Here is a 135,090-nt window from a genome sequence, read left to right on the forward strand (position 1 = left end):
TAGTTTAAGCTACTATAAACTATTTTTGCCGTGATTTTTATCTGTGTAAAGATTTTTATTGCTAAATTATAGGTTACTGGCCAAAAACGGAAGAAAAAAAACAAGTATTTATTTCTTTTAAAATTCTCTTATAACGGAAATTCGTATATGTTTCCGACATTTATTTATTTTTTTAAAAATATAAATTAGTTTTTAAAATATCAATTTATTTTCTTTATCGTGTTAGAAATTTAAACTATGGCTTAAAGTTAAATTAATGCTTTAGATAAATAAGAAAATTTATTTATCATTTAAAATAGTAAACAATAATAAAAAAAATTACTTGAAACTAATTACTTTTAGTTCAAATCTACATCCAAGTCGAAAGGTTTAGATTAGGAAAAAACTAAATATAAAAGCCGAAACCTAAATAATTTCTATTAAATTTAAGATTAAATTTTAGACTAATAGGCCTATACTTGTATAACTATTTAGTTTAGATAATGCATAAAATATTTTAAATTACGACCAAGTAAAGAATAATTTAACAAGTTTTTGTTTAGCATATTCAAAAATTCAATATATATAATAAATACTCTAACTATGAAAATAATTTGTATAATTTTTTTTAGGTTTCTTCAAGAAACAGAAATAAAGATAAAGCAAAGGATTTTAACATCGTGAAGTACAGTTTCTATAAATCAAGATTATGTATTATAATTTAAATATCATGTTGATATAAATTTATTATGAAATAAGAATAAGAAAATAATTTTAATTCATAAATTATTTCTAATTTCAGATTATGAATTTAACAAGATTCTGCACAGAAAAAAAAGAGAATTTCCATAGATTAACAACGAAACTTTTTCGTAATTTAGAATATTCTTTCGAGGACATTTACTTTCCGTGTTAATTATGAACATCTATATTAAATATGATCTGATTATTTATGTAATAAATTCATTTTTTTAGATTAGAGATGATTATAATGTTTACAAGCCATGGAATAAGTAACAAACTATACATGAAATTTAAGAAAATTTTAGTCTATTGATAGAGCTAGGCCTATACAAACTGCTAATTAAGAAAATACATTAACAGTGTTATCTCTTGGTAAAAGCTTTATTAAAAGCAATAACAGATTGCTATCTCAGAATATTTTTCGTTTCGTTTGAAATCAGAAAAATAATTTAATTAATTGATTTAATAAAATATTAATAAGTCTAATTCTCTTTAATTACATCTAGAAATTTTTCTAATTTAGATTTATTGTTTGCTTTCCCTTAGCATTTTATTATCCAATTATCCCTTACAATAGTGCAATTGCCAAATTTGTTAAAATTCCATAATATATCAAAATTATTCAGGCAAACTGAACTGGTAACTTGTATAATTATTAAGTTTTAGCTTAAGGCTAAAGGTCTACCATTACATTTTCTTCTCAGAATAATTTATAGCCTTATTACCAGATTTATATTAAAAATATTTTTAAGACAACAAAAAATTTTAACATATTTTATCCTCTAAAAATACACCGAAACTGAAGCTCAAAGTTATAAGCGCAATCTTCTTAATACAAGGCCAAAAAGATACTTTTAAGGCTCGAAATAAATAATCTTTTCTAGTGAAAGTGAAAGACTGATTTATTTCATGAAGCAGAATATTTAAGATTTGTAGTTTCCAAACAGATATGAATAACTGGCGTCACTATTGATTTTCGTACGTCTAGAATAGTTTATCCGGAAAGCTTTCATTATTAAATTATGTGAAAATTTAAAGGAATTCCACTAATAATGCTAATTGCAAATTCTGTTCTCAAGCTATTTAAAATGATCGATAATTTAAAAAAAAAACTAAACGTTTTTTTCTTGGCAACAAAACTGTTTAAAAGAGACTAGTGGGAGGAGTTTGACTAAAGGAGATGAAGTTATTGGGGCAATATTAGCTGTAGGAAGGGAAGGACCCTTCACCTGATTGACAAGTACTTTAAGTCGTCACATTTAGTGTTGTTGAAAGCAACGTTGCTGTTCCGTACAAGAAACATTGGCGTAATGACAAGAAGTGTTGGATTCATCATAAATGAAACACGGGCGGGGAGGGATTTTAGAGATAGAGGCAGGAAATGATAGCAAGCACCTAGACTATCAGGTACCGTAACCAATCTCTTTTCGCTTTCTCCTGATGAATAGATGGACGAAGGAACGTCCATCAAAGAGCCCGGCACTCACCGACACCTGTGCCCGGCCTATGAGCGAGACGTTGCCTTCGAAGAGAATCGCTCACATGCTGTCTAATAACGTTGGCGCACCAGAAGGGGATATAAAATCGATCTGTTTCGTCCCACCCTTGTCCGCTAGGACCGTAATCCCCTCGGCTGGAAGGAATGGGGGACGGAAAGTGGATTAGAGTCCAACCCAGCTTCTGCCCCTCCCCATAGAACACGGCCGAGTCCAGTCATCCTAATAAGATTTATGTCTACCGGTGAAATATCGCCACAGTTTTCTCCCGGAGAGTGAAGTATGGCAATGCCCAACTCTCTCTCTCTCTCTCTTTCTCTCCATCTCTCGGCCTCTCAGTCTCTCGTTCACTCTTCTGGAGAACGGAGAATATATTGGACCGAACCCATCTCGCTTGCTGTTTTCTTCTACTCTGTCGCTAGCATTCATTTTGAATAATAAACATTTTGACTTCAGATCAACCATATTTATTCTTCTCCCCAAACTGAATTTTAACTGAAGACTAAATGCGATTTTACCGCTCCACAACATGTAAAACCAAATTAAATACAATTAATAAAGTATTGATCGTTCCATTTATGACACGAGAATTTCTTTTTTTTTTATTCAAGTGTTTAGGTAAAACCCAAAAAAATTTAAAATTTCTTGAATACACCTTCAATGCCGTTTGATAAATCGATATAAATAGTAATAATAAGTCTAATTCTCTTTAATTACATCTAGAAATTTTTCTAATTTAGATTTATTGTTTGCTTTCCCTTAGCATTTTATTATCCAATTATCCCTTACAATAGTGCAATTGCCAAATTTGTTAAAATTCCATAATATATCAAAATTATTCAGGCAAACTGAACTGGTAACTTGTATAATTATTAAGTTTTAGCTTAAGGCTAAAGGTCTACCATTACATTTTCTTCTCAGAATAATTTATAGCCTTATTACCAGATTTATATTAAAAATATTTTTAAGACAACAAAAAATTTTAACATATTTTATCCTCTAAAAATACACCGAAACTGAAGCTCAAAGTTATAAGCGCAATCTTCTTAATACAAGGCCAAAAAGATACTTTTAAGGCTCGAAATAAATAATCTTTTCTAGTGAAAGTGAAAGACTGATTTATTTCATGAAGCAGAATATTTAAGATTTGTAGTTTCCAAACAGATATGAATAACTGGCGTCACTATTGATTTTCGTACGTCTAGAATAGTTTATCCGGAAAGCTTTCATTATTAAATTATGTGAAAATTTAAAGGAATTCCACTAATAATGCTAATTGCAAATTCTGTTCTCAAGCTATTTAAAATGATCGATAATTTAAAAAAAAAACTAAACGTTTTTTTCTTGGCAACAAAACTGTTTAAAAGAGACTAGTGGGAGGAGTTTGACTAAAGGAGATGAAGTTATTGGGGCAATATTAGCTGTAGGAAGGGAAGGACCCTTCACCTGATTGACAAGTACTTTAAGTCGTCACATTTAGTGTTGTTGAAAGCAACGTTGCTGTTCCGTACAAGAAACATTGGCGTAATGACAAGAAGTGTNATAGGCCTAGCGTATATTTAGATACATATAATGTTTAAATCTTTAAATTTTATAAACATAAATTTACAAATATAAAATAGTAAGCTTATTAAATGTAAATGTAAAATAATTTCAGTTTAATTTTTAAAAAAGTATTCAGGGGAAAAAAAGTGAAACATGAAGTGAACGTATTAATACAAATTAAGTGAAAATTGATAGCTTTGTGGAAAATTACACTAAGAAGCTATCAATTTTCATAAAAAGAAGAAATAAACATTTTAATCAGGTTTCAGCAAATAAATATTAGTAGTTTAATCAACTGCTAATAGATTAATAAACCTTAATAAGGATAAAATATGACAGTTTCTTTGGTCATGGGATTTAATTTAATTTAAAAATCTCCATAAAGATACACGAATTGCACTAGGCTTTTCCAAAGAGAAACTTTTCAAACATAATCATATAATTTATCGAATATTAAAAATAATTTTATTTTAATGAATAATTTCTTCCTAATTAGATTATTTTCTTCAATAAGACTTGAAATAACTTACTAAAACGCGGAGACGGAGCCAGATGTAAGTTATGAATAAGAAGATAGAAAAAAATAAGACAGAAACGATGACGACAAGTTTACAGCGTCTCAGAGTAGCTGGAGACGTTTATGGCGGCAGTAGACATACAGTACGTTTGGGGACAAGCGTGAATGAATACATCGAGTGACGGTTAGAAGCAGTAACTGTCTTGTTACAACCGCTATAAAGTGGCTGTTTCTCTCCGACAGTGTGTTCTTTCATTTTTGCCAAAGACACTCACATCGCCGTTATTACAATTAGTTTAAGCTACTATAAACTATTTTTGCCGTGATTTTTATCTGTGTAAAGATTTTTATTGCTAAATTATAGGTTACTGGCCAAAAACGGAAGAAAAAAAACAAGTATTTATTTCTTTTAAAATTCTCTTATAACGGAAATTCGTATATGTTTCCGACATTTATTTATTTTTTTAAAAATATAAATTAGTTTTTAAAATATCAATTTATTTTCTTTATCGTGTTAGAAATTTAAACTATGGCTTAAAGTTAAATTAATGCTTTAGATAAATAAGAAAATTTATTTATCATTTAAAATAGTAAACAATAATAAAAAAAATTACTTGAAACTAATTACTTTTAGTTCAAATCTACATCCAAGTCGAAAGGTTTAGATTAGGAAAAAACTAAATATAAAAGCCGAAACCTAAATAATTTCTATTAAATTTAAGATTAAATTTTAGACTAATAGGCCTATACTTGTATAACTATTTAGTTTAGATAATGCATAAAATATTTTAAATTACGACCAAGTAAAGAATAATTTAACAAGTTTTTGTTTAGCATATTCAAAAATTCAATATATATAATAAATACTCTAACTATGAAAATAATTTGTATAATTTTTTTTAGGTTTCTTCAAGAAACAGAAATAAAGATAAAGCAAAGGATTTTAACATCGTGAAGTACAGTTTCTATAAATCAAGATTATGTATTATAATTTAAATATCATGTTGATATAAATTTATTATGAAATAAGAATAAGAAAATAATTTTAATTCATAAATTATTTCTAATTTCAGATTATGAATTTAACAAGATTCTGCACAGAAAAAAAAGAGAATTTCCATAGATTAACAACGAAACTTTTTCGTAATTTAGAATATTCTTTCGAGGACATTTACTTTCCGTGTTAATTATGAACATCTATATTAAATATGATCTGATTATTTATGTAATAAATTCATTTTTTTAGATTAGAGATGATTATAATGTTTACAAGCCATGGAATAAGTAACAAACTATACATGAAATTTAAGAAAATTTTAGTCTATTGATAGAGCTAGGCCTATACAAACTGCTAATTAAGAAAATACATTAACAGTGTTATCTCTTGGTAAAAGCTTTATTAAAAGCAATAACAGATTGCTATCTCAGAATATTTTTCGTTTCGTTTGAAATCAGAAAAATAATTTAATTAATTGATTTAAGTGATAAAATTCCAATAAAAAGATTTTATCAATTGAATAAAAGTAGTCCAAGTCATGCAACGTATTCTCTCCGCTAGTGGAAGCATAAAGAAGAGATGATGGCTATAAAAATCATGGAAGCTTATTTTATTACAGTTTAATAGGCTCTACAAATTGAATTCATTGTCATTGCTGAAGACAGTAATGACAATGAATATATTCTTACTTTCGAATTTCTTTATTAAACTATATTCTAATATAGTTTTTTATAACCATTTTAAAAATTTTATCTTATCTTTTTTGTAGCCTATAGCTTAAAAAAACCAATATTTGTTGTAAGTTATTTCTTAATCTTTTACTTTTTAGGCCTATATTTTTAGAATACTTGATCATTCAGCTTTACTCTAATGTAACTTATAAGATTCATACTATTCATACCAATCAATCTTGTCATAGAAATTTATAACAATGCTATAATATATAAATATTTGATAAAAATAGAATGCTAACTGATTGAAATTTAAAAGACAAAACCTAAAACTTAGACTATGGAAACAATGTAAATAAATTTTTAACATTCCAAATAATTTTTATTTATTATAGATCAATGTTTCTACGAAGTTAAGTTATTTTTTACATAAATATACAGAAAATAACGAATTAATTTGATGATATGCTTAAAGTAAATTCAAAGAGATAAGATGAAATTGTATAAACATCAGTTGTAATTAAATAAACTAAACATAAATTATAATTAAAATAAAACTGTGTGTTCGTCACTTTAGCACTCGACGAAACCACTAAACAGCGCTGACTTTTAAAACTTGTTTAAGAAGCAACCAATTATGGAAATAGAGGAGCAGGCAATCACAATGGCCTGACCCATTGGGGTCCTGAATACAAAAATGGTGGGCCGGCCATATGTTCACTACTTGACTCAACGTGATTGGTAACTTGCCAACATCAGAAAGAACCCTCAACATCCCCACAGAGAAGACCAATTGGACAACAGACCAAAATGGCGGTGGTAGAAGTACATGATTTGTATGATAGCATTCATCTTGTCCATACCATTAAAGTCTAAGCAGAAAATACGGCGATAAATCGAAAGCTTAGGTACTTTGAAAACTTTGAAAAATAACTCCCGTACAAAACTGTAGATAGGCCCATCACTAGAAGAAAATATATGGGCATGCGCGAATTCTGTGGTTTTGTACACTGTGAGGGGAAGTTGCTTAAGCTTTTACATGCTTTATTGTTAAAATTTAATCATCAGATACAAGTACGATCCGAGGTGGCTAAAAAAAACCTATGATATATTGCAAGCTACACAACAGTTCAATCACACAATGTTAAAATATTAATTCGAAAAAAATAAAGGCTTCCACTAGAAAATGTAATCTTTAATCTGACCTAGAAAAAGTTTTTGCTGACAAATTTACTAAAGAAGCTTAAATGCAGAATTATTTTTACTTCTTGTAATGTTTTGACATAATTTTAATCGTGATTGATTTTTTAATTAAGAAAACTTAAATTAATTCAATCTAATTAAATCTAAAAATAGAATTTTTTTGGATATTACCAGGTTTTAAAAACTGATATATGATAATTGTTGTGTCTAATTTAAATTTGATAAGTGTTTAAATACAATTACTTTTTAATTTATAAAGAAAACTTTAATTAAACACAGAACACAAACAGTTAACTAATTTTATCTGAACTATTTCTATTGATAAGCTTCAAATGAATTTTATGGTTTATAAACTGAATTGCGTTATGTATAAATTTAAATCTCATTTAAAAATAAATTATTATTGAGAATCGATATATAATTATCGATTTAATTCTTTCTCTTTTCTATAGCCAAAGATAAAATTGAATTATTCAATAGAGTATAATCGAATGCTTCAAAGCTAAAATCAATACTTAATTTAGGCTACACTGATTAGTAATGGTAGCTATATAATATTTTAGCGAGATTAGCCTCTAAAATAAAGTTAAATAGTTTTNTAAGTATGATTATATTTACTTTGTCTGTAAATGCATTGCTTGTGCTTAAATCCGTGAGAAGAGAATAAACTGAGAAATATATTAGGCCTTATTCACAATGTAGTAATTATATCTTATAGTGATAGGCCTATTCTGAAACAATTATAATGTTCTATTACAATAAACTATATGGTAAATAGCAAGGAATGAATGATAAAAATACAGTTGGATATCAATTTTTGAAGCATTATCTTTCAAAGTTGTATTTGGTTGCGTTTATTCCGAGTCTAAATATTTTATCACAAGATTTTTCTATTTTACTAATTACTATTAAGGAAATCTATAATTGAGATAAAGTTATTGGGTGTTACAATTGGATATTTTAATAACTAAAATATACTATAATTGGATTTTCTAACACCGTTTAATTCTAGATAATACAACTTAAAAATGTAAATTCTATTTCGAAATAAAACTTTCAGGTCTAAATTTAAAATATATCAAATTAACCAAGCCTACTACAAACTACAATTATAAATATTACAAGAAATTAGGTGAAAGAATATGTTACATTAAGAAAAAATTTGAGATTAGTTCTTAAAATCTTTAAATGGTTACAGTATGCAATTCTGTAGTAAAATAAAGCCATTTTTCTCTCTGTTTTTGCCATTACGTAAGAGAAAACAAAAGAGAATTATAGGGGTGTACCCTCTGGCTATCATTTCCTGTGCGAGGGAGGACAGTAAGTATTAGTACTTGACAATTCAATCCCATTAAGTACAACTCGTCACGTGATGACCCGCAAGAATAAAAGGTCTTTAGAGATGCATCGGGTCAACTTAGATCATACGCGTACTAACTAAATTTAGTGATTCGTGTATAATTTTCTTGTTGCGTCTTTAAGAACATTCTGTCTCCATTTGGACTTTGTATTTTAGACTTTTTAAACATGTTTGGATAAGCGTTTAGTCAGTCAGATCCACAGCTGTTGTCGACGTAGCTTGGGTTCTCTAAAAGTATTCTTTGCTCCTTTCGCCAATAAGAGGACTTCGCCATTGAGAGTGAATTGAAAAGAACTCGCTTGAGGTGGTCAAATAGCAAACCACTTGAATGGACACGTTTGAGCTCACGTTCGACCGTTTTCTCTGTTCACCTCATCTCTTCTTCACTTTCACTTGACTATAGTGTTGCTATGGTGACAGATAGCACGTTCATTCAAGTTGTTGCCTTAGTAACGGATGTGAAGGTTTTTTCTTTTATTTTCTTTCCTCCTTATAAAAGATGAGCGTGTTAGAAAGCAGTTAAAAAAAGAAAACGAGTAGAGAATAGAAGCTTTATTCATTATGACGTATTATTGAAGATAAAATTTATTAAAATTTGAATTTAACAATCACGACAATCAAACGTCTATCTATTGTATACCAACTACCTTTTAGGGATATAATATTCTAAGAAAAAACTATTAAGCTATATCAAGTCAACATCTAAAAATATCAGATTATAAATAAAGACATACAGCAAACGATAAAATCTTATCACGTATAGTATAAACTTACATGCAAATTGTTTGTTTATCTGTAGGAGAGTATGGGTTAAATCGTGCGTATAGACGTGTTTATTTTCTTTTTTATAACAGTATTTAAATTTATGTCATTGCAAAATTCAAATAAATGATTTTAAATATCATTATTAATGAAATTCTTTAATATATTTTTAAAAACGGTAGATTATGTTACAGTATTAGATTCAAAATAATCTATTTTTGCTAAATTTTGACGTCTTTAGATTAAAATATTTTGCAAACATTATTTATATAATATTCACTTGTTATTATAAATATCTAATATTATCAATATTGAATATTTAAATAAATATAAAGTCGGTATAATAAATTAATGCTATTTAAATTGAAGAAATTGTACAAACTTCTTATTAAAAAACAAAATTAAAAATATATACAATAAAGAATTTAAATAAATCTCTTCTTTTATAAATTTTATATAAATAAAGTATTAAATTAAATAAAGTATCAAACTTTAATCCTAGAATAATGATAAAAAATTCAATATTAATATGAAGTGAATTTCTTAGTAAGGAGTAATTAATGACAATAATGAACATAAATTGTCCTTTAAACCTGATTTTGAACGAAATAATTATTTAAATATATTCAAAACATCGATTAAAATTAATAAAGTCAGATTACATTTATAGATTCACATCAGAATTTAATAATTTCAAAATATGAGAGAGTAAATCGATAATATTGTTTGTAGTGGTTTGATCAATACGGAGCTAAGGTTATTTGTAGTCGGAAAATTTTCTTCTTATATATACATTAATGTCTGGAAGTTTTCTAAGGCAAACATCATCATGCACATCCTAACGCCGAATCTCATTCAACAAATGTTACCGAAACTTGCTCTTCAATTTCGTGTTTGCCGAGAGACCTAGAGAGAGCAAAGTAGTGCATAGAAGTGTCTCGACCAGCTTACACGTATCGCGCTAGCGTATTAATTCATGAGGTGGACGGTGTTGGATTCCAGAGGGACCGGCAATTTATCAGGATTCGGACATGTTTGGATGGCAACATGTTACTGGAGGGACGTCAGTTGTGACGGATGGCTGGCTTTGTACGGTCAAATTACCTTCCTCTCTCGCACGCCTTAGCTTGCTTGCAAACGCTATCCTCTCTTGCTACTCTGGAACCTCTACTCTTACTGGTTTACTTTTTTCATCTTGGAGAAGTGCTGTTCAGGAAGATGAGATGAATGCACAAGCCATCAGCAAATGTGGTTTCCTTAATATTATGCATTAGTGTAAAGTTATTGAAGACTTCACTTTCAATTTCATATAGTGTTTCATTCCTAGCTCGACCTTATTTTTATTCACTTTACCCATTTTTACACTATTTATTTTGTTTGTTTCTTTTCAATTTCACATTTTTTAAATTACTAATTCGGTTTCATTTCTTTAAAATTTCCTTAATATTAGTATTTATATCACGTTTATTATATATGATTTACGATTCATAAAATAATAAACTATGCATTATTAGAGCTGATCAGCTTACTTTGTTACATTTCCATTATTGATAGATATAGTTCAGATTTTTCTATCCGCGGAAAAAAATGATAACCGTTTATTTTTACTTTAAATAATAAATAAAAATATTCATTTTATGAAACAAATGATTTTACTGTAAGAACTATTTTAAAAAAAAGTCAACTAAATTCAAAATTATTATTGTTCATAAAGGTATTAATTCTTTTAATTAAATTCTGTTTTAATAAAGCAATTAAAACTTATTCTTGAATAAAATTATAACTAGGGGGGAAAATATTTAAAGTATGTTTTGATTAGATAAAGTGAAATATTTCACAATTTATATTCATATTATTATATAATTGTTATTTACAAATATACTGTTATAATCATATTTAAAACGAAATAAAATTAACTGAATACGTGTAAATTTTAATTTAACAAAGTTAAACGTGATTCGTATATTTAGTATAGATTTAAAACAGATATTTTCATCAAATGAAACTGAATTAATGATGCTTATGGAAATTACTTTATAGACTTTACTAATGTTTAACAATAAATAGTAAAAGATCGTATATCACTAATGCTTACACATAAATTCATTACGTAATACACGTGTAGTGTGTATGCATAAATACCTTTACGGCTTATGCATATTTTTTATTATATTGGCATTATAATCTTCGAAAAAAATTAATTTATTTACTGTTTACAACTGTAAACAATTATTTTTAACATATAAAACAGACTATTAGCTTATAATTATATAGAGAAAAGAATTGTAGCATACTGTAATAAATATATATATTAAGGACTGTATTAAGTAATAAAAATACATTGCCATAAATGAACTCGGTGTTTCTTTAGATATAAAGAAATATTACTTTATAACACGATCATAATTTCGTTATAAGTCTCTCAACAAATTTATAGAATTACTCTTTATCGAAGTATAAAATAATAACTTCTATAATAACAAATCTTCAAATATCGCGTGTAAAAACTTCATTCAGAACTTAATACGATGAAATATCTAAAACGTGAACATCTAAGAAAATGTAACGGTCTTTCGTGCATCACAAATTATGTTTTGTCTCTTACAGCAAATGTTATTTGACAACAACAAACTTTAACAACGCATCATCTTTTAGCCATGGTGACTGCTGTTCTTGTAACTGTGATTAGAACGGGTTGTTGAGCTGTTATAATCATGAAATTCCTCTCACGCTTTCGTGATCACGAGACATTTACCAGCACGGGGTGACCACAAAGTCGTTAAGATCTGAGTAAACTTGCTGCCAGAATTGTATTGCAGAACATGTGACGTGTCTTTTGATGTAAGAGAATGTTGGTCTAATCTCAAAATCCCTGTTATCTTCAAGTTACAGTTAAGCTAATAAATATTTATTTTCTCATAATTAATCTGCATGAATTCGAATTTTTGTGATGTTTTTAAATTTCATATGAAGCTCTATAAATATTAAATGAAACTTAATTTAATAGATCTTACATAAATTCGAAAAATTCAAATTACTTGAGAGAATAAAAGACAAGAATGCCATTATGGACGAATTAACAATAAAATAACTATAGAATCAGTCAAAAAATAGACTAAATGCATTAGATATATCAAACATAATTTTCAAAAGTTAGAAATTTATATCAATTCAAAATAATATCGATTTTATTATTTACGTAAATTGCTTTCATTAAAAAATAAATACACTCGTTTTATAACAAGTTATTTCACTTAATTAATTGTATATTTTTATAAATTCATTTTTGAAGCCTTTTAAATGGCTAAATCTATGTTGTAGAATAATAAAAGCAGATTATCTTTTTAATTTGTAATAATGGTAAAGAGTAAAGAGTGTTGATTGAATTGGTTATCCTGCTGTGACGAACTGTCCATTTCGTAAAGGGCCATTCACTCGCGATTGGTAGAAATATTTCCTTAGCTCTGGTTGGTGGAAATATCCAACGATTTTGAGTTTGCTGAGTACAATAAAGTAAAGCTTTTGCTGTGTGTTCCACAACCATTTTTCACACATCAGGAGGTCTTATAGTGGCTGCAATCAGCGTTTGTTGCTGACATTTCCTAGTGTCGTTAATCGATCGTAAGAATATTGATATAGATGAAAAATAATTACATAAGGATAGATTCCATTTACTAAGAGCTAACTGATAGAATATATTTCTATGTGATTAGATGTGTTTGTTAAATGATATATAAGTTACTGTCTATGTCATGTTACAATTTTCTACAGTTCTAATAATGCAAATTATAAATACTGTATTTACTTAAAACTTTATGCCATAATACAATGTAAAATACAATCCCATAAATTAGGATAAATGTAAAGAAAATGTATTTTAAAATTTATATTTTATATATTTTTAAATATGCAAGTTTTACTAAAATAACATTCGTAAAATTCAAAAATTCCATTACATAAGTCTGTAAATAGGAAGAGAATGAAAATTTTTTACATTGATTAAGAATACTTGTAGGGTCGGCAACCTAGAATGCGTGCCAAGTTGTGGCACGCTATGCTTTATCAGCTAAAATTAAAAAAAAAAAAAAATCTTATGGAATTTGTAAAAATATTAAAATGCTTATGAAATAAGAAAAATCACGATAAATAATTAAAATAAATTACATGTCTTATTCATTTTAATAATCTTCGTGTAAAAGTTAAAACATACAGTACTCCGTGCTTTGTAAATTTACTATATAACCTAAAAATTTATATATATGAGTAGTTATAAAATACCGTTAACATTACACTTAAATAGTCTACATAATTATAAAATTTAAAAAATATTAATTAAAATTAATTGATAGATTGGTTTAATCATTAAATACAAGGATTACTAATTTTATTGATCGTTTGGAATTGATTTAAGTGATAAAATTCCAATAAAAAGATTTTATCAATTGAATAAAAGTAGTCCAAGTCATGCAACGTATTCTCTCCGCTAGTGGAAGCATAAAGAAGAGATGATGGCTATAAAAATCATGGAAGCTTATTTTATTACAGTTTAATAGGCTCTACAAATTGAATTCATTGTCATTGCTGAAGACAGTAATGACAATGAATATATTCTTACTTTCGAATTTCTTTATTAAACTATATTCTAATATAGTTTTTTATAACCATTTTAAAAATTTTATCTTATCTTTTTTGTAGCCTATAGCTTAAAAAAACCAATATTTGTTGTAAGTTATTTCTTAATCTTTTACTTTTTAGGCCTATATTTTTAGAATACTTGATCATTCAGCTTTACTCTAATGTAACTTATAAGATTCATACTATTCATACCAATCAATCTTGTCATAGAAATTTATAACAATGCTATAATATATAAATATTTGATAAAAATAGAATGCTAACTGATTGAAATTTAAAAGACAAAACCTAAAACTTAGACTATGGAAACAATGTAAATAAATTTTTAACATTCCAAATAATTTTTATTTATTATAGATCAATGTTTCTACGAAGTTAAGTTATTTTTTACATAAATATACAGAAAATAACGAATTAATTTGATGATATGCTTAAAGTAAATTCAAAGAGATAAGATGAAATTGTATAAACATCAGTTGTAATTAAATAAACTAAACATAAATTATAATTAAAATAAAACTGTGTGTTCGTCACTTTAGCACTCGACGAAACCACTAAACAGCGCTGACTTTTAAAACTTGTTTAAGAAGCAACCAATTATGGAAATAGAGGAGCAGGCAATCACAATGGCCTGACCCATTGGGGTCCTGAATACAAAAATGGTGGGCCGGCCATATGTTCACTACTTGACTCAACGTGATTGGTAACTTGCCAACATCAGAAAGAACCCTCAACATCCCCACAGAGAAGACCAATTGGACAACAGACCAAAATGGCGGTGGTAGAAGTACATGATTTGTATGATAGCATTCATCTTGTCCATACCATTAAAGTCTAAGCAGAAAATACGGCGATAAATCGAAAGCTTAGGTACTTTGAAAACTTTGAAAAATAACTCCCGTACAAAACTGTAGATAGGCCCATCACTAGAAGAAAATATATGGGCATGCGCGAATTCTGTGGTTTTGTACACTGTGAGGGGAAGTTGCTTAAGCTTTTACATGCTTTATTGTTAAAATTTAATCATCAGATACAAGTACGATCCGAGGTGGCTAAAAAAAACCTATGATATATTGCAAGCTACACAACAGTTCAATCACACAATGTTAAAATATTAATTCGAAAAAAATAAAGGCTTCCACTAGAAAATGTAATCTTTAATCTGACCTAGAAAAAGTTTTTGCTGACAAATTTACTAAAGAAGCTTAAATGCAGAATTATTTTTACTTCTTGTAATGTTTTGACATAATTTTAATCGTGATTGATTTTTTAATTAAGAAAACTTAAATTAATTCAATCTAATTAAATCTAAAAATAGAATTTTTTTGGATATTACCAGGTTTTAAAAACTGATATATGATAATTGTTGTGTCTAATTTAAATTTGATAAGTGTTTAAATACAATTACTTTTTAATTTATAAAGAAAACTTTAATTAAACACAGAACACAAACAGTTAACTAATTTTATCTGAACTATTTCTATTGATAAGCTTCAAATGAATTTTATGGTTTATAAACTGAATTGCGTTATGTATAAATTTAAATCTCATTTAAAAATAAATTATTATTGATAATCGATATATAATTATCGATTTAATTTAATTTTTTAAATAATTTTTTACAAATATTTTGTCTTGTGTCAAATAAACCTATTGATTGTTATTTGTTAGATAATAATTGAAAAAATTCATTGAAATTATTCAAGTTTAAATGATATATCCTTGTATGATTAGACCATAAATTATTGTTTGGATAAAATAGCTAGCCTTTATTTAAGACTGGCTATTTTATTCACAAACAATAATTTAATAATTTATTTAATAATTTACATTTGCATTTTATATGTAAGTTATATATAATTTATAGATAATACAATGTTAAATTAGTCTAATTATCTATATATTATATGCAGCCTGTATTAAATACATAGGGTACAAGTATATCAGCATATTAAGTAAAACTTATATATGTTTCCTACAAATAATTTAATTAAGATATTTTTAATATAGATTTTAAAAGATTTTACAATACTTCTATTTTATATTTTAAAAACTAAATTATAAGCGTAAAATATAAAGAATTCGTAAATTATATTATAACTTAGTCTAATAAGTCGTTTTAAAAACTATTTTTATTTTAGGTTAATAATAAAATAAAATATTTCATTAAATTAATATTAAAAATTTAGAAAGTAAATTAAGATTTCAGAAATTTATGTTTAATTTAACAGAAAATTAATTGAAAATAATTCTAAATTTAAATAGCCTAAATGAGATATTTCTATATTAATACTTTATTTGGTGTACTGTTTAAGTGAAATAATTAAATGTTTTACATCCAGTTAAGTGGAAAATGTAAACTTTGAAAATATTTTTGACACTTATAAAGTATGCCTAACGCAAATAAGAGTCGATGCATTTCAGACTCGTGCGACTCCCCAGTTTCATTCAAAACACATAACGATCAGTCTGAAGGAATGAGAAGGCCATAGACCCATAGCAGATTAAACCGACACACTTAGCCATAGGAAGCCGGTCGGATTAAGCGTAACCTAACCCTTCTATTGTTTCTCTAGGCTTATTAGTCCCTTGCGTGCTGTTCAGCTCCACGTAATTGCGTCATTTAATGTTCCGAAATTTAGCGTCACTTCGAGTTGCCAGGAAAGACGGTAGGCAAACACCGAAAATTTATAAAATCACCCAGGATATTGGTGAATTATGAGTCAAGACACCTGCCGTGCGCAGAAGGCGAGAAGATAATAAAGTTGTTTTTTAATATGCAAGAAAAGTTTGTAGACCTAGGGGTGGGAGAATTTGCTGGCAGATAGAGAGAGAAAGAGTTAAGAAAAACTTTTTTTATCATTGGCTGGACTTTCAGTGGAATTAACGCCATCTCTTTAGTTTTTATGACGTCTCCACTGTTCGGAGAATTTCCCTAGGGACTGCATCTAACCGACATCCTTGCAGGTTCATTACCATACGTTAATCGTATGACTTTCTTATTCGTTCCATGGAATCCAAACCACCATTTCTTCTTTTGTTTAAGTAGTAAAATCCGCCATTCGCAATGGGTTAGAAGGTTTGAAAATAGATGAAAGGTTTTTGCCATTTAAACTAGTCCCTCACTTCTCTTGTGACTCGAACACGTCATTTAAAACGAAAAGAAAAGACGTCGTGAATTGGAAACGAAATGGGAAAAGAAGATTAACAGTATTAGTGTGTATGCTGTTGTTGCCTACATAACAAAGAGCAGTTTGAATAATGGGCTTGACGGGATCACTGTTTCATTTTATGTCTACGTTTTCTCTTCATTGTTTCTTCCCCGTTTAAGCTTCATGATTTCGTTTGATTTTTTGCGGTTAACTTCTAAGACAATTTCAAACATAATCAACGCTGAGTAAATTTACGTGCTTCGTAAATTTCATCTCTTCAGTCATAAAAAAATAAAAAAAACCTATCAAGTAAGAAATTTACTCCAACTAAATTCTCGATTGGGTAAACACCATTTGGAAATTAAAATTTAAAAATGAAATTCATAATAGCTTTAGTAAAATTCAACAAAAATATTTGCATATTTTACTTATTAAAATTTAACGTTTGAAAAAATATATATGTTATAAATAAAACCTAATAAAAGTAAGAATTTAGAACTCAATCTAGAAGATGATCTAATATTCCTTAAAAACTTGAAATCCGAATAATTAATTATGCAAAGAAAAATGATAAGAAGTTAAGTAGATAATTCATTTTTAATAGATTATCTGATAACCATAAATTATCTTTAATTAATTCGGAGCTAATTATCGCTTTTTAAAGTTGTTAGTCTTTAAACCTATTAATTGTATTCTCTCCAAAAAAATAAATAAATAAACGAAAGCAATATGAAACTTGGGTTCGTTATCCTTAGCCATTATTAAACCTGATAGGAGCTGTGCCGTCATCAACAGCTACATGAGAAGTGATGTGGAAAGGCGTGATAAGCTCTCCCAGGCAGGAAGAAACGTGCTTTGTTTATATTCTTCTTGTAAAAATAATGCTTATTTACCGAAGTTTTTATAAAATTCATTTGAATAGCAAAACCATTAAATATAAACCGTAAAGGCAAAAAGCGAAGAGGAATGATAATTAATTTACTAAAGTTGTAATCAAAAATAAAATCTTGCCAAGAATACATAACTAAAATTATATTTTAAAAAAATATATAGGTCTAGTAAACAGGATTAAGTCTAAGTGAGATTTGAAAAGAAATATTGTTAATAAGTGCCAGAAAGAATAAGCATTTGAACATAAACGGATATAAAGAGAAGCCGTGGTTTCCAATAAGCGCTAGAACTCAATCGCAGAGAGTAGTAGACATTCGATTAATCAATAAAGTTGTCTTCCCAGAAGTACTTTGATGTCGAAAGGGAAAAAGTATAACAGCTACAATTCGGCTCTCCAGAGATTAAATAATAATAGAAGATTTTGGATTATATAGGAATTGGTAGAGTATCAAAAACAACGGTTCGAATAAATATTTTATAATAGAAAATACTTGTGAAAAATACTTTGTCAAATTAATTTTATATAAAGTGGTAAATCTAATAGAATTTCGCGTAATAACTTTTATAATTCCTTTCGCATATTAAAACAGGAAAAAGAAACTTTTTTAAAAAGTGCAATAAAAAATTCAATAGGACGAAATATATCCATAGGAACAAAATTATGAAAAGTTTCGAGTTCAATAAAATGCTATTTGCATGTTGATGTCTGGAATAACTAATTTGGTGTTTATTTTATCTTCGCAAGTTTCTGTTGAATAGAAAATATCTCCCAATTGAATGTTCATATGGGAGGTCCAAGAGTGTTTCTTCTTTCGTAAAGCTAGTAAACGCCCACCATACATGCCTATACCCAAAAAGGGTAAAAGAGGGGAGAAATACGCCTTATCTCAAAGTGTCGGGCCACGTTAAGCTTATCTCGTTTCTTTCGGATATTAACTCTGGCGGCCTATAAGTCACAAGCTACAATGACTACCTGACTGGCTGGATCCTATTCGATAATGTTCTAGCCTTTTCTCCTCCTGCTAGGTGAGGGAAAATGCTTTTAAAAAATCAGGAAATTAGTCAGCGTTTTACTAGAGGAAAGGGGATTGTTAAATACTGCTGCCCTTCCTAGCATCAAAACTCCTGGCAATTATTAGTAGAGATTTTGATCAATTTAACTGATCAAATTTCTCATCTTAATCACAATTAAATGCAATTAAAACTTTTAAATCAATACCGTATTATTATAGAATATCAACAAATTGTATTCGAATATATTCGAAATTCTATAATTTATCGATATTAACGTCATGAAACCTTGTGGAGTTTTGTAATTCAAAAACATATTAATTATTCGTTTAAGAAATTTACAATTTTAATTTTTCTAACAACACGATAAAAAGTCAGCTTAAATTTTAATTTTTATTTACGAAAAACAGGTGTATGTGTTTAAATTTAGCATAATCTAGAAAACGAAGAAGCTACCTGAAGAGTTACAATTGAGTTTAGTTTAGAAAAGCAAGTAAGTGCATACATAGATTAATTAACAGAGGGCTTTCATCATACTTAGTGCTTTCATTAGGAGAAAATTTGTAGAGAATCTCATTCATGATGGTCCATATGCGCATGCTCTGTAAAGTTAGTGGATTTTCGGAACCACGAGTTTTATCTCAAATCATTTCCGTCTTCCCGCCATTTCCTGACGTCTGTAATTAGCTAAATTGGAGTGGATAAGGACCCGCATCAAGGCCTGGTAAATATCCGGCAGGCGACAGAGATAGGGAAAACGCATAGAGAGAAAGACAGTTGAGCGTACGACGAAAGGGGAAAAAAGTCTGTCCGCCTTATCTCAGAACTCTGGATAATTGCTTATCTGCTGAAGGGAAATGCCGCAGTGCTCCATTAGCAATGCGTTCAAAGCTTGGAATTCGAAAGATGGCCGCTAGACGATGAGAGCGAAACCAGCATGGAAACTAGAAAGGGGTAGGAATCTGAAATTATTTTCTCGACACCCACGGAATGGATTGTTATTAATTATGATGTCAGTAAGGTAGCGGCATGCAGGAAAATGATGCCGATTCTTATCTCGTCTGGTAGCCTGTGGACGGTTTTCGGACACCTCACTAACATACGAGCTGGCGCTTCCTCCCCATGCCATTCATTAATCGTTTTAACTGTCTTCTCTTCCCCTTTTCTTCCCTTTGTAGCGAGCTTCGCTTGCTCTTTTCTAATTGTCTCCGCGCATTATTAATTAAGAAGCATGTCACGTGGCCAAAGCTATCCAATACCAAACATTTATAGTTGCGATAATAATTATCTAGTTTGTTTTTATGCCTACTTTATAGAATTGTACTTGGATTGATTTAGTTCGTCTTTCAGTTTTTTTATTGTTCCAAAAGCCAAATTCCTATCTTTATCCAGATCTACTTACAATATATCTACAAGCTAATATGAAGAAGTTTTTCCCCCTTCGTTTTAATATCAATTTAGCTCGTAAAACTGACAAAAAAAGAAAGTAAATTTTTATAATAATATAGGCCTATGTTATTAATCACTGAGTTGAAACATATTTGAAAAATTTGATTTGTTTGAAACTCTCTTGATCAAAATATAAAATTTCAGCAGTAAAAATGAATTATACCAACTTTTTTTGCTTTTTCGTAATCTTATCCTCGTTAAAATTTTTCTTTAATATTAAATTTAATTGCCAATTATGCAAAATAACTAATAAAAATACATTAAATCGATTCGGTTCAATAAGCAAAGTCGGTAAAATAATTTAACTGTCGTCGAGAAAAATTGCATTGAAATCTTCAACAGAAAGACAGTTTCAATCATCGCAATCCTAATTGCACGAAATCGATTTAAAGTCGGGCTTTCCTTATAATTGCAATAGCTTTAATGAGATAAGCTTTGCTATTTTCTATATCTAAATAGAATTACACCGTCTTTGTGACCCCGTCTCGATAGAACATTTCATTACTGTTACTGTTTCCTGACGTCATAACCGATTTTCGAAACTACTTCCGGTGTAAGCTGGAATTCCAAAGTTCTCCACATCACCACCAGATGTCGCAAGTGGAGCGGGAGGGCGGGAAGAGAAATGGAAGGGGGAACAACCAGTCTTGACCATGCCGCCGACGGTCCGCTAATGGCGAATTGATGCGGATCTCTTGGCGTGCCCAAGCAGGAAATAACTTACGGGTGGTGGTGGTGGTGGGTGGGCCAACAACAGCTGACGCTACCATAGCATACACCCCGGGTGCAATTTAGGAGTTGGGGAGACGAAAGTTTTAATATTACTCTACGGCCGTAAATCAATGTGTCGTTTTTAAAATTCTCTTCCCCCTTCCTAACTTGCAATCTGTGTTTAGCCACAGAACTGGAGTCACTCGTTGCCCTTTCAAGCTATAAGCGTCAGCTGGAATCAAAACTAGCCAAAAATTCTTTGTTTTACCTGTCTCCGGGACATTTGGATCGCTTAAAAGGTACAAGTAGTCAGTAACGGAATTTAAGCGAAAATCGTTGGTTTGGGCCATAAAACATCTGACGTACTATTTTGGTATGGCCCATAAAAAATGCGGTAGCTGGTAAAATTTTCTAAGAGGAAAAAATTAAGCTCTGAACTTTCTAAAAATAAAATATTATTANTTGAATTGTGTTTATTAATTAATCGAATAGAGAGAACAGATTTCAGTCTGCCCGTTATAGAGAACTGAATTTGTATTTACACTGATTCTCAACTCTCGCTTGGTCTTCCGACAACAACTGATTATAACACAATTCAGCTTAAAAACTAAAACTATTACTATTTACGAACTAGATAGAGAGAGAAGAATGAAGAATGGTTAGAGAGTATATCGGGAGCTTAGATGAGAGTCCTGATAATGAAATAACATGGATGAGTATTGCCATCTGGATGATAGATGCTCAATCTGTTTACATCCTGGGTAATAACAACCAGTTATCATTAAATATTACTGACTAATTATTGCTTAATTAAACAAAAATAGTCAATTTAAACTAAAGTATATTTCACAAGGTAGAATAACACAGAATTAAAACTAGACAGAAAGTAATCACATTCATAGGTTAAAAATTCGTTTTTTGGACAGGTAACATTTATCAAGCTATGAAAAACTTTAGCCATTTATAAGGAATATTTCGGTTTGATTTTAAAGGCAAGAAATTCTTATACCCACGCTATTTCGCTATTTTGAAGGAAAGTGACCCTGGTTATCCAGAAACTGAAATTTATGACAACAGGAGTCAAAGGAAAAGCCAGTGCACGGAATAACAAATGTAGTACTGAGCCCAAGGCGACTATTAAAACTCAGTATTTACAAAACTTGTTATTAAAGTTTATTTTAATAATAAGTTTACTATTATTATCGTTATTGCGATTATATTTAATAATAATAAAGTGTATACAACAGTATAGGAATTTAAACAGATAAATTTATATTATTTTTTTCACTATACGTAACGTTTAAGTGTAAGAAAATGTTCGATTTTATAAGTTTTAGTTCGATTAAAAGAAAAGTTTTTAAAAAAATGTTATGAAAGTGAAGCATAGTTTATCATTTGCAATAGACACTAACCATAAATTTCAAGGTAGAGAACTGAACGAAAGCAATTACTTTTTGTAAGATTGGATAGGCTACCGGGAAAGAACTTCTAAATACTAAACATTGACATTCACTTGTAGTTGAATAGGGATGGTATTCGATGGTTGGCTAACATTTTGGCATTTCCACCAATCACGTTTGAAGTATTGACTATGTGCGCCTGCGCTCGACTGGCAAGATTTAGTGAGTCGAAATGGCTCCCTGCTTCAGTTGTTATGGATGAGGTACTACATATAGCTTTACTATATCATTTTATAAAAGAATTTAAGGACCTTATGATTAAACAAGAAGCCCCTATTCTTCTTAAAATATTAAATGTGTTTTTGAAAAAAAAGATAACATTGTTAGATTGTTTTTTATGATGTAGTATCTCATCTTATGTGTAATTTAGTCATTAAAATTGCATTATAATTAAATTAAATAATATTTTAAGCAGAAGTTCTGCTATTTTATATATTTATTCTATTTAATATTCTCTGCATGCAGAGTAGAATACATATGTTATATTATTCTAAATTTCTTATTTTTGATAAGGATTTGATTGATAAGATTAAATATGACATATTGATGTGCTGTAGGCGAAAAAAAACCTGTTAAAAATATTTTATATTCTTAATGAATATGTTGAATGAGCTATTAATGTAATTAAATCTACTGAATACAGATGAACTATATTTATAGATTGAACTATGCAATAATTTTACGAGCAGAATGCGTTCATTAACTTTTAGAAGCAGGCTGTAATGATAGCATAAAACAATAATAATATTAATTTAGAATAAAATTCTGGCTTTAAAATAAACCAAAATTACGAATAAAATACAAGAAGGTTGTAAATAATTTAAGATGTTTTTCTGCATTTAATTTTAAGTTAGTAAGAAAGATTCAATGAAAAATTTTAACGTTGCAAGATTTATATAGAAGTTCTATAAAAAAAATAAAATAATTAATCAAAGAAAAGGAATAGCTGGTAATATTTAGAATTGGAAAAGATGTCAAGTTACGTTCTTGTCCTCAGAGCAGAGTTAATTACAGCAGACCTCGCAAACAACTCTCGACCCCTCGTTGTGATTTACGTTCTATCTCAAGCGGGATGGGAGATGGGATACAACACACACGCCGAAGTAAGGGGACGTACCAAAACCCTCCTCCACCAGCATCGCAAATCATTTTCTTTCAGGACACCCAGAGGTTCTGGTAGAAGTTTCACAGTATTGTTGATTTATCACAGACCGATCCGTCTGAATAATAGGCTGTCTGTTAAGCCTTTTTTTCCTTCTAGAGTTGCTCTCTTCCTCCCCAGTTCTCCTTCCCCTTTCCGCTCTGGGGAATCCGGCTGGTATTTGGTGTGTCATGCAGGATGAATAGCGTTCCGCTCTACTCCAATCCTGCTCTCTGTCTCCCCCTGTGTCTCTAGTAAGAGCAGGTGGCGAAGAAACCGTGGATTACATCTCTTTGTTTTGTCGCAGAATTAATGAGATTAGATTTTTTGTACTGGAAGTCGGAAATAGATTTCCAAGCGACCTTCTTAGAAGGGGAAAAGTGTGTGTCGACGAAACGATGATATATGAGATGATGAATTTTACCAAATATACGGATTCTATTGTATAAAACACATAAGAGATAAGTTAGGAAAACTAAGCTAATCTTGGTCAAAAACGCTTTTTCAAAGGATCATGTCACATTCATTTTCAGATAAAAATCAATAATCTTCATTACTTGCATTTTTGTAATTAATAAAGGTTTTTTATTATCGATTTAATTCTTTCTCTTTTCTATAGCCAAAGATAAAATTGAATTATTCAATAGAGTATAATCGAATGCTTCAAAGCTAAAATCAATACTTAATTTAGGCTACACTGATTAGTAATGGTAGCTATATAATATTTTAGCGAGATTAGCCTCTAAAATAAAGTTAAATAGTTTTACACATAATTTAAGTTGGATTAAGATTATAAGTTAAGAATAAAAGCATAAATCTAGAGTTTAGTAAATGCTCAGTCTCTATTTAATATAATGAAAATTATACATCTTTTATGGAATAAATTATGCTTATCTATCAAACATAAAAATTCCTATTTTCTCGTTAAAAATTCAAAAAATTAAAACAGATCTATTAACATATGCACAAGCGGAGTAGAAGTATTTATATAGAAATATACAACAAAGTATATATTGTTTTATAAAATTATGCATAGTAAATGTAACTCAATTAAAAATGATTTAATTTAATTGTAATTAGCCTTTATATTTAATTATATTTATGATTAAGGAAAAAGTTTGATATTTATTTAAATTTTAATTAGCATTTAGATCTTTCCAAAATTTATGCATCAAGGAAGCTAGGTTCAGAACTGTAAAGTGTAGAAAAAAGTTTTTGATTTTTTAACAACTTAACTTCTGTTTTTTTATGCCTTTTAGTTATTTATCAGTTTTACATTTTATCAAAAGCTTACATTTTAAGTTACACTTAATAAAATTAATATTTTTAAAAAAGAATCTAGGATAACAATAGGATAAATTTACATAAAATTTATATAATGTATCGATTATTATTATCGATACATTATATAAATTTCCTATTAACCTAAATTCTTTGATAGTGTATTAACTTTGTATTAGTTTTTTTTAAAAGTCAGTTTAATGATTTCGATATAACTTATCAAAATATTTATTTTTAATGTATATAAAATTTAAAATACAATAGCTTTGAATAATCATAATAATCAATATAAGGAATAGGCTATATGCAAATTTAACTTTGCTTTAATGAGTTAGACATAAGCGATTATAACTTGTCATATTAATTATAAGTGAGAATGTTTATATAAATAATTTATAATGATTTTCATGAAATTATTTACGCAATTAATAAGACTAGAAAGAAATATGAGTTTAAATCTAATAAGAGACTTCAAAAACGTTCAGAATTTAAAGTAGAATAATTTTAATTTTTATCAAGAACATTTTTATAGATTAAAAGGCAAAAGTTGTTTTAGTTTTGGAGTTAAGAAAAAAATAACAATAAAAATAAATTCATTATCATAAAAACTGCATTGCAATATGATAATAAATATATTTAAATTATATTAATAGGATTTTATTGGTTTATTCTCAAAATTATTTCTGACTTTTGAAGAATTAAAGTCGTCAGTGAGATATTTCTAATTATTTATAATTATGTTATACAGAATTACTTAATAATACCACAAATAAAGTAAATTTTAAAATACTTTGTCTAGTTATTCGACTAATTGAATATCAGTCATCTATTTTATCAATAGTTTATTGAATTTCATGTAAAGAAACAAAGAATTTTGTTCATTTTACTAAAACATTTAAATAAATTGTAAATACTTATCAGTAATAAATAACAGCACAATTCGTTTCAAATAGTTATTCATTAAATAAAATACAGTTTAAAAACAAAAACATAAAATAATTAACAGTGATATTGATTTATTCATCATTTTAAGCTCAAGAAAACGAAAATATTTCTTATTTTAAAAATATGTCTTTTTATAATATAATATAAAGACTTAAATACAAATAAGCCTTATATAAAATTAAAAATTTGTATACTCAAAAATAGAAACATCTTCCTATATGAGCATGAAAATCAGGAGTGCGTTTCGAATTAATATCATTTGATTTGTATATTTATTTTGGCTACCGATCCATGAAAAGTCATCTAATTCATACAAACTGTGATTTGTCTGCTCTCTTTGAAATTCTCAGAAATAATCAGTAAATGGTTGTTCTGCGAAATGTCAACAAACTATACAAGAAAAGTTATAGCGCCCTCTCTCGGTCACTGCAAGTATTATATAATTTCAATTGATATATTTATGAATAACAATTATAAATCTCATGTGATTCCAATATTCAAATGACCTAAGAGTTTCTCTAAATCGTTGGTGTAATAAGTTATATGTATATATATATATTAAGCTTTAACAGAAGGGTAATAATAATAATTTTAAAAACAAAAATAATAATCTCTTATTTAACAATAAGTATTAAATACATTTTTAATTAAATTGAACGGAATTTAATATGTTTACAGTTTAATGGCGCCAAGTTTATAATTTAATTAAAGCTAGAGATCTTGTATTTAATTTCCATATAAGTTAAGTTAGTTAAAAACGACATCAAGTTGTATGTAAACAAATAACTAGTACATTCCTTTGATCATTTTTATATCTATTCAGTAACGTTTTCTATAAATAAGCATTTGGTGACAGGATTGTTTATTTATTCAGATGAAGTCTGATTTATAAGTTAAGTTTATTAAGTACTCTACTCTGCTATTCATAAGGTTCCATTATCTTTGTTGGTTGTAAGTCGTTGAAACAATAATAATAAAATAAATCAAATAGTCAACAATAATAACGTCATTATAATAAAAAATAATTAGCTAAATAAATTGAGATTTGTAACGATTGATGAAAAATTTACTTTTCTAATAATTGTTATCGTAATTATTTAATTATTCTGGTTTAATTATTTTTTAATTGCCAGATATTTAAAGACAAGTGTTTCGGATTTATAAATTTTGTTATGTTACACCGTAGAGAATTTTTTATAAAAATTAATATATAAAAAATTATTTAATCATAAGGGCGATTTAATATTAAGATATAGACATCAATTATATTTTATTGAAATAAATTATGATGAAACATAATAAATAAATAGTAAAATATTTATATAAAATTTACCACGTTAGAAAAGCAATAATTTTACTTAGAACTTAATAGATTTAGGAGATGATTAGTGAAAAAAACGTGATAAAATTTTTTAATATCGATTTAAAATTTCTCTGTTACATGTAAAACTAATTTAGAATCATTACGTTACTCTCATAAATGTATAAAAGTCTGCATCATGAAATTGTCAATAGACTATCCAATCCAACACTTCCTAATTCATTTTAATAACGTACTTATAACTCGATGACAACCTAATTCAATTTTCTACTTACTACGCTTATGCATTTTTTAATGAATTTTAAATCCGTTTTTGACTACTGCTTGCCTGTTNGCTGAAGAATAATAAATGTACAGTACAAACTAAGTAACAAAGTCTAAATTAAACTATTAAAAATTCTCATCTTACGTCTAGTTCATGTCTTATTTAAATATACTTCAATTCTTAAATTTTTAAAATTTCTTATTTGTTTAAAAATTAAAGTTATTTTAAGACTATTTCATAATTTGATCTTTGCAAAACTTTGTTTCGAATTGTAAAATTATATTTTTTATAAATTCAACAATGATAAAACGCTTAGTAGAACTAAAATGTATCAGAATGTATCTATAAATAGTCTATATTTAAAAAAGGAGAAAGAATGTTTGTAGAAAAGCTTACGCGATAGAAATTGTTGAAAGTGAGAAAAATTTTAAAGAAAACCAAAGTAATAAAGTTAAGTGCATACAAAAGAAAAAATGAAACTGTCAAATCAATATAAAGTGTGGTGTTCAGAACAAGTCATATGATTAAATCGAGAGTAAAGACACGCTGCTAGATGCATAGTTCGGTGTGATTCTCAGAGCACGCACACAAGTTAGAGAAATCTAATTAGCCAAACGATGTGCAAGTCACGTCCCTGGGACAGAGACTGTATCTTATTAGCGCAATCTGCTTTCGCCTGGTTGCTACTCATTATCATAACTGGACGGGTTCTGGGCTTCTAAATTATATCAATCCTTTTGACTTGTATGCATGCAAATCGGAAGGCCGTTGTATCATTTCCGAACACTTTTGTATATCATCTGAACAAAGTGTTTATCTCTAAACACAAATGACGTTACTCGAATAGGAAATAGTATCGACTTTCGCTTATATTTCCACAAAAGATTTCCTTTCCCTGTTTAACATTGCAACTGTGGATCAGTATGCTTATCTATTATGATAAGCTACAATCTTACAACTATTTAACATTGTTCATTGAATAACTTAAGTAGTAGGTTTATAATTATTAAAAATCGCTTAATAAAATACTCTTTTTAATACAACAAATTATAAGAACAATTAAAAATAATTTATTGGCAAAATTATCTTAAATAGTTTTTGAGTTGGATTTATTTTTAATACATTAAATTGTATAACCTAAAACACAATATATATAAAATTAGACCTAGAAAATGCTGATAAGATACAAAATAAATTTTATTTTATTAATAAAGATCAGAGTTTAAAATACAGGCCTACCATTTAATTTAAAAAATAAATTGTAAATTAATTGATTTTATTAAAGAGATGGATTTCAAAAACTATTTTTAGGGCCTTAAACTTCCAACATCTAAAAACTTATTTGTATAAGATTATTGAAGTTTTTATGCCTACAGCTCTGCTTAACAGACTATAAAACTTAGAAGCCTACAAAGCTATAATGTTTAGATTTAACATTATTTTTCTATACAATTGTAAAACTCTGGGTTTGTTTATTTTTACATTGAAATTATTGAATATAAATGTAACCTATTCAGGATTTTTTTTCATTCTTTAAATAGTAACGTAGGAATGATATCTAAATTTATCGATTTTTCTGACAGACTAAACATTTCTAAATAAGTATAACATTATTTCTTTTATAAAGATATAGGCCATTAAGTGACAGTTACTGATAGCTGTAGCTGACATTTCATGCAAATTTCAAGTATGAGCGCACGCAATCGAAATTCCGTAACCATAGGTTACACTGGTTGATAATAATGATCGAAAACAAAATGGAAAGTAAAATTCTGTCAAATCTACGTGACAAAAGAATATTGCTCACTCAATCTGTTTACAAAAGCCAAATATTAATCTTATTAACAAGTTATGTGATTTATTATGTGGTTTTAGATAAGATTAAACTATGTAATGTATTAAGTACTCATGTTATTGACATGTCTATTGTAAATAGAAGTATTAAACGGTAATAATTTCCTTAGGCCTATTTTCATTAAAAATTATGGTGTAGATGAAATTTTTAAATTTGCACAACTTTATAAATAATTGGAAATCATTAAATTAAAAAATTCTATTTATTAGCATAAATAAATTAAAATTACACAGGCCTAAAAATCAGTTGTGATTTTATTTAAAATGTAGGCCATATTTATATTTGATCTTCTTAATTACCAATAAATTCACATGTTTTTATATTAAAAATCTACAAATTTGTTCATTAAAATAAATTTTTTCTAAAGAAATTTCAATTTAATACAATCAAATAAACCCATTTAGACAACTGTCAACAAATAGAGCTATTAAAATATTGTTTTTGATTATAAACATATCCTGATACAAATTAATAGTGTAATTTTATATATAAATTACGTATTAAAAAGCGACTGAAATGATACAATGAAACAGATGCAGTTTTGATACCATTTTTCATAAATCATTCAATGATATAGGATCATCATATATCAACTGCTCATAAATCATACTCACGGATCTAGTATCAGAAAACTTTGTAATATTCTTCAGATACATTTTTATAAATGAACCTATTTGATAACAAATAAAGAAAAAACCAAATAATTACTGTCTGCTTAAAAATGAACTGAGCTTTCTTCAGATTTTTAGTTTTTATATTGCAAAATAAAAACAAAATAACTTATTAACTCGATGAATCAATGTAAAGAAACATCATTTAAATGTTGAAATTTCTTAATTTTATTGACATTTTCTTAAATTGATCAAATAGTAAACATTAAACTTGGTTGGTCAGAATAAATTGAACATCTTTAACATGAGCTAGTGANAAGCTAAAGAGACATTATACAAATATTTACAAAAGTTTGTTATAAAAATTTTTGCCATAACATTAAATAAACCGTCTTAAGCATTTATGTAGAAAGATGTCTAACTCCATTAGAGTATTTTATCACTGCAGACTATTGTAGATTAAAAGTTAATTAGATAATTCTTCACTATATCTATAATTTACATAGAGATAGATAATTATTTATTTGAAATTTGTTACAAATTTATAAAAATGTATCAAAAAATTTTTATATTTTTGAAGAAATGTAAAATAAAGGAAAAAGAAAATAGACCCTTATAAATTTAAGTGTAAATTTAAAATAATTTTAAAAAATTATACGAGAAAGTTTAAAATGGGGAATTATTAATTATAAGATTTTATTTATTTCAGAGAGTCTTTTCGTTATTAATTTTTTGTTAAAAATAATGTGCAAAGTTTAAAATAAATAAGCTTATAGTTCACTGTTTTAACCGTCAAAGAAAAAGATCTAAATGTCAAAAAGAAATAGAATCTAAGCAAACTAAACTACTGCAATCACCTAACCAAACGTTTTAAAGTTTTATTTTATTAGGCAGAGGAAAAAGCTACCGAAATCATTCAATTGGTTCAAAATGGTCATTACAGTCTTGACAAGATGTGATTCGGAGGATCCGAGGAGGGTTGGACAGCCATTGGCATGATGGACATGACCTATTTCCGGAGGAAACGAAATTTGTCTCGAATTGATTCATTCGCCTCCAGCCTGGCCATCTCTGCTTTCACGTTTAAAAGTAGGCTGCACCAATAGAAAAATAATAGCAGTCTATGGCATTACAAATAGTATTGCTACAGTAAAAAAAAAACACTAAATTAAATTTGAGCTAACTAATAGGATTTCTAAATTAATCACAATATATTATCCTGTTAAAACGCAGAAAACTGAGTAACTTAAAATAAATAACTTAACTGCATTATTTCTATTTAAATATAATAATTTGTTGAAGATGAATAAGATAAAATGCTAAACGTACTAAGTTTAGTTTGTGTGTTTAAATTAAAATTAATTGATATTTTAGTCACGCAAAAAATTTAATCAAGAACTGATAAATATTAATAATTATACTCTATATTTATGTTTCCAAACTTAAGATTTAAAAATATTCCGAGCTTACTCAGGCAAGAAATTAATTACGATTGTCTATTAAATTTAAGTCGTAAATAAGTTACAGATAATAAATTCTTTAAACAAATTAAAAATGTTGGATATTTTCTGTCGGCAAAGAAATTTTTTCTTTAAACATTTTAATATATTTTTTTTCTTTTTTAAAATCCAAAAATTCATGCAAAAATGTTCAAACTTTCACTTTAAAGTATTCAAAGTAAAATCTGTTACAAGATATTTTCCACTTCAGATCACTAGAAACGGAGCGCAAATCTGACTACAGTGAAAGTGCATGTACCGAACCAAAAATCTTATCTTATGAAGGAACATTTTGACGACAAGTTTTACGATAGAAAAGTGACTTACGACACACGTGGTAACGTAGCGTTAATAAAATGTCATTTGGCACGCACGACACATCGCGGCAGCATTTAAAATCGCTTCATTTCCTACGTTGAAAATTAAGCTTATCCTACACTGCATAATGTTGAGCTATGTGTCAAATTACCTCAACATACAGGGCATTCTTTGTTGTAGGCCTAACCTTTACATAAAACAATGTAAAGTTATCTTTAGTTTTTCTTTTTCCATTCTTTTTTAGGTGTAGAATGTAATAGGATAGCAGGCCTAGACTAATAAAGCTTGTTAAATTAAATGGAACATTTATATTTTTCCATTACATGAGTTTTTTTATAAACTATATTGACGTTTAAACATCAACAAAGCAATATTTCTCCATAGTTTTAGCTTTTTTTTTTTTTAAGGGTAAATAAAAAGCTAAAATCTGATGACATTCACTGAATAATTTAACAGAAGATTTAAAATATTAGTCCAAAACTTTTTTGTAAAATACTGTAGTTAATTGGACCAAATAATTTAATTATATTGTATGAAAACAAAATCTCTCTAAGTTTAATATTAAAAGATAATTTAAATATAGTAGTCTAAACATTAGATTGATGTATTGTTAAACTTATTTTCTAACAGCAAAACTTGAATTTATATAGCCTATTATCATAAAACAAGTAAAAACAATAAGATTAATAATTATGCTATGTAAACTTTGAATTTATTATTGTATTACAAAAAAATAATATTTAAGCTAGGTACTGTGCTGTACAGTACAATGGTTAAACTCAAACTTCATGTCTTAACTCATTTATATCACTAATACTGTATAAGACTAAATTAATGAACCTTTACTTTTAAAGTTTAGTTAATTAAGTTACTTTTTTAATCAATATTAAATTTAGATATTTATATTTTCCTATAAAACATATTTCATAGATTAATGTTTGTATTTGAATTGCATTTAGGCTAACCTAAACTTGAATTGTATCTAAGTTTTATTTAGGCCTAAATAGGCCTAGTTTAATTTAAATAAATTTAAACTTAGAAAATTGAATAAGTTAAATTATTTATAATTCTATTTGTAATTTATTACAATTGTAGTAATTCTATTACGCATAGTAATGACTTTATAATAGATTTAATTAAAGTAATAACTTATTTCGAATTATACTTATGATATAGTATTGTATTTCTGAATTTACCAAACTACCATTATCTCAGTTTAAGCTGGATTTAATTTAAACAATTGATAATTAAATTAAATTTATAACTGTGATAATTATGCCTATTACCAATCTATAGAATATAGTTCTAAGTTATAGAAACAATAGCCTACTCTACAGACATCGAAATATTTTTGTAATAAAATAGATATTATTAAGGCTAAATTTTACTTAAAAATGCAAGGAAAAATAATTCAAAAGCTCAACTTAAATTTTAATTAGCTTATTTTGATTCAAACTTTCACAGTTTTGATATATTCGTTATGATTTCAAATAAACTATGTTACGTGAGAATGTTATAAAAACTAAAGACTTTAATCATGTTTTTCTGATGTTTATGCATTAAAAATGTATAAAAATCATTTAATTCTTTACTACAAGATAATTATTTATATTTCTGAAAAGTTACTATTTAAAAATGCCATATTATATATTATCTTTTCACTAGCTTACAAAGGAAATAAAGCATGATTAAATCAAAAAATGGAACATCTATAAACGTAAACTACCTCAGTAGGGGAGATCTGAACTCCGCATCTACCAACTGTTACTTTATTTATTTCGCTACCAGTTCTTTTCTGTCTCTTCAAAAGAATTCACTTGTTTATTCTAACGGCACTATATAATGTACAAAGACTTACTACTAGCACATTCTTTGACGTGCCACATATTTGGTAGTGATTTCTTTCTTTCGTTTTAACCTACGTTTCTCTAATCATCCATCTTTGGTAGGAAATCGCTGTCGGAGGTCCCAAGAAGCATGTGACATAGAGTTAACTATGTTCGATTCTTGCGTTGATATCTGTCAAATGTAAGGTTAGGTTCGTGGCCTTTGACTTTTAAAAGAGTTATTTCGAGCAATAAATAAACGAAAAAGGATTTTTCGAGGAGTCATGCAAAGGCGACAAACTACATACCGACAAAAGCCAATTATACACGAATTTTTTTTTCTTAGAATATTTTTTGACATTCGATGTTTGTCAATTTGATCTAGTGTTTCGCGTATTACATCTATTATTTATTATTTCTGAGAATTTATCGAGTAATAGATAAATAGCAAGACTACATACATCTATCTATCATTACTTTTACATAAATTCGATAAACACCTCGATAAAAAATTTAAACATTTACAGGATTCATTGTAATATAGCCCATTTAAATTAAAATATAACCTCATGCTTTACAACCCGCACAAAATAGAAAGTAAAGCTTAAGCGTACAATTTTTATTAAACTTTTTAAAAAAAAATAGCTAAAATAATTGTTGCCTCTATAGCGAAACATAATTATAGGCTACAACCTAAGTGATAAAGTTAATCAAATATTCTTCGAATTAATTGATTAATAAATCTATTTCTATATATTTTTTTTCCATTAAAATAATACGGCATCAGAAATTAGATTCAATTTTACTGATTAACTTACAAAAGATACGCAGATGAACAAACACGCTATTCGGAAATGACCTCCGCTGAGATACGAAATATTTAAGTTGATTATTTTATTACTGCTAATAATTTTGAGTTAAAAATACATTTTATTGCGTTAAATGGGAGTCCTTTCACTTTTAGAATGATTTATTAATATATTACCAATTTCACGAATAACATTAAAGTAACTTCATGAAAAATTTAATATGCAGAATGCTATTATTACACAGAAAAAACTAATATCCACAATACGTGCTCACACATTTACTATAACTTACGTACTTTCACAACTTATTAGATTTATGTAAATGGAATGAGGAATGAGATGAAAGTAAACAGATGTTTATGTGACTTATGTGAAATTTTACATCAATTTTTGGATACTCTTTTAAAGCTAACAATCTTTTACTCACCACTGATTCAAAGCTTGTAGCTTTGAATCAGTGTAAAAATATATTTAATAATATACCATTAGCACTGTTTTAATTTTATCCGATTAAAATTATTCAGTAAAAACATAAACAATAGAAATTTGAGTGCAACTACATGTGATGAATCTTATTACAATTTCTAAATGACACCTAATATGAAATTGTTCATATTATTAAGTGTGTAATTCTCTGCGATGTGTAACATTTTTACGTATACTCTGTAGCTTTGTTGTTTTAGATCTATGTAAATTTTTCGATAGAAAATGATTTAAAGTAGCATATAAACTAAAAAAGAGAGAAGTAATATTTCAGGACATTATAAATCCATCTAGTTACTATCGGTCTCTTACATAACTGACAAGACAAAAACCACGTCAGGACTAACAGCGACATAGATAGAGACATGAATGAACCATCCTACCATTAGGCACATTATCTGCCTCCATCAAGAGTGTTAGAAGAATATTAAACAGGTGACTCACAGCGATTACTCGCCATGCATTTTTGATGGTTTCTGGAGGGTAGAAAATTGTCGTCCCTGAAAGTTTAAACATAGCTACCCCCATAGGTCTAATTCGGCCATAGTGAGTTAAGCGCCGAGCTTCCAACAAGCGAATGGGAGTAATGGTTCAACGAGGGATGGACGTTGACTAAGACTCGAGCAACCATTCGTTGCCTGATTCACGTATTTCAGTAGCCAACTGTTACAATATTTTAGTTACTATCAAACGAAATCATAAACAATATTAAGTATTTTTAGTTATTCACATCATATAAACCCATATACTTGTGACAATATTATAATGCTGAGAAATTAACCAATGTTTAGAAAATTTAAAATTAATTTTAACTACTTTACAATATTCAGATAATTGATATTTTTCATAATGTAGGATTAAATATACTCTACTTAATTTAAAAATATTCACTAACTTAAAATTAAAAAATTATATAGGCTACTTAAATTAGTTATATAATTTTATAACTTATTATTACAAATTAATAAAGAAAATTAATTAATTAGCATTTTCATGATTTCTGTTTCAGGCTTAAATACAAACGTAAATTTATTTCAACAGTTTAAAGCATTTTTTTATTTTTATTTTTTCAGGTTAAATATTTTGGAAAGATGAAATGTGCTGTTGGATTATATGAATCAACAAATACATCTATTTCTACTTATAAATTTTAATTTTTTTATGATTAAATTAAATAAAACAAATTTAAAATATTAGTTTCATATAGATAAAATTATAAGTTTATACACAAATAAACAGACATCATAACTAGAAAGATTGATAAGTCTGTAAATAGAAATAGAACTCTATATTAAGATTTCACTTTCAGTAAATACAGGCTAAAGAAACTTTGTTCCAATTAAATTATATTTTATTATGAGAAGTAATTAAAATATCTTAATCCTAATATTGCCTTAAGTAAATTAACCTTTTTTGTTTTAATTTAGATTGAATTAAACAAAATAATCAAAAGATTTTAATTTAAAACAATAAATTTCCGATAGAATAATTTGAAAATACCTTAAACATTATGATGTTAAAAGTATTTTCTAATTTGTTCTACCCAAGTGTTGAAAGTATAAAACACAGTAAATATTTTATTATACTTTTCTTAACGCTAAATTTAGGTTAGGCCTATTTCAACCACTCGTGTTACGAATTGGCTTAAAGTAAAAAAATGAGTCAATTATTTATATTTATTGGAACAGTAAGTTCGAATATCAAAGTTTTCATTTTGAAAATTTTAACTTCCTTACCTTCGCTTCTATAATCAAGATACATTCGAGAATATTAGTAGTTATGACATTAAATTTCATTTAGATAGTTTGACCCCGAGACCTGTCTTCTTCAATCGGACATAGTCACTGATGTCTCAGTGTAACACTCTTGTCAACACCATCATGACGTCATCTAAAATCAGAGGTTCACAAGGGCGACCCCAAACGGGCCTGTCATAACTGACAGCTACTCAAATATCTTTATAGCATGGCTACTACTTCCATCAAGGACAGAAACAACATTCTTTGTCTCTTCTGTTCTTTGTTTCCGGCTAATTGCTACATAAAACTATCGCTGTTTGATTTCAAATGTTCTCTGTTTTAATTCTTTATTTTATAGAATGTTTATATATTTCACAACTAATTATAAGATTTCGTCGAATGAGGAACAAGACCCATTTGAAAGTAAGTGTAGATATTTTTAAAATTCCATTTAACAGCATTGAAAATTGTTTATTTGATAAATACGAATATATTCTTTGAATGGATCAAATACGAATATGAAATAAATTTAAGACCAAAATATTATTTTTTTCTTATAAAAATTGGACAGTTCACACCAAATGTTCATTTGATAATTATAAGAACACAGTTGTCTTTTTTCTGAGTTCGATGAAATGTATTTTTTCGATAAAGCAACCCGACAAGAAAGAAAATAGCACACAAATTTATTAAACAAATAAAATAAAGAATAACGTATTTGATGATGCACAAGACTTAAAATTTGTTGTATTTGTATTAGAACTGGTAGCCTATTCAGTGAACTAATGTTTACGTTATAATATTTTCCGGACAGATGCGGAAAGATCTATAGTCTAATGTAGACTGTAGATTTAAAATAATATTAATAGGCGTTAAATAAATTTTCCAATTAATAATAGAACTATTGAACATAATATTAACTATAACCTACATAATTAATCTTACATACAGTAGATAAATGAAATTTCTGTTATATCATAAAATGTATTAAAAATTAAAATGTTTCACAGGCCTACAGTTTGTCTCTATTAAATGTAGGCCTATATTTTAAAATAAAACAATAGGCTTGTTATTTGATTAAGCGAATCAATTTTCAAACGAAATTTAGCATTTTAATTAACAAAATTCTGTCTTAATATTTATAGTTCAAATTTTAAGCTATTAAAAATTAATGAGGCCTATAAAGTAATTTTAGATCTTTAGCTGAAAGGCAATAAAATAACAACTCAGATTTAATTGTAAATTGTACTTTTTAGTTCGGTATTACAGATTCATCTGTTAAATATGCTTTAATTATGAAATAGTATAATTCAGGGTGAAATTATAAATCTACTTGACTAATGAAATAATTGGAATAAGAAAAGATAAGATCGATATTTTTCATTTCTTCATTCTTACTCTTATATTATGTCATCACATGAAACATATTCTATAATCCTATTTGTAGGATTATAGGATATTATTATTTAAAAGTTTTTAAAATGTTGAAATAATATTATATTAATAAGCCTTTATAGGTCTACGTATATTTATGTATAAGCTTGTTTAAGCTTGTGTTTTTGATAGTTAAACTTTAAAATAAAAAAAACACACAAATAAAAATAGTTCAAAGATAAAGTTAAAGTTGTATATGAAGTCTACATAAGCGAATAACTCATAAATATCCGCCATAGTTCAGAGATTACGTCATTACGACTGATAAGATTTCCGTTACAGTGTGAGGGTGATGACATAAAAATCACCAATTTTTCGTATCATTCGTCTACTCACAGTCATTAAGCAGATTTAAAGAACATCAATTACACCGAAGAAAATGAGGATTAGACTTATTTTTACTTTTAGTTTCAAAGTTTCAAAACAGAAAAGATTTCATAAGCTAATGCTGATGACAGTGAGAAGTAAAATTGACTTAAAAGTTTAAAGCAAAACATTTATGCTATTTATTATAAAATACTATAGCTCATAGGCTATAACGAATTACACATCAATTACAATAGAATCTTAAGTTTAATTTTTATAAAAAATTTTGCAGAAAAATTAATTATTTCAAATTTTATAGATTATAGATACAGGCCTGTTTAAGCCTGTTATGCTTTACTAATAGGTTTGTAGCCTACTAAATTAAATATAGAATTTTTAGAAATCGGAATTGAATTATTTCTATATTATTAATTTCTAATTATAATTTATAGGCCTAGAAGCTAATATAAAATTTTAAAGAATCATTTAGAAACATATTTTATTTCATTAAATTAATATCTTTAAAATTAAACTTCAATAAACAGAACACACACTTCCTGCAGTCATTGTAATTGGCCTAATAGATTCATATATCGATCTTTCAGAGGAATTTTTAATAAAAATTTTAGGCCTAATCTTTAGTTAAGTAAACCCTAATTTGTGAAAAAATTCTCCTCCTTTGTAGTCTTAATGCAATTTTGAGGAAATAAATTATTGTGAAAGACAGATGAAGCTTTCATTTAGGTTTAGTTTGTATTCCGTTATTTTAACAAGTCTATTGTCTTCTCTATAAATAATAATTAGTAAAAATGATAATTTTGCTAATTTGTAATCTAACCTAACTTAGATCAAAATTATGTTAGATCTAAAGTTAGACTTTAAGCTAACATAAGGCAATTCTGCATAACCGAAAACAACATAATTATTGTAAATAAAAACATTCTCTTTTCTGTCTTTCTGAACAATTCTTAATCTGTAAAAACTATGCATTTTCTTTGTTCTTAATTTTTTTAAATGTGATATTCTATAGCTTAATTAGTTTCAAAAACAAACTGTTTTTCTGATAAAGTGTAAAATTCTTAGAAGTAAGATATTAAATCATATATTATTTAGTGTCACGAAGCAATATTTTAACATTATGTGTAATCTGTACCGTATAAATAGGCTTAAAATATCCAATAGATTTCAAAAACTAAAATAAAATCTCAAAATAAATGTTGATTTTTATAATTTTAATATTTATTTTATGCATTATACAACGCTTATTGAATTTAAGCAAAGAAATATTCTAATCTCATATGTAGCTCATAGTAAAAGTGTTGTAGATAACCTATCATTTCGTTTGATGTCTAAATTATTATTAAGCTGTTTTTTAATCATTATTTTAAAGTTTAATTCCCAAATAATTTAATAGCCTACTATTTTCTTGTAACTTTTACATATATAGAGGTTATAGATCTAGCTTATAAATTTAGATATTAATTTCCATTATTTGTAGGCTTATTTTAAAAGAGCAGCAGCAACACTTGAATGAAAAATAGGATGTTATATGTAGACCTTTTACATAGACTTTGTTCTCAAATTATGTATTTATCAACTAATACAAACCGAAAGAAAGTAAATTAAGTTATAAATTATTTTAAAAAAAACTTGAGATTGGTATTAGATTGAGCCTGTTTCTATATAAATCTATAATGAAATAAACTTTAAAGTTGATTAACAAAAATTTCAAAAGATTTTACTAGCATCACTGCGTTAGTAAGCTTAGTTTATTTTCATTGTTGGCCGAAAAAGCTTAAATATTTTAAGAACTAACATCGTTAGTTCTTAAAATATCTTAACTAAAATATAATTTCACTTTTTATTATGCTGGTGTAGTTTCTGATTAGCAAGAGAGATCTCAGTCAAAAGTCCTATTAATAAGTCTTTTGTTTTGACTTTTGACTAGCTTGTAAGATCTCTCTTTGCTAATCAGAAACTACACCAGTATAATAAGTCCTATTAATAAACAAAGTCCAAATAGACAATATAGAAACAAAAAAGTAAAACAGTAAAGACATAGAGGTAAAAAGAATTAATAAAATATAATTTCATTTTTAAATAAACACTATAATGTAAATTCTAACTACAAAAATGCAGTAGTGTTTCAGAAAAATGAAGTGTTCAATTATTTAAAAAGTAAAACTTCATAAAATCCGAACACCATTTAGAGCAATAAGGTATATACTTTAAAGTGCTGATAGCGTAAAACTGGAAAGAATTTATGAATTAATTTAGAATATATTAAAACAATTCTTTTATCTGGTTAGTTAATTGTTTCACGAAAACGATTACTATAATTTAATAGAAAATTTACATCAAACTTGTTCGTTATTGTGACAATTAACTTAAAAAATGATGTTCAATTAAATCTATTTCATTTAATAAATGTAGCAATCTGATAAGCGTAGGTTTTAAAACAGGAATTTAAATTATTGATAAATTTTTGAATTCTTTCAATAAAAGAAAATGAAGAACATTTCTGATATCTTTTACCATTTTTACCAAATTCCAAGAGGCCTAGAATTTTTTTCTTGGGTTATCAGTCACGTATTCTTCAAGCATTTTAGACGGTAACCGAATTTTAAAAAATGACCAAGTCAATTCACTGCATTTCTATCAAGTAAGACAGAACTGATATTCGAGAAATTATGTGTTTAGAAAGAAAATAAACAATTCGTTCCAAAGTATTTTGGAATTCTTCCAATTAGTTATTTGCCAATGTTAATGGGATTGATACATTAATACGATGTAGCCTAAGACTTTACTCTCATTAATTTATGAATGGTATAAATAATAAATTAATATAATTTATTTGAAATTCTTTACTTGAATTTAAATACATTTTTAAAAAGGATATCATAAAACTACTTTTCGGTAAAGTTCACAATAGAAGACTATCCACCCTTGCCGGAACTTGCCTACATAAAATGGATAGCTCTTAAGTAAATGATTACCCGAATTACATTACTACATTTTTACTGAATAATTTCCATTATACTTGTTGAAATATATCACTAAATTCATTTGTCAGATGATATTTATATTGAGTGTAAAATGCAAAGCAATTGCTTATACTTGACTTGTTCCTTTTAAAAAACATACAAGAGATACTAGACGCACGATAAGCATGCATGAACGCACTATGCTTCAATTTAAAGAAGAGAAATATTCCCATTCGACTAGACCTAGCTCATATGTACCAACAGTAGAAAAAGCTTAAGATTCGATCGCTTTTCTGCCCCTCTCTGGAGGAAAATTTCTTTTGTCGCCACTTTCATCTAACCCCACATGCAATGTCTACACACTAATCGAGAGTTATAGTACGACCAGACGAAATTGAATCGGCAGGCGACGGCTTGGAAGACCCGTACCTTCTCATTAGAAGTCGATGGTCCCTTACGCTCTGTACAGAAAAGGAGGACAATCGTTTGCGATCTGCATGCCTGCCCACCAAGGAAAAGACTCGCCGTGTTGATTAGATGGCATTGCATCGTATTTTAAGGGATTTGTGTCACCATGTTATGTTTCCGGCTGAAGAGAGGAACCAACGGAAATGAAGATGCAATCATGTCGTCGAGAAAGTTTGTTTAAGATCCTTATTGTCGCTTCTAAGACAGTTTCCTCGTCGGATTTATTTTAATTAGATAATACAATCCTGATGCTAAGAAAAAAGTAAATGTTTGCACTGTATAAATTCTCTTGCTTAAGAATTTAATAGAAAATTTAAAAAGTGAATGTTTAAACAGTTTTGAACAGGCTGCACTTATCAAATTGTAATCTATATTATAATGAATAAAGAAAAAATGTAATCCCATTCGAAAAATTTATACTCTCGTTATTAGCGAGTAAAGTTGTAAACATACACACAATACGTTAGAATTATTCATTTTGAGAGTATTTATCTTTATTAAATAAGTTTAAGTTAATAGTCTCGCTACATGGCACACATCTGGTTATATTCCGGTGTTGTTCATATAGGCCCAAAGGTTCTTCATTCAGAACTCGCAATGATTGCGTGATGCTATCCAGATCATGTTTGATTAGTGAAAATATTTTCTGGGTAATGTCTTTGTTGCGTTAATTACGAATTTCTACTGCATTCCCTAGCATGAGATAAGCTACTAAAACAATTCTCTTAAAATGAATGTTCTTACTTTAATAAATCCAAGAGCAGGGCTTAGAAAACTTAGATTTCGTGTCATCATTTATTAAATATCGGAACGTCTAAATACCTTTTAAAATAAAATAATTTTCAATGTTAGATTCTATTTTTTCAAAAATGAACAGTTATATTTAGCAAGTAATAATTTAATTTTAGAAATGTTTACAAATGCATCAAAGTTCATATTTTTCATAAAGTTTCCTGTACGCTGTATACAGATAAAATAAAATTCATTTTAGCTACTTTTTATAATTAAAAAGTTATAATTAACTGTGAATAATATCTCAATCAGTCCATATCTATGAGATAATTACGCCAGTTTCAATAACAGAAAGTATAAATTTCAGTGAATTAGCGTTAAGCAGGGAAGCGGAAATACAAATAAAAGATATCTTATTATGAGAATGAATTATTAAAATGCTTAGGGATTTATAACAGCGTTTAAACTGTACAGTTAACTGTTAGACTCATAAATAAATCTGTTTAAATACGCTTTCAAAGTTAAAATAAATATTAATTTACATAAAAATACGTTAAATAATTGCAAGTGGATGATGTCCAAAAAGAAAAGAATTAGTTTCAAAAATAATCTTATTTCTTTGAATTAAAAATAATTTCAAAAGTAATAAGCTTATTTATATACAAATAATTGTATCTCACCAAGTTCTATTCACTCTGAAGAATTTAACAATGAATCTTAGATTTCTTATAATCTTAGAATTTTTAGCAATGATATAATTCGTTATTAGTAAATTACATTTCACAATATCCATCTGTTTATCGTTATTTTCAATTATTATCTAACAACAATATAAAATTTTAATTTATATATGTATCGAATGATACAAATTCAAATATCGTTTCAAAGTTTTAGTTAATATTCTAACGACGAGTTTATTTCTTTCAATCTTAAATTAAATGTGATTAAAATTAAAAATTTAAATTAAATTTAAAATTTCACTCAAAACTCGTAAAAAGCAATAATAAAACATGTTTTCACAGAAGGAACCTACCTAATCAAATAAAGTACTGGACATATCCGCATAGTGGCGCTCTCTGCCATAGTTGTAAACAATATGGCCGCAAACAGTTCATGACCCAGCTATTCAAATTCCGACCCCGGGGTAGAAACACCCCTCATGAATCACACCATAACATAAACGACCAAAGAAAAAAAATCCATCCCTATTGAGGAGGTACCAACGTCTTAACAAATAGGATTGGTAGATTTCCTACCCGTGTCCATCCTCTATAAACTTCCTTCTGAAACTACATTATTGGACAGCGTATAGAAGAAGGCGTTCCACATGGGGGCCAACTTTCAATTCTTTATCAAAGCCATTGTTAAAGAAAAGAATTGTTAAAATGATTAAATAAACTCTTTTTTACTTAAAAAATTAATTATTTTGAAGAGTATTATTTTCGCATTTTCAGTTTTCGTTTATGTAATTAGAATAAGAAATCTAAGAGCAGTAAACAATTATAGACGTTTCTATCAATTAAGGTTTTCTTGAAAGATTTGCTAACATAAATTGATTATTAACTATAAATATAATTAATGCTTTTTATAGACTATTGAATTTATTTTTGTTAAAGAAAATCATTAGAATACATCTAATAACATAAACATAATCAGTTATAGTGATATAGCAATCATGCGACTTAAGAACCAACTTAGACGAAGCAATATACGAATAGTATTGTAGCACGAGTTTAATTTTGTATATGGAGGACTCAGGCAATGTTCTATACGTGCCGTGGGATTGCTCAGAAAGGTTCGATTAATCTCCCTAAGGTCATTGAGAGAAAGTTAGACTAAAGTCGCTAGTCGCCTAGTTGGATTAGAGATCTCACTGATGGCTGTGGAGATTGCTGATTTGAAGCTCCAGAGGATACTGAATCGCCAAGCTAACTTTCATAATTGAAAGACAACCTTAGTTTCTCCGCGAATTAGGTTATAGTGATGTTTCTAGATTACAAACACAAACGATTATCTTTTAAAAATTTAAGATATCCTTAACCTAAGTGGATAATTTAAGATATAGATCAAAGGGGGAAAAATACAGTCTTATAAAATGCAATGGTAACAAGAAAAGTAATAANCAAAAAAAATTTTTACAGATACTTTAATTTTTTTAATTCTCCGGCTTTACAATATTATAGAACATCTTCAAATAATATATATAAAGAAATAATTCAAAACATTGAAAGAAAAGTAAATTAAAAACAAGAAAGAAAATATTAATGAATTTATCATGTTTATTAAATGTAACATTATAATTTTGTTAAGTAGCTAAATTGATTGATCAATGTAGCAAATCTTTAAATGTTTCATTCGGAAGCAGTTCTTGCAATTGAAAAAATTTTAATGAGTTTTAAATCCTTCCCATTTAGGAATCAATCTTCTTTTATTACGTTCTTTCAGAATAAAATTTTCTTTTCTTTTTTCGGTTAAACCGAAATTTATAATTCTTCATCCAAACTATTTTAAAATTAATAGTAGCCTAATTCAATATAAAATATCGGCAATAGAGAAAACATATTGTAAAAATCGGAATTGGTTACGAACTGTAAACGATTTCATATCATGAAGTATATAGATAAGCATAGCTGCTAAATATGATCATAATGCGCAATATTCAGTTTATGACATTGTTATCTCATTCATTATCTTTTCTCTAAGCCTATTCAGATATCGAGAACAGTAATTAAATTGATGTTGGCAAGACTAAATATGCTACGGAATTTCACCCTAATGACATTTTCTATTAAAAACGATATAAACAGTAGATACTTTTTCTGATAAGAGGATGCTGATTAAAATAAATATGACAAAAAAAAAAAAAAAATTGATAGTGCACTAAAATAATTTAATTCATGTTTTTACAATATGTTCGAAACCTTATAGCAAATTTAAATCTTAAAAAATAAATGTATATATATATAGCCTATATATATTAAGAATATATGAAAAATCACATCCTGTAGGTATGTGTAGGCCTACTATACACATTGGTAGACTGAGTTATGAGAAACATTTTAAAATGGGTTACATTAATAACAGTTTGCAAATAGAATATTATATTTTACTATTTCGTAAAAGAATCAAATCTAATTGTGTCAAATCGATGAAGATTATATATGTTTAATTATAAATTTAATTTTAGTTAATTTCTTCAACATAAAATACTTTCAGAACCATTTTATTGTTAAATTATACAAACGAGTTTTGCTATCAAAACTGGTCTACAATACGTAGGAGGGGGAAAAAAAGACAGCTTTCGACTTCTTGATAGTCTCTCTGACATTAGCATAAGCGTGCCCTTTTCCTATATTATGATGTTAAATAAATATTTGTCGACCTTCCGGACAAATTAGCTATTTGGAATACTACAAGGTGACCGTTGAGATAAAGGGACAACAAATAGGAACAATAAGAAAACGTTTGGAAGCTATAAAGAAGCAACATACAATATCTATTGGCAAGCAAACTCTTAGAGTATCTACTTGGTAGCAATCTGCATGCAGGATAGTTCGCAGATCAGGTGTTAGAGACGATGTTATACGAAATACATTCCCTTTTTAGACGATTAGAATGGGTGAGGGCATTCGACTTCTTCCTAGATACAACAGTTGTAAACACGAGCTGCATTGAAAATGGTAGAACAAAGCTCTTCAGAATATTCTGTTTGAAATATTGTCTTTGAAGGATTTTGGATAAAATTTGAATAACATTAAAGTTGTTTGGCCATAATCCTCGAAACGTGAAGAAAACTTAAATAATAGACTAAATATTAAGATATATTACAGGTAAGTTAGGCCTTAATTAAACACAATACACTGCCTGAAATAATTTTGTGAAAAGAGAACATTCCACTTTGCTCTCTACATTACAGCACACATCAAGAAGATTTTAGTTAATTTCATATAAGAATTTAATATTAAAATTGTTTATTTTGTGAAATTTTATTAGTGCTAAATATTAAGCTGAATCTAAACGTTGACTTTACAATAAAACTAAAGCTTAAACTTGATAAAGAATTGCATTCATTTACGCCTATACTTTTGGAATGTTATATATGACATGATAAGCATACTCGGCTATCTAGAACAGAGAGCCGTCTTTTCGTAAATGTGCATGGAGGAAGTATGTGGTGCAATATCGTTGAGACAAGGTAACATACGTCGACTCATTCTTTTTTCGAATTCGCACAAATTCAGACCTTTGAAATTAAAACCTATAAATATACGTTTACACTCTTGCCATTTAAAGCTTACAATATATTGGCTGCTTGAAATTTTTATTCAGTATTTTACAACGAAATTTCAGAGCAATTTTGAAAAATATTTGATATAAATATGACTATAACTTAAAGTCTAAGTGAAAAATAAAAGTTAGAATCATTGAAATTTATGGATTCTAAGTTTAAATTTTCCTGTTAGTATAGGGAGCTGATAGCCTACTTAAAACAGAAATTTCTCATACTTTTAAAATTGAAATTCTTTTTCTTGTTATTAATTTAAACACATTTTTATGATAAAGAAAAGAGCTATTGAAATATAGAGTAAGCCTTTTAAATCTCCATTTTAAAATTCCGTTAATATACCTCATATATATGCAAAAAATTTAAAAACTTTTGACTTACGCTACTGATCATGAATTATTTATTAACTTTACGTAGATTCAAACATTAAATAAAAAAAGTAAATACATTATAATTTTAAATTAGTTATTTTTTTAATAAATAATAATTTTTAAGCATATTAATTTTTTGAAATACATTCATTTCATAAAATAAATAATAACTTTAAATTTAATTATAAATTAAATTTTTTAAATTCAAATAAAATAGGCTTAAACACTAGAATAAATTTATATTCTATATTTAATTAACTTAAAATAAACATTTACAGGTTACATTATCTGATATTAAACAACATTAACAAATAAAATATAAAAAATATAACCTAATTAGAAAATCAATAATTACATTTTATAACTGCATAACAATTCAATTAATATAGTAATAAAATATGTAAATATATTTTGTTTACTAAACCAAATAATCTATAAAAATAATTTATCGTAGTTTTAAACTTCCAGATTTAGGCCTATATTTTGAGATTTACTGTTTCTCATCCTAACATTTTTACTTACAAAGTGAAAAAAGAATTCAAAATTGTAATATTAAATGCAATAAATATTAAATATTCATTAATTATAATGTAATATAATTGCTTTATATTTATTTTTAATTATTTTCATTCTTTTATTTGATCTCACAAATAGAAAAATCATATAGGCTAACTGTTTTCTTCAGGAAGAAAATAGTCAAACCAATCGGAATTTCCTTTCAATTACTGTTTTTGTCAAAAAAAAAAATTGTTAAAAAATAAATTAAATTCTGATAATTAGTTCAAATAATAATTGGTTTATTACAGGAAGCAAGTAAAAAAATAAGGAAAAAATAATAATGTGCATGTATTTGTTTATTTTAAATGAATGACACTATTATAATACGTGTATCATACAGGAATATATAAGCACGCTTAGATCATTATAACATGAAAAGACTTCAAATTAAAAACTGGAGGCCGTAAAATAAGTTTGGATTAGAAGGAAGACAAATGTATACTCATTCTAATACTACGGATTGGATTTAATACGTTGGATTCTACTTGGATAAAAATTAATAATCCTTCAAGAATTCGGAAACCCTGAACAAAATTAATGTTGTGACATGTTTTTCATTTCGATTCATGGTAAATGTGAGACACAGATACACGCTTCACAGTCCGTGATCCTCGTATTCTTTAACGATCCAATGGGAGCACTGTTCGCCGTTAGAGCCTGTTTCTACTTGGGGGATGGAAGCAGGTGTTGTAAAGGTCGTATCAAATCTCTCCATATCCAAATGGGAGGTGACTCAACTTTGGGAGTCATTAGAGGGGAGGGGGTTTGTTGGGTGAACGGCACATAAATTTCAGTTGCAATTTTTACTCTATCCCCTATCCGTTCTATCGTTTTGTCCATTAAGAGAGTGGGGAAGATAACTTCCTATTTTTATGACTATATATTTTAATATTAGCACTTCCCTTATAATACTGATATCTTATGTCTACAGTTAGTTGAAAATTTACTGATCCGTTTTCTTCAGTTTAAAGTTTTCTCATTCAAAATTCCTTCTACCTTGTTTAATTATTTCAAAATGTCTGCTGTTTTTATTCGTAAAAGTAATTCAGTTTTCAAAAATTTGAAACATACCATTTAAATATATATCATGTTACTAAAATTTTAATTCTAATAATCTTTAAAGTTGCTATAGTTTTAAAATTCAGTAACTTTTTATTGAAATTTTTCTTCATAAACCTATCATTATATATTTTACTTTATTAAATATTTAATCCTATATTCCAGAATAATATTAAAATTGATTTTGTACTAATTATCATTATTATCTAATTCAATTGTATATAAGATTCTTTTTGAGACAATATTTTAATAATTTGAAATAAAATGGGCTCTGTGAGACTTTAGTAGAAAGTAAGCTCATATTCCAACTATATAAATACCTTATATGATGTCTGATATAGGCTTAATTCTATTATAAATTTGAGTGTAAACTGACCAAATAATGCAAAAATTCAATCATTATCTGCTTTATCTGTGCAAAAAGTTTGTAAAAATAAATAAATTGAAGTCCAACTCCTACTTACAAGCCTACGTTTACAGATATTAAAATTTTGGCAATATCTTTTATAAACGAAAGTTGATTTTTGAAATCTTCATTGTATATAATTAACATTTAAATAATTTCACACTAAATAAAAACTAGATAGCCTAACAGAAGAAAGTTAAATTTCGATAGATTCAGATATCTAAACTCAATGGAAAGTGTAAGAATTTTGCGTTGAGCCTTACTAAAACTAATTAATCAAAGAGATAGCTGTACAAATATTTTGATTAGTGTAAAAGGAAAGTAATGAAGTATGCCAATAGACAATGAACGAAAAAATAAAATGGCTAATAATAATAACGCCTAAAAAGGCGAGTAGAAATAAAAATGATCGTTGAATTTGAAAGACTTTCACTAAACTGCTAACAGCTATAAAAGACAAGTTTTACGATGTAATTTGTCGCTATTACACGACTCGGTATCCTGATGGACGGACATTGGTTTTCGATGGTTATCACGGCTGTTCTTTGCATCATCTCTCCGGTCGTAAAACTAGCCAAACAAGACTCTCTCAATCTAAAGATAAGAATATATGTACTCTGAAAAACTCCTAAACAATCTAAAACGGAGACAATTTATTCATTAAGCTAGATTATGAATCTGTGCTCTAAGTTAAAAGGACCTCAGTAAGCCTCCTCCTTTTGTTTTCCCTCATTCCGACATTTTATTTGTACATTAGACCTAATTATATAAATATAATTGCTTAATTTGATAATTAGTAAGCGACATAATCTTAATTGTATTATCAAAATTAAATTTTATTATAGATCCTATACATAATGTAACTTTAAATTATAAATAATTATTTTAAAGACTCGTTTAATTTAACTGAATCTAAATCATATCTTTATTATTTTTTTAAATAAATTTTGCTAAAAATTAAAATTATTGAAATTTTTACGACAAATTTTTAAAATAGTAATCAAAAAATAATAAGTATTAAGAGTCTTTATTTATAATCTTTTTATCGTTTTAAATGTTAACAAGCTTAATTAATGTATTTTTGACGAATTAAGAGCGAATTGACTTATATAAATATAAATTTATATTTTCATATTTATCGATAGGAAAGTATCGAGGTTAACGTAAACAATACGCCCAATACTTTAATACCATAAAATCTATTGAATAATATATTTAAATGTTTGTAGAATGTATTTCAGTGGATAATATAGATATTGGTAAAGGTACAGTTTCTCATTAAAAAGAAGAAAGTTCATTAGGTTTATTACAAGCGATCAAACAAATGAGTTTATGACAATCTTGATAAGTAAATATGAAATGTAAGTTAATCTAACAATTTAAAATATTTAGATGAATTACATACGTGAAGATGCCAAACATTCTTATTGCTTTTTAGATAAATTTCTCTTATAATCTACCAAAAACAAGCAAGTAATTTTAATATATACAAACGCTATACAAGAGGAAATATATTGTAGATAATTTGAATTTGTATATAGCATTATAATTACTCTTTGTATCGATATTTTAGTTAGATTAAGTTTAAAATATCCAATTAACTTTAATATTTACAATTAGCAAAATATTTTGTAACAAAAAATTATCTAGTCAATGCATTTTTATTAACGAGAAAGTTCCTATTACTTGTTTAGATTTTTCAAAAACATAATAAAGTACTCGAAAATAATTCATGGTTTATTGATAATTTATTTAAAAATCATTTTCCTTCATATTGGCGATGTTAATGAATACTCAGAAATATTTTGTTTGTTCAGCGTATCAATGTCAATGCAGTTACAATGTAAGATCTTACTAACAAAAAAGATGTAATATTAGCAGTAACAGTTATTTCATAACTCGTTGTTTTGAGACTAAATAGACAATGAGAACAACTTTTTAATTGAAAGAAATAATTAGTTATAAACCTTTCAAATTATAAGTCCAAAAATTTAACCAAATAAATCGTTAATACATTTTAAATGCAATTCATAATATAAGGAAGAATATAACGGGCCAAAAGAAAATTAAATTATTTGAAATATCTTGTAGATGATTCATTAAATCGTTTATAAGATAATATGGATACATTTAATTATAATCTAAATCCATTCAACCTCTAAGATTTATTTTATAGATAATAATTGTGTAATTAGTTATTATTGGTATTATAGTAAACCATTTCAATGATATTTAAATCTTAGTTGTTACTAAATCTATTTAGCAAATTTAATTGTTTATAAACGATTAAGTAAAGACGTTTAATTGTTTTAATCTTATCAAACTTGGTTACACATATCTTGCAGTTATCTAATTGATAGAATATACAATGAATAACAACAGACTAATTGAATTGTTCTTGAAAGATTTTTAAATTATAAAAATTTCCATAACTTGTCTGTTATTATATTGAAATTATTATTTTATTATGTATATTAGAGATTCTACAGGTCATTTTAAAATCAATAAATCCAAACTGTTTATATATAGTGCTATTAAATTTATTTAAATTATAAAATAAATATTAAATGTATGCTTATATAGCATCTCAGATTGCAAATTACATTATTATTATTATTACTTTATTTGTTTTAGATGGATTTTATTAAAAGCAATGCATGAATTTCCTACTTAAAAATAATTTAAGATATAGTACACAAAAGATCGAAGAAGATTAAGATCAAGGATGATGATACAACAAGAAGCTGCAGAAACGAGTTTAACTATAGGATTTTCATATAGTCTACATATGTAAATCACAGGTAATACTTTACAAAAGAAAAATAGGCCTTTTGACCTAAATATTTGAAAATCTGATTACTTTAAAAACCTGTGGTTATAAAAAATATTTTTTTTATAACCACAGCCTAAACATAGAATGTCATCCCTTTGTTAATAAATCAACACAGTTTTATATGAAGTAAGGTAACTTATTTAAGCTTATTTTAAAATTTAAATAATCTTAAATTTTATTATGAATAAGAATAGATATTTTTTGTTTTCTGAAACCGTGTTTTACTATTTATTGACTGTTGAACACAAGATTGTGTTATTAATTAAACGCTTGGCTTTTTTCCATCTTTATTTAACTGAATAAAGATGGAAAAAAGCCAAGCGTTTAATTAATAACACAATCTTGTGTTCAATAGTCAAAGAATAGAAATTTTTAATGTAGTTAACTGTTTGAAACGGATATAAGTCTATAAGTATTTAAAATATAAATTAGATTTAATTAAAAATTTTTAGAAGATTGATGTTTTACAAATTATATAACTTTCTCCCTCTCATTGACATAAAAACATTTAACCTAAATAAATGTTTAAAAGAACTGAAATAAAACGAAATAGAAAAAAGTTCAATTAGAAGTTTTAAATATTTAGGCCCATATAATTTTAGGCTATAATTTATAAAGTTTATGTGAATTCAGAAATATGTATTGCTATTTTAACATAGATTTCATAAACAAGTACGTTTATTAGAAAATGAAATAGTTGTTATATCAAAAGTCATTTAAATTATCAATATATATATTCTGTTAATTTGTGTTATTAGCTAAATGTTCCCTCTCTAATTAAATTCTTATTTACAAATTTTATTAAAAAATAAACTTATTCAATATTTTAAAGTTATATATTTTGCTTCCTGGATGATTTAGATGTCATATAGGCCTGTTATTACGAAAATAAAATGCTTAGCCTATTTTATAGTATAAATTTCAAACAATAACTTATTCATTCATTTATATTTATTCTATAAGGTAAGTTTTACTTTTTATACGTTTTATAAATTTAATTTTTAAAAGTTTTGTGTTTAAAACAGTCTTGAAAATATAAAGCAAAAATTAGCTGTAATCAAATTATCTTCAGAAAAAAAAATTAATAAAAAATTTACCGTAAAAAAATTCATTTTAATTTATAACTTTTTATATACTTTTTTAATAAAGAATGATATAAATAGCTTAATTATAATAAACAGCTGTTTAAAATTAATTCTGATTGGTTTATTTAGAAAGGACATATAGGCCTACAATATACCCTTAAATCTGTTTTCTTTGAACTCTAAAATAAATTCTCTCTTCATCGCTTGAATGATTTGTCTTTTCATCATTAGTATACAAAAGAGAGAAGAAAAGATTAAAAAATAACAATGGCAATGACAAAAGGCATTGAAATATCATTAATTGGCAAAGATGTTATTAATGTTATCATACAGTTGAGAAAACAAAGAACTAAAAAGAAGTATCAAGCAGAATATTAAGATTTTAATAAATAAAAAAAAAAACATTAATTAAACACTTTAATAAGTTGCTTTTAATAGACTTGAATATCTATGGAATATCCAAGTTATTCAATACATGTATAAATTATTAAGAATCTTTATTAAAATCTTTTAAAACTTCTAGCTTATAAAAACAGAATTGGTTAGTTTCATTAGCAGAAAGTGAATGTATCTGAAGAAATATTTAAGTAATTTGAATTTGCGACTCATTAAAGAAATACTTCTAAAAAGTTAATCTAATAATCCTCGAAGAAAACTAAGTTACTATTCTCTAAAGATTATTGGATTTACTTTAAAAAAAAACTTAATTATTTTTTTCCCTCAATGAGTTTAATTTTGTATATGGAGGACTCAGGCAATGTTCTATACGTGCCGTGGGATTGCTCAGAAAGGTTCGATTAATCTCCCTAAGGTCATTGAGAGAAAGTTAGACTAAAGTCGCTAGTCGCCTAGTTGGATTAGAGATCTCACTGATGGCTGTGGAGATTGCTGATTTGAAGCTCCAGAGGATACTGAATCGCCAAGCTAACTTTCATAATTGAAAGACAACCTTAGTTTCTCCGCGAATTAGGTTATAGTGATGTTTCTAGATTACAAACACAAACGATTATCTTTTAAAAATTTAAGATATCCTTAACCTAAGTGGATAATTTAAGATATAGATCAAAGGGGGAAAAATACAGTCTTATAAAATGCAATGGTAACAAGAAAAGTAATAAACTTAGATTTTTTTTCGTTCGTTAAAAGATTTAAACAATTAATAAAACAGTCCAATACTTGTAAATATAAATAAAAAAATTATTTTTCTGTTTAACTTCATAAAATTTAAATTATATAGCAATTCCTATTTTAAATTTTAATCAAAAATATAAATAAAATTTGTTTCATCTTCGCTCAAGTACATTTAATTCAAAGAAATTAAATTAATTTGCATTTATAATAATTACATTAAATTCGTTAATTATATCATATTAAATGAATTTAATTTAATAACAATAACTTAAATATTTATCAGCAGATATTTAGGTAATTAATAGCCTATATGCGGTTCTCATTATTTAAAACGAAATTTTCTTTTCTTTTTTCGGTTAAACCGAAATTTATAATTCTTCATCCAAACTATTTTAAAATTAATAGTAGCCTAATTCAATATAAAATATCGGCAATAGAGAAAACATATTGTAAAAATCGGAATTGGTTACGAACTGTAAACGATTTCATATCATGAAGTATATAGATAAGCATAGCTGCTAAATATGATCATAATGCGCAATATTCAGTTTATGACATTGTTATCTCATTCATTATCTTTTCTCTAAGCCTATTCAGATATCGAGAACAGTAATTAAATTGATGTTGGCAAGACTAAATATGCTACGGAATTTCACCCTAATGACATTTTCTATTAAAAACGATATAAACAGTAGATACTTTTTCTGATAAGAGGATGCTGATTAAAATAAATATGACAAAAAAAAAAAAAAAATTGATAGTGCACTAAAATAATTTAATTCATGTTTTTACAATATGTTCGAAACCTTATAGCAAATTTAAATCTTAAAAAATAAATGTATATATATATAGCCTATATATATTAAGAATATATGAAAAATCACATCCTGTAGGTATGTGTAGGCCTACTATACACATTGGTAGACTGAGTTATGAGAAACATTTTAAAATGGGTTACATTAATAACAGTTTGCAAATAGAATATTATATTTTACTATTTCGTAAAAGAATCAAATCTAATTGTGTCAAATCGATGAAGATTATATATGTTTAATTATAAATTTAATTTTAGTTAATTTCTTCAACATAAAATACTTTCAGAACCATTTTATTGTTAAATTATACAAACGAGTTTTGCTATCAAAACTGGTCTACAATACGTAGGAGGGGGAAAAAAAGACAGCTTTCGACTTCTTGATAGTCTCTCTGACATTAGCATAAGCGTGCCCTTTTCCTATATTATGATGTTAAATAAATATTTGTCGACCTTCCGGACAAATTAGCTATTTGGAATACTACAAGGTGACCGTTGAGATAAAGGGACAACAAATAGGAACAATAAGAAAACGTTTGGAAGCTATAAAGAAGCAACATACAATATCTATTGGCAAGCAAACTCTTAGAGTATCTACTTGGTAGCAATCTGCATGCAGGATAGTTCGCAGATCAGGTGTTAGAGACGATGTTATACGAAATACATTCCCTTTTTAGACGATTAGAATGGGTGAGGGCATTCGACTTCTTCCTAGATACAACAGTTGTAAACACGAGCTGCATTGAAAATGGTAGAACAAAGCTCTTCAGAATATTCTGTTTGAAATATTGTCTTTGAAGGATTTTGGATAAAATTTGAATAANTGTTTTTTTTTGCAATGGACGGGCTTGTTACACCCCGTCGTGGATACTTTTTATTACGTATATCTGTATACAACAAATTAATGAAGAGGAATGTATGGGGAACAAATAACTTCTTTTATATCAAATATAGAAGGTAAATGTAGAGTAAAAAGCTATTTTTTTCTAATAATATCAATAGATTTGTAAAAGATGTTAAGAAAATTTAATATTAGATTTAAAGTCTAAAAACTGGAAGGGGTGGGAAATGGTTGACAATTTTCGAAGTTGATGAATATGAAAAGATGCGAAATAATATAATTCAATTAATCTCAATTACATAATCGAAACATAAACTATTTATCCAAATGTTTTTACTTTATTTCTTAAAAAATAAATCATGTCCAGCTATTGAACAAACTTAGAAAAAGCTCAATTATTATTTTCCCAAATTAACAATTGTTGATATATATATTTCTATAATTTTTTTTAGATTTTTATGATATATTCACATATTCATATTTCACAATCTATATTTCTTTGGGTTGAATGAAGACATGACGACTAAAAGCCTCCCAAGAATTATTTTCACATCGATTATATTCTATTTCATCTCTGTTTCAAATTTCATATATTGCTCCACAAAAAGGTAATTGGGAATTTGGCTAGTATTTTTTTTTTTATAACACATGAATCCATTGTCAACAGAAGTGACAATGTACTACACTTAGAAGTATACAACTATGAACATCTACAAGACAACAAACAGCGTACTAATTAAGTACATCTAAACACGACAAATTCTAAAAGCACTCACAAAGACCCTTCGTTTATTTTAAAATAAATCAATAGGACACAGCTACGAAGAAAAAAAAATAACAATTTCTCATGATAAAGATCCCCACAATGCTAACGCTTAATATAAAAAACTCTTAAAGAACTAATCTATCAATAAAAGTAAAAATATATCCTAATCACTGTTCTTAAAAGGGAACTACCGAAATCACTAATACTTTGTCATTTCTATGGTGGGCTGAAAAGTGGAAGCAACAATGTCCATAATAAAAGAATGGACTACGAATTAATTAACACACAAAATAACTGGCATAACTTTTTAACGGAAACAATATTGTAACAACAATAATTGAAGAATAAAACCCGCATAATGTACGTATATTGTAAGTGATCTAGTCTGGCTGCCAAAAACGACTGCTAGACGATCTCAACATGATAAGTTCTCGAACATTGGTTCCATTTGGCTTCTTCATATTATTTCACCGTCGAAAATCTGACTTCTACAATGCAGAAGAAAGGAGGTGATCCTTTCACGTCTGGATTCATGACTTAGACATTTTTTGTGATAAATGATTGATAAGAGTTACACACAAAAAGGAGCTCAAAAAAGTATAATTTCACCAATAATCTCATGAATAAGTCAATGATTTTATCATTTGACCATCAGAAATTCTTTTGTTTAAATTAATTTTAACGAATATTTTCAGAATATTTCTATTTCCAAGACTCGTGTTGTTCTATTTTTTAGAAAATATTCAAAAAATGATTACAAATTTAAATTTGCATCTCTATTATTTTCAGTGTATATAATGAATTAATTTTCTTATTAAAAACGGTTTTTAAAACAGTATAAGACATTTCAATCTGGAAGACTAAAATTATCATTTCTGGAATAGAAAACGATTAATATCGATTGAATTCAATAACTTTTCGAGCTATCTTTATAATATATCGGTACTAAAATGTAACTTGTCATATTAAAATAATGATTTATTGGTCAAATGATCATCATCATTGACAATTGATATACACATGAGTATATTGATAATAATGTTATGGGTTGATGTAGAATTGTAGATGATATAATTACCAGAACGTGAATGTACTATCTCCATCACCTTACTTCCAGCGGACAGATTGTCCACTAACATAAAAACAAAGAGAGACATTAACACCTTACGTTTTGACGGCTGTACTACTGGAATTAGTAGCTGATGATCCTGTGCTATTGGAACCTGCAGATGCCTGATTGCTACTGCTCGATGATTTCGGTTGTTTCTGCTGTTGTGCTGCTACTTTAGCTGCCTGTGCCTGTCTTTCTTGTTCATTTAGCTCTTTGATAGCTTGAATCTCTTTCTTCAGTTTCATCCTTCGATTCTGAAACCATATCTTGATCTGTCTTTCTGTTAGACATAGGGCGTGTGCCATTTCGATTCTTCTTCTCCGTGTCAGATAATGGTTGGTATGAAACTCTTTCTCTAGCTCCAAGGTTTGGTAACGTGTGTAGGTTTGGCGACCTCGTCTTCGCAAACCGTTGGCACCTGAAATTAAAGCCAAACTATTAGAAATGCAATACTTTCTGTAGAATAAATCGGTTCATATTTCAGAAACAAACAGTAACCTTAGCAGACAACAGTTTGATACATTGTATTCTACATTTGTTGCTGTTCAACTTCTCTTTTTATATTATATATGCATAAGCTTACACACAAAAAATATGAAAATTTGAAGACACAGTATATACATACATGCTTTTAAATTTATAAAAGTATATTATCTGTGTTGTTAGTGTACAAATAATTAATTTCAAATTAGATTTAAATTAGAATGTTATGCCGTTACGCACTTTACATATATTCTGATATATATAAATATCTTAATAACACTTATTATTAATTTCCTTCATATAATAATTTGATATTTTAAACATTTTTTTTTCGTAGTGAACATGTAAGCCTATATAATTATATTTTAAACATTACAACTTATATAACCTATTTAAAGATGTCGAATATTAAAAATATAGATAATAAGCTATATAAAAACTTTTTGTGATAATAAACGAAATAAGCTACATATTGTTCATGTAGATAATATCATGTATCAGATGCTATAAATTTAAAAAAAAGCAATAAAAAGCACTTAACAGGTTGTTTAGTTTTATCTCAAACAATCTTATTGCTTAGCTGTAGGCCTAACAAACTTGAAGATTAGTTTTTTTTATTACATTTCGACAAGTATAAAATTTCTCATTGAAGTTTACAATTTGTCAAAAAACTACAAATAAGAATTCAGAGAATAACATTATTCAATTTCACGGAAAATCTGAAAAAATAATAAAAATCTATCAAATTGCGTAATATCATTGTTTACTAAAAATCTTTATCGTCCGTTCTTTTTATAATAAACTAGAAATATTTAAAAAAACACATACACAATTAGAAATTATGGATTTTTCTCAATTTATTCTATTAATTTCATAGAGTAGAAAAGTTAAACTCAATCCTAAAACTTCTAAAAACAGTGTAATATATTAAATCATATAATAGAATGTACACATCTACTTTAAATAAATCAATATACGCCTTACGTGAAAACAAACAATTATAACTTGCTACAAAAATTATTTTATAACAGATAAAAGCTGCAATATTGATTATATACTTATCTCTATTGTTTGCTGTCTTCAATAATTCACATATATGAAACTATTCCGAGTTTCAGATCAATTAAAGTTTCATAATAAATCTTTCATTGACTGTATTTATTTTAAAAAATTTAGGATTTTTCTTTATAGTTAACATATTTATGATAGTATCAAGTTATTAAGATACAATTTGGTAATATTAACTTAATATTTTTGAGGTTATTAGCTATTTTAAGTGTAGATCTATTAATGTTTTCGAAAAAAATATTTAACTTTAAATTCAAAATAAGCTCAAAAGGTTGTTAACAAATTAGTTTTTAGTTTTTCAGCTTTTTAAATTAATAAATGAAATTCTTTTATTGTTTAATTTTTTCATTATGAAAGAAAATTTAAGCATACAATTTAAATTAATTAAATTATTATCATCATTATTAAATTTACTCATATTGTAACAATTTTAATTTATATTACTCTAAAGAAGGTCTCATTTATAGAACAATCTGAACCCTACTGGAAGAATAGGTTATATCTTCTATAGCTTATGCCACGATTATATTTAAAATATATAAATTATAAACTTACTCATCTATTTAAATTTATATATTTGAAACTGTTTTATATTATTAATATTAATTTATTTTTTATTTTCAGATAATATTACAACAAACGTAATAGAAGTATCGTAAGCTAAGGTAAGATCTCTATTTCTAAAATGTAAAATATTTTATTATAATATTACAAAGAAAAAAAATAGAATTATGACAGTTTTTATTTTAATAATAAATATTGATTTATTTTAAAACCGTATTTCAATAAAAAATAAATTGAATAAGACGAAAAACTCGACAAGTTTTTTCCTCCATCAAAATCCGCACAATTTCAAAAATGTCGTTGGCCGATTTGGAGAGTAAAAACGGAAATTTCCTATCTTTTTTTATCCTTACATCTCGTTTCCGTCCGGAAGTGGAAAACTTAGATGCCACACCCGTAGGGTATCGAATTCAATATGGCGACTGCTTTCCTCACTGCATCTCTCCGCTTCGCACAGAAAGTATAGACGAAATATGTTTTGACTAAGAAAGACTACTCACCATCAATGTCTGACGTAGTAATTTTGTCCAGATTTGACTTCTGTTTCTTACGAACTTCTTGTATGTTAGATCTGACAGATAATACGCTTGATATCGCTTTGAACAACAGTCTGATCCCTACTGCCTGACGGCTTGGTTGGAACCTTTCAGACCCATGCGATATCAAACATGGCCGTCCCACCCGGCGCCCGTCCGGTCGTAAACTACGTGGACGTAATCGTCAGCTATAACAGTGTCACGTCTCCGCTATTAGTTTGAAGCAGTAAAAATTGTCCGGCTAGTTCATAAGCAGCACCATTTGCCTAGGCCTAATACACATTAATTGTTTAGCATAGCTTGGATTTGCATGCTTTGTATATAATTATACTTATACTAAGTAGCGGGAAATTTTATCAGATTTAATTTATTAACTTCTAAAAATAGGTTTTTCAAATAACTAATTAATATTAAACTGATGTAACTTTATGCATGCATTTTACTTTATCTTAAAGCAATTTTCCCCCCCTTAATGTTTGAATATACAAAAAATGAGAGGAAGCATATACATGTATTTATATTTTATCTGATAATATATTTTACACGATAATTAAGGCTTTTTAATGAACTGGTATAAGTTGTTATAATTATTTATTTACTTCAACTAAATTTTAATTTCTTTTTATATATATGAAGTTAACATTAGATCTGTATAAATTTAAATTTTATCGCTAAATTGACAAGTGTTTTTAAAATAAAATTTAAAATAAAAGCATAATTTATGTTGCTAATTTACTATATCTAGCCTTGATCAGAATTTCTAATTAATCAACAAAACAATAAAAATAATAAACAATAAATTAACAACGATATCAGGTTATTTTATATATCATAAAATCATATTGAATTATTATCTTGAATATTTATCAACGGCATATTTTAATTTAAAATATAATAAAAGACTGCATATGAAATATTACTTTATTATTTTTATTCAGTTGAAGGTTTATTCTATTTTTTTTTAATTATTAATTGCTGAATTTTTTTATCGATAACGTGAACAAAATTTTTATTTCTAACTACAATTTTTTGAATTTATTATTAAATAATAAAAATACTCAGTTATTCGATCCTAAAAGGAATCCTAGAGAATCCTATAAATTTAATTTTAAACCCGAAAAATATCCATTTATCGAAATAACCTATCCTACCTCCAAAACTTTCAGGACTGTAATTTTTATATAGGCCTAGGAATTGCTGTATTTGTTGACGCTGGTTTACTGAAAAGAATTTTGAGTTTATAAATCTATTAATTTCTATATAAATATACACTTATATCCAAAAAAAAAAATTCTAGTTTACTCTATAATTTATCTAAATTTAGACTTACAGTAAGTTTAAATTCCGGAATTTAAGATAGGAATAACGTGAAGAATAAAACACAATTATAAGCAATTGTTGGATTTTCTATAAATAATATTTTTAATGATAGATAAAATACAATAGAAAATTAATTGTGAACATTTTATTAACGAGTTTTTTGTTATTAAAGCTCATATTTTATAATGAAAGTTTAAATTTACATTATTTAATAAGTTGAAATCTTTTGATATCAATTAAAATTATATTTGGAGTTAACTAGATTATTGTATATTTTTATTGGCATTTGAAATATGCTTTATGAATACCAAACTTAAATGTAAAGTTAGAATTTGTCACACAAGGCTTTAATTAAAGAATCTAAACCTAAGTTTTATATCATTTCTACATTAAGTTTCGGGGTTTAATATTTAAAAGTTACGCAATAAATAATTGAAAAGTTTTATATATTAAATTCTGTTTGCATATTTAAGAAGTAATTTTTTAACAATTGATTTACTTTTTTCGTTTTAGAACGCTGCAAATATCATCACAGCTATTCTTTGTCGACAAACCTCTTCTCATTGCGTATCCAATCCATGAAGAGAATGTGCACTGTAAGCAGAGATGGTAGCAGCTGTCGAGAATCGCACGAAGCCCTCAATCGATCGGAGCATACGAGCAGCAAGATAGGACATACCAGTAATTGCATTACTTCAACTAGGGATGTAACTTATGGTATCCGATCGCTTCTGGAAAAGAGTGGACATTAAAACTTACGAGCTCGGCTGCTAACGTTGTTGGATTCTTATTATATAAAGACAACGAAAAACTTTGAAGATAGGGGGAAAAGCTAAGCTCGCTTAGGGTCTATTATTTTCTCTTACGTTTCTTCATCTAGCCACAGTTTTTATCAGATTTTTATCAAATATCAAGTGTCTCTAATTAAAAAATAAACATCTACATAAATTTATACAGATTTCTTGATATTTTATAACAATTTTTTATACTTTCTTCTCATACTTTTATTATTTTAGTCACTTAGTATTGATATGCTATGTTATTCATGAAATATATATTATCACATTTAGGCCTAATATTATATAGCAAATAATATTTACTTTGTAGAAGATTATAAGTGGTATTGAAACACAGTAGCCTTTTATATTTAAACCTAGAATATTAATTAATATTTCTTCATGTTTTAATAAAAAGACGTAATTTTACGAACTTCTTATGTGTTGATAACATAAAATTTTCTGTTAGAAAGTAATAAAATTAAAGATTTTCCTTAATAGCTCGAATAATAATAAACTTAATAAAGTTTCATTTAGGCTATGTGAAAATTTATTGCGTTAAATTCCTATTATTAAAGTCAAATGTTTTAGAATCTATAACTTCATTTAACAATTTATATTTTATATAATATTTTTTTAAAACTTAAAAACTCTATAAACCAACAAAAATAAATTACAAATTAGAGCCAAATTTTAAAACGATGCGATGAATAAAACATAACAACATAAAGTTATTTGGAAGGCTTTATCAGTCATATTAAATCGCAGGTGCAACTTATGTAAGTATTACAAACATTAGATGCTATGTAATCTATGAGAGGGTGATAAAATAACGTGTATACAAGATGATAAAACGTGTAAACATTATCATTATTGAATTAATCATTCATAAATAAGCGGGAGCTTATAACACTTATCGTTATATTTTCAAAAAATTGTGATAAATAAATTTGACAATTTTAGAGAGACGTTTTATATATAATTTTAATATATTCCAATGAAAAAATTTCTCCTATTAAAAGGAGTTTATCTATACTGTACATGACAGACATTATTGATTATTATATCTCGTAAAATTAGACTCCTACAGGCTACACAGAGTTAGAATTTTAAAGTAAAATGTCATTCATAAAAATAAGAAAAATTTGTGTACATTTGTAATTTTAAGTACTAAATACTCACAATAGATCTAACAGACGTTTCTATTAAGTAAATCAAATTAAAAGTATTCCAGATATAACTTTATTTATGTTATTTACTCGTATTACAATAAAGTTAAATCTTTGAATAACGGCCACTGACGGAAATATAAGTGGTCGTTGCTCGAAGGTGCCATTGTTTGCAGGTTATTTTGCATGCAATTTTTTTCAAAACTATTTCCTTTAAAAAAATGGCCGCTGTTCAGAGATGTCCGTTGTTAGGGGTTCGACTTTATTCAGTTATTAAAAATGAAATAGAAAAGTAATAATATTTCAAATCTAGATTTTATTTTTCAGAAATAGAAATTATAGAACAAAAATTTTCTAATTTTATCTAAAAATAGATAATGACTATTTTAGAATAATAATAAAAAGCAAGCTCCATTAAAANCCAGATATTTACTGCATGCAACAACATATTTATTAAGATTTAACATTTTACTCAACTTTGCCATGTTTATAACTTTAACAGAAAATAAATAAAGATAAGATTAGATATCATATGGTACTACTAAAAAATACATTACTTAATTAAATTATCAATAAGCTTATAATTAATTAAATAATTTAGTTAAATAATTAACATTTGAGATAAATATATTTATACATTACCTTAAGTACTGAATTATAAGCTAATTATATCTACAGATGTTTTACTATTTTATAAAACATGTATTTATAATAACGCAATTAAAATTTCAGATATAAATCTAATTAAATAATCTAGTTAATGTATTTATAGGCTATATTATAGGCTAGATTTTAGATATACGAAATAACGTTAATTAATTGCAAATAAATTCTGAAGAATGTAAAATTTTTGTATTCTTGAAGGTTAGTCTCATTATCAATTGTTTTAATATTTAAATCTTTTATTAATACAGTCAAGCTTACTCTATACTTAATATATAATATAAACAACATTATAAGTTTCTTTAAAAGTAAAATATCCAATTTTACTGTTCATAAGAGTATTACTTCAAACTTGGATAACATAACATACACAATTAGGTTTACACTTATATATAGGCCTATATATATATTATTAATATAATATAGACCGAAACTATGTAAACCTAAAATTTCTAATTCTAATAATTACTAATAAAAATAAGCAAAATAATCGAGAATATAATTTTGAATAAAACTTAATTTAATTTGAGCAAACTTAATGCAATGAAGAATTTGAAAGAATTTAAGGTTTGATTAAAACTTTAATATTCTGTAGAATTAAAATTAAAAAGTTTATTTCTCTTGTTAAAAGATGCAAGTAAAAAGTCGAAGATAGTAACCAATGATAGCTATTCGATTAAATATTGAATGAATATATGTTACCTACAGAATCAATTTGAAATTGGAAATAACTTTCGACGATAACTTGTAGGAAAATAATTTAGTATACTTAATAATTCTTTAAATATAAGATATAAATATGTAATTTTCGGAAAATGATTAACATTCTATCTTTCTATGATAAGAAATTTTAGAAATAATTAAAGTGCTATATGCATAGGCCTACGTATTGTCTCTAGAAGTAGGTCTAAATGCACTCTATGACTAGACAATGCTTTTCATACATATACATATATAGTCTATATATTCGTTAACTTATAGTCAATAAATTATTGAAAAGTTCTATTTGTGTAGAATAAATTAAAAAATTCAATTTTATTTTAGCTTTTCTGAATTTTTTGGAGCACAAATCTACTTATAATAAAATTAAATTTTAAGTTTATACTTTATATTCTCAAGTTTATGATAAAATGTATTTTATTCTATACAAATGTATTTCATATTGAATCATATTTTAACCAATTGTTTTATTAATAAAACTTCTAAATTTGCATATATCAATAAATATTTTTTAAATTTAAGCTAAAAATAAATTTAAAATAATCATTATGTTTAAACAGAAACCAATAGGATGTAATATTCATAGCTGTATTTGAACCAGTAGACTTTATATTATGTTTTTGACAGAAACAATGGTGTATGATCATCTCGGTACGAACCATATCGTGTCTTACAGGTTAGTCAATCATACCTTATCTCCTCTGTTTGTTTATGATGTCGAGGAACTACAATGGTTGTGGCGGGTTGATTTTTATTACACCCTATACGGCACGACCTGATCTGTTCTTAAGCACTATAGGCATCTCGAGAATTTTTATGACATCCTATAAACATTGCATTAAAACCTTTACGAGTATATGAGACAAGGGGAAAACGGTGCCGAGAGCAAATTCGAGCTCAACAGGTGACTATTAAACTTTAAATAGTATCAATGACATCTCAATTTTAAGAAAATTGTTAATTATACAAATTCAATTTCTATATATTTCGAATATTTTTGTAATTTTAAACGATGAATAAGCTATCAATCTTCCTGAAAATAATCTATTGCATATTCTTCTAGTTATTAAGACAATTATTTAATTTTTTTAGTAATTAGATTATTTAATAATTTCCCAATGATTTAAATTGAAAAAATAATATAATTTTTAGAGTTTCTATTTAAAAAAACAGTAATTTATAACAAACAGATAGTTATAACATTGCTTTTTTTTTAAACTTTGCAGAAAATTTATTTGACAACAATGATCGAAAATAGATCACATTTCAGATATTTATAAGAAATTAATTAATACTTTTATAATAATTCTGTTTTTAAATTTAATAATAAAATTAATTGGCCTATTAGAAACTGTCGTAAAAATTAATTGGTTTTTCACTTTGCTTTTTATTTTAAATAAATAAATTTTAGTAATGACTACATAAACAACAGGTAAGAATTATTGAAGGTCTTTCTATTATTCAAAGCCATGATTACAGTAAGCATGTCCACTCTTAAATCACTGGAAGTCATTTACTGTTTAATGAAAGCTCTTGCCCACAACCAGCAAAAACTACTCCCCAAAACTTTTCTACCAATAGGATTAGGGGGCCGTTTTCCATCCATCATTTAAACTTATCCAATAGGAAACTCCGAACCTGTATTGGTGACCATTACTCTTCCACACTGAAAACTCTTACTGTCAAACGCACTTCATGGATTATAGATCAAACTTCTCACTCAAGCGCATCGATACTTCTTTTTTTTAATTGTTTTTACTACTAGCATATTTTTAGTTTTTCTAATAAAACGAACTCATCCAAACGATCTACAAGAAAACTCAGTTTTGAATTGGATATTTTTAAAATTAAAACAAAACTACAAAGTTTCAATCATTAAAAATATCAATAAATACATAATTTCTTTACTGTATTTTTTCTATAGTTAAAAAGATTTCATATAAAATATAAAAATTTATAAAAAATTCTTAGTTATAAAAAACAAATAAATTTTATTAATTCTATTTAGCTTTTTAAAGTAAAAATAATTCCGTTTTAAATAAAACTAAGTATAAAATTTTTCTAAGTTTTAATTATTAGGCCTATAAGTAATATATTTCTACAAGTAGAAAATTAAAATGAATAAATATTAAGCATAGCTTGATCTTAATATTAAAAACCTACTCAGTAATGTGTATATATATATATGCATTATAATCCTATTAAATATTTTTAGTAACGTATAGAATATTTAAAATAATTTGCCTACTTTATACTACATGAGTTATTCTAAATGTAAGCATAATTATATTCTAACACATGGCGAAATATAGTTAATTTATAGCACTAGATATTCAATTATTTTCCCAAAATGTAAGTTTATTTGCATTCAAAATACGAATGAGAAGCAAGTTTAATTTTTCATCTGTCGCGAATTCTAAAAAGTTAATAATGTAATGGATCATTTCGTTCTCTTTGTATCGATGTACACTCGTGTAATTAAAATCGTCCAGTCCCTGTTGTGCGGTTCCTTTTCATCTTTTCGGGTGAGCAGAGGGCAGTGAAAGAGAAATAAATCTTCGCGTCTATTACAGACTGGACAAGACCACTGAGACAAAAGACAAGTACGTAATTAGAAGTGTTTTCCCAAGTTTCATTATTATGCTGAGAATGCCAACGTATATCTTGATGGTTTAATATTACTTTCTTGCTGTTTCTATCGCAAATTATTAGATACGCTACGAACGGCATAAAAATCTATTAATTCTATTCTTATTAGAACCTAATGGAATATCATCATCAAACATTTTTGCTTGGAATTATAATCAATTTAGTTCATGGACAGTTTATCTGATATTATGGAAATAGAAAAATGTAGATTTCGATCATTATTAGTGCATTTAAATTCTAAATCTATCTATTTTCGTATTCTGTGGATTTCTTGCGACTAAATTATCGAATCTTACACAAGAATTCATAAAGATGTCTTTCATTCGAAAATGATATGGCAAACTACACCAAAGTAATTTAATATTTAATAAATATTAAATAAGTTGATTAATTCGAATCATTCTCTATTAACTGTATATCTTATAGTGTATTCAAAAATGCAACGATAAAATTAAATGAAATTACATAATCACTTTTATTGCATTTTGTAATTTACGATAAAAAGTTTTCAACTGGTTCTTATAGTCAATAGTTGTCAATGAAATTATTGGCAGCACTTCACCTACTAAATAAGACGCTATAAATCTTTACTGTAAACTTGAAGCTTTATATAATCAGAAAGTAATTTATAGCTACAACTAAACGCAAAACAGAGCAAATTTCTACTCTTAGAACATGTTCGAACTTTCTAAAACAGAACAGTTTTGGCTTATTTCCCATTGATATAATGCTTAAAAAATAATAATATTACTATATTAATATAGAATTTATCTAAATGCTTATAAATTATAATAATTCGAACAAACAACGATGCAATTAATTAATATATTTGAATTATTTAGTTTTATAATTTCAGTGATAAATTTCTTATATTCACAAGTAAGACGTTATTGAAAATAAATGTTTCTCGTCATCTAACACTCAGATAGTGTTACTTTAATAGAGAGATAAATTAAGTAATCTACAAGTTTAAAAAAAAATTAATTAAAAACTTAAATAAACACACATATAATATTTTATACGTGTTTAATCAAAATATTATTAAAATATCATCCTTATAATAATGATCAATATTAAAATTAGCATTTAAACTTTCCTAGGGATTTATAGCTTGTTGGAAAATCGATTCTATATTATAAATTACGAGACCAACATATAATAATAATTACAATTATTAAAGAAGTGTAATAATAATATGCTAAATTGGTTAATTATGGACTTACTTTATATAATCGTAACGTATGTATACATGCAAATAAATTTTAGTAATGACTACATAAACAACAGGTAAGAATTATTGAAGGTCTTTCTATTATTCAAAGCCATGATTACAGTAAGCATGTCCACTCTTAAATCACTGGAAGTCATTTACTGTTTAATGAAAGCTCTTGCCCACAACCAGCAAAAACTACTCCCCAAAACTTTTCTACCAATAGGATTAGGGGGCCGTTTTCCATCCATCATTTAAACTTATCCAATAGGAAACTCCGAACCTGTATTGGTGACCATTACTCTTCCACACTGAAAACTCTTACTGTCAAACGCACTTCATGGATTATAGATCAAACTTCTCACTCAAGCGCATCGATACTTCTTTTTTTTAATTGTTTCTACTACTAGCATATTTTTAGTTTTTCTAATAAAACGAACTCATCCAAACGATCTACAAGAAAACTCAGTTTTGAATTGGATATTTTTAAAATTAAAACAAAACTACAAAGTTTCAATCATTAAAAATATCAATAAANTGAATTAATCATTCATAAATAAGCGGGAGCTTATAACACTTATCGTTATATTTTCAAAAAATTGTGATAAATAAATTTGACAATTTTAGAGAGACGTTTTATATATAATTTTAATATATTCCAATGAAAAAATTTCTCCTATTAAAAGGAGTTTATCTATACTGTACATGACAGACATTATTGATTATTATATCTCGTAAAATTGGACTCCTACAGGCTACACAGAGTTAGAATTTTAAAGTAAAATGTCATTCATAAAAATAAGAAAAATTTGTGTACATTTGTAATTTTAAGTACTAAATACTCACAATAGATCTAACAGACGTTTCTATTAAGTAAATCAAATTAAAAGTATTCCAGATATAACTTTATTTATGTTATTTACTCGTATTACAATAAAGTTAAATCTTTGAATAACGGCCACTGACGGAAATATAAGTGGTCGTTGCTCGAAAGTGCCATTGTTTGCAGGTTATTTTGCATGCAATTTTTTTCAAAACTATTTCCTTTAAAAAAATGGCCGCTGTTCAGAGATGTCCGTTGTTAGGGGTTCGACTTTATTCAGTTATTAAAAATGAAATAGAAAAGTAATAATATTTCAAATCTAGATTTTATTTTTCAGAAATAGAAATTATAGAACAAAAATTTTCTAATTTTATCTAAAAATAGATAATGACTATTTTAGAATAATAATAAAAAGCAAGCTCCATTAAAATTAAAATATTAATTTAATAAACTATTATAAATATATTTTAAAAAAATAATTAATTTCGCATATAATATTTCAATACGAAATGATTAAAACAAACGTTTAAATATGAAATACTTTGCATATTTTAAGTTAAAGAGTGTAGTACCTATAGTATTCCATTAGATGCAAATATAAAATATATTTTATTTATTTTAATAAACGTCCTTAAAATTTTGTTTAAATCAACAAATAAATGACATCAAACTAATATAAGAACAACATATTGATTTTTCTATTGAACTGTAGCAATATCTGTCGGACGATGGTACATAAAATTATTGATAATATTAAACAGCGCAAAAAAACAATGTATAATAATTAGTACGAGGCTCGGATAGCATAAGAAAAATATTTAGAACTAAAAAATATCAATAATTAAATTGATGACATTAATCTAGAAAATATCTCATTCATTTATTCGTTTAATGCCAGATTTCTTATAACTTATTTATTACATTATTAAATTAATTTTTAAAAATTTTTCTTTAATATATAAACTTTATTCATTTATAAACTGTAGGGTATGTGGTGTATTTATATACAAGAGAAATTGTTATTTACAGATTTCCTATGTATTTAAATATTTATTAATCTTTGAATTAATAAATAGCCTATATTTAATTAAAAATAAACTTTTTAAAAAATTTAATATATAAATGAATTTATTTAGAACTTTTATAAGATTATTTTACAATTTAGACTATAAGTTATATGAAAGTTATGTTTTTACGTTTAATACTGTATATATAAGTACATTAGCGAATCTATGATTTCTAAACATAATTTAATGGCTCATATTTTATATATGAGCCATTAAATTCATGTATAACTGCTAAATTAAGATGTAATTACATTTTTTCAGAATAAGCTTAACTCTAGTTTACTATAATACATTTATTTTGTTTTAAATTATTTTAAGCTGAAATTAGGAATAATAGGATTTGATTTGATTTTTTGAATGATATTAATAATTAATATTGTTTTGTTCAGTTGGATTTTATGTATAAATTTAAACTAGTAGTCGTTAATAGGCTCAGTAAGGTTTATTTTATGAAGGCTTTCTGTAACATTAACGGACTACTATAGATAAAGTAATACTCAAAGCTTATTAATAATGAAGATATAGGTACTATTTATAGATTTTATTCTATTTACTGTAATTCTAAGTAACAAACCTAGGCTTTGAATTATTTACCTAAACTCCAAAGCAGGGAGGGGAAAAAAGGATTGGCTACAACTAATGCTTTTTATTTTTAGATATTTTTTTCATTATTTTAAACTGGATCTAATTAAATATCAATGTATAATTTAACTATTTATTTAAATTGTAAAATGCAAAATAAGCAATCAATTTTGTAAATTACTAGTATAAGAATTAGATTATTATTTATATTTTACAAAACTGTTTTAAATAAATTTGTAAGTTCACATGTTATAAATATTTTCGAGCGAAAATGATTCTTGATTCTCAATTTTCTAAAATTTATTAAATATAAGTTTAATATGTTACATAATAATCAGTGAAAACATTTATTTGTATTTTAAATGATTCATAAATCATGTCTGTAATTTTAGAGATCAAAAAGTTAATAAGCCATGCTAAGCGCCAAGTTTTAAAATAAATCGAATGTGAAAATAGCAGATGTCATCAAATAATGGAAATTATCTGAGAAAGAGAATTAGGCTGATTTTACGCAAAGCGTTACAGAATTTACATAAGTCTATAGTTTATGAATTACTGCATTATTTTTTTATATTATTTTATAATAAAATTTTTATATTATTCTTAACCTATTCTTAGATAACATTGTGTTGGCACCTGATTTAGCCTAAATTAAATCGTGTGCCAAGTTTTTTAATTAATTAGACTAATATAGGCTGTGTAAGTATTACAAACATTAGATGCTATGTAATCTATGAGAGNTGATATGTAGCACTATAATTTAAATTTTAAATTAAAAATTATAATTTTTCTTCAAGAAAATTAAATATTAGAGAGAAAAGAACTGTGGAAATTACGTGAATATTTTATATCAAATAAATTTCACTTTCAGTTTGTTGGAAATTTCTAAATTAATTCTGTAAGTATTAAAACTTTATGATATATTCGTACGTAGGAAAATTTCATTTATTTAAATTCTTAGCAATATAAAAGTTAATATTTTAGGATTTAATAAGTTATTATTATATTTACACTATAGATAATATAAACTATAATATAAAACTATTGTAGAAACTAACCTGTTTTATTTTTTCTTTCCAAAAGTAAAATATAGACTTGATAGGAGGAAATCGAAGAAAAATATGATTATAAAACTGTTTGACATCAAAGAGATAGTCTGAAGAGTACAGTTAAGTGATACTCTCAAATTAACATAACTTATAATATCTTATAAACACGCGTTTGTATTATTTTATCCAAAAAAGCGGAGTATTTATCTTCTGAGTATTTTACACCTCAGAACTACAGAAGACTACAGACCAACAGTTAAGGGGAGGGACTTATAGTGGGAGAATCGGGCGTTGATTATTGGGTCATCGTCCGTTTGCCTTGCCCCTAATGACCCTTGACGTCACACTTAACGAGACTTGGTAACTCGCATTATCATATTTTTGAGATGTGTTTTGAAGTTCAGATGAAGTTCGGATTTACTTCTCGGATTATAATTTATATTTCCGTTTACGAAAGAATATTAAAAAAATTTTAAATAAATTACTCCTATGAAGTTCTTTGTTCGTGAAGTAATAAGTTTAATAAACTCTTAAGTAGATAGTTATATGAAAACTTCACTACAAACACAAAAGAAAATAAAATGGCGGCTACCATAGTTTGGAATAACAACAAAGGTAGGAATGGCTTTTAAAACTTTCGAAGGAATTTGATTATATAGACTTTAATTTTGTCTTAAAATCTAAGACTTGTAGGCCAGCCAAATAATTTATCAGTTGAATAACATAAATTCTTTAAATATGAAAATATTTTATAAGTTTCGTTTAAATAAAGTATTCTTATACACTGTATATATATTTTTTTAAAAATCAGATTTAAGGATATATATAAACTTTATAGGCTTAAATCAAGTTTAAATTCAAATTCAATCCATAAAAATTTGTACTTTGTTTTGATTTAGCAGTTTTTTATTAGTAAAATGTGATTTGTTTTAGTTCAAATTGTTATTTTCTCTTCATAGTTTTGTTTGACAATAACTTTATGAAGAATTTTTGTCTTGATAGTTAACTGAACTAAAAACAATTGTCAAAATAAAAGTCTGTTAGGCTTAACTGTTTAAGTTTAGGCCTACAATTAAATATAAATACAAAATTTACCGAATGCAATTTCACACTTAAATCTACACAAAAATCTTATTATATTCAAACCAAAACTACAGTTTTTCAGCTATAAAATTAGCAATAGTCATTTACCTTAATTCCATATTTAAGTTACATTATCTTACTAATAAAATTCAATTTTGTATAAATGCTAATTTAAAAACTTGTTATTTATATTTTATAATCATGAAAATAATTCCGGGTTTTTCCAAATATAGCTTTTCAAAAATTATTTTCAAATTATATTTATGCTTGGCCTAATGGTTGATATTTAATTTTAAAAGATTTTATATTAGTTTACGTGAAGTATAAACTTAATATATCGTCGTCAAATATAAGGCATCTAATAGAACAAAATCCTAAAATTTAGAAAATTAATAAAGTAAAGAATTTAACTTATACAACCATTCAAAAACTAAGCAATCTGTAAAGCACAGTACATTTTAATAATCATTAACTTTTATGTTTGTAAATTTATGTTTATNAATATTTTTAGTAACGTATAGAATATTTAAAATAATTTGCCTACTTTATACTACATGAGTTATTCTAAATGTAAGCATAATTATATTCTAACACATGGCGAAATATAGTTAATTTATAGCACTAGATATTCAATTATTTTCCCAAAATGTAAGTTTATTTGCATTCAAAATACGAATGAGAAGCAAGTTTAATTTTTCATCTGTCGCGAATTCTAAAAAGTTAATAATGTAATGGATCATTTCGTTCTCTTTGTATCGATGTACACTCGTGTAATTAAAATCGTCCAGTCCCTGTTGTGCGGTTCCTTTTCATCTTTTCGGGTGAGCAGAGGGCAGTGAAAGAGAAATAAATCTTCGCGTCTATTACAGACTGGACAAGACCACTGAGACAAAAGACAAGTACGTAATTAGAAGTGTTTTCCCAAGTTTCATTATTATGCTGAGAATGCCAACGTATATCTTGATGGTTTAATATTACTTTCTTGCTGTTTCTATCGCAAATTATTAGATACGCTACGAACGGCATAAAAATCTATTAATTCTATTCTTATTAGAACCTAATGGAATATCATCATCAAACATTTTTGCTTGGAATTATAATCAATTTAGTTCATGGACAGTTTATCTGATATTATGGAAATAGAAAAATGTAGATTTCGATCATTATTAGTGCATTTAAATTCTAAATCTATCTATTTTCGTATTCTGTGGATTTCTTGCGACTAAATTATCGAATCTTACACAAGAATTCATAAAGATGTCTTTCATTCGAAAATGATATGGCAAACTACACCAAAGTAATTTAATATTTAATAAATATTAAATAAGTTGATTAATTCGAATCATTCTCTATTAACTGTATATCTTATAGTGTATTCAAAAATGCAACGATAAAATTAAATGAAATTACATAATCACTTTTATTGCATTTTGTAATTTACGATAAAAAGTTTTCAACTGGTTCTTATAGTCAATAGTTGTCAATGAAATTATTGGCAGCACTTCACCTACTAAATAAGACGCTATAAATCTTTACTGTAAACTTGAAGCTTTATATAATCAGAAAGTAATTTATAGCTACAACTAAACGCAAAACAGAGCAAATTTCTACTCTTAGAACATGTTCGAACTTTCTAAAACAGAACAGTTTTGGCTTATTTCCCATTGATATAATGCTTAAAAAATAATAATATTACTATATTAATATAGAATTTATCTAAATGCTTATAAATTATAATAATTCGAACAAACAACGATGCAATTAATTAATATATTTGAATTATTTAGTTTTATAATTTCAGTGATAAATTTCTTATATTCACAAGTAAGACGTTATTGAAAATAAATGTTTCTCGTCATCTAACACTCAGATAGTGTTACTTTAATAGAGAGATAAATTAAGTAATCTACAAGTTTAAAAAAAAATTAATTAAAAACTTAAATAAACACACATATAATATTTTATACGTGTTTAATCAAAATATTATTAAAATATCATCCTTATAATAATGATCAATATTAAAATTAGCATTTAAACTTTCCTAGGGATTTATAGCTTGTTGGAAAATCGATTCTATATTATAAATTACGAGACCAACATATAATAATAATTACAATTATTAAAGAAGTGTAATAATAATATGCTAAATTGGTTAATTATGGACTTACTTTATATATTCAAAATATAAATTGTAATTCATAAACTTGTTTTTATTACAGTTTGTCAATTCTATTATTATAACTTACCTTGAAATCTAATATTATAGTACCAGTACTTTGTATTTAATTATATGTTCATTTTAAAAACTTCCAAGTTTAACGTTTATATCTAATTACATTAAAATAATTTAGAAAAGTATAAAGCTTTTAAAATACTTTTCAAATAAAGTTTCAATATATAAAATGTACTTAACACTTTGTTACGTTTTCGCAGCAATTCCACGAATTTTAGGCTAGGTTAAGATAATTATAAGTATAAAGTTAATATTTAAATGTTTAATTTTACATAGAATTTTACTTAATTCTGTATGAAGCTAGATTAATATTTTATTCGAACGTTATTCGTTGAATATAAATATTTACAATGAATGTATTTGTATAGACTATCACTAGTTTCTAGGATTCTATTAAAATTTGATTTAATTATTTGGATAATTTTATTATTTAGGCACATCACTACAATAGCAATAGGCCTATAATTTAGTTAGGGCCATATTGCTTCATGGTCATCTATTCCAACCTAATGTAATTATTTGGCAATATTATCCGATAAGCAGTTATGTTTCTTGTCACATTTGGAAAACTAGGTTACAAAGTATGTAGTCCTTGACATTCTACTGGTTGTGGAAGATTGCTATTCGTATAATCATATTTGGGAAGAAGTTGTAACAGGAATTTATTATTTTAGATAACAATTTACATGTTTCTAAAACTACGAAGATAACCTTTAACAAATAATAACTTATTATTTCAACAAGTTAGCTGCTTCATAAAACCACCAGTTTCTTTGAAATGAATACGTTTAACCGATTTCTGGTATTTTGAAAATACAATACAATAATAATTTGTGTTTGAATTACTACGTTTAACCGAGTTTACTTAGACCAAAATTAATATTTCATGAAATGATTCTAAATTTTAAATGTTAGAAATTTTAATTAATTTCGATATTATTTAATAGAATGACCAAAATTTAAAAATTTTTGTAGAGCTATTATTTATAATAATTTTAATTGTCTGCAGGATATTACACATTCTTCTATTCGTAAAAATTCTCTTTAAATCTAAGATCATAAATCGAGTTTTATCAAATGATAATCTAGCAGTTCATTATTTAAATTGTTTTGTTTTGTAATAAATTGTTTGAAGTGAAAGCATAATTCATACTTTTTTAAAAAAATTCCATTTTGTAAGTTGAAATAACATTTTTCTCCATATTTTGTTTTATGATGGGTTATAGAGCTATCTAGAACTGAATGAACTAACAATTTCAGTTTAAAAAAAGGCAGTCAAATTTCTTTTATTTATGGAAAACGAAATATGCTTACTAAACAGATTCTATGATTCACAAATTCTTTCTAACTCATAAATTATATTGTTCTTCAAAGAAGTTACATTTTAACCTTTATGTTAACGTACCAGTTTTTTAGTACGATGCACATTTATTCATTCAACAGATTTAATTCGAATTTAAAGAAATTATTACTGTAAATTTTATCAATATTTATTGTTAAAGTCTATTAGTGCATAAATTAAAATAGATTTTTTTAAATTTTATACATTTAAACACTACGAATAAATTACATATTTTGTTATTCTGTCTTACCGTTATTCAATCGGACCAATTATATTATTTGATAATTAATTTAAATGAATCTATGTTTGATATAAATTAGACTAAAAGCCGTGTCTGATTCGATGCAAGCTATGCCAAATTGTAATTTTTTTTTATATAGGCTATAAATTTAATATATGACCTACGAATAATTGTTTGAAACAGAGTAATTCGATAAATCATAAAGGTTTACAAATGAAAAATAAGAGATTTCCTTATAGAGTTAATTANGCTTGTTGGAAAATCGATTCTATATTATAAATTACGAGACCAACATATAATAATAATTACAATTATTAAAGAAGTGTAATAATAATATGCTAAATTGGTTAATTATGGACTTACTTTATATAATCGTAACGTATGTATACATGCAATTTAAATAAACACATGATTATATAATATTAAAATAAATTTTTTAAATATGAAGTCTTTTTATATAATTTTAAGACTTCTACATAACAATTATTATCATATTACGTTTATTTAATTTTGATTTATATGTAAAAATCCCAATACAATAAAATTATCATGAAAATAAAATAAAATTCATGATAATGTAATATGCTAATCAGTATTAAAAGTAATTCATTTTAAATTTACAATATTTGATGAATAGATATACAGTATAACACTGCAGGATGTTGGCACAGATTAATTTACATGGATTTTTCTAAAAAACGTTTACATAATACTATTGAAACTTTGTGTATTCAATTAACCTATTTATGTTTTCCTTTAGAATCACAATAGTAAAATTAAACCAGCTACCGGTTATGACAATAGCTATTTATCTTCCCTTCTGAAAATTTATAATAAGCTTTCAGATATGCACTTCGTCTAGAATGAAAGATGTGTAGATTAGAGCCATCTTAACTGATTATAAGCTTCGAGAACTACAGTATCGTATAAATTAAAATTATAATAGTAGACTAATTCGATGCATTATGATAATAATAATAAATTACCCCGAGAATTTGAGTTAAACGAGAATAACTCAAGCATTGTAATTAAAATCTCATTCCTTTAAATAATTAATAAATATTATACCCACTTAACAGTTGTTACTTTTTAATGATATTGAATAAATCTAAAAAGTTTTAAATGAAAGGTATATAGGCCTAATATTTAAAATATTTAAAGGTAAATGATGATAATTAACTTTATTTTAGCGAAAAATTAACTGGAACGAATGCCAAACGTTAAAGATTTTAAGGTCAGTAATCCCGTCCCTTTCGACCTTATCGTAAGCGATCGATTGCATTAAAAGCGCTCTTTTAGCCATCGTTTTAAAGCGTATTGTCTTACAGCGTTAGAAATCCGATATGTAAAGACAACACTCAAAGAAAATTGCGTGCATTGAATGCAATATGGCGAGCGGAGAAAGCCGAAGCCGTAACAGGGTCCATCTCACTCTCGTAGCCTAGCTGACGTTTACAGCGGTCGTAAACACCTCAACGACACTTTTACGTCCTTTTAACAACACGCGCTTACTGTTTTCCCTACCGACGGAAAGTTGGTTGTATATGTCTGTCCGATGGCCGTATTATGTTAACTCACTATTAATAGACTCTAGTAAAGTTAAGGTTTATTACTGATGGTCCATTTGTGGTCGTTTTATGGGAGTTTTAAAGCGTTTTAATGCCTAAACATACAGATAATGTTTCAATAGGAAGATTTAATAAGTACGCACCATTCTCTGACGTTTACGGCCAATAATTTCCTGCTTTTTTTTGATATTCATCTATAATTCACAGAAACAACATAGTGATATTTATAACGACAAACTGAATAGTTTCCGTCCACAATATATTATATAAACATTTAATATTAGTTTAAAATATTGGCCAATAAAAAAATAAATCGCATCTCTAAATTCCTTTACTGTAAATATTAAATTTTTACGATAAAATAAAATTTTTATAATCGGTTTTATATTGTTATTATATCTAAAATTTCAAACTAAAAGAAAAATCATTGTAAAGAAAATAGGAAATTTTTCCGGAAATAATTATGCACGTCATGAGGCCTACATATAAATTCTATAAATAGACAGTTGCTGATTAAAGAAAAGTTCAATATGAAATGACAAAAATTAAGCCGAAATAAAAATTTTTTAAACAATTCTTACGAAAAAACATTATACTGTAATTATAATCACGTCGTATCAAACTAACCTGTAATGAATGCAAATACTCCATTAAAAATTATTTATCATACTTCCTGCAATTTGCAGAAGCTAAACGCCTACTTCTCGAAACATATCTCCCATAGGATCGTAAGGACCGTTACTTCATTGTGTTACAGTAGCCACCCCTAATCTCCAATTCCCACCCATCACCATATATGCGACACACAAAGGTAGGTTAATACTCCCCTCCCAGCTTTAATTCAGCAAAGTGTTCAGTTTGGAGAGGAGGTATTGCAGAAGAGGCTATATTTTGCACATGGTCTCTACTCATTTTTGGGGTAAAGACGGAAATAAATTCAGGAACCGTCTCAGTTTTATGATGGTCGAGTTTTTACTTCTCTTTCTGACTGTAAAGAAGCAATTCGTTACCATTCGCGGCAAGAAAATCACTTCTGCAAAGAGGGAAAAAGAGAAAATACATAGAAAAGAAGAGATGGAAGATTACTGTCACCAACCTGCAATGGCCATCCACGGATAGAAAGCGTTGGCTGGCGCTTGGGCCACGGCCGGTGGATTCTGACAGCAGGTTGTCCAAGCATCCGATACTCTGCTTGTAGATGTGGGATTGTCGGCGGCCGTAAAACTTCTCATCGTCTCGCTGGTCATGGACGTCGGCCTGACGCCAGCCAGTGAACCTGTCGGCCAGCTGGTCATTTCCTTTACGGCCTGATTGAAACCATTTTGGTCTTTCACCAGACACTCGGGTTTGAACACGGCCGTAGCACCACCTTCGCCCACGGCAGACGAGTAGAGTTTGCACGCGGTAGCAGCAGCTGCTGCCGTCGATGTCGAACCAGAGTTGTTGACAGCGCTGTCGACGTACGTGGTGTCCCCGTGCTGAGCGGCCGCCGCTGCTGCAGCCGCTGCCGCCGCAGCAGCTCGTGCTGTACCGGGCTGAGGGTAGGGTGGCACCAAGAGACCTTGCGGGAACCTGTAAGGCTGGTCACCAGCACCCTGACCGCTGTAAAATCCGTTTTGATCAAAGTATGTTGTCATCATCTAACTGACTTGACGGCCTTTAACTACTGACAATGTTGGGATCTTGTCGTCCGGTCGGAACATGGGATTTTGAATTTGTATTTTTTTACACAACCACCAACTAAATGCCCCCCCGCAGCTGTACGGATTAAATTCGCTCAACCCACGACAGACAGAGCTTGGAGGACGGGACGGGTGCGTCGTGGTGACGGTAGAACCGACCAATCACAGACTGTTCTACAGAACTCTTTTCTGTCTTCTGTATTCTGCCGCCTTCGCCTGTTTGCTAGTTTCTTCACTAACCGAAAAATGTGCCAAGTAAGACTGTATATGTCATCCTTTTCATTCTACTGCAAGGTCACTTTAATAAAATCGAATATACATCTTTTTCCATGCTTTACAGCTTTGCTTTCTCTATACAGAGGTCATCTTGTTTCATTGTACGAGTGTGCGTGAATATCAGAGTAGCCGGCACCGAAGCGTGACTGTCACATGGAGCTGCACAGCACTATTTGATAAGCTTGCTTCCAAAACAAACTAAAATAGATTTCGTATAAACTCTCAGTTTTTTAAAATGTTTTATAAAGAATTTAGATCAATACAGATGAACGTTTCCAAATGAATTGATGAAATAATGCAAGCTCTATCGTATAAACAATAAAATTAAAATTTATTTTGCTTGATTAGTCGCTTTCAATTTGATTTTTATTAAACAACTTAATTGATATATAGGTTTTGCTTTATGTTTAAATGTGTCTTATAATTTTTATGTAGTTTATTATTCATAGGAAAAAAAACTCTTCCAGTAGAATGCAAGCCGATCGATAAAATGTAACCTACACATAAATGTCATTAAAATAACTTACTTTTTGCGTTTGAAATGATTATTTTGAAGGTTAATTAATCAAGATTTACATCTTAGTCCAAGCAATTCATCTGTAAAAGAAATCGTGAATTAATATATTTTANCTATTAAGTTGGAAATTATATTATTTATGACTTAGTTATTTTAAATACTATTATAAACGGAATTTAGATAATAAAATTCTGTTAGTCATATCCTTTACGGAGTATCAAAATTTTGATCTTGTCGCACGATTTTAGATATATCAAAGCAACAAATAAAAGTCTGAATGATCTATCACGCAAGCGGACAAACCAGATATTTACTGCATGCAACAACATATTTATTAAGATTTAACATTTTACTCAACTTTGCCATGTTTATAACTTTAACAGAAAATAAATAAAGATAAGATTAGATATCATATGGTACTACTAAAAAATACATTACTTAATTAAATTATCAATAAGCTTATAATTAATTAAATAATTTAGTTAAATAATTAACATTTGAGATAAATATATTTATACATTACCTTAAGTACTGAATTATAAGCTAATTATATCTACAGATGTTTTACTATTTTATAAAACATGTATTTATAATAACGCAATTAAAATTTCAGATATAAATCTAATTAAATAATCTAGTTAATGTATTTATAGGCTATATTATAGGCTAGATTTTAGATATACGAAATAACGTTAATTAATTGCAAATAAATTCTGAAGAATGTAAAATTTTTGTATTCTTGAAGGTTAGTCTCATTATCAATTGTTTTAATATTTAAATCTTTTATTAATACAGTCAAGCTTACTCTATACTTAATATATAATATAAACAACATTATAAGTTTCTTTAAAAGTAAAATATCCAATTTTACTGTTCATAAGAGTATTACTTCAAACTTGGATAACATAACATACACAATTAGGTTTACACTTATATATAGGCCTATATATATATTATTAATATAATATAGACCGAAACTATGTAAACCTAAAATTTCTAATTCTAATAATTACTAATAAAAATAAGCAAAATAATCGAGAATATAATTTTGAATAAAACTTAATTTAATTTGAGCAAACTTAATGCAATGAAGAATTTGAAAGAATTTAAGGTTTGATTAAAACTTTAATATTCTGTAGAATTAAAATTAAAAAGTTTATTTCTCTTGTTAAAAGATGCAAGTAAAAAGTCGAAGATAGTAACCAATGATAGCTATTCGATTAAATATTGAATGAATATATGTTACCTACAGAATCAATTTGAAATTGGAAATAACTTTCGACGATAACTTGTAGGAAAATAATTTAGTATACTTAATAATTCTTTAAATATAAGATATAAATATGTAATTTTCGGAAAATGATTAACATTCTATCTTTCTATGATAAGAAATTTTAGAAATAATTAAAGTGCTATATGCATAGGCCTACGTATTGTCTCTAGAAGTAGGTCTAAATGCACTCTATGACTAGACAATGCTTTTCATACATATACATATATAGTCTATATATTCGTTAACTTATAGTCAATAAATTATTGAAAAGTTCTATTTGTGTAGAATAAATTAAAAAATTCAATTTTATTTTAGCTTTTCTGAATTTTTTGGAGCACAAATCTACTTATAATAAAATTAAATTTTAAGTTTATACTTTATATTCTCAAGTTTATGATAAAATGTATTTTATTCTATACAAATGTATTTCATATTGAATCATATTTTAACCAATTGTTTTATTAATAAAACTTCTAAATTTGCATATATCAATAAATATTTTTTAAATTTAAGCTAAAAATAAATTTAAAATAATCATTATGTTTAAACAGAAACCAATAGGATGTAATATTCATAGCTGTATTTGAACCAGTAGACTTTATATTATGTTTTTGACAGAAACAATGGTGTATGATCATCTCGGTACGAACCATATCGTGTCTTACAGGTTAGTCAATCATACCTTATCTCCTCTGTTTGTTTATGATGTCGAGGAACTACAATGGTTGTGGCGGGTTGATTTTTATTACACCCTATACGGCACGACCTGATCTGTTCTTAAGCACTATAGGCATCTCGAGAATTTTTATGACATCCTATAAACATTGCATTAAAACCTTTACGAGTATATGAGACAAGGGGAAAACGGTGCCGAGAGCAAATTCGAGCTCAACAGGTGACTATTAAACTTTAAATAGTATCAATGACATCTCAATTTTAAGAAAATTGTTAATTATACAAATTCAATTTCTATATATTTCGAATATTTTTGTAATTTTAAACGATGAATAAGCTATCAATCTTCCTGAAAATAATCTATTGCATATTCTTCTAGTTATTAAGACAATTATTTAATTTTTTTAGTAATTAGATTATTTAATAATTTCCCAATGATTTAAATTGAAAAAATAATATAATTTTTAGAGTTTCTATTTAAAAAAACAGTAATTTATAACAAACAGATAGTTATAACATTGCTTTTTTTTTAAACTTTGCAGAAAATTTATTTGACAACAATGATCGAAAATAGATCACATTTCAGATATTTATAAGAAATTAATTAATACTTTTATAATAATTCTGTTTTTAAATTTAATAATAAAATTAATTGGCCTATTAGAAACTGTCGTAAAAATTAATTGGTTTTTCACTTTGCTTTTTATTTTAAATAAATAAATTTTAGTAATGACTACATAAACAACAGGTAAGAATTATTGAAGGTCTTTCTATTATTCAAAGCCATGATTACAGTAAGCATGTCCACTCTTAAATCACTGGAAGTCATTTACTGTTTAATGAAAGCTCTTGCCCACAACCAGCAAAAACTACTCCCCAAAACTTTTCTACCAATAGGATTAGGGGGCCGTTTTCCATCCATCATTTAAACTTATCCAATAGGAAACTCCGAACCTGTATTGGTGACCATTACTCTTCCACACTGAAAACTCTTACTGTCAAACGCACTTCATGGATTATAGATCAAACTTCTCACTCAAGCGCATCGATACTTCTTTTTTTTAATTGTTTTTACTACTAGCATATTTTTAGTTTTTCTAATAAAACGAACTCATCCAAACGATCTACAAGAAAACTCAGTTTTGAATTGGATATTTTTAAAATTAAAACAAAACTACAAAGTTTCAATCATTAAAAATATCAATAAATACATAATTTCTTTACTGTATTTTTTCTATAGTTAAAAAGATTTCATATAAAATATAAAAATTTATAAAAAATTCTTAGTTATAAAAAACAAATAAATTTTATTAATTCTATTTAGCTTTTTAAAGTAAAAATAATTCCGTTTTAAATAAAACTAAGTATAAAATTTTTCTAAGTTTTAATTATTAGGCCTATAAGTAATATATTTCTACAAGTAGAAAATTAAAATGAATAAATATTAAGCATAGCTTGATCTTAATATTAAAAACCTACTCAGTAATGTGTATATATATATATGCATTATAATCCTATTAAATATTTTTAGTAACGTATAGAATATTTAAAATAATTTGCCTACTTTATACTACATGAGTTATTCTAAATGTAAGCATAATTATATTCTAACACATGGCGAAATATAGTTAATTTATAGCACTAGATATTCAATTATTTTCCCAAAATGTAAGTTTATTTGCATTCAAAATACGAATGAGAAGCAAGTTTAATTTTTCATCTGTCGCGAATTCTAAAAAGTTAATAATGTAATGGATCATTTCGTTCTCTTTGTATCGATGTACACTCGTGTAATTAAAATCGTCCAGTCCCTGTTGTGCGGTTCCTTTTCATCTTTTCGGGTGAGCAGAGGGCAGTGAAAGAGAAATAAATCTTCGCGTCTATTACAGACTGGACAAGACCACTGAGACAAAAGACAAGTACGTAATTAGAAGTGTTTTCCCAAGTTTCATTATTATGCTGAGAATGCCAACGTATATCTTGATGGTTTAATATTACTTTCTTGCTGTTTCTATCGCAAATTATTAGATACGCTACGAACGGCATAAAAATCTATTAATTCTATTCTTATTAGAACCTAATGGAATATCATCATCAAACATTTTTGCTTGGAATTATAATCAATTTAGTTCATGGACAGTTTATCTGATATTATGGAAATAGAAAAATGTAGATTTCGATCATTATTAGTGCATTTAAATTCTAAATCTATCTATTTTCGTATTCTGTGGATTTCTTGCGACTAAATTATCGAATCTTACACAAGAATTCATAAAGATGTCTTTCATTCGAAAATGATATGGCAAACTACACCAAAGTAATTTAATATTTAATAAATATTAAATAAGTTGATTAATTCGAATCATTCTCTATTAACTGTATATCTTATAGTGTATTCAAAAATGCAACGATAAAATTAAATGAAATTACATAATCACTTTTATTGCATTTTGTAATTTACGATAAAAAGTTTTCAACTGGTTCTTATAGTCAATAGTTGTCAATGAAATTATTGGCAGCACTTCACCTACTAAATAAGACGCTATAAATCTTTACTGTAAACTTGAAGCTTTATATAATCAGAAAGTAATTTATAGCTACAACTAAACGCAAAACAGAGCAAATTTCTACTCTTAGAACATGTTCGAACTTTCTAAAACAGAACAGTTTTGGCTTATTTCCCATTGATATAATGCTTAAAAAATAATAATATTACTATATTAATATAGAATTTATCTAAATGCTTATAAATTATAATAATTCGAACAAACAACGATGCAATTAATTAATATATTTGAATTATTTAGTTTTATAATTTCAGTGATAAATTTCTTATATTCACAAGTAAGACGTTATTGAAAATAAATGTTTCTCGTCATCTAACACTCAGATAGTGTTACTTTAATAGAGAGATAAATTAAGTAATCTACAAGTTTAAAAAAAAATTAATTAAAAACTTAAATAAACACACATATAATATTTTATACGTGTTTAATCAAAATATTATTAAAATATCATCCTTATAATAATGATCAATATTAAAATTAGCATTTAAACTTTCCTAGGGATTTATAGCTTGTTGGAAAATCGATTCTATATTATAAATTACGAGACCAACATATAATAATAATTACAATTATTAAAGAAGTGTAATAATAATATGCTAAATTGGTTAATTATGGACTTACTTTATATAATCGTAACGTATGTATACATGCAATTTAAATAAACACATGATTATATAATATTAAAATAAATTTTTTAAATATGAAGTCTTTTTATATAATTTTAAGACTTCTACATAACAATTATTATCATATTACGTTTATTTAATTTTGATTTATATGTAAAAATCCCAATACAATAAAATTATCATGAAAATAAAATAAAATTCATGATAATGTAATATGCTAATCAGTATTAAAAGTAATTCATTTTAAATTTACAATATTTGATGAATAGATATACAGTATAACACTGCAGGATGTTGGCACAGATTAATTTACATGGATTTTTCTAAAAAACGTTTACATAATACTATTGAAACTTTGTGTATTCAATTAACCTATTTATGTTTTCCTTTAGAATCACAATAGTAAAATTAAACCAGCTACCGGTTATGACAATAGCTATTTATCTTCCCTTCTGAAAATTTATAATAAGCTTTCAGATATGCACTTCGTCTAGAATGAAAGATGTGTAGATTAGAGCCATCTTAACTGATTATAAGCTTCGAGAACTACAGTATCGTATAAATTAAAATTATAATAGTAGACTAATTCGATGCATTATGATAATAATAATAAATTACCCCGAGAATTTGAGTTAAACGAGAATAACTCAAGCATTGTAATTAAAATCTCATTCCTTTAAATAATTAATAAATATTATACCCACTTAACAGTTGTTACTTTTTAATGATATTGAATAAATCTAAAAAGTTTTAAATGAAAGGTATATAGGCCTAATATTTAAAATATTTAAAGGTAAATGATGATAATTAACTTTATTTTAGCGAAAAATTAACTGGAACGAATGCCAAACGTTAAAGATTTTAAGGTCAGTAATCCCGTCCCTTTCGACCTTATCGTAAGCGATCGATTGCATTAAAAGCGCTCTTTTAGCCATCGTTTTAAAGCGTATTGTCTTACAGCGTTAGAAATCCGATATGTAAAGACAACACTCAAAGAAAATTGCGTGCATTGAATGCAATATGGCGAGCGGAGAAAGCCGAAGCCGTAACAGGGTCCATCTCACTCTCGTAGCCTAGCTGACGTTTACAGCGGTCGTAAACACCTCAACGACACTTTTACGTCCTTTTAACAACACGCGCTTACTGTTTTCCCTACCGACGGAAAGTTGGTTGTATATGTCTGTCCGATGGCCGTATTATGTTAACTCACTATTAATAGACTCTAGTAAAGTTAAGGTTTATTACTGATGGTCCATTTGTGGTCGTTTTATGGGAGTTTTAAAGCGTTTTAATGCCTAAACATACAGATAATGTTTCAATAGGAAGATTTAATAAGTACGCACCATTCTCTGACGTTTACGGCCAATAATTTCCTGCTTTTTTTTGATATTCATCTATAATTCACAGAAACAACATAGTGATATTTATAACGACAAACTGAATAGTTTCCGTCCACAATATATTATATAAACATTTAATATTAGTTTAAAATATTGGCCAATAAAAAAATAAATCGCATCTCTAAATTCCTTTACTGTAAATATTAAATTTTTACGATAAAATAAAATTTTTATAATCGGTTTTATATTGTTATTATATCTAAAATTTCAAACTAAAAGAAAAATCATTGTAAAGAAAATAGGAAATTTTTCCGGAAATAATTATGCACGTCATGAGGCCTACATATAAATTCTATAAATAGACAGTTGCTGATTAAAGAAAAGTTCAATATGAAATGACAAAAATTAAGCCGAAATAAAAATTTTTTAAACAATTCTTACGAAAAAACATTATACTGTAATTATAATCACGTCGTATCAAACTAACCTGTAATGAATGCAAATACTCCATTAAAAATTATTTATCATACTTCCTGCAATTTGCAGAAGCTAAACGCCTACTTCTCGAAACATATCTCCCATAGGATCGTAAGGACCGTTACTTCATTGTGTTACAGTAGCCACCCCTAATCTCCAATTCCCACCCATCACCATATATGCGACACACAAAGGTAGGTTAATACTCCCCTCCCAGCTTTAATTCAGCAAAGTGTTCAGTTTGGAGAGGAGGTATTGCAGAAGAGGCTATATTTTGCACATGGTCTCTACTCATTTTTGGGGTAAAGACGGAAATAAATTCAGGAACCGTCTCAGTTTTATGATGGTCGAGTTTTTACTTCTCTTTCTGACTGTAAAGAAGCAATTCGTTACCATTCGCGGCAAGAAAATCACTTCTGCAAAGAGGGAAAAAGAGAAAATACATAGAAAAGAAGAGATGGAAGATTACTGTCACCAACCTGCAATGGCCATCCACGGATAGAAAGCGTTGGCTGGCGCTTGGGCCACGGCCGGTGGATTCTGACAGCAGGTTGTCCAAGCATCCGATACTCTGCTTGTAGATGTGGGATTGTCGGCGGCCGTAAAACTTCTCATCGTCTCGCTGGTCATGGACGTCGGCCTGACGCCAGCCAGTGAACCTGTCGGCCAGCTGGTCATTTCCTTTACGGCCTGATTGAAACCATTTTGGTCTTTCACCAGACACTCGGGTTTGAACACGGCCGTAGCACCACCTTCGCCCACGGCAGACGAGTAGAGTTTGCACGCGGTAGCAGCAGCTGCTGCCGTCGATGTCGAACCAGAGTTGTTGACAGCGCTGTCGACGTACGTGGTGTCCCCGTGCTGAGCGGCCGCCGCTGCTGCAGCCGCTGCCGCCGCAGCAGCTCGTGCTGTACCGGGCTGAGGGTAGGGTGGCACCAAGAGACCTTGCGGGAACCTGTAAGGCTGGTCACCAGCACCCTGACCGCTGTAAAATCCGTTTTGATCAAAGTATGTTGTCATCATCTAACTGACTTGACGGCCTTTAACTACTGACAATGTTGGGATCTTGTCGTCCGGTCGGAACATGGGATTTTGAATTTGTATTTTTTTACACAACCACCAACTAAATGCCCCCCCGCAGCTGTACGGATTAAATTCGCTCAACCCACGACAGACAGAGCTTGGAGGACGGGACGGGTGCGTCGTGGTGACGGTAGAACCGACCAATCACAGACTGTTCTACAGAACTCTTTTCTGTCTTCTGTATTCTGCCGCCTTCGCCTGTTTGCTAGTTTCTTCACTAACCGAAAAATGTGCCAAGTAAGACTGTATATGTCATCCTTTTCATTCTACTGCAAGGTCACTTTAATAAAATCGAATATACATCTTTTTCCATGCTTTACAGCTTTGCTTTCTCTATACAGAGGTCATCTTGTTTCATTGTACGAGTGTGCGTGAATATCAGAGTAGCCGGCACCGAAGCGTGACTGTCACATGGAGCTGCACAGCACTATTTGATAAGCTTGCTTCCAAAACAAACTAAAATAGATTTCGTATAAACTCTCAGTTTTTTAAAATGTTTTATAAAGAATTTAGATCAATACAGATGAACGTTTCCAAATGAATTGATGAAATAATGCAAGCTCTATCGTATAAACAATAAAATTAAAATTTATTTTGCTTGATTAGTCGCTTTCAATTTGATTTTTATTAAACAACTTAATTGATATATAGGTTTTGCTTTATGTTTAAATGTGTCTTATAATTTTTATGTAGTTTATTATTCATAGGAAAAAAAACTCTTCCAGTAGAATGCAAGCCGATCGATAAAATGTAACCTACACATAAATGTCATTAAAATAACTTACTTTTTGCGTTTGAAATGATTATTTGGAAGGTTAATTAATCAAGATTTACATCTTAGTCCAAGCAATTCATCTGTAAAAGAAATCGTGAATTAATATATTTTAAAAAGTTTAAATTATTAAATTGCATAGTTAAAACATAATACTATATTAAAATATTTAAACACTTCTAACATTTAATTAAAATTAATAGTAGCGAGTTCATTTTAATTAATTAATTTAGTTAATATTGAAATTAGGTCCATTTAAAATAAAATTTAAACGAATTTAAAATAGTTAATAAATAGGCCTGCATTTACTGAATTTGGTTAGTTTATTTAAACTTTCTCGCACTTTTAATTTAAACATTTTAAAAGATATTTAAAATTTGACATAAATTTAACTCATCTGTATTTTAATAATCATATTAAGTTAAAACTTTTCGATAAAAACACAATCGCTATAAATTCAAACTAGATTATCTAAAAATTTATTGTATTTATACTTAATACATTAAACTTAAAAGGTATTGTTAAGATGAAATCGTGTATATTTTTATTTTGAAACCTTACATGAAGGCCTATTAAAAGAATCTTTTATAATGCAAATATTAGCCTATCTTTCGATGAAACATACGTATCATAAAATAATATTTTATAAAAGAAAAGATGCCTACAATTATAAATAAAAATCCTCAATACGAGTCGTTTCTAGAAGTATTAAATCAGAAGTTAAATTATATTTTTTTTATACATCTATCTTTATACATATTTTTAAATAATGCATCTGTACAGATTATATTTAAAAAGATGTTCTATATATCACATATATTATAAGTATTTTTTCTAATCTACATATTGAGATAAAATTTGAAACAATTTATAAAAAAAAAGCGATTAAGTTTACACAATCCATTCTTACTCTAACCTATATTTTTAATTTATAAGACATAAGAAGGTCATAATAAGAATTTTTTGCAAGATTTCTTCTTTAATAGTAATATATCAAAATAATAAATCAAATGAAAAAGTATAAGAAAATCCAAAATATTGGTCACGTTATCGATGAAAATAATATTATGTTGAAATTGGAAACTTCTAAAATAAAAATCAAAATTGAAATAATTTTGAGAATAAAATGTATAATATAAAAATATAAATTTTGTTTCAAATATTCTACTTCGTTGGAAAAAAAATTCGTTTAAAGCAATTTATAAATTTTTAATTTACAAAGAATATGTTTGTATGTGGATTAAGTGAAGTTCTCATGGTAAAAATATTATTGAAATTTTTTCTAGTTATAATAGACTTATTGGAGATATAATCTTATCTGAAAAATATTCAGGCCAATAATTTCAATATATAATTTATAATAAATAATTAGCAAGCTTCCTAAATAAAATTTTTTTATGTTTTAATGAATGGAGTTAAGCAATGTAAAAAAAAAATTAATAAAAAAATTCTTTAAGCCTTGATTTAGTCCTGCTCAGTTTTAATTTATTTAAAGTTTTCAAAGAGAAATAATATATTTACTACAGAAATATTTTCATAAAAATAAATTAAGCAGATTTATTTTTATAAATTTTTCAAATATTAGCATTTTAATCATTTGAAATTCGTTCGAGATAGTCTATTATTTATCATTTTCTAAATTCAAAATAGTTTATATACTATATAAACTATTACAGATTTAATGATTTATTTCTGATAAAATTAAATATGCACATTTAAAATTGAGAAATTTGTACTGTATATTCTCTATAATTAAAACTAAATCCAAAGAATTCTTATAGAATAATATAAATTGCAGATATAATATATTCTACAAAGTTAACACAGAGTGAGAGTATACTATATAAGTTTAAATATAAACCTATATAAACTTCGATTTTCTACAAAAATTTATAATCCTGATAAAAACAAACTTATCACTGTGTTTGAAGAAAATTTTCAGGAATCGGCAAGATTAGAAGACGAATCGTGCATTGGAATTTAGATGCAACTTTTATTTCTTTCGGTTTTGATACAAAGAGGACCAAACAAGGAGATCCTTTAGGCAATCTTACAATGATAGCTGACATGGAGATAATTTCACGCCCAGAGATAATTAACTTCTATTGGTTGAAAAAGATTCTACCTTTTCTATTTTCAATAAATTTTTAATTAAAAGTTTCATCTATTTTTGGTTTTTTAGCTCCAAAAATTATTCAATTTAAGCAAGTATTTAACAGTTTATTACCCGAGGAAATATGACTCCAACCGTTTTAAGCAATTGTACTACTTAATCCATAAAATTCGAAATCAAGCTTTACCACACAAAATCACACAATTAATTCAAATGATAAAGCTTTATCTCAAGAATAAACAGAATATTTATTGTGATGTTAATAAAGTTTCTAAAATAATATTTAAGAAAGTTATAAATATCTGAAAGCTACTTCCACTTNTCAAAACGCAAATGCTCATGACATTGGCCCTTATTTTTCAAGTCATAGATACATATTAAATAGACTATATTAAGTATCAAAGTAGAGTTACATATGCAGTTATTTACAATTTTTATTAATTCTTTCCTTCTATAATTCTTAATATTCACAAAGTTTACAGTTTATTAAACTGTAGTCCTATATTAATATTGTCTCTGCTTAATTTTCCAATATTTTTCGATAAAATTTACGAATTTTAATGATGTTTATCAGTTGAAAAATGGATGAAGAATAAAAAAAAAATAAATAAAAAGTTATACAAAATTTCAAAATGTTATCATTTTTAAAATAATTAGTGAAAGTTATCTAATTTAATTAGTAACAGATACATTAATTTGTTTATTGTAACTATCATTAATAATTAAATATATTAAGAAAATATCTTTAAAAGATTTTAAAATATTAATTTTTGCAAAAAAACTAGTTTTAGATTACAAAATAAAAATTATTACATAGATTATATTCAATATTTAAAGCCGATAACTCTTATATTTTAAAAAATGTTTAGCATTGAATTAAATAGTAATAAAACGAAAATTAATTAAAATTTTAATACATATTTTAATAATCTGATTAATTTATGTAATCATTACTTGATTGATTACCAACTATTTACCTAAATATAAAAATTTTCATGCCTAAATGAATTATTAATCAGAATAATTTTTTTTAACTTTAGAATTACGATGGATATAATTACTAGTATCAGAAGATACTTTTAAATATTTTTAAGAATAATTTTATTAAATAATAGATTTTTAGCTATTAATATAACATAATTCGTTTAATTCTGAGTTATTTCGTGTTGTTTTTCCCTTTATACGAAATGTAAAAAACAAGTTAATAAAATGAATAATTTTTACAATATTTTAAACATTTGGACTGTAGAGTATAAATGTGCCAAAATTTTAATAGAATCCCGCTATCTGGCTAATATATTTTAAAAATATTTTTACGGGTATGACAGCAACACATCTCGGAGTATTGCTGATGAAAACACTTTTTTTATATCAGCAGATAGTAAAATTTAATCTTCTCTTTAAATATAGGATTGAATAGCGATAAAATCTAAAAACAATTTTTCAAACCATTTCTGAATACTAAAGATAACTCGTTTCTTTTGCAGCTGTTAATAAAACTACTAAAACAGTGCATTTAAAACGCGTTATTATAAAATGTAACATATCTGACTGTCACGAGCAGTTGGGTTATGACATATAAATGTTCAAAAATACTGAAATTTTTAAATTTTAAAGTCATATTTACTCTTCTTTAATGTTTTCGAGAGTTGTTTTGAAGAGAAGCACGCTTACAGGCTGAAATTCAAAATGGCTGCTTGCTATTGGATAGTCAGGCGCATGTGCCAAGAGAACTTGGGCAACCATGACCACAATCCAAAACTTCAATTGGTCAATAAAATTATTTAAAAACCAGAAAAATCATATTAAATTAAAAGTTACTAAAATAAAGATCATTTCACACTGAAAAAGTAAATTTAGTTGACTTATTAAAATCTAATTACTATTTTCTTTATTCGTTAAATCCCATTTTCAAAATTAAGAAACGAAATTTTGAATATTTAAAAAACTAAATAATTATTTATATTTATAATATTTGGTATATAATGATGTAATTCAAAAGTAATCAATTTAGTTCATGGACAGTTTATCTGATATTATGGAAATAGAAAAATGTAGATTTCGATCATTATTAGTGCATTTAAATTCTAAATCTATCTATTTTCGTATTCTGTGGATTTCTTGCGACTAAATTATCGAATCTTACACAAGAATTCATAAAGATGTCTTTCATTCGAAAATGATATGGCAAACTACACCAAAGTAATTTAATATTTAATAAATATTAAATAAGTTGATTAATTCGAATCATTCTCTATTAACTGTATATCTTATAGTGTATTCAAAAATGCAACGATAAAATTAAATGAAATTACATAATCACTTTTATTGCATTTTGTAATTTACGATAAAAAGTTTTCAACTGGTTCTTATAGTNATTACAACTCAATAAAAATTTAATTCTTTATAATATCGTATAAATTAGTCTACTTATATAGCTTTATCATAAATTTTTAAACATTGACTTTAATTCCAAAATGCGTGAATGAAAATTAAAATATGAGCATTAAAATAATAATAATCAAAGAAATATTTAGATGTAAGCTCTTTTGTATTATTTTGCAACAAAGTACGCACGAATTATAAACTTAAGAATAACTTTTATAAATTGAGTACTGTACAGTACTGTACCTTGGAAAAAGAATACTTTTGATATAATTTTTTTTTTTAAGAATGAAAAGCTACTCATGAAATCGCAAATAATAATAAGATATATAACATAAAAAAAGATAAAAAAATTAATTCTAAAATAATTTAAGGTAAATCCATTTAAATATTAAATTGAAGCAAAAAATATCAAGTTTTGTAGGAAAGATAACAACGTAAAAGTATATTTGTATATAAAAACTAACAGGTTTGTTTCTAAAATGTAAAAACTGCTTACAAAAATGTCTTTCAGTAAATCTAAAAATTTCTTCTTAGATCTCTAGTTTATAGCTTTTTCTTAGTTAAACGGGAAAGAATGTTTTTACAATCCCGATACTAAAATTTATAGTGCAATTGGAAATTGTTCTTAGAACTGAAAGAATTGGTTCATTATCATAGCGATTGAAGTCTGGCCTGGAAGTAAACAGGAATTTTGACAAGAAGGACACCGACTGTGAAGAACTGCAGAATATCCGAACTCGAGTGGAGGTGTGTCCGAGTTTCGTGGCAGCTGTTTATTGCCATTTCCTCACATTCTCTGCACTTTGTAGTTAAACGTTATGTTTATTATGCAATTGGTGATGTTATAAACGAGTATACTGATAACTTTATACTACAAAGGACGATTAGCTTGTGATAAATATAGCTATTTTCGCGTTTATATAACTCATTACAGTCTATTGGAAATTTTTAAACGACTGAAATAACGATGAGCTGATGGATATCTTAACTACTTTCATTGTACTTGGTTGAGCATAGCACTTCAATCAAACGATCTGATGGAAGCATCAATTTTCAAAATGTGACTTTATCTAATTAATTGATACCTGTACAAGATAAAACTCGATTTAAATCTGTTATATAACAGTTTCAAGAAATAAATAAATGGGCTTATTCATGAAGAAATAAATAGTTAAATATTTAATAAACTCACTAAATTAATTCTAGTTAAATTAATTTAAAAGATAATTTTAAAAAAATTTGGATTTATAATAAAACAATTTACGAAATGTAAGTAATAAAACGTATTCTAATACAGCTTAATGAATGTTGATATTAAATTATGTCAAATAAGCTATAGTTTTAAATTACGTTTAACAACATATTTTGATACTTTGTTATCTTTTTTATCTAATATAACAAGTAACTACACATGACTACATGACAAAGTATAGGCTTTGGTTTGTTTATAATGAATGGATCACGGAAAGGTCACTGAATCGTTAAATAGATTAAATATAAAATCAATGCTTAAGCTGAAGGTTGACTAGAGCATATTTTTAATATAATATTTTAAATTTGTAAAAAAAAGTTTAAAATAAAAGAAAGTAACACAAAAGATCTTACTGTATTTCTCAATTAATTTATATTTTAAAAATTATAGAAAACTGACTCCATAAATTTATTTCTTTATTAAAATTTAAATGAAAATAATTATAATATAAACTTACAATTACTTCAGCTATTGCATAACTTATTCTGCCAAAATAAGATATGATAAATGATTTATTATTGTAGAAATTATTCTTCATAATATTGAACTTCGGCTAACAGTATCGAAATTTAACATTTTGGAAGATAACGATTTGATGAACTATTATAATTAGCCTATTATTATTAGTTAATACGATGTTTGGATTTAATTTTTAAAAAGACAATGTCAGAAACGTTCAATGATCTTGGGTTATTGAGAAATGTTTTAAAGAAATAATAAATTGAGGCTTATTTATTTATTTACTAAGAATTACAGTTGTATTTGTCCCATTTTGCGTAATGCAAGAAAACTATTATATTTAAGATATTTAGCAAATGTGAAAATGACTTCTATGTATTATTATATAATAAGTTATTTTTAAATCAACACTGTATAAATTGTTTAGATAAGGTAGGAGAGACCATTACGGCCCAAATTCGGACAATTATTTTGACCGATTTTAAGCTTTTTCCTCCCTAAGAAATGATTTCTTGGAAATAGTCCAAATTTGGTGGCCACAATGGTTATCCTATTTTATTTTTCAAAATATGTTAAATTCACAAGCTACATTTAATATGTTGTCACGCTTCCATTTATGACATTATATTACATTTTATATAAAATTACTTATGCGTGTAACTTTATAAACATGGTGAAAATGAATGCTTCTGTGATAGTAAAAACATGGAATATATATCGTATATAGCGTATGTTATGTAAAAAAAAAAAACACAATGTAAAATAATTCATAAAATATAAACCAATAAATTTCGTAACGAATTAACTATTCACAACAATGCTAAATAAATAATTTTTTTCTATACGAATCTGTTGTAATATAAATTTTATTTTGATCCGAGCCAATTTTGTAGAAGTAGAAGGGTTTATTTGATTAATTAGGTCAAAATATTACAACTAAGCTTTTTATTTTCAATCATTACAATGTATAATTCGTGAAATAAATGTAGTAATGCTACAATAATGAAATTTTGATAAAATATTTTCTCATTTTTAATTGTTCGTTCTCTTTACTTCTTAATGTTACAGTTCATTATCATAGATTGAAATTCTGTATTGAGGCATATATAGTTTTTTGATTTCAGTAACGAATAATAATTTTCTAGAGAAAATTTGTGTATTTTTATTCATTTGATGCCTTTAGTTAATTTTCGTATTTTTAAATTTTAAAAGTTTTCTTTAAAATATGCAATAGAAACTATTTAACAATTGAAAATCAAATTTAACCAATAGTTGTATTGTTTCACGAACTTCCAATCGTAGCTGAAGCCTTACTGAGAAAAACCATCCAATCATGACAGTCCATGTACGTAGTTTCATTATTTTCCGCCAGAGGTCACTTTATTTTCACTTATCTATTTCAAATATTAAAATCAGAATAAATCCTCGCTGATTTCTTGTTTTTGATTTAAAACAATTCTTCTTATAGTAAATTCATATAAATAAATTTCATGAGACAAATTAAACTGCATTAAAATTTGACTGATAATTAAGTTTGTATATGACTCATAATTCATAGAAAGCATACCATGCTCCATGTAAATATAAAACTCTATAAACAATTTACATAAAATATACTAAAATATACATATCATAACAATACAACTTTAATGTATAACTTTGAATTAATAGAAATTTTAATATAACTTACTCGTTAGTCTATATAAGACTAGCATATCAAATTCATCAGAATACTCTTATATCATGTTGCCGTTATTTGAATATGAATCTTTATCAAATTTATCACTATTGTTACTGATTCAATGCTTTCCGAGAATGTTAGCATCGGTTATTCGCCGCGCGACTGCTGTTATTTGAATAGTATTTGCGATGTTTTGGATATGTTTATGTTTCTATTTTCTCTAGATATCTGTGTCTAATGAGAACAAATGACTTATTTACCATTATTTTCATAGACTTTTATTCAGATTATATTTTTATTTGTCCTTAGAGATAAATGTATGACCACATTTCGGTAACTTTTCATTCTGATTCGTCCCTAGGTACCGCAATAGTCACTATAGTTTTTGTTTATAACGAATCTATTCCTCTTTATTGTGCAGAAACTAATTCATTCTATACTAAAATCACAGAATTATGTCATTTTTAGTTTAAGATAAGGTAATTAATTTATGAAGTGTTTTAAATAATTCATTTTTATTTTTACGAAGTTTACGAAATAATAAAATATATAATAATAAAGCATTTCAAGTTGAGCTATTGTTTAACGCACTTTTAAAATAATTAAAATTATTTAATAATTTAAANACATCTTTTTCCATGCTTTACAGCTTTGCTTTCTCTATACAGAGGTCATCTTGTTTCATTGTACGAGTGTGCGTGAATATCAGAGTAGCCGGCACCGAAGCGTGACTGTCACATGGAGCTGCACAGCACTATTTGATAAGCTTGCTTCCAAAACAAACTAAAATAGATTTCGTATAAACTCTCAGTTTTTTAAAATGTTTTATAAAGAATTTAGATCAATACAGATGAACGTTTCCAAATGAATTGATGAAATAATGCAAGCTCTATCGTATAAACAATAAAATTAAAATTTATTTTGCTTGATTAGTCGCTTTCAATTTGATTTTTATTAAACAACTTAATTGATATATAGGTTTTGCTTTATGTTTAAATGTGTCTTATAATTTTTATGTAGTTTATTATTCATAGGAAAAAAAACTCTTCCAGTAGAATGCAAGCCGATCGATAAAATGTAACCTACACATAAATGTCATTAAAATAACTTACTTTTTGCGTTTGAAATGATTATTTGGAAGGTTAATTAATCAAGATTTACATCTTAGTCCAAGCAATTCATCTGTAAAAGAAATCGTGAATTAATATATTTTAAAAAGTTTAAATTATTAAATTGCATAGTTAAAACATAATACTATATTAAAATATTTAAACACTTCTAACATTTAATTAAAATTAATAGTAGCGAGTTCATTTTAATTAATTAATTTAGTTAATATTGAAATTAGGTCCATTTAAAATAAAATTTAAACGAATTTAAAATAGTTAATAAATAGGCCTGCATTTACTGAATTTGGTTAGTTTATTTAAACTTTCTCGCACTTTTAATTTAAACATTTTAAAAGATATTTAAAATTTGACATAAATTTAACTCATCTGTATTTTAATAATCATATTAAGTTAAAACTTTTCGATAAAAACACAATCGCTATAAATTCAAACTAGATTATCTAAAAATTTATTGTATTTATACTTAATACATTAAACTTAAAAGGTATTGTTAAGATGAAATCGTGTATATTTTTATTTTGAAACCTTACATGAAGGCCTATTAAAAGAATCTTTTATAATGCAAATATTAGCCTATCTTTCGATGAAACATACGTATCATAAAATAATATTTTATAAAAGAAAAGATGCCTACAATTATAAATAAAAATCCTCAATACGAGTCGTTTCTAGAAGTATTAAATCAGAAGTTAAATTATTTTTTTTTTATACATCTATCTTTATACATATTTTTAAATAATGCATCTGTACAGATTATATTTAAAAAGATGTTCTATATATCACATATATTATAAGTATTTTTTCTAATCTACATATTGAGATAAAATTTGAAACAATTTATAAAAAAAAAGCGATTAAGTTTACACAATCCATTCTTACTCTAACCTATATTTTTAATTTATAAGACATAAGAAGGTCATAATAAGAATTTTTTGCAAGATTTCTTCTTTAATAGTAATATATCAAAATAATAAATCAAATGAAAAAGTATAAGAAAATCCAAAATATTGGTCACGTTATCGATGAAAATAATATTATGTTGAAATTGGAAACTTCTAAAATAAAAATCAAAATTGAAATAATTTTGAGAATAAAATGTATAATATAAAAATATAAATTTTGTTTCAAATATTCTACTTCGTTGGAAAAAAAATTCGTTTAAAGCAATTTATAAATTTTTAATTTACAAAGAATATGTTTGTATGTGGATTAAGTGAAGTTCTCATGGTAAAAATATTATTGAAATTTTTTCTAGTTATAATAGACTTATTGGAGATATAATCTTATCTGAAAAATATTCAGGCCAATAATTTCAATATATAATTTATAATAAATAATTAGCAAGCTTCCTAAATAAAATTTTTTTATGTTTTAATGAATGGAGTTAAGCAATGTAAAAAAAAAATTAATAAAAAAATTCTTTAAGCCTTGATTTAGTCCTGCTCAGTTTTAATTTATTTAAAGTTTTCAAAGAGAAATAATATATTTACTACAGAAATATTTTCATAAAAATAAATTAAGCAGATTTATTTTTATAAATTTTTCAAATATTAGCATTTTAATCATTTGGAATTCGTTCGAGATAGTCTATTATTTATCATTTTCTAAATTCAAAATAGTTTATATACTATATAAACTATTACAGATTTAATGATTTATTTCTGATAAAATTAAATATGCACATTTAAAATTGAGAAATTTGTACTGTATATTCTCTATAATTAAAACTAAATCCAAAGAATTCTTATAGAATAATATAAATTGCAGATATAATATATTCTACAAAGTTAACACAGAGTGAGAGTATACTATATAAGTTTAAATATAAACCTATATAAACTTCGATTTTCTACAAAAATTTATAATCCTGATAAAAACAAACTTATCACTGTGTTTGAAGAAAATTTTCAGGAATCGGCAAGATTAGAAGACGAATCGTGCATTGGAATTTAGATGCAACTTTTATTTCTTTCGGTTTTGATACAAAGAGGACCAAACAAGGAGATCCTTTAGGCAATCTTACAATGATAGCTGACATGGAGATAATTTCACGCCCAGAGATAATTAACTTCTATTGGTTGAAAAAGATTCTACCTTTTCTATTTTCAATAAATTTTTAATTAAAAGTTTCATCTATTTTTGGTTTTTTAGCTCCAAAAATTATTCAATTTAAGCAAGTATTTAACAGTTTATTACCCGAGGAAATATGACTCCAACCGTTTTAAGCAATTGTACTACTTAATCCATAAAATTCGAAATCAAGCTTTACCACACAAAATCACACAATTAATTCAAATGATAAAGCTTTATCTCAAGAATAAACAGAATATTTATTGTGATGTTAATAAAGTTTCTAAAATAATATTTAAGAAAGTTATAAATATCTGAAAGCTACTTCCACTTCCAAAAGTTTAAAATAGATTTATTATTAATTGTTTATTATTACAAGCCTATAAAAACAGTTTAATTTAAAATCCACAATAAAAAATGATTATTTATTTAAATAGAAATTACACATTACAGTATTACGCTAATATTAGGTAATTTAATTTGTTCAAATATAATAAAATTATATAATTTTTAATGTAAAAATAAAACATGGAATTCAGAAGAACGTTTTATAAAGTATTTTTCTTATATAAAGATTTTTAATAATACCTTGAATGACGAAAATAAGACTTCAATTTTCATATTTAGATATCTTTGATACACGTAGCGCCTCTAGTGAAAATAATCGGTACTATTCTTAAAGAATCATGAAAAATCTGCAAAAAAATTTTTAAATTTTGAAAAAAATTTTCGTAAAAATAAAATTATTTTAATTTATTATTCATAAATATATTTAAATTAATAATAGTTGCAAAAAATAATATTATACGTCATATTATCAAAAAATAAAAATGATGTAAAATCAATTGAAAACAATAAAAGTTACCTGATTTTAAGATAAAAATTATATATTAAAGATTTTTTTAAATTTAAACTACAATTTTAAATTTAATTTTCAATAGCTTGTTAAAGTACAGTATATATTCAAATTCATTTATTTTTTATTTTGAAGACACTGTACTGTACAGTGTCTTCAAAATAAAATTCAAAATTTAAACAGACTCCTTTAATAAATTTTAGAAAAATTGTAGCTTCTGCTATTTATTTTGTATCTTTAGAGTTTAAAGACTATCTTTAAAATGTTTAGAATTGTTTTTGGGATTTTGCAAACAAATTTTATTTCAATTTTGTTTTATTAAAAAAAAATTAATCAAAATAACATCTTATTCTTAAGTTATAGGTCGATTTAAATAATTTAAATAATAAAATGAAAGTCATAGAATTATTTCATCATGCGTTTTTCTAACAATTAAAAATCAAATTAGATAATATAAAATTCAATATTTAAAATATTAAACTAGTTGTTTCCATTTCTAGCAATATTTCCTATTTTAATAGGAGTCGAATTTAATATTAAATAAAATATAATTTATATCATTTACCTGCAGTTTGGAAGAATAAGGACCAATGTCAAAACGCAAATGCTCATGACATTGGCCCTTATTTTTCAAGTCATAGATACATATTAAATAGACTATATTAAGTATCAAAGTAGAGTTACATATGCAGTTATTTACAATTTTTATTAATTCTTTCCTTCTATAATTCTTAATATTCACAAAGTTTACAGTTTATTAAACTGTAGTCCTATATTAATATTGTCTCTGCTTAATTTTCCAATATTTTTCGATAAAATTTACGAATTTTAATGATGTTTATCAGTTGAAAAATGGATGAAGAATAAAAAAAAAATAAATAAAAAGTTATACAAAATTTCAAAATGTTATCATTTTTAAAATAATTAGTGAAAGTTATCTAATTTAATTAGTAACAGATACATTAATTTGTTTATTGTAACTATCATTAATAATTAAATATATTAAGAAAATATCTTTAAAAGATTTTAAAATATTAATTTTTGCAAAAAAACTAGTTTTAGATTACAAAATAAAAATTATTACATAGATTATATTCAATATTTAAAGCCGATAACTCTTATATTTTAAAAAATGTTTAGCATTGAATTAAATAGTAATAAAACGAAAATTAATTAAAATTTTAATACATATTTTAATAATCTGATTAATTTATGTAATCATTACTTGATTGATTACCAACTATTTACCTAAATATAAAAATTTTCATGCCTAAATGAATTATTAATCAGAATAATTTTTTTTAACTTTAGAATTACGATGGATATAATTACTAGTATCAGAAGATACTTTTAAATATTTTTAAGAATAATTTTATTAAATAATAGATTTTTAGCTATTAATATAACATAATTCGTTTAATTCTGAGTTATTTCGTGTTGTTTTTCCCTTTATACGAAATGTAAAAAACAAGTTAATAAAATGAATAATTTTTACAATATTTTAAACATTTGGACTGTAGAGTATAAATGTGCCAAAATTTTAATAGAATCCCGCTATCTGGCTAATATATTTTAAAAATATTTTTACGGGTATGACAGCAACACATCTCGGAGTATTGCTGATGAAAACACTTTTTTTATATCAGCAGATAGTAAAATTTAATCTTCTCTTTAAATATAGGATTGAATAGCGATAAAATCAAAAAACAATTTTTCAAACCATTTCTGAATACTAAAGATAACTCGTTTCTTTTGCAGCTGTTAATAAAACTACTAAAACAGTGCATTTAAAACGCGTTATTATAAAATGTAACATATCTGACTGTCACGAGCAGTTGGGTTATGACATATAAATGTTCAAAAATACTGAAATTTTTAAATTTTAAAGTCATATTTACTCTTCTTTAATGTTTTCGAGAGTTGTTTTGAAGAGAAGCACGCTTACAGGCTGAAATTCAAAATGGCTGCTTGCTATTGGATAGTCAGGCGCATGTGCCAAGAGAACTTGGGCAACCATGACCACAATCCAAAACTTCAATTGGTCAATAAAATTATTTAAAAACCAGAAAAATCATATTAAATTAAAAGTTACTAAAATAAAGATCATTTCACACTGAAAAAGTAAATTTAGTTGACTTATTAAAATCTAATTACTATTTTCTTTATTCGTTAAATCCCATTTTCAAAATTAAGAAACGAAATTTTGAATATTTAAAAAACTAAATAATTATTTATATTTATAATATTTGGTATATAATGATGTAATTCAAAAGAAGTAATAATTTTCCAAAAAAATGAAAATAATAACAACAACAAGCATTGCAAATTTCAAAATATTTAAGGAGCAATAAATTAATTAAATACTGAATTAAAATATTATAAAATATATTTTACGCGTCGTTGTTAATATTGAATTCGATTTTATAAATTAATATGAAGTTAAATTTAATTTAAGCAATTTATTTTTTAAATTAAATGTTAAAAATTATAATTTGTTTGATATTAATGTTTTAAATAAAAGGCATGTAACGAAATTTCCAACTAGTTATGATTTATTTATTGTTTATTTAAAAATAATAACAAAATATAATATAAAGTATTTTAAATACATTACAACTCAATAAAAATTTAATTCTTTATAATATCGTATAAATTAGTCTACTTATATAGCTTTATCATAAATTTTTAAACATTGACTTTAATTCCAAAATGCGTGAATGAAAATTAAAATATGAGCATTAAAATAATAATAATCAAAGAAATATTTAGATGTAAGCTCTTTTGTATTATTTTGCAACAAAGTACGCACGAATTATAAACTTAAGAATAACTTTTATAAATTGAGTACTGTACAGTACTGTACCTTGGAAAAAGAATACTTTTGATATAATTTTTTTTTTTAAGAATGAAAAGCTACTCATGAAATCGCAAATAATAATAAGATATATAACATAAAAAAAGATAAAAAAATTAATTCTAAAATAATTTAAGGTAAATCCATTTAAATATTAAATTGAAGCAAAAAATATCAAGTTTTGTAGGAAAGATAACAACGTAAAAGTATATTTGTATATAAAAACTAACAGGTTTGTTTCTAAAATGTAAAAACTGCTTACAAAAATGTCTTTCAGTAAATCTAAAAATTTCTTCTTAGATCTCTAGTTTATAGCTTTTTCTTAGTTAAACGGGAAAGAATGTTTTTACAATCCCGATACTAAAATTTATAGTGCAATTGGAAATTGTTCTTAGAACTGAAAGAATTGGTTCATTATCATAGCGATTGAAGTCTGGCCTGGAAGTAAACAGGAATTTTGACAAGAAGGACACCGACTGTGAAGAACTGCAGAATATCCGAACTCGAGTGGAGGTGTGTCCGAGTTTCGTGGCAGCTGTTTATTGCCATTTCCTCACATTCTCTGCACTTTGTAGTTAAACGTTATGTTTATTATGCAATTGGTGATGTTATAAACGAGTATACTGATAACTTTATACTACAAAGGACGATTAGCTTGTGATAAATATAGCTATTTTCGCGTTTATATAACTCATTACAGTCTATTGGAAATTTTTAAACGACTGAAATAACGATGAGCTGATGGATATCTTAACTACTTTCATTGTACTTGGTTGAGCATAGCACTTCAATCAAACGATCTGATGGAAGCATCAATTTTCAAAATGTGACTTTATCTAATTAATTGATACCTGTACAAGATAAAACTCGATTTAAATCTGTTATATAACAGTTTCAAGAAATAAATAAATGGGCTTATTCATGAAGAAATAAATAGTTAAATATTTAATAAACTCACTAAATTAATTCTAGTTAAATTAATTTAAAAGATAATTTTAAAAAAATTTGGATTTATAATAAAACAATTTACGAAATGTAAGTAATAAAACGTATTCTAATACAGCTTAATGAATGTTGATATTAAATTATGTCAAATAAGCTATAGTTTTAAATTACGTTTAACAACATATTTTGATACTTTGTTATCTTTTTTATCTAATATAACAAGTAACTACACATGACTACATGACAAAGTATAGGCTTTGGTTTGTTTATAATGAATGGATCACGGAAAGGTCACTGAATCGTTAAATAGATTAAATATAAAATCAATGCTTAAGCTGAAGGTTGACTAGAGCATATTTTTAATATAATATTTTAAATTTGTAAAAAAAAGTTTAAAATAAAAGAAAGTAACACAAAAGATCTTACTGTATTTCTCAATTAATTTATATTTTAAAAATTATAGAAAACTGACTCCATAAATTTATTTCTTTATTAAAATTTAAATGAAAATAATTATAATATAAACTTACAATTACTTCAGCTATTGCATAACTTATTCTGCCAAAATAAGATATGATAAATGATTTATTATTGTAGAAATTATTCTTCATAATATTGAACTTCGGCTAACAGTATCGAAATTTAACATTTTGGAAGATAACGATTTGATGAACTATTATAATTAGCCTATTATTATTAGTTAATACGATGTTTGGATTTAATTTTTAAAAAGACAATGTCAGAAACGTTCAATGATCTTGGGTTATTGAGAAATGTTTTAAAGAAATAATAAATTGAGGCTTATTTATTTATTTACTAAGAATTACAGTTGTATTTGTCCCATTTTGCGTAATGCAAGAAAACTATTATATTTAAGATATTTAGCAAATGTGAAAATGACTTCTATGTATTATTATATAATAAGTTATTTTTAAATCAACACTGTATAAATTGTTTAGATAAGGTAGGAGAGACCATTACGGCCCAAATTCGGACAATTATTTTGACCGATTTTAAGCTTTTTCCTCCCTAAGAAATGATTTCTTGGAAATAGTCCAAATTTGGTGGCCACAATGGTTATCCTATTTTATTTTTCAAAATATGTTAAATTCACAAGCTACATTTAATATGTTGTCACGCTTCCATTTATGACATTATATTACATTTTATATAAAATTACTTATGCGTGTAACTTTATAAACATGGTGAAAATGAATGCTTCTGTGATAGTAAAAACATGGAATATATATCGTATATAGCGTATGTTATGTAAAAAAAAAAAACACAATGTAAAATAATTCATAAAATATAAACCAATAAATTTCGTAACGAATTAACTATTCACAACAATGCTAAATAAATAATTTTTTTCTATACGAATCTGTTGTAATATAAATTTTATTTTGATCCGAGCCAATTTTGTAGAAGTAGAAGGGTTTATTTGATTAATTAGGTCAAAATATTACAACTAAGCTTTTTATTTTCAATCATTACAATGTATAATTCGTGAAATAAATGTAGTAATGCTACAATAATGAAATTTTGATAAAATATTTTCTCATTTTTAATTGTTCGTTCTCTTTACTTCTTAATGTTACAGTTCATTATCATAGATTGAAATTCTGTATTGAGGCATATATAGTTTTTTGATTTCAGTAACGAATAATAATTTTCTAGAGAAAATTTGTGTATTTTTATTCATTTGATGCCTTTAGTTAATTTTCGTATTTTTAAATTTTAAAAGTTTTCTTTAAAATATGCAATAGAAACTATTTAACAATTGAAAATCAAATTTAACCAATAGTTGTATTGTTTCACGAACTTCCAATCGTAGCTGAAGCCTTACTGAGAAAAACCATCCAATCATGACAGTCCATGTACGTAGTTTCATTATTTTCCGCCAGAGGTCACTTTATTTTCACTTATCTATTTCAAATATTAAAATCAGAATAAATCCTCGCTGATTTCTTGTTTTTGATTTAAAACAATTCTTCTTATAGTAAATTCATATAAATAAATTTCATGAGACAAATTAAACTGCATTAAAATTTGACTGATAATTAAGTTTGTATATGACTCATAATTCATAGAAAGCATACCATGCTCCATGTAAATATAAAACTCTATAAACAATTTACATAAAATATACTAAAATATACATATCATAACAATACAACTTTAATGTATAACTTTGAATTAATAGAAATTTTAATATAACTTACTCGTTAGTCTATATAAGACTAGCATATCAAATTCATCAGAATACTCTTATATCATGTTGCCGTTATTTGAATATGAATCTTTATCAAATTTATCACTATTGTTACTGATTCAATGCTTTCCGAGAATGTTAGCATCGGTTATTCGCCGCGCGACTGCTGTTATTTGAATAGTATTTGCGATGTTTTGGATATGTTTATGTTTCTATTTTCTCTAGATATCTGTGTCTAATGAGAACAAATGACTTATTTACCATTATTTTCATAGACTTTTATTCAGATTATATTTTTATTTGTCCTTAGAGATAAATGTATGACCACATTTCGGTAATTTTTCATTCTGATTCGTCCCTAGGTACCGCAATAGTCACTATAGTTTTTGTTTATAACGAATCTATTCCTCTTTATTGTGCAGAAACTAATTCATTCTATACTAAAATCACAGAATTATGTCATTTTTAGTTTAAGATAAGGTAATTAATTTATGAAGTGTTTTAAATAATTCATTTTTATTTTTACGAAGTTTACGAAATAATAAAATATATAATAATAAAGCATTTCAAGTTGAGCTATTGTTTAACGCACTTTTAAAATAATTAAAATTATTTAATAATTTAAATATTGATTTATATTGTTCATTTATATTATTTTAATTATAAAACTAAGATATTAATAAAAATATGCTTGTATTTATTATCTAAATAGTTTTCTTTAAACGATTTATTGAAAAAGCATTTAAGAGAAATATAATAGATCTAAATAATTTATATGAAAAACTAAAATATTTAATAGTAATTAAATAATAAATGAAATCCAGAACTGTAAAGTACTGTACATGAAATTAAATTAAAATTTGCTATTAATTGACTAATATATCGACTAAATATACTTTAGGTATAATGTCCATCCAATTCAATAGCGTGTTAAGTGAAGATTATTTCAAGTATAAAATTTATATTAAGTTTACAGATAAATTAATTTATATAAATTATTACATATAATTTAATTATTTTTTAAATATTTAATATAGGCCTATATTAAATATTGATAAAGTTTTTAATAAAACTTTCTAAGTTAATAAATAAATCTAAATAAATTAGTTGAGGAAACGAATAATTTTGTATTTAAATTGATGTAATTGTATATAAAAACCTACAAATTTATATTTTTTGACATCATAAAATTGATTTAGATCTATTTTTAGTTCTTATACATATACAATATTAATACAATTAAGTTCTTTTTCTATAAATAAAGTTTTTGTATTGTCCAATGAAAGCGATAGTCTAAAACTGAATTAACCAATCATTTAGTGCCAGTTTATTTAGCTTTTATTTAAATTAATTTTATAATAAATTGATATTATATTATGTTATGTTTATCTTCAAACTACAAATATGTTAATTACACTAATTTATTTTCAGAATTGTAAAATTATTCGTTACATTTTGAAACTTTAATGTAACTCAATTACTAATGTAGGCCTAAGCTTACTTTCTTATTATACTTAAGTATATAACATTTTTTCAAACTTTTAAAAATAATAAATTATTTGCGAAAAATGTTAAGCTAGACGAATGCCATTCCGTTACTAATAATAATCGAAATGATAATTTATTTAAACTATATATTTCATAGATTTTTCTGTTAATAATAGTCATTAATATCATTGATTTATCATATGTTTTAAAATAACTTCCTAAATCATCAATCATTAATTTTTTTCTATTTTAACGACTAGTTTGTAAGGTTATCGAATTCTATTCATAAGATTATATTTAGACTGTTTATCATTATCGGAATTTTATTTGTTACAAGCAAACAAAAATCATAATAATAAATAAATGTATAATAATTTATTCAAACATAATTTTTATTTATAATTATTGATTAAGATTAAACAGTATTTAAGTTTATTTATTTTAATGCCGATGTTTTGAGCAATTAAAATTCATATTTGATCTTTGAATGATAGTAAAAAATTAATAAATTTTAAAAAATTGCTTTTCTTTGTATAGTTCCTTAAAGCAGTTTTTTTATTTTCTAAAAATATTAGTATATTTATGAAGAAGATAATCTAATAAACGCAATTTTCAATAAGTTATTATGGTATTCGCGTATAGAAAGTTATTATTATTTTAGAATTTATAAAGTCAGCATTAAAAATATTTGGATAAACAATTTTCTTTAACATTTCTCTAAAATAGCATCATTCTATAAAAGGATATAGGCTATAGATTGATATAGAAACTTCCAGGAATTGCCGATGAAAGCTCGAGTCAATTCCTAACAGAAAACAGCTTTATTGGATGCTATAAGACATGCGCAGAAAAGAATGTCTACTATTCGCTGATTTCAAATTTCACAATCAAAGTTCAAATTTTCAAATTTCTGACTTAAACATTATAAAATTCATCCAATTTACGAAATTTAAACATTTCTATAAATAAATCCACTTTTTTCTTTGTTTATTTAAAATTAAAAGCATATTTTATGTAATAAGTACTGTACTATACTATAATGGATGTTATACTAAGCTAGTACTGTAAAAGGTAATTTAATGTTTTTATTATACCGTAGTTATATTATTGCTTTAATTTATTTAAACAAGGGTTTAAAATTCCAATTTGTAAGATTAATTTCTTACTTAATTCTTTTTGAATTAATATTAATAAAAAAATTATTTCAAGCCTAAAATTTGACTTATTTTATCAAATTTGCTAAAGTAAAACAATATAAATGTAAATGTAAGTTTTAATAATTAATAATGGTCATAATTACAATATATTATGAAGTCAAATTTAAATGTAACAGAACTTAATATTAAAATTACTCTTAAATATTTCTATTGGTAATTTGTTGATTACCAATAGAAATATTGATTAATTAGGTCAAAATATTACAACTAAGCTTTTTATTTTCAATCATTACAATGTATAATTCGTGAAATAAATGTAGTAATGCTACAATAATGAAATTTTGATAAAATATTTTCTCATTTTTAATTGTTCGTTCTCTTTACTTCTTAATGTTACAGTTCATTATCATAGATTGAAATTCTGTATTGAGGCATATATAGTTTTTTGATTTCAGTAACGAATAATAATTTTCTAGAGAAAATTTGTGTATTTTTATTCATTTGATGCCTTTAGTTAATTTTCGTATTTTTAAATTTTAAAAGTTTTCTTTAAAATATGCAATAGAAACTATTTAACAATTGAAAATCAAATTTAACCAATAGTTGTATTGTTTCACGAACTTCCAATCGTAGCTGAAGCCTTACTGAGAAAAACCATCCAATCATGACAGTCCATGTACGTAGTTTCATTATTTTCCGCCAGAGGTCACTTTATTTTCACTTATCTATTTCAAATATTAAAATCAGAATAAATCCTCGCTGATTTCTTGTTTTTGATTTAAAACAATTCTTCTTATAGTAAATTCATATAAATAAATTTCATGAGACAAATTAAACTGCATTAAAATTTGACTGATAATTAAGTTTGTATATGACTCATAATTCATAGAAAGCATACCATGCTCCATGTAAATATAAAACTCTATAAACAATTTACATAAAATATACTAAAATATACATATCATAACAATACAACTTTAATGTATAACTTTGAATTAATAGAAATTTTAATATAACTTACTCGTTAGTCTATATAAGACTAGCATATCAAATTCATCAGAATACTCTTATATCATGTTGCCGTTATTTGAATATGAATCTTTATCAAATTTATCACTATTGTTACTGATTCAATGCTTTCCGAGAATGTTAGCATCGGTTATTCGCCGCGCGACTGCTGTTATTTGAATAGTATTTGCGATGTTTTGGATATGTTTATGTTTCTATTTTCTCTAGATATCTGTGTCTAATGAGAACAAATGACTTATTTACCATTATTTTCATAGACTTTTATTCAGATTATATTTTTATTTGTCCTTAGAGATAAATGTATGACCACATTTCGGTAATTTTTCATTCTGATTCGTCCCTAGGTACCGCAATAGTCACTATAGTTTTTGTTTATAACGAATCTATTCCTCTTTATTGTGCAGAAACTAATTCATTCTATACTAAAATCACAGAATTATGTCATTTTTAGTTTAAGATAAGGTAATTAATTTATGAAGTGTTTTAAATAATTCATTTTTATTTTTACGAAGTTTACGAAATAATAAAATATATAATAATAAAGCATTTCAAGTTGAGCTATTGTTTAACGCACTTTTAAAATAATTAAAATTATTTAATAATTTAAATATTGATTTATATTGTTCATTTATATTATTTTAATTATAAAACTAAGATATTAATAAAAATATGCTTGTATTTATTATCTAAATAGTTTTCTTTAAACGATTTATTGAAAAAGCATTTAAGAGAAATATAATAGATCTAAATAATTTATATGAAAAACTAAAATATTTAATAGTAATTAAATAATAAATGAAATCCAGAACTGTAAAGTACTGTACATGAAATTAAATTAAAATTTGCTATTAATTGACTAATATATCGACTAAATATACTTTAGGTATAATGTCCATCCAATTCAATAGCGTGTTAAGTGAAGATTATTTCAAGTATAAAATTTATATTAAGTTTACAGATAAATTAATTTATATAAATTATTACATATAATTTAATTATTTTTTAAATATTTAATATAGGCCTATATTAAATATTGATAAAGTTTTTAATAAAACTTTCTAAGTTAATAAATAAATCTAAATAAATTAGTTGAGGAAACGAATAATTTTGTATTTAAATTGATGTAATTGTATATAAAAACCTACAAATTTATATTTTTTGACATCATAAAATTGATTTAGATCTATTTTTAGTTCTTATACATATACAATATTAATACAATTAAGTTCTTTTTCTATAAATAAAGTTTTTGTATTGTCCAATGAAAGCGATAGTCTAAAACTGAATTAACCAATCATTTAGTGCCAGTTTATTTAGCTTTTATTTAAATTAATTTTATAATAAATTGATATTATATTATGTTATGTTTATCTTCAAACTACAAATATGTTAATTACACTAATTTATTTTCAGAATTGTAAAATTATTCGTTACATTTTGAAACTTTAATGTAACTCAATTACTAATGTAGGCCTAAGCTTACTTTCTTATTATACTTAAGTATATAACATTTTTTCAAACTTTTAAAAATAATAAATTATTTGCGAAAAATGTTAAGCTAGACGAATGCCATTCCGTTACTAATAATAATCGAAATGATAATTTATTTAAACTATATATTTCATAGATTTTTCTGTTAATAATAGTCATTAATATCATTGATTTATCATATGTTTTAAAATAACTTCCTAAATCATCAATCATTAATTTTTTTCTATTTTAACGACTAGTTTGTAAGGTTATCGAATTCTATTCATAAGATTATATTTAGACTGTTTATCATTATCGGAATTTTATTTGTTACAAGCAAACAAAAATCATAATAATAAATAAATGTATAATAATTTATTCAAACATAATTTTTATTTATAATTATTGATTAAGATTAAACAGTATTTAAGTTTATTTATTTTAATGCCGATGTTTTGAGCAATTAAAATTCATATTTGATCTTTGAATGATAGTAAAAAATTAATAAATTTTAAAAAATTGCTTTTCTTTGTATAGTTCCTTAAAGCAGTTTTTTTATTTTCTAAAAATATTAGTATATTTATGAAGAAGATAATCTAATAAACGCAATTTTCAATAAGTTATTATGGTATTCGCGTATAGAAAGTTATTATTATTTTAGAATTTATAAAGTCAGCATTAAAAATATTTGGATAAACAATTTTCTTTAACATTTCTCTAAAATAGCATCATTCTATAAAAGGATATAGGCTATAGATTGATATAGAAACTTCCAGGAATTGCCGATGAAAGCTCGAGTCAATTCCTAACAGAAAACAGCTTTATTGGATGCTATAAGACATGCGCAGAAAAGAATGTCTACTATTCGCTGATTTCAAATTTCACAATCAAAGTTCAAATTTTCAAATTTCTGACTTAAACATTATAAAATTCATCCAATTTACGAAATTTAAACATTTCTATAAATAAATCCACTTTTTTCTTTGTTTATTTAAAATTAAAAGCATATTTTATGTAATAAGTACTGTACTATACTATAATGGATGTTATACTAAGCTAGTACTGTAAAAGGTAATTTAATGTTTTTATNTATACAAAAATTTAGCTATAATTTATAAAAATTACAGACATGATTCGAGTGTTTTTGAAGAATAAATCCTCATAAAATCTGTTCAATAAAGCAATAAAGTTCAATTATAACGTCATTACAACGCTCTATGACATAATACGTATTCCTCGTATTATGTCATAGAGCATTGTAATGACGTTATAATTACGAAAAACAGCTTTTACGTAATTTTGAAGATTATACTCAGAAAGCGAACAGGTGAAAAGAAATTTCTCATTAAATAAAGGCCTATCAATAAAATGTTGAAAAATTTGTACAAATAACTCTGATTACTGACGATTCAGTGGTGAGTAGTCGAAGGTTTGACTAATTAAAATTTCATTGCCAGCAATAGCTGTTTTAATGGAGTCATTAACTGTGTTTCTAGCAATGGTATGCGAATAAATGACAAGCGGAGTGTTGACTATGTGTTGTTTACTAATTGACAATTTAAAACATTAACGTCAAATTCATTCGTTGTTGGCATCCTAATAACTTTCAGTTGAAATAGTAGTACGCGATTAAATTGCTAAATTTATCCTAATTACCAGTAAGACAACCGTATTTAATGATAAAAAACTTTATTATAGAATTGTTAATTAAAATATTGTATTTAAACTAGGCAAATTAAATATGTTAATGTCATTTAATATGTTTTCTTTCTAATATTATAAGTAGGTCTATTTAATTTTGTAACAGATCTTTAATAGACATTTAACTATCAAAGTAAATCTACATCTAGATCTATTCTATTAATAATGGATAATCTAATACAGTACTGTATAGTGTAACTTATACTGTATATGTATTATATAAAAATGTTTTATACGCTGATTCTTAATATAAACTAAGTCCATTTTTTAACATAACATAGTATTCTATATGATATTATTTTTTTATATAGCTAAAAGTTAAATATTACAAACGAAAATAGGCTATTATAAAATTTTGTTTAATGTTGGAATTTCAGGCTATACATCATAAGGAATAATTCTTTAAATTCCATAATCCTATGTTTGCAAGTGTATGAAAATGCTCTCCGTAATTCAATGATCCAAAAATAGAATTCAAACTTTATTTTATCTGGCTGGTTGTATAGCCTATATTGTTGTATAGCATTTAGAACCCGCTTATATTTTACGTTCCCTTCTCGGTAACACTAAAATTATTTAAAATATTTATATAAATACTAATTAAATAATATGAAACGTTTTATTATATTATTAATTCTTATTGCAGCAACCATCATTTAAATATAGAAATATACAAATATATGATACGAAATATCACTACTAATACATCAAACCAAACAGCAATTAATACCACTCGTAATATATTAAAACATAAAAACTTTGGACTAACATGATAAAATTACCAAACTTTGAAACCAAGCTTCATGTTAAGTCCAATTACGACATGATTATACGAATTTAATACATTACTCACACTACTATAAAGAAATAACGTCTTAACACTTAGTAATTTTCCTAATTTCTATATGTTCTTAAGATTATTTTTTATAAACACCGTTTTCGTAATGTAGAATCCTTTATACTTTTTTCTATTATACTTTACAATATAATATATCCTGTTTGTTCCGTATAATATATTATGGTGATTGTTTATATTAAGGCGTATAGCAGCTTCATATTCGTTTAATCTTTTACCCAAATTCTGCCTATTTCTCTTATATAATAATATGGTGATTATTTAAATATAAATAATCACCATATTATTTATATTGGTGATAATATAAATATATCTATATAATACTTCAATATATCTATGTAATACATAGAAAATTTAAGTAACGTTGGTAAAATACAGGTAGGCCTATATAAAAAATTAATATAAGCCATTTCATTTTTCTTTACACCTTTGGCTTCTATTGTACAGTAATGTACCTGTACATATATATATATAAGTTATATAATGTAAGTCTATTTAATTTACTGCTGTCATATTTAATATTATTAATAGTTATCTCTAACATAAGATTTACTATTTTATATAGTTAAAATTACATAATTAGAATTCATAATTAGTCACACGGAAACAGTTAAATAGAAAAAAATGCGCTGCGTGAGTCTATTGATGACAAAAGATAATTGTAACAATGAATAATATCAATAAGTTAATTAAAATTTTATTTAACAGAAGTTTCCTATAGTTTTAATCATCCGGTTTAATTGGTTTAAATGACATATCGACAATATAATAGTTTAATAAGTAACGCTTTAGGAGTGAAAAATTCAATATCTCCAGATTACATAAAACAATAGACAAGAATTAATAAAATTATTTTGGATGAATTTTATTCAAAAGAATAGCGAGAATTGAAGTAGGAAATAAATAAATAAATAATTTCTTATTCACGTTTCATTTAGGCCTATATAGACTATTCATAAATAAAATCTTTTCATTATATAGGCTACATTATTTATCAATTACTTAAATAATAATTTGATTTTTATTAATTTTAAATAAAAATAATAAATTCTAGAAAAGTGATCCATTTATTATGAAGTCGTATATACCAGCAAATTTCTTTAGATCTATCTTTTTTCTAAACTTTTTATCTATCGCTTCTTTCCATCAATATTTTTGCATGACTTTAAAATAATATAAAACTTATGTCCTGTTTAAATTATCGATTTTAAATTATCGTAAATAAAGTTCTAATTTCAACATTTAAATGATAATTCTTTCCTTAAAATCCTAAATCTTCATCCGATAAGAGATCGGATAACAAATAGACTATACAAGAAATACTAAAACTTTATTTTTAACATGCACATATAACTTATATATAATACAAACATTAATAAAATTTAGATTTTATATAATAATAATATAATATAGCCTATAAAATGATTAAGGTTAATTTTATCTAATTTTTTAAAATTTTCTTTATCTTGTATAAGCATACTTTTATAATAACTTTAAATCTAATTTATAATTTTTCTTGTAAACTAAAGAATGGAATAGTAAGAATATAAAATAGACATTTTCTGATTGTATAAAAATAGAATTCTGATCGTTATTAATTAATTCAGGGAATATCTACTTTGTATTTTAAATCCAAGCAATATTTAAGACAATGGCTCATAATATCGATTTAAATATAATCTATTTATTTAACAGATAAAAACATTAACACATTTAGTTTTATATTTAGCCTAATTTAAATCTTAAAATTTAATACAAATTTCGATTAAGAAATTCTTAATATAGAAAATAAAGTTATTTTATTAATATATAATATTATTAAATAGGTATCTTATAAAATACATATAAGTTACTTAAAAAATAAAATGCATATTATAAAAAAAATTATATAAAGTGAGTATTATATTTTAACTTCAAAATATACTAAACCCGTATTATTAATATTTTAAATAAAATTAGCTTTTATAAATTAAATTTGAAATAGATAAATGAAAACTGCTTAAACACTCTAGAAGTAGGCAATATCTCCATAGATTTATTTATAGCTTATAAAATATATCTGTACAATTATCAGAAATTTTCACATATAAAATTTAAATCTAAAAAGAAAATTAAACAATTCTATATTTATAAATATTTAAAATTTGTAATAAAATGACTCTTTTAAACCCTACAAAAGTTGATAATATATTCAAATGAACGAGAACATATTCTCATTATTATCCCTTTTGGTTGGTTCTGCGTAATTCAACTATTTAAAAAAAAATAAGTTGAAGTTAGTTTTATAGTTTTGAAATTCCCTCTTATGTGAATATGATATCTTGAATGCTACGCCAACTTTCAAAACGGTTTTCTCAATTTTGGGAACAAAAATATCGCTGAAATGATAAGTCAAGCGAAAGACGATAAGGAGGTCGGTTGACTATAATGCGACATTTAGAAAAAATAAAAAAAATCGTATAGTTAACGCAACGTATAAAATATTTTGTTGCGTAAACGGACGAAACACTTTATTATAGTTGTTATGGCTGTAACAAACTTCTAAAAATGATAAAACTTTAATGCAATTTGTTTTTGCCATTAGCAAACATTACAGGCCTACTTCTTTACATCATTCTAGTTTTTCAAATAAATAAATATCTTTAAAACGTAATACCACAATTGATAACATATAATATTTTATTATTTATGTTAAATTTATTAAACGACACTTTAAAGTAAACAAATTTATTATAATAAATTTATTGTACTGAATTAAAAATAAAAATAAAATAATTTAAATATTTTTTCTGGAAACTTAAATATTTTAATTTTATATTAAATAATTATTATAAGTTTGATAAGTTTTTAGTTTTCGGATAGCTTACATTATTAGTTTCATAAACTTTCTGAAGTAGACATTAATTGCAGAACATCGTGCCGTCTATTTATTATTTGTTTTTAACATATTACTCTTTATTTTTGAGCAGGTCCACATGTCAACGATATGATCAACTATGTCAGAGTCATGATTCTTTCGAAGATATCCATCTGGGGAACATAAATTTATAAAAATTTCTTTAAATTACATCGTAAAACAAGGACTATAAGAGTCGGTAACATTTTGTATTCTAATGCAAGGAAATAAAAATATACTCCATCCAGGATAAGTAAACTTATAAGAAAATAAAATGTGCTTTTAGTTAGGCTTTCAAATTTTAGGCTTGTAAAAGTTGGTAAAATAATTGTAGCGCTTAAATTGTTTAATTATTCCGTTTTAGTTTATAAATTACAAAGAAATTTAGGCCTAATGTAGACGATTGCAAAATTGTTTAAGTAAAATAAATTTATAACTAACAAATAATTGCTTTCGTATAAAATTCTATAAACTTGTATTACTTTTTCAAGTATTCTAATAGCTTTCTATTAACATACTTTGTATACAATTAAACTAGTCATATGGTAACTTGTTATTTTAATCCGTTTTTATTATTATAATTTTTGGAAAATGACTTAATTTAAGTTTAGCCTATATATATAGGATTTCTAAGTATAGTTAAAGTTATACGCTTTCTTAATATATAAAGTTAATAGTTTTATAATAAACAGTATAAGGCATCTATTTTTATTTGTTTCATTATACTCAGTTGCAAAATTTTGATTCACCATAAAGCCGGGTCCTTGATTATTCCTTTGGTTTGTATCGTTTTATTGTTTTACTTTCTATTTACAAAATTACTTACTTTTTATACATTTTTTGTAGAATCTAAATCAAACTCAAACTTTTTTTTATCAGCTATATAGACCTACTTTGTTGCAAAAACTGGACGCCCTTAAAGCCGGCGCGCGTCAGTAATGAATTCTACACGTAAAATGATATTGTAATGGATTTTTAAAATATTTCTTTCAATATTAATTTCACAACAAGAACAGTAAAATAACACATAATTAAAAAAAACATTTTCAACAAATCCGAAAGTGGCACACGCAGTCTGGCCAATTAATGTAAACTGATCAATGTTAAAAATAGCTTTATAACTTATTAATATGCAACATTTATGATGATACAGTTCATCAATGAGGTATCCTTGTACTGTGATATTTTACTATATTTTTAAGTTTTTTACTATCATTCCACGTGCACAATTTGATTACTATTGCAGGCCGGCTTTAAAGTACAACGAATTTTGCAACAGAGTATATATGAAGAAAAGTTCGAATTCGAATTTGATTCTACAGATTAACATAAAAACTAAGTAATTTGATAAATAGAAAGAAAAACAATAAAACAGTATGAAACCAAAGGGATAATGCGGTACAGACTGATATCTTCTAGACACGAATGTTATNAATGATAATTAATTATTTTAGTTTTTTATTAATATATTTTACAGATACAAATACGAACAAATATTTATATTTGAAATGAAACAAACTCACTTAAATTCAGAAAGTATTATGATGCAGGCTAAAAGGTAAATTGAATTAAAATTCAAACCAATAGAATTTGCTAAATTAATGAAAATATTTCAGTTGTTTTAAAATGAATTTAATTTTTTTAAAAGCAGATTAAAAGACATTCTGAAGTTAGTTCGGATACATATTTAATATTATTTTTTAGTAATTCAGAAAGTAATGATCCAAGTTGGCAAAGAATCCACAACAAAATTAAATTTGTAGTAGTATTATTTTGAAAACAGAACAGAAGCACGATATGTTTATCAATCTCGTTAGTAAAGTAATTTTATCTTCAATTTTTCTGTTAAAAATTCTATAATTTCTCTTTACGTAATTAAGTTTACGTTAAATGAAATCTTGTATTTTTCCAAATTAAATTATATTTAAAAAGTATATATGAATAAATGATTACGAGAGTATAACATGGAGAAGTTTGTGAGTGCCGTCATTTTTAATATTCATTTTACTTAAAGCCATTTAAGATTCCATTCTTAGATAATCGTACCTAGCCTATTTAGCATTTAACGATTATCACATTTTAACATGCCATTACAAGTTGGATCAATCCTTTAGATTCTCGTCTAGTTCAATCAATCCTCGTGTTCTTATTCTAAAGACATACGATTTTATTCAAAGTGAATATTTTCAATTACCAGTGCCTCAAAAATCCACTCGATGAAACTAAAGTGCCGATGGCTACCAAACATCAAATGAGTACGTAAGTAAGCAAAAGAAAACAGGAAAAGTCGTATAGTTGTCCTTCCGGACGTATGAGTAACGTTCTAGAGTCGTCAGCCATCACCATAACAGGGTAACGTTAGATGACGGCATGGATAGGACAGTCTCTGACGACGTCGTAATATTGCGAGTCTGGTGAAAGGAGAAAGGGTATAAAGACGACATGCAAACTACTGCAGGGGCTATCAAAGTGGAGAGAGTGGCAGTTTGCCTAGACGGCGAAGATAAGGAATTGAAGACGCTATTCCTGATAGTGGATCGAAAACGACTTTTAATAGTGTGGTCGTTCCTTCCGGTATGGAAATTACTTCTCTCGGATTCTATTATAGAAATGGTATTTAAATTCAGACATTGCAGAAATAACAAACAACGCTTTCACCCTTTAACTAAGACATGTTAGTTAGAAAAACTAATATTCTAGATTAATACGGATATTATTTTCGTTTTGAATTGTAAAAAAAATCTTAAATTTAATTTAAGAATTAATTTCACTTTAAAAATCAAATTTGAAACACGCTTATTTGTTTCTTTTCTTTTATGTTAATTTAGACTTACACAAATATTTCGTATGCTATACATAAAGATATTTACTAAAGCTAACTTCAATTATTATTATTTAATTAATGTAAATATTCCTATTTTAAACAGCTCGTTTATATTTATTTTAAATGCAATACAATAATCAACATGTAGGCTATAGTAAAGATTTTTGTTTTAGGTTTGAAAATTAAAATCATGTTTTAATTCTATCATTAACATCATGATATGTTTCATATTTTTTAGATATAAAAATTATAGTTTTGATATTATAGTCTATATTAAATTGTGTATAATGAACCTTTTAGATTGAGATACTCTTGGCATCTGCCATTCTCATCTGTAAGCCTTGTACTGTACTGTACGTTCTAATTTAATTATTCTAAAATACTCTTTAAAATGTGCTAGTTAAACTAACCATTTAAATCTATTAATTGAGTATTAAATATATTTCTTTTTTAACGAAAAATTATAGGCCTAGCAAATGTTAAACTGGTTTTTAAATAAATTCATTGAAATCTAAATTAAATGTCTTTACAAATAAATAAACCTAATAAATTCATTAAAAAAGAAGTTTCTTTAATAACATTTAATAACTTTTAATTAAAGAATGTTACTTTAAACAAAAAATGCAATAACTTACACTGAAAATGTACATTTTTCTGATATACAGATAAGGTGAATTTTTGGATCTATTTAAAAAATATCGTTGCATTAAAACTTTCATACGTCGTTTGGTCTGTTTCATGTTCTTGAAACTCATCTAAAATTTAAAAAAAAAGTTATTTGATTTTAAAAGTAATAGAGAAAAAAAAGAATTGGCGTAAAATTAATAAGTATAATAATTTATATTTATTAAAAAATATAGATCTATTAAACATGTAAAGAATCTAATATAATTTAATCATTACATCTTTATTAAAACTAAAAAATAAAATTCTATCATGAGAAGAATTAAACTTGTTTTTGAACAGTAAAGATAAAAAATATCAAATTACAATCAGCTAAAGATATTTTTAATTAAAAATTGTTTCAATTATAATCCTATATTATGATTAAATATTAATGTAATGATTAAATTTAATGAGATTTGAGATTTCGTATACGCATGTTTAACTTCTATTTTGCAGGTTATTTTATTGTAGGCTTATTATAACATCGTAAATTAATTCAGTTCCATGAATTATTACAACACAAGTATTACATAAATATGCATGTTAAAATATTAATAGAATATTTCTTTCGGAATTACTAAACAAGGTGATAGGCTGAAATAATATTTAACAGAGAAATGTAGCCTTTTATATTAATCAAGAAAAAAAATTTATTTGTTAAAGTTGAGATTTTAGTCGTTTCAAAGTAAAAAAATTGTTTAACAACTTTTTCAAAGTATCTTAAAAAATAATTTTGAAATTAAAATCTATTAAATTTGCTTAAAGTATCATTTAATAATCTCACGAATTCAGTTAATTCAATTACAATAAATGTATATTATTTATAATACACAAATACATAGTTTACTTGATATAGGCCTATTAAAAATTTAGGAAATCGTTTTCTAGCGTGATAAACGTCTATTTTAAAATTTAATATTAAGTGATATTTTAATGGGTTCGTAAATTTTAACCATATTTAACATTTCGCTTTAAATTAATTATTAAGTTTAATAAAATTACTAGATAATTAAATAAAAAAAATATTAAACCTCATTCTTTTGCTGTTTAATATTTATTTCCAGATTATAATATAAATTTTATGATTAAACTTCCGAAAATATGTTAATTTTCTAAAAGTTATAATTGACTTAGGGTTTATCTTACACTTAGCATAACTTTTGAAGAAATATTCAACATTATATTTTCATTATAAGAATGATTTAGTTCAGGAACTTAAGAATAAGCATTAATGAATATTATCTTAAAATATGAGTGTTATCTTAACTCCGTTTAATCCAGTTGGGACTTCAAATAAGAAAATTCAATGACCTCTATTACCACCGAAAAATTTTCAGGAATTTTCGGGGTGCCTTGTAGTAGACCTTAACGCCGTCTACGGTTTCTTATAATTACAGCTCTCTATCATGTCTGGAACGTTTCATTAGCGGAACTGCCGAAGTTTAATGGAAGGAAATGGTTTATGAGCCGCCGAAACCGTCCCATAATTATACGCGGTGCCGGACACCGTATATTAGTCTGCCACGTTTCATAGGAGGGAATATCTAGAGTAGGAATGGTGTTTAAATCATTGATTGAATTAATCAGTGTTTAAAATGCCAAATTTCATCACACTTCTAAAGTATACTTTATGAAAACAACAGCACATAAAAATATACTTTCAACTATAATACATGTATCTTTAAGCGTGATATATTTCTTAACTAATTTCTCAAAACATCATTTTTCATCGGATTGTAAGAGCGTTGTATAGGCTGCTACGCTTTTAAAGCGATTTAATTTAATCTCTGTTTTAATATTAAATTTTAAAAAGAAAATATTTTATTAAATTTTTCAAAATCACATTCAAAAGATAAGTTTTTATAAAATATATGAATTTGTTGAACTCACTGCGAATTATTTTCACTCTTTCTTTTTATACTTGTTTATTTTTTCAAGAAATACTATTCTCATACATTTTTTTCTTATTTTAACAGTTGTTTAGTAATTTAGTAAATCAATAACTTTGGAAAAATGTAATACTAATCTGTCCATAAAGATAACCATTGCTTTAATCCTGTTTAATATGGCATTATTTGTTTTTATACAAAAATTTAGCTATAATTTATAAAAATTACAGACATGATTCGAGTGTTTTTGAAGAATAAATCCTCATAAAATCTGTTCAATAAAGCAATAAAGTTCAATTATAACGTCATTACAACGCTCTATGACATAATACGTATTCCTCGTATTATGTCATAGAGCATTGTAATGACGTTATAATTACGAAAAACAGCTTTTACGTAATTTTGAAGATTATACTCAGAAAGCGAACAGGTGAAAAGAAATTTCTCATTAAATAAAGGCCTATCAATAAAATGTTGAAAAATTTGTACAAATAACTCTGATTACTGACGATTCAGTGGTGAGTAGTCGAAGGTTTGACTAATTAAAATTTCATTGCCAGCAATAGCTGTTTTAATGGAGTCATTAACTGTGTTTCTAGCAATGGTATGCGAATAAATGACAAGCGGAGTGTTGACTATGTGTTGTTTACTAATTGACAATTTAAAACATTAACGTCAAATTCATTCGTTGTTGGCATCCTAATAACTTTCAGTTGAAATAGTAGTACGCGATTAAATTGCTAAATTTATCCTAATTACCAGTAAGACAACCGTATTTAATGATAAAAAACTTTATTATAGAATTGTTAATTAAAATATTGTATTTAAACTAGGCAAATTAAATATGTTAATGTCATTTAATATGTTTTCTTTCTAATATTATAAGTAGGTCTATTTAATTTTGTAACAGATCTTTAATAGACATTTAACTATCAAAGTAAATCTACATCTAGATCTATTCTATTAATAATGGATAATCTAATACAGTACTGTATAGTGTAACTTATACTGTATATGTATTATATAAAAATGTTTTATACGCTGATTCTTAATATAAACTAAGTCCATTTTTTAACATAACATAGTATTCTATATGATATTATTTTTTTATATAGCTAAAAGTTAAATATTACAAACGAAAATAGGCTATTATAAAATTTTGTTTAATGTTGGAATTTCAGGCTATACATCATAAGGAATAATTCTTTAAATTCCATAATCCTATGTTTGCAAGTGTATGAAAATGCTCTCCGTAATTCAATGATCCAAAAATAGAATTCAAACTTTATTTTATCTGGCTGGTTGTATAGCCTATATTGTTGTATAGCATTTAGAACCCGCTTATATTTTACGTTCCCTTCTCGGTAACACTAAAATTATTTAAAATATTTATATAAATACTAATTAAATAATATGAAACGTTTTATTATATTATTAATTCTTATTGCAGCAACCATCATTTAAATATAGAAATATACAAATATATGATACGAAATATCACTACTAATACATCAAACCAAACAGCAATTAATACCACTCGTAATATATTAAAACATAAAAACTTTGGACTAACATGATAAAATTACCAAACTTTGAAACCAAGCTTCATGTTAAGTCCAATTACGACATGATTATACGAATTTAATACATTACTCACACTACTATAAAGAAATAACGTCTTAACACTTAGTAATTTTCCTAATTTCTATATGTTCTTAAGATTATTTTTTATAAACACCGTTTTCGTAATGTAGAATCCTTTATACTTTTTTCTATTATACTTTACAATATAATATATCCTGTTTGTTCCGTATAATATATTATGGTGATTGTTTATATTAAGGCGTATAGCAGCTTCATATTCGTTTAATCTTTTACCCAAATTCTGCCTATTTCTCTTATATAATAATATGGTGATTATTTAAATATAAATAATCACCATATTATTTATATTGGTGATAATATAAATATATCTATATAATACTTCAATATATCTATGTAATACATAGAAAATTTAAGTAACGTTGGTAAAATACAGGTAGGCCTATATAAAAAATTAATATAAGCCATTTCATTTTTCTTTACACCTTTGGCTTCTATTGTACAGTAATGTACCTGTACATATATATATATAAGTTATATAATGTAAGTCTATTTAATTTACTGCTGTCATATTTAATATTATTAATAGTTATCTCTAACATAAGATTTACTATTTTATATAGTTAAAATTACATAATTAGAATTCATAATTAGTCACACGGAAACAGTTAAATAGAAAAAAATGCGCTGCGTGAGTCTATTGATGACAAAAGATAATTGTAACAATGAATAATATCAATAAGTTAATTAAAATTTTATTTAACAGAAGTTTCCTATAGTTTTAATCATCCGGTTTAATTGGTTTAAATGACATATCGACAATATAATAGTTTAATAAGTAACGCTTTAGGAGTGAAAAATTCAATATCTCCAGATTACATAAAACAATAGACAAGAATTAATAAAATTATTTTGGATGAATTTTATTCAAAAGAATAGCGAGAATTGAAGTAGGAAATAAATAAATAAATAATTTCTTATTCACGTTTCATTTAGGCCTATATAGACTATTCATAAATAAAATCTTTTCATTATATAGGCTACATTATTTATCAATTACTTAAATAATAATTTGATTTTTATTAATTTTAAATAAAAATAATAAATTCTAGAAAAGTGATCCATTTATTATGAAGTCGTATATACCAGCAAATTTCTTTAGATCTATCTTTTTTCTAAACTTTTTATCTATCGCTTCTTTCCATCAATATTTTTGCATGACTTTAAAATAATATAAAACTTATGTCCTGTTTAAATTATCGATTTTAAATTATCGTAAATAAAGTTCTAATTTCAACATTTAAATGATAATTCTTTCCTTAAAATCCTAAATCTTCATCCGATAAGAGATCGGATAACAAATAGACTATACAAGAAATACTAAAACTTTATTTTTAACATGCACATATAACTTATATATAATACAAACATTAATAAAATTTAGATTTTATATAATAATAATATAATATAGCCTATAAAATGATTAAGGTTAATTTTATCTAATTTTTTAAAATTTTCTTTATCTTGTATAAGCATACTTTTATAATAACTTTAAATCTAATTTATAATTTTTCTTGTAAACTAAAGAATGGAATAGTAAGAATATAAAATAGACATTTTCTGATTGTATAAAAATAGAATTCTGATCGTTATTAATTAATTCAGGGAATATCTACTTTGTATTTTAAATCCAAGCAATATTTAAGACAATGGCTCATAATATCGATTTAAATATAATCTATTTATTTAACAGATAAAAACATTAACACATTTAGTTTTATATTTAGCCTAATTTAAATCTTAAAATTTAATACAAATTTCGATTAAGAAATTCTTAATATAGAAAATAAAGTTATTTTATTAATATATAATATTATTAAATAGGTATCTTATAAAATACATATAAGTTACTTAAAAAATAAAATGCATATTATAAAAAAAATTATATAAAGTGAGTATTATATTTTAACTTCAAAATATACTAAACCCGTATTATTAATATTTTAAATAAAATTAGCTTTTATAAATTAAATTTGAAATAGATAAATGAAAACTGCTTAAACACTCTAGAAGTAGGCAATATCTCCATAGATTTATTTATAGCTTATAAAATATATCTGTACAATTATCAGAAATTTTCACATATAAAATTTAAATCTAAAAAGAAAATTAAACAATTCTATATTTATAAATATTTAAAATTTGTAATAAAATGACTCTTTTAAACCCTACAAAAGTTGATAATATATTCAAATGAACGAGAACATATTCTCATTATTATCCCTTTTGGTTGGTTCTGCGTAATTCAACTATTTAAAAAAAAATAAGTTGAAGTTAGTTTTATAGTTTTGAAATTCCCTCTTATGTGAATATGATATCTTGAATGCTACGCCAACTTTCAAAACGGTTTTCTCAATTTTGGGAACAAAAATATCGCTGAAATGATAAGTCAAGCGAAAGACGATAAGGAGGTCGGTTGACTATAATGCGACATTTAGAAAAAATAAAAAAAATCGTATAGTTAACGCAACGTATAAAATATTTTGTTGCGTAAACGGACGAAACACTTTATTATAGTTGTTATGGCTGTAACAAACTTCTAAAAATGATAAAACTTTAATGCAATTTGTTTTTGCCATTAGCAAACATTACAGGCCTACTTCTTTACATCATTCTAGTTTTTCAAATAAATAAATATCTTTAAAACGTAATACCACAATTGATAACATATAATATTTTATTATTTATGTTAAATTTATTAAACGACACTTTAAAGTAAACAAATTTATTATAATAAATTTATTGTACTGAATTAAAAATAAAAATAAAATAATTTAAATATTTTTTCTGGAAACTTAAATATTTTAATTTTATATTAAATAATTATTATAAGTTTGATAAGTTTTTAGTTTTCGGATAGCTTACATTATTAGTTTCATAAACTTTCTGAAGTAGACATTAATTGCAGAACATCGTGCCGTCTATTTATTATTTGTTTTTAACATATTACTCTTTATTTTTGAGCAGGTCCACATGTCAACGATATGATCAACTATGTCAGAGTCATGATTCTTTCGAAGATATCCATCTGGGGAACATAAATTTATAAAAATTTCTTTAAATTACATCGTAAAACAAGGACTATAAGAGTCGGTAACATTTTGTATTCTAATGCAAGGAAATAAAAATATACTCCATCCAGGATAAGTAAACTTATAAGAAAATAAAATGTGCTTTTAGTTAGGCTTTCAAATTTTAGGCTTGTAAAAGTTGGTAAAATAATTGTAGCGCTTAAATTGTTTAATTATTCCGTTTTAGTTTATAAATTACAAAGAAATTTAGGCCTAATGTAGACGATTGCAAAATTGTTTAAGTAAAATAAATTTATAACTAACAAATAATTGCTTTCGTATAAAATTCTATAAACTTGTATTACTTCTTCAAGTATTCTAATAGCTTTCTATTAACATACTTTGTATACAATTAAACTAGTCATATGGTAACTTGTTATTTTAATCCGTTTTTATTATTATAATTTTTGGAAAATGACTTAATTTAAGTTTAGCCTATATATATAGGATTTCTAAGTATAGTTGAAGTTATACGCTTTCTTAATATATAAAGTTAATAGTTTTATAATAAACAGTATAAGGCATCTATTTTTATTTGTTTCATTATACTCAGTTGCAAAATTTTGATTCACCATAAAGCCGGGTCCTTGATTATTCCTTTGGTTTGTATCGTTTTATTGTTTTACTTTCTATTTACAAAATTACTTACTTTTTATACATTTTTTGTAGAATCTAAATCAAACTCAAACTTTTTTTTATCAGCTATATAGACCTACTTTGTTGCAAAAACTGGACGCCCTTAAAGCCGGCGCGCGTCAGTAATGAATTCTACACGTAGAATGATATTGTAATAGATTTTTAAAATATTTTTTTCAATATTAATTTCACAACAAGAACAGTAAAATAACACATAATTAAAAAACATTTTCAACAAATCCGAAAGTGGCACACGCAGTCTGGCCAATTAATGTAAACTGATCAATGTTAAAAAATAACTTTATAATTTATTAATATGCAACATTTATGATGATACAGTTCATCAATGAGGTATTCTTGTACTGTGATATTTTACTATATTTTTAAGTTTTTTACTATCATTCCACGTGCACAATTTGATTACTATTGCAGGCCGGCTTTAAAGTACAACGAATTTTGCAACAGAGTATATATGAAGAAAAGTTCGAATTCGAATTTGATTCTACAGATTAACATAAAAACTAAGTAATTTGATAAATAGAAAGAAAAACAATAAAACAGTATGAAACCAAAGGGATAATGCGGTACAGACTGGTATCTTCTAGACATGAATGTTATTTCACATAGCCTATAATAAAGATTCGTCTATCCTTATAAAATATGCAGACAAGTAAAAACAAGTTTAGGTTTTATTAAAATAAGTGCCTGCTTATTTCTTGCCTACATAATATCTTAAAAATAAAATTTGTAATTTGTTATTAGGGCTACTTTTATATAATATAAAAAAAATATCAAGCTTTTGCAATTTTTAATGTTTCTCTCATTATAAAAAGAATATACAGCATATATAAATTAAAGCATAAAATTTAATATAGATTAATATGAAGAAAGCTAAAATTACACCAAAAATGAATTATGAATGATGTAGGCTAAATATTCATTTAAAATTTGATTATATGTGACACATTTATTATAAGTTGTATGAAATAAGAATAATAAGAAAAGAAATAACAACACACTTTATATTATATTTGATATTTTATTAATGTTGGACACCGACATGTTAATCTTGTAAGAAAAAATAAAAAATTAAATAAACGATATATTGTATAACTGTATATGAAATTTTAATTAAAAAGTCATACACTACGACTACTCTTAGTAAGTTATATGCATTATTTATTATATTTTTCTAGAGAACTGTATTTTTAACGGCCTATAATATGAAATACGTTAATTCAAGAGGATTAGTTTATGAAAACTTTATATTTAATTAATTATCTTTATCTATTGTTTGTAATTACACTAAAATAATATATTGAAATACAAATTAGATGATAATAAATAAACTCTATTGAATATTCGGGAAAAAATGAACAATTTTCAAAAATTTGAAATGAATACTTTGTTAGTTTATTCTTCATTATGTTAATTATAAATTATTGTAGGCCTACAGAATACAATTATACAATTATTATAGTGAATAAGAAGAATTTTCTGTTGTAGAAAGTTTATTTCATATAAATTAGTCTACTTATTCTAACAGAAAAGTGACTAGTAAAAAACCGTAAAATTTTTCATCTAAATACAGCAAAATTAAAGAGCTGAAGTAAAAGCAATAGCATAAACAACAATATGTTCATTGTTCGTACCATAATAAACCGTCCTCAAATTTCACAAATTACACCTAAATAAAGCTATATGACATTCAGATATTTATGAAATTAGCTCACGAATCAATTAACTTGACAACAAATCTTTTATATGATTTTACACTGTAAAATAAATCCTAACATTTGAAATCGCTGCAAAGAAAGTTTTTGGCTTATTATATTTCAGCAACAAAATCGCTATGTAAAATAAAGATCTGTTATATCGAATGTGTAAAATAAATATCGGCCAAACTTCTTTAAGATGTGAATATTTCGTTTACTTACAAAAGTCTATTTAAATGTTCTATTTATTTATCTCGAAACCTTAGAAGAAAATGTCCTCGAAGAGTGTGACGTAAAGAAAACTGTTTACTATACAAATTCCTATTATGTAATATATATATAATTGTATTCTGTATGTATTTTTAATCTTTCATAGTAAACACACAGTTGCTCTACTGAAAATTAATTGATTATCATTATATTTACTGTAGAGTTTAATTAAATATGATTTCTAAATAAAACTACTACTAGGATATATTTAAATTCTATTCTTATTCTAAATATCAGTAAGATTATATTAGTAATATATTACATATTTTTTCACTAAACATATTCTTTATTCACACGAAAATTCACATAATTTTTATTCAAATTTTTAACTAAAAACCTTTAAATTAAACACGACAAGTAAGATTAAATAGGCTCATTTTGTTCTAAATTAGTAATAAATTATCAAAAACATTTATTCTGCATAAATTTAAAAGTAATTAAAACCAGTGTACGCAATCTTAACAATTTGTTCCGCATTATCATCATTGAAAATTTGTAGTAGCTTATAGAATATTGAACTTTCAGAAAATTCAATGTTTTATAACACGATAAGATGTAAATTTAATAAAGTAATGTAATTATACATAAAATTAGAGGTAAATAAACTTATGAAATATAAAAATTATATTCAGATATTTCATTTGCGTGCAAAGTTCTTCTTATTCATGTAAGACATTCACAAAATTACTATGAGAGATGTTTTATAGTACGCAGTGCTATGTTTGATTTAAATACGTTTGATTCACATTCTACTTATGTTAAATCATACATAAAAACACATAAATTATGAATTTAGAAACAATTAAGTTAGTGTTTTTCACACATTTTGTATTCTATCACTATATCCTTCTATATTTTATGTTTTATCAATGTATGTTTTTATATACGACTACCATGCTAGTTTATCTTGATGATAATCGCAGAAATGTCTGAAAACTTTTGATAAAATAATGTAATTGCTTCCGAAACAGAATTTTTATATATATTTTTAACGTTTAATTTAAATGAATGCTTTGTGCAATGACTTATAGACTATAATTTTAATATCGAACATAAGATAAACGAACAATTTTTATTCACAATAATAGTCTTTAGAAATAGGCCGACATTGTGAAATCCTTTTATGAAAACGGACTATATTAAAATTATTATGAAAATATATATACACTTTCTTACTTNACATAGTATTCTATATGATATTATTTTTTTATATAGCTAAAAGTTAAATATTACAAACGAAAATAGGCTATTATAAAATTTTGTTTAATGTTGGAATTTCAGGCTATACATCATAAGGAATAATTCTTTAAATTCCATAATCCTATGTTTGCAAGTGTATGAAAATGCTCTCCGTAATTCAATGATCCAAAAATAGAATTCAAACTTTATTTTATCTGGCTGGTTGTATAGCCTATATTGTTGTATAGCATTTAGAACCCGCTTATATTTTACGTTCCCTTCTCGGTAACACTAAAATTATTTAAAATATTTATATAAATACTAATTAAATAATATGAAACGTTTTATTATATTATTAATTCTTATTGCAGCAACCATCATTTAAATATAGAAATATACAAATATATGATACGAAATATCACTACTAATACATCAAACCAAACAGCAATTAATACCACTCGTAATATATTAAAACATAAAAACTTTGGACTAACATGATAAAATTACCAAACTTTGAAACCAAGCTTCATGTTAAGTCCAATTACGACATGATTATACGAATTTAATACATTACTCACACTACTATAAAGAAATAACGTCTTAACACTTAGTAATTTTCCTAATTTCTATATGTTCTTAAGATTATTTTTTATAAACACCGTTTTCGTAATGTAGAATCCTTTATACTTTTTTCTATTATACTTTACAATATAATATATCCTGTTTGTTCCGTATAATATATTATGGTGATTGTTTATATTAAGGCGTATAGCAGCTTCATATTCGTTTAATCTTTTACCCAAATTCTGCCTATTTCTCTTATATAATAATATGGTGATTATTTAAATATAAATAATCACCATATTATTTATATTGGTGATAATATAAATATATCTATATAATACTTCAATATATCTATGTAATACATAGAAAATTTAAGTAACGTTGGTAAAATACAGGTAGGCCTATATAAAAAATTAATATAAGCCATTTCATTTTTCTTTACACCTTTGGCTTCTATTGTACAGTAATGTACCTGTACATATATATATATAAGTTATATAATGTAAGTCTATTTAATTTACTGCTGTCATATTTAATATTATTAATAGTTATCTCTAACATAAGATTTACTATTTTATATAGTTAAAATTACATAATTAGAATTCATAATTAGTCACACGGAAACAGTTAAATAGAAAAAAATGCGCTGCGTGAGTCTATTGATGACAAAAGATAATTGTAACAATGAATAATATCAATAAGTTAATTAAAATTTTATTTAACAGAAGTTTCCTATAGTTTTAATCATCCGGTTTAATTGGTTTAAATGACATATCGACAATATAATAGTTTAATAAGTAACGCTTTAGGAGTGAAAAATTCAATATCTCCAGATTACATAAAACAATAGACAAGAATTAATAAAATTATTTTGGATGAATTTTATTCAAAAGAATAGCGAGAATTGAAGTAGGAAATAAATAAATAAATAATTTCTTATTCACGTTTCATTTAGGCCTATATAGACTATTCATAAATAAAATCTTTTCATTATATAGGCTACATTATTTATCAATTACTTAAATAATAATTTGATTTTTATTAATTTTAAATAAAAATAATAAATTCTAGAAAAGTGATCCATTTATTATGAAGTCGTATATACCAGCAAATTTCTTTAGATCTATCTTTTTTCTAAACTTTTTATCTATCGCTTCTTTCCATCAATATTTTTGCATGACTTTAAAATAATATAAAACTTATGTCCTGTTTAAATTATCGATTTTAAATTATCGTAAATAAAGTTCTAATTTCAACATTTAAATGATAATTCTTTCCTTAAAATCCTAAATCTTCATCCGATAAGAGATCGGATAACAAATAGACTATACAAGAAATACTAAAACTTTATTTTTAACATGCACATATAACTTATATATAATACAAACATTAATAAAATTTAGATTTTATATAATAATAATATAATATAGCCTATAAAATGATTAAGGTTAATTTTATCTAATTTTTTAAAATTTTCTTTATCTTGTATAAGCATACTTTTATAATAACTTTAAATCTAATTTATAATTTTTCTTGTAAACTAAAGAATGGAATAGTAAGAATATAAAATAGACATTTTCTGATTGTATAAAAATAGAATTCTGATCGTTATTAATTAATTCAGGGAATATCTACTTTGTATTTTAAATCCAAGCAATATTTAAGACAATGGCTCATAATATCGATTTAAATATAATCTATTTATTTAACAGATAAAAACATTAACACATTTAGTTTTATATTTAGCCTAATTTAAATCTTAA

General features: G+C 25.7%; 2 protein-coding genes and 2 long non-coding RNA genes across 6 annotated transcripts in view; 2 read left to right on the top strand and 2 right to left on the bottom strand.

Annotated features, from left to right (window-relative positions):
• The window catches only part of LOC111634470, a 3,640-nt gene extending 2,364 nt beyond the window's left edge, over window positions 1–1,276 (top strand). Inside the window, exons 1-3 of the long non-coding RNA XR_002758227.1 lie at window positions 1–104; window positions 612–690; window positions 782–1,276. The exon at window positions 1–104 is cut by the window's left edge and continues 2,364 nt beyond it. This is a non-coding gene — a long non-coding RNA (uncharacterized LOC111634470). The remainder of the gene's footprint in view (window positions 105–611; window positions 691–781) is intronic.
• Window positions 1,277–3,826: 2,550 nt separating this feature from the next.
• LOC111634301 lies at window positions 3,827–5,690 on the top strand. Its single transcript, XR_002758182.1, has 3 exons — window positions 3,827–4,677; window positions 5,185–5,263; window positions 5,355–5,690. It is a non-coding gene; the product is annotated as an uncharacterized LOC111634301 (long non-coding RNA).
• Window positions 5,691–55,975: 50,285 nt separating this feature from the next.
• On the bottom strand, window positions 55,976–102,082 carry LOC111634483 (homeotic protein ultrabithorax-like). 3 transcript variants are annotated; one of them, XM_023379259.1, is made up of 3 exons: window positions 80,103–80,842; window positions 61,663–61,731; window positions 55,976–58,278 (listed from the first exon to the last, which is right to left on the bottom strand). In XM_023379259.1, exons 1-3 carry the CDS (start codon window positions 80,644–80,646, stop codon window positions 57,914–57,916), a joined length of 978 nt encoding a protein of 325 aa, XP_023235027.1. In that variant the 5' UTR covers window positions 80,647–80,842; the 3' UTR covers window positions 55,976–57,913. The 3 variants fall into 3 exon arrangements, 2 of the variants coding, with proteins under 2 accessions (XP_023235027.1, XP_023235037.1); XR_002758229.1 differs by lacking the exons at window positions 61,663–61,731; window positions 80,103–80,842 and adding exons at window positions 99,300–99,369; window positions 101,976–102,082 and having other exon boundaries at window positions 58,218–58,278; XM_023379269.1 differs by lacking the exon at window positions 61,663–61,731.
• LOC111634490 lies at window positions 88,911–89,658 on the bottom strand. Its single transcript, XM_023379285.1, has one exon. The coding sequence runs from the start codon at window positions 89,460–89,462 to the stop codon at window positions 88,911–88,913; it is 552 nt and encodes a 183-aa protein (XP_023235053.1). The 5' UTR covers window positions 89,463–89,658.
• Window positions 102,083–135,090: the final 33,008 nt, after the last annotated feature.

Source organism: Centruroides sculpturatus, unplaced genomic scaffold, assembly GCF_000671375.1.
Source record: "Centruroides sculpturatus isolate CEXI.00-Female unplaced genomic scaffold, Cexi_2.0 scaffold210, whole genome shotgun sequence".
NCBI classification, from domain to species: domain Eukaryota; kingdom Metazoa; phylum Arthropoda; class Arachnida; order Scorpiones; family Buthidae; genus Centruroides; species Centruroides sculpturatus.

Bases quoted from the DNA above. Each gene is read 5' to 3' on its own strand.
- LOC111634483 (XM_023379259.1), bottom strand. From the start codon at position 80,646: ATGATGACAACATACTTTGATCAAAACGGATTTTACAGCGGTCAGGGT. The intron at 61,732-80,102 runs GTTGGTGACAGT...AATTCTTTTCAG, and splicing joins TCCGTGGATGGCCATTGCAG to TAAACCAGCGTCAACAAATA. The intron at 58,279-61,662 runs GTAGGATAGGTT...CTTTAATTTCAG, and splicing joins CAGTCCTGAAAGTTTTGGAG to GTGCCAACGGTTTGCGAAGA.
- LOC111634490 (XM_023379285.1), bottom strand. From the start codon at position 89,462: ATGATGACAACATACTTTGATCAAAACGGATTTTACAGCGGTCAGGGT.